General features: G+C 46.1%; 4 protein-coding genes, 2 long non-coding RNA genes and 1 pseudogene across 12 annotated transcripts; 3 read left to right on the forward strand and 4 right to left on the reverse strand.

Annotated features, from left to right (window-relative positions):
• Window positions 1-2,278: 2,278 nt before the first annotated feature.
• CCDC13 (coiled-coil domain containing 13) lies at window positions 2,279-55,681 on the reverse strand. 2 transcript variants are annotated; one of them, XM_086720557.1, is made up of 16 exons: window positions 55,606-55,681; window positions 41,569-41,789; window positions 39,174-39,322; window positions 35,285-35,427; window positions 33,469-33,558; window positions 29,184-29,300; window positions 27,785-27,889; window positions 25,495-25,656; window positions 22,595-22,771; window positions 20,785-20,991; window positions 18,213-18,352; window positions 17,614-17,697; window positions 15,232-15,354; window positions 6,374-6,528; window positions 3,624-3,738; window positions 2,279-3,066 (listed from the first exon to the last, which is right to left on the reverse strand). In XM_086720557.1, exons 2-16 carry the CDS (start codon window positions 41,787-41,789, stop codon window positions 2,907-2,909), a joined length of 2,148 nt encoding a protein of 715 aa, XP_086576683.1. In that variant the 5' UTR covers window positions 55,606-55,681; the 3' UTR covers window positions 2,279-2,906. The 2 variants fall into 2 exon arrangements, with proteins under 2 accessions (XP_086576683.1, XP_086576682.1); XM_086720556.1 differs by having other exon boundaries at window positions 41,569-41,815; window positions 55,612-55,673.
• A 7,738-nt stretch (window positions 55,682-63,419) lies between these two features.
• Window positions 63,420-66,255, reverse strand: HIGD1A (HIG1 hypoxia inducible domain family member 1A). The gene is made up of 3 exons (XM_025913051.2): window positions 66,110-66,255; window positions 65,104-65,238; window positions 63,420-64,434 (listed from the first exon to the last, which is right to left on the reverse strand). Exons 1-3 carry the CDS (start codon window positions 66,204-66,206, stop codon window positions 64,385-64,387), a joined length of 282 nt encoding a protein of 93 aa, XP_025768836.1. The 5' UTR covers window positions 66,207-66,255; the 3' UTR covers window positions 63,420-64,384.
• A 576-nt stretch (window positions 66,256-66,831) lies between these two features.
• LOC147577085 (uncharacterized) lies at window positions 66,832-73,035 on the reverse strand. The gene is made up of 2 exons (XR_015256003.1): window positions 69,640-73,035; window positions 66,832-69,295 (listed from the first exon to the last, which is right to left on the reverse strand). It is a non-coding gene; the product is annotated as an uncharacterized LOC147577085 (long non-coding RNA).
• Window positions 71,918-77,229, forward strand: LOC147577086 (uncharacterized). Its single transcript, XR_015256000.1, has 2 exons — window positions 71,918-75,979; window positions 77,050-77,229. It is a non-coding gene; the product is annotated as an uncharacterized LOC147577086 (long non-coding RNA).
• A 1,644-nt stretch (window positions 77,230-78,873) lies between these two features.
• ACKR2 (atypical chemokine receptor 2) lies at window positions 78,874-131,518 on the forward strand. Of its 5 annotated transcripts, XM_086720571.1 has the most exons (4): window positions 78,876-81,056; window positions 94,104-94,163; window positions 100,251-100,443; window positions 126,108-131,518. In XM_086720571.1, exon 4 carries the CDS (start codon window positions 126,137-126,139, stop codon window positions 127,295-127,297), a length of 1,161 nt encoding a protein of 386 aa, XP_086576697.1. In that variant the 5' UTR covers window positions 78,876-81,056; window positions 94,104-94,163; window positions 100,251-100,443; window positions 126,108-126,136; the 3' UTR covers window positions 127,298-131,518. The 5 variants fall into 5 exon arrangements, 4 of the variants coding, with proteins under 4 accessions (XP_086576697.1, XP_086576696.1, XP_025769770.2 ...); XR_015255999.1 differs by lacking the exons at window positions 94,104-94,163; window positions 100,251-100,443; window positions 126,108-131,518 and adding an exon at window positions 81,594-87,627 and having other exon boundaries at window positions 78,874-81,056; XM_086720570.1 differs by lacking the exons at window positions 78,876-81,056; window positions 94,104-94,163; window positions 100,251-100,443 and adding an exon at window positions 110,758-110,809.
• On the forward strand, window positions 112,642-114,934 carry LOC112850058 (putative uncharacterized protein C6orf52 pseudogene; annotated as a pseudogene).
• CYP8B1 (cytochrome P450 family 8 subfamily B member 1) lies at window positions 130,463-136,442 on the reverse strand. Of its 2 annotated transcripts, none has more exons than XM_086720568.1 (2): window positions 136,294-136,442; window positions 130,463-135,697 (listed from the first exon to the last, which is right to left on the reverse strand). In XM_086720568.1, exon 2 carries the CDS (start codon window positions 133,718-133,720, stop codon window positions 132,215-132,217), a length of 1,506 nt encoding a protein of 501 aa, XP_086576694.1. In that variant the 5' UTR covers window positions 133,721-135,697; window positions 136,294-136,442; the 3' UTR covers window positions 130,463-132,214. The 2 variants fall into 2 exon arrangements, with proteins under 2 accessions (XP_086576694.1, XP_086576693.1); XM_086720567.1 differs by having other exon boundaries at window positions 130,463-135,701.
• Window positions 136,443-142,264: the final 5,822 nt, after the last annotated feature.

The raw sequence follows: 142,264 nt of genomic DNA on the forward strand, positions 1-142,264 counted from the left end.
TCTGGACAACGAGCCTGGAAGCCTCAGCAGAGAAGGTGAGAGGCTCTGAGGGGCTGCATTCTGTGTGCATCCCACCCCCACCCCACCCCCTCCCACTCCATCCCAGCCCTATTTGCCATGCCTCTGACTTGACCAGGGGCTCCCCGAAAACAGCAAGTCAGATCTACCTCTGGACCACTCACAGGCCTGAAGAGGCTGGCATGCCGGTGGCACTCCCCATCTGATGGCCGGCCGGCTGAGTGGATGGCGGCCTGTGAGTCTGTCTCCCCCACTGGCTGGCGGGGCACTTCCTAGAGCTCAGGGGCCATGTCTGTCTCACCCGACACCCCCCGTGCCTGGGGCAGTGGGGCGGCTCAAGAGGTAACCAATACCAAGGGCTAACATTTATTAAGTACTTACTGTGTGCCAGCCACTGCTCTAGCACTCGACCCTTTTCAACTCAGCGACTCCTGAAGAGGGATTCTGACGGAGGATGGAGCAGACTTGGTCTAACTAAGCTGGGGTGCTGATGGCAGGTGCCGCAGCACACAGCTCCGCGGCAAAGCTCTCAAGGCTGCCTGTAGAATCTGTAAATGGAGACTGTTGTCTTTATGTCCACAGGTGGCCTAAGCAAGGAGTGAGTGCCCAGACTGACCTCTGCAAGATGCCAATTAGCCAGTTGACCCCAAAATGAGCAAACAAGATTTACTATGCCCGATGGCAGTCTTTTCTGGCCTCTCTCTCTCTCATATGAATCCTGTTTTATCTTTGTGGAATGAAATCAATCTACTGATACATGTGCCTTGTACAGAAGTGAATGGCAACCGAATAATCAGCTAAATGTCTTTGAGCTGTTCTTTGACAGCTCAACAGCCCTTGACGGAGGTTTCTAGCTCTGCCCCCATTTTACGGATGAGGACGTGGAGGTTCTGGGAGGTTAAGTAACTCGCCCAAGGCCACACAGCTGGTGAATTGGAAGAGAGATCTGCCCCAGGCACCACCCCCATTCAGACCCCGTGACTTGACACACTTTCCTTTCTCAGATGCACCCTTGACCCAGGAAGGGCAGCAAAACCACCCTTGAGCGGTTAGAGTGTGGGTTATGCCACCCTGTGCTTCCCCGACGTGACCACGCTGTCCATCCGTGAGGAAGGGTAGTTGGTCCTCTGCCTGCTTGTCCCTGCGAGGTACTTCCCCAGGGGCTGGAACCTGCACACAGGCACTCGGACCACCCTCGGGGGCTCCCCCATGCCTGCAGGGGAAGGTACTGATTACTTGGTCTGGTGTCCTGACTCTGCCTTGGGCCCACTCCTCACGGTCACACAACGTCCCCTCTCAGCACAGACCCTCTCAGTCCCTCCGGCGCTGCCTGGCCATTTCCCTCCACCAAGAACTGGAGGAGAGTTCTTCCTTTCCAGGGACCCTTAGGACCCCATCAGGACTGCTGCCTCATCCTGTTGGCCTTCACTTGCCGAGGAGCCTCTAGACCTGTCACTCCAGGCAGGGTCCGGGGCTTCCTGACTGTGGGGCAACACAGAGTACCTCCACGGCCCCATCCCCGAGGAAGGGCCTGAGCAGACAGGGTCCCAGGGGCCCCAGGTGGCTTCCCTTCAGGAGGAGGTATTTGCACGGCATGTGCCCCCACATCTGTGAGTCACTGTGCTAGTGACTGGTCTTCACGTGTGGGAGTGTGAGCACAAGCCCGTGTCTGGGGGTGTGAACGCCGCTCACGTATGGCTGCGTACTCCCGGGTGTAGGTATTTGTGTGCATCTGTGCCTTTGTGTGGGCCTGTGTGCACACAGGTGTGGCCAGGGGGTCTGGTCGGTGTGTGTGGCTGTGGATGGCTTTCCTTAGGGCCACCCCTCCCCATGGCTGTAAGTGCAGTGAAGCAGGGAGTGACCCTGTGACAGTTACAGAGGGACCTGGGGGCTCTCCTGCCGCAGCCCTCCCAGCGCTCCCCTGTGTGGTCGTGAGGGAGGAACACCATGCCTTTGCCTGGGCTCGCTGCCTCGGAATCCTCCTGCCTGGAGCTCCTGCCCAGCTCCGCACCTGCCCTCCACCACCAGCATCCACTAGAGGCAGCCTTTTTGGAAGCAAACGGAGGCGACCCCCGGAGCAGCTGGCTGAGGGTGGGCACTCCCGTCCTGGCTAATTGCTCAACTGGAGGGTTAAATGTTAGCCCAGCTTCTTTCTATAAGCCTCAGTTTCTTCATCTGCCAAATAGGGTGACAAATCCTTGGGTTACTAAAGGACTAGATGGGGTCAGGTTTCCACAATAGATGCTCACTCACTAGGACCTGTGGTGACTATGAAAATAATCATTATTATTACAAGTCTGAGGGTCTGCATCTAAGGAAGACCCCTGAAGAGCGGGCTGACAAAGTGGCTGGGAGCACATGTCCCCAAGGCTGCAAAGGTTGGGGGTGGCCACGGATGGAGCCATGGAGGGGAGAATGGGGGGTATATGCCCTGGTCGGGGGGGGGGGTGGGTGGGTCTGGGTGGCCTGAGGGACGCTCCCAGCTGGAGCATGAAGGGCTCGCCTGTGCATATGGAGCCATGTGGGCAGACAGGGACTCCCAGCTAGGTCCTAGGACAAGGGTGGTGAGCACCTGCCCAGGGGACCGCCGTCTGTTCACAGCCGGCTTGTTGTCCAAGAGCTCACGCCGGTGCTGAGCAGGCAGCTGGGCCTCCTCCCCTGCCGTATCCACGCCTGTCCAGGGTCTCCGGCAGGGCTCAACCAGGGTTTTTCCTTTGCCCTCCTGGTCTGAGATGTTGGCTTTGGTCACCCTCGGGGAACCTCTTCTGGGAGAAGGGGCTGAGCTGGTTGCCCCAGGTTGGCTGCCAGAGCAGATGGAGTCGACAGAGCCTCATCCTCTCAGAGCCTAAGGCTGCCTCATCCAGCCAGGCTGACACTGAGCCACCGTCCTAGTGCTTGTCCGCCTTCTGCTGCCGCAGGGCCTGCAGGAAGACCCCTTTCACCTGGCCCAGGGTCTCGTGGTACACACAGAAGTCCTCCTCCTTGCCACGCAGGGCGCTGCCCAGGGCGGCCTTCAGCATCTCATTCTCCTCCGCCTGGACGGCCAGCCTGGGCCACATGAAGAAAGGGCTTAGCGTGGCCGTGCGGGCATACATGGGGGTGCGTGCATGTGTAAAGGGCGCTGGGAACAGGGCTGCTGGCATGGTTGTTCTTTAGGCTCAGGCTTCTCCTGGACCCGTCCCCTCCTCCCACAGACCCTTGGGGGAATACCATGTGGGATTGTTCTCTGGGCCCACCCACAGCCCTGGGCCTGGCACCCAGTATCCCCCCGAATGTTGGCTGCCTCGAGGAGGAGGACTACTTTGTAAAGGTCCTCCCCATCCTTCTTTGAATACCATGGTCTCTGACCCTGAAAAGTTTGAGTGAGAAAAGAGGGTTTAGCAACCCACACTTGGTAAAACTTCTCTTGGGACTTTGAGGTCATCAGGGATATGGCTGGGTCTCTCTGCCCTCTGATTGCCAGTTGCTGAATCGCAGGCCCAGAACCCAGGCAGGCCGACCTCGGGGCAGACAGAAGTCAAAGGGGGAGGGACACGATCCTTCCGCCCATCGAAGCACCTCCACCCAGACGATGCCACCCTCAGGAAGGTGGGGCAAGAGAGCACCTGGTGGTCAGCTCCTCCATCTGTGATTCCACGGGCACGTTGGAGAGCTGGGTGAAGGAGGGGTCCTTCCTTTCACTCCCGTTCGGGTTGTGCCTGGTGTTGGAGGTGGGCAGACCTGTGGGGCAGTGGCAGCCACTTTCTGTGATGACGCCATGGCCCTGTGTAAATGCTCTCCTTCTCCCCTCCTTCCCCACCTCCACTGCCTATTTCCTGCTTTTCCATTTGCTGAAACATTATATTTCCTCCAAGATGAAGGACAAGGCATAGCATAACATATAAGTTGTCAAATCACTATGTTGGACACCTGAAACTAACATTGTGTGTCAACTATACCTCAATTTAAAAAAAAAAAAAAAAGGTTTTTTTAAGATGCAGCACGAGGGCTGCCTCCCTCTAGAAGCCCTCCTGATGCCTGCTCTGCGTTCCCTTGGACTCAGGCTGTGCTGTCTGCTACGGCCCTGATTCTGCTTGCCTTGTAGCGGGGTGGTTCCTCTCCTTATTGTCTCCAACTTTGCACTTCACAAGTTTCTGGAAGGCAGCTGGGACTGAGATCTGCCCTGCACACTGAGCCTGAGTCTAGACCATCACTGCCTCTGATGCCCTCACACCACTGGACCCCCACCTCCAGAGCCAACCCTGACCAGCCGCTCCCTACATACCTACAGGGGATCCAGTGTGGCCAGGGCCAGAGGCCATAGAATGCTCAGAAAAGGAAATCAAAGCCAATGGGTAGGGAATTTGGGCACAATCACAGCATCAGAAAACCAGTGCTGAAAAGGCCCTCAGAGGCGGCGTGGTTCTCAGGGATAGTGTGGCCCAGGGAAAATCGCCTGGAGTCAGTAGACTTGGCTTTCACCCCCTTGCTGTGTGGCCTCAGGTAAACCATCAACCTCTCTGAGCTGGTTTTCTCATCTGTAAAATGAGGATGATAGTTCTTGCCTCTAGAGCTTTGTGAGGCCGGGTGAACTCACATTTATACCTCAGGACCTATGTGATCTGACCACCTCTTTAGTACCTTGTCACTTCTTTGACCTTGCCTCATATTCCCCTCCCCTCTGGCCGGCTGTACTCCGGCCTCACTTGCTGTTCCTTCAAGCCTCCAGCTAAGCTCTCACACAGTGCCCTTGCACTTGTCTTCCCTCGGGCATCTGTGTGCTCATCCCCCGTCCCTGCCATTGTCTCTGCTCAGATGTCAACTCTTCCACGAGGTCTTCACTAGCCCCCTGTCCCTGATGGAAACCAGCCGCTCTCAGCACCTCCTATCACCTCCTCTGACTTAGCATGTCTTTTAGTGGCTTGTTTGGTTATTATCCATCTTCCCCACTGGAGCGGAACTGCTGTGGAGGGACCAAATTCCAGAATCAGGTCTCCTCATTCTACAGATGGGGTGGTGCTCTGCCTATGTCACAGGCCAGCAGGTGGCAAAAGCCACATGAACACTTTTTCTCAGGCAGCTGCCCCTTGCTATTTGGGCAGAACCAAAACGGTTTTTCCTGCCGTGGCTTAGCACCCCCTGGTTAGGTTACTCAGGAGGTAAGCCCAAAGCCTAGAAATACCACCTCCCTAGAGGACCTGTTCCTGAGGGCCCAGGAGAGTCAGCAGGGTAAGTTACAGGGACCTTCCCCAGCCTGGATTCTCAGCAGCTCCTGGAAGGCCCCTTGAGTCCTGGGCCCTGCTGGTTGGAGAAAGGAGAAGGGTACAACTCCTGCTTTGTGCCTCACTTCTGGCACATCCTTCTGAAATGTTCTCATCTCATCTGGGCTGGGGACAAAGGTCTGAGTGTCCTTGCTAGGGGACGGCTGGGGGATGTAGTGGAGTGTTGAGAGACAGGGCAATGGGGGTAGCACCTCCCTCCAGAGCCTGTAGGAGGTTGGGATGGGGACGTCAGAGGGAGGCAGGCCTGGGCCCTCCACACTAGCGATTCTTCCTTCTTTGGCTTCTCGTTCTGGCATCCTGCACCCCCATCAGGCCACAGCCTCACAAGAGGCCGATGCTGCTGGTCCAGGGACGGCACCTTGAGAACGACTGGGTTACAGCCTAGATCTTTTACTTTAGGACAACAAAATCTCCCTGTGCAGCTAGGTGTGGTCAGGGGGTGAAGGCAGAAATGACACGAGCAACCTTAGGACCATGCCCTTAAAAGGTAAGGAGCAGGACGTCCCTTCCCTCCTGCCCTTCGTGCTGCTGGTGGGGAGGCCGAACTGGCCATCTTAGACCATGGAAGCCGCATGTTGAACATGACGGCACACAAGACAGAGAAGCCTGGTCCCCAAGCCTGCGGAGAAGCCACTCCATCCCTGCTTATGCTCTGCTGCTGTAGCAAGCAGAGAGGGATTCTTCTCCCGGTCAGCCCCTGCTGCTGTTCTGGCCTCCTCAGCAGGCCAACTTCGCCTCATGACCAACTCTAAACAAAGTCAGCTGGGGACAGATGGTTAAGGGCTGGGGTGGGGGTGACAGGCAGTGGTGGTGGTAGCCGAGAGCGTTTAGCAGAGGCACTGCCACTTTTATGAGGGCTCACGGGTGGGCTGGGTCAGAGCCACGTGGGCTGATGGCCTTCTGGGGCTCCTGGCTCTGAAGAGGAGGCCTGGGGAAGGAGACACCCAACAGCACGGGCAGGCTGAGCTCCGCCCCGATGGAGGCCTCCGCTTCCCCATGCTTCTGGACGGGGCTGAAGTGGTTGCCGCTGGCGGGCTCTCCCGTTAACGGCAAGGCCACCCCCTGCGGGCTGGGGGCCCTGGGCCAGCCCCTACCTGCTTTGCTCCTGGGGGCTGCTCTCTGACAGACTGACGTCCTCCCAGGCTCCAGGCGCATCTTCTCCAGGTGTTGCTCCAGCACCACGGTGCGTTGCCGTTCTTCCTGCAGCTTCTTCTCTGATTCCAGAAGCTTGCTGTTGCTCTCCTCCACCCTGGTGATGAGACAGGAGGGGCTGCCGTCCATCCGCCGGGGGCAGGCAGGGGCAGCCCCCGGCCCACCTGCTCTGGCCCTCAGAGAGGCAGGCACATCGTGCCCTGGCGGTGCTGTGACCGGTTCTTTATTTTTACCGCAGGAACCGAGGAACGTGCGTTTGAAAACCATATAGTTCTCTCAAGGCTCAAAATGAAAAGCTCGCCAGCCTCTCGCACTCCTGCCCACTCCCGTTTCCGGCTCTCCAGAAGCAATCACTTAGAACACTTTTAGCTGTTTCTCTGAATATTTACTGCCATATTTCTACAGATGCCCATGCTGCTATTTTTAAGGTTTCAATATAATCTTTCAATTTCCTGTCGTGCAACATGAGAATTTAGTTTTATTTTGGCCTTCTCCCCTTACCAAACAGAATTACCCCTCCGCTTCCCAGTGTAGTTACATTACCATTTCCCAGCTGAATTAATAGTAGGTGGTGTATTAGTTTTCCATTGCTGCTGTAACAAATTACCACAAACTTAGCAGCTTAAAGCAACACACACTTATCACCTCACAGTTCTGTAAGCCAGAGGTCTGGCAGGCTCTGTTGGTTTCTCTGCTCCAGGTTCTGGTGTTGCCTGACCTGGGTTCTTACCTGGAGGTTCTGGGGGGAAAATCCACTTCCAGGCTCATTCAGTTATTGAAGGGATTCAGTTCCAATGGAAGGACTGAGGTCCCTGTTTCCCATTGGCTGTTGGATGAGTGATTTTCATGTTTCAGAGGCCACCCGGCCCTCTCCATCTTCAAAGCCAACCAGACACCCCTTAGCATGCTTTGACTCTCTCTAACTTCTTCCACGGCATCTCTCTCACTGACCCCAGCTGGAGAAATTTCTCTGCTTTTAAGGGCTCAAGTGATTAGATTGGGCCCACCTGGTAATCCAGGATAATCTTCCTATTTTAGGGCCCATAACTGTAATTGCATCTGCAAAGTCCCTTTTGCACATATCATAAAGTAGTCACAGGCACAACAGCAGCAAGCAAAGGGCATAGGGGACAAAATCCTGTCTACCACAGGTTACGTTAGAGCGATTATTTAGACATGTGGCACGGTAATGATCACGTTTTCTTATTTAATTTTTTGCTTTCCTTGGGGTTAGTGATTGCTTTCTGTTTATTATTATTTATTGTTATTAGTCATTATTATGTTCTGTATGTCTATCCTGAGTTCTTGGGACTTGAAGATATTGCTATTCGGCCATTGCACCTGAAGGATTTGTTTAATCCGCTGGGGCTGGGCCTAAGGTCTTTCCTGAGTCTAGGTATGGCATTCCAGACTTTTGTGATATGAAAGGCTCAGCTAGAAGGCCAGCACTCCTGAAATTTAGCCGAAGCAAAGGGTCGTATACACATATGCAAATCGGAGTGGAGGCCTGGAAATTTACAGTGTTGGAGGAAGTGGTAAGAGTCAAGAAGGAGCAGAATGGTGACAGTTATGAACAGTATACAACTGCTAACACAAAACTGTACAATAACACAGTTATACAGCTACTAACATGATTTGTTCAAGCATGTTCCTTGAGACTTAATTTGCAAGAGCAAAAAAATTAAAAAAAAAAAACCTATAGGCCCATCAACAGGGGGAATACAGGACAAGTGGCAAATATTCATACCACGGAATGTGACAGAATATGACAGATTGTCCTGTTCAACACAGTGCAGCCTCATGTCCACATGTAGCTGTTTTAAGTTGAACTTAGTGAAGATGAAACAAAAAATTCAGTTCTTCAGTCACACTAGCCACATTTCAGGTGATCAGAGCCACATGTGGCTAACGGCCGCTGCATTGGACAGCCGAGCTGCAGAACACCTCCGGCATCAGAGAAAGTTCTAACGGACAGCACTGCTCCGGCAACAGGAAAGAAGGAGGCAGAGCTACGTGTATAAACACGGATCTCCAGACTGTAGGACTGGTGAAGAAAAAAACAAGTGCCACAAGAATATATACAATATAATGCCATTTATATAAATAAAGGATAAATAAATCATAGTGGATTCGCGCAGTAAAAAAACTCCTTAACCATAAAAAGGATGTGTGCTGATATGAAGAGGATGTCTGAGATTTATTACTGAGTGAAATAAGTAGCAGAAGATTATGCATAATATATGACCTAATTAAAACATTTATAACAGATTAAAAATTTAAAACCAAATAGATACTAGTGCTAACGAAATTCAGCCAGTGAGCTGAAAGCAGGGGTCTGCAGCAATCACTGACTGTCGTCCGTGGGTGAGGGGCTTTCATTTTCCTGCCGTGTATTTCAGTAATGTTTGCATTTTGTTTAGGTTCGTGATAGGGGAAATAAGAAACTAACAGCAAACACCATATAAATGGTAAAGCACTTTATGAAGTCTGACAACGTTTAGGAATGATCGAACTTTTGGTTTCTCCTCCCAAAATGTGCCATCCTCGAGGAATCTTGATAAATGTCACCACCGCCCATAGAGGTGCTTGGCCTAAATACCTGAGCGTCATTCTTGCCTTCTCTCTCTTCCTCACTGCTCTCTGCTTCCAATTTATCAGCAGGCTCCACAGCTTTTCTTCTAAACACACACAAAAGCTCAGATCCTTCTCATTCCTCCACCTGTGGCCTGGTCTGGGGCTGCTCCTTCTCCGGCCTCTGCAGATTTCACTTTCTACTTGACACTTCTCACTGGTATTCTGAGTGTTCTCTTTTGACCAGTCTGCATTCTCACCGATTTGTTCTTCTTTAATCATTTACTGGGCTAATTCAGCTAGATTCTTGTTTGCCATGGCTTTCTAACAGCTCCCTAACATCGTGGGCATCAACCTCATGACATGCCAGATTTTTTGTTAATTTGCCTTTTTACTTTGTAATTGATTTTCATTATATTTCAAGAGTCTGACCAAAGTGACCCAAATGGTAGCGTAAAGTGAACAATGTTAAGTAAGGCAAGTCATTAGTAAATGTTTTCATGTTAAAAATTTTGCTTTCGTGAGGACTTTAAATGTGGGGATGCTCAGATGAGGAGGTCCCCATGCCCAGGAACTAATTTAATATAAATGATACAAGACCTTTATGGAGACAAATGTATGTAATATTACTTATTACATACATAATACTATATACATAATTCATAAAAAGCTCTTTACAGATGTAAAGAAAAAATATAAACAACTCTTTTTAAAAATGTGCAATAGTATGAATATATATTTAACAGAAAAGAACATGTGAAAGGCTGGAAACATGTGAAAAATATGCTCATCCCCACTTTTAGTTATAGCAAAGTAGATAAAAACAACCATGAGATAATAGTGTTCCTTAATTAGCTTGGCAAAAACATTATGCACTGATAAAACTTTGTAGACGTGACGCTATGGGGAAATGGTGGATAGTTCACGTCATTGGTGGGAATGTAAATGAATTCATTTTAAAATGGTAACCTGCCATTATTTGTAAACATCTAAATGTACACATTCTATGACCCAATGATTCCACATTTAGAAACCTAACAGTGGTATACTCTTAACAAAAATGTAAAGATGTGTTTAGTGTGAGTCCATCTTTTAATAAAAATGTATGTGCATATATGTGCACATATGTATACACATATATTTGCATATACATTGTTGGATGTGCAAAGAAAACATTTTAGAAGTTCTGACAGTTCTTTTCTATGAGAAATGGGGAGTGGCAGGTTGGAAAAGGAGGCTTTTTACAATAAGTAAGTATATGTTTGTAATAGAAAAACTAATAAAACTTCCAATCACATAAAGCAAGGATTTAAAAAAATATTTATTTATTTTGAGACAGAGACAGCATGAGCAGGGGAAGGGCAGAGAAAGAGAGGGAGAGAGAGAATCCCAAGCATGCTCTGCACTTGGTGTGGAGCCTGACTCGGGACGGGATCATGACCTGAGCCAAGATCGAGTCTGATGCTTAACCGACTGAGCTACCCAGGGACCGCATAAAGCGGGTATTTTGAGGCCAATGTTGAGTGTAGAAGCTGTAAACGTGGGCTCCTATAAGGCAGCAAGCTGCAAGGAAGCTCCCTGTATAATTCTGGAAGCCTCAAAAGAATGCCTTGTTTGCAATAAGAGACTTAGACAAAATCCATCTGTAAGCTGGGGAAGTGGTAAGGAAGCTTGCAATCTACTGGGCCTTAAATGTGTTGGTGGGGAAGCACCAATCATGAGAAAATTGAACCACAAGGCCAGCACTTCAGGTGCTCAGGAAATCCTAAACCAATAAAGTACCACTCAGAGACCACTGACACCCCCAAAGCTCCACAGAAACAAAAGCAGAACCATTCTGTAGGAGCACTTTCATAACCCAAGAATTCCCACAGGAAGGAAAAAACAATAGCATTGAAGAAAAGCTTACAGAAACAACACAAAAATACAAAACACATAGAGAAATAATTCACTGTGAGGGGGAGGTAACAGACGTTACTTAGGGTCCCAAGAAGTAATGAAGATGATAGAGTAACTTTCAAGGGATGAAGTAGGTTTCATATTATTACAAGGAGAAAAGCAAGAAATCTTAATGAAAGAACAAATAATATAAGAAAGAGAACAGGAGGGGTGCATGGCTGGGTCAGTGGGTTGAGCATCCAACTCCTGATTTCAGCTTGGGTCATGATCTTGTGGTTCATGAGTTTGAGCCCCACACCAGGCTTTGAGCTGACAGTGTGGAGTCTGCTTGGGATTCTCTCTCTCTCTCTCTCTCTCTCTCTCTCTGCCCCTCTCCCTGTTCACTCTCTCTCAAAATAAATAAATAAACATTTAAAAAGAAGAAAGAGAACAGGGGGTTTTACACAAAAAAGAGCTGCTAGAAATGAAAATTACAATTATTAAAATAGGTTTCATGGCAAATGAAGTGTAGCTGAAGAGGTTTAATGAGATGGAAAGCAGATTTGAAGAAACTATGCAGTTATCAACCCAAAATATTGAGAAACTTTAAGAGTTGCAGAGGAAAGAAGGTCTAACATAGGCTGACTAGACATTTTATTTTATTTTACTTTTAAAGTTTATTTATTTTGAGGGAGAGAGCAAGTGAGCATATGCAAGCAGGGGAGGGGCCGAGAGAGAGGGAGAAAGAGAATCCTGAATCCCAAGCAGGGTCTGTGCTCAGCAGGGAGCCTGACGCAGGGCTCGATCTCACCGAACCCCGAGATCAGACCTGAGCTGAAATCAAGAGTCAGTTGCTCAACCCACTGAGCCACCCAGGCTTCCTGATGAGGCATTTTAGATGAAAGGAAATGAAACAATGGGGAGAGGCAACACGTGGAGTGAGTCCTTGGCAATGCATAGACTGAAGTCCTCAGAAAGAAAAGGCATACCAGTTCCTAAGTAGGAAAAATAAAGCGAAATACAATACCTAGACACATCACAGGGAGACTTCAAAATACCAAAGACAAAGAGAATATCTGAAAAGACTTCTAGAGAGAAAGGACATAACTAGGAAGGAACCACAATCAAACTGATAGCAGATTTCTTTTTGGCAACAATGGATGTTCAATGACAATGGGCTTTCATGGCCTCCAGCTACCAAGAATTCTATGCCTAGGGAAATTGTCCTTCAAGAGAAAGGCAGAATAAAGATTCCAAAGTAAATAAAGACACAGGGAGTTTACCATCCACGTAGTCTTATTGAACTAAAGGACGCACTTTGGTAAGAAGGAAACTGAACCCAGAGGGGAGATTGAGATGCGAGAAGGAACAGTGAAGGAAGACATTTTTAAATACGTTGGCCGAAGTAAAGGGATACTGACTAATTTTTTAAAAGGTGAATTTGGAGGGTTAATTTTGGAGGATTTTGTAAAAAGAATGTGCTGTAATAGACAAATATTAGAGTCCAGTAACATGGAAGACACAAAAAGGGAATCAGAATTAAACATTCTCAACTATTCGAGGTGCCTGGCTGGCTCAGTCGGGAGAGCAAGCGACTCTTGATTTCAGGATTGTGAATTTGAGCAGAGATTTGCTCTGTGTTGGGGGTAGAGATTACTAAAACAAAACAAAGCAAAACTTTAAATGTATCCTATTGCTCAAAGGGATAATAAAGAATTCTACTGACTTTAGACTTGCTGAAACTCTATGTTAAAAGAGTACAGGTGACCACTAAAATAGAAGATAGAATATATAACTTCCAAACTTGTATAGAAGAGAGGGAAATAAAACTCGACCCAGCCAATATAAAGGAGGAGAATGGAGAAAAAGGAGCAAAGAAAAATCATGGCAAATAGAAACTATTAATTTAGCTGATCAAAATATTTCCAAATATTGTAAAAATTAAAATGGGTTAAAATCACATCCTCAAACACAAATTCACAGATTGAATTTAAAAACAAAGCCAACTATATGCTTTTCAAAAGGAGACAAATTTAGTGACTTCTGTCATGGCAGACTAAGCCGACTAGCCCCTCCTATTGTGTAAACAGCTAGAAAAAATGGCTAAAACGTATGAAACATACTGTTTCAGACACTGGACAGCAGGTCAAGAGACACAGAACACTGGACACAGTATTTGAGAGAAGGGAAACAGATGACCAGCTCTCTTTTTATCTTCAGTCTACCTGCACCAGGTGAGGAAGTGAGGGGAATCCCAAGCAGAGCACAGTGGTTTCTCCAGGATGTGGACACAAGACTGGGGAATTGCAGGGGGCCTGAGGCAGCTAGAAGTGATAGGGCGTGTATGAGAGGTGGAAACTCTGCCTCCCCGCACGCCCCCCCGCAAGACCAGAACAGACTCTCCAGATAAAGAAAGGAATAGAACTGGGGATCTCAGAGAAAGGCAGGTCCTGTACTTTGGGGTGAGAAATCCAAATAAGTTTGGAGGGGATACGAATGCAGAGGGAGCTTGGGCCCTGTTTCCTAGTTACAGCCCAGGGAGACAGCAATGCCCGAGAGTAGAAATGGCCACGTGTCTTGGCTAACAGGCCTGAGAGAGCCACAGAGAGCTCCCTCACACCCTAAAATGACATAAAGCCGCAGAGTGAACCCAAAAAGGTCAGGGGTATCAGCTGAGAGAAAAACACATGTGCATGACTCTGAAAGTGAGTGCCTCCTTAAATTTTGTGCTCTGGGTACCTTGCTCACTTCACCCTAATCCCAGCTCTGCATGGAGAGAGGCCCTGACAGATGAAATACCACAAGGAAAGAGAGGCCAGTAAAGGGAACTGAGGCACCTCTGTCTACCTTCCAGCGGAACAAGGTCATATGAGTGATCCTGGCTGGCGTTATGTGGAACAGAATTACCTAGGTAACCCACAGAGCCACGAGAAAGAATAGACCATTGTGTGCGAAGCCACAAACTTTGGAATGGTTTGTTACACAGCAATACATAACTAAGTCACTTTTGTTCACAAAATCCCCCAAATTCAGGTGAAGCTCGAGAGAAATGGGAGAGAAATCCTAAATTGAGTATGTTTCTTCCATTTGATAGACTAGAGACTTGTGCTGTCCATTATATTTCAATTACAGAAGAGAAATTAATGTGACTTTTCTCTTATCCCTGAGTATATCTGAAATTCGTATCTTCTCTATGTACTACATGAAAAGAAAATAATTGTAGCTAGTCACTTCTCACTACTTCGGGAATGGCCATTCATCGACCACTTCCCAGCACCGCTCACTCCTTCTTTGGTATGGTACTCGATTTTTCCCTGTGGCAAACTGCCCCTCCTCCATTCTGTGAGTACCTGGAGGTCCTTCTAGCAAGGTGCCTGGCCTGTGTTTAGGGATGGACATGAGAGCAACCCAGGCCATCTAGACCTTCTCTCCCACAACCTGCTGGCATAAGAAGCCACTTGGCCTGTGTTGTTCCAGTGCCCCAGGAGAGACCACCCAAGGGGTCCTGCGACCAAGATTCCCAAGCCCCTCCTTGGGCTCCTCTCCTGCCCTGCCCCTTAAAATCTGCCAACACCTTCCAAAAATCTGCCTTTCCCTTAACTTACCAGAAGTGGTTTCTACTGTCTGTCACCAAAGAGCCCTGGCTGCCTGCCCTGTTAGGGTAAGAAGTCAGTGCTATCCTTTATATTTTCCACTGTGGAGGTCACATGGTTGGGCCATGTGTTGGCCTGAGTACCTGCAATTCTTGCCAAAAGGGTCACTTGAGCAAGGAGCACTGATTTATCTGAATAGAAGTCTGTCGACAACCCCTTGGAGAAAACTATACCTCCTGGTCCACCCAGGCACCCAAGGCAGACATGCTTCCCTCCTCCCCAGAGCAGTTTCACCTCCCATCTATGAGCGGCTCTCTTGCTGTCTGTAATTCAGACATCAGTCTAGCCTCTGTCTTGCCACCAAATTTCCCAATGGTGCCAAGTACGGTGCCATGTTCATCAGAGACTTCAATTATTTGTGGATTCATCTGACTGATTTACCTACTCCAGAGAGCCTCTCCCCTGAGACTCCCACCCCATGTCCACATGCATATAGCAGTCCCACTGGATACACATAGGACAGGACAAACCACAAGAATGACAATAGGGCCCCAAAGCTGTGAAGCACTTAGTTGAGCACACAAGTGATGACTGGGAATGCCCTAGACCAACATTGTGGGAGCCAAACTCTTGAGGAAGGTGGACCCAGTCACAGATGAGGCCTGGCCCCTGTCCAAGAAAGATGCCCTTGTGTCAGGCCGTCCACACCCCCATCCACATAGGCCCATGACAGCATGTCCCTGGGCGCCATGTGTTACCGTTTCTGTAGGACAGTGACAAACTCGGTGAGCCGGTCGCGCTCCACCTCAGCAGCCTGCCAGAGGGCCTTGAACTCTGTCACTTGTGCCTGCCAGCCCTTTTGTTCTGGGGAGTCCGAGAACCTGGGGACCAGGGTGGGTACAGAGGGCAGAAGTCATTTGAGGGGCTATCTGAAGACACACACTTACCTCTGATGGTAGGAGGGACTGGAAGAACATTCAGGGATCCTCAGAGATAGCCACAGAGAAGGAAGCCAACCCCATCCATCCTGGCCCTGATGGTCTTCCTCCTCCAGCTTCTTCTCAGCCCACTATTCCTGTACCTGCTGAAGTCTCTAGACCTCACTTAGCTGGCTGCACAGCCAGATCTCACTATGGCTAGAGCTGCATCAGTATCTCTGTCTATCCAGTCCCTGGAGGGGCCTGGAATTAGGCTGGCTGCTATGGAATTAGGCCCTTGAGGGCCTGGGGTGTCCTGGGCACCTGTGTGGCCAGTGGTCTGGCCACCATGCCTAGCCTCTGTCTCCCTATCAGCCTGTCCCAGCCCTCCTGCATCTCCTGGCTTGGCCTCAAGCCCAGCCCACTTTGTGACTTGGTCAGTTTTCTTCAGTGCTGATCTAGCCCGTCACTGCTCCCCTCCTGGCCACTGGGCCTGCCTACTAGCCCCTCACCTGCTGGCTGGAGCCCAGATGGAAGGTGAACTCTGCCCGCAGCCCAACCCCCCAGAGCCCACTTGTGAGTCCCAAGCTGCTCTCTGCTTTGCCCTCATCTTTCCCCCCGAGGCCCTGGTGATCCTCTGTTTGCTTTTCTAGCAACGCAGGACACATGGAGAGCTGGGCTGGGGGGGTGCGGGCCCAGGGGCTAACTTGTTCTGTGATCTCGGGCAGGTCTCTTACCCTGTCTGGGCCTGGGTCCTCCCTCTGAAAGTTGAGGGGCTTGGATGAGATGGGCCCTGAGGACTGCAGACTCTTCCATGTTCTGACTCCTAAATATACTTTAAGGCTTTGCTGCTCAAACTATATAGTTGCTGAATCAGTGCCTGTGGATCCAGACCTGCCAAGTCAAAACCTGCATCTAACCTGGCAAATGCCCAGCTGATCTGTGTGCACACTGCAGTCCAGAAAGCTCTGGTCAAAGCCACCTCCATGATTTTCTTGTGAGGGGGTGTGTGTAGGAGGGAGCTGCAGGAGAAAGGGGCCTGACCCCTCCCCCCTGCCCTCCTCCCAGATACCCCATCACGGTCACCACGCCAGCCCCAATAGACACGTTCGTCGTCCTGTCATTGTGGGAAGAGGTCTGTGTGCTCCATGAGGGTAGGGCCTGCACGTGGTCGAGTTCAGTAAATATTTGTGTAACGTGCAAGGAATAAGTTTGAGAGCCAGCAGTCTGGACAGCTGAGGAGCACATCTGCTCCTGCTTCCCTGTGGAGCGCAAAGGTGACGGCCCCACAGGCCTGGAAGGGATCTTGAGGGCCATCTTGTCCCTCTTCCACTCCCACTACTGTGACTAAAACCTCAGAGAGACGGAGCCTGTCCATTCTCCCTGTGGCCCCAGGAGGCCTCCCACACTTGGAAGTAGTCATCTTGTCACTCAGAGTAGCCCACTCTCCCCCCAAGTGCCCTTGTGACTCCAGGCTGATGGGTGGGGCCGCTGCAGGGCTGGCCTTGGCCCATGGTCCCTTGTGCTGCCAAAAGTCAGGCTAGAAGTGTCTCAGGCGCTACTTAGGAAACAGCATCTCAGAGAGGAGGAAAGCCCGGAGCCATAGAGCAAGTCATATGTGGACTAGGGCCACTCAGAGGCCTGGCCCGGAACCCGAGCTGACCTGCCTAAGGGGCGGAGATGGGGGCTGACGCCAGGAGCATGGCTCCAGTGGACAGTGGGCAGGGCTCACGACAGGGCTCAGAGGCAGGACAAAGCTACCATTTGTCTGCGAGCTGGCAGGAAAACAAAGGAGCCATTTAAGTACTAGGCTTGATTCTAACAACAAAGAGGGGCCAGACAGCTGAGGGGATATCAGTGACTTAAAGTGGTAACCCGTATGACATGAAATTCTCGCCCTAGAGACTGAGTCTCAGTGGGGAAGAGAAGACAAGGAGAGGAGCTGGGCTCCAGGCCCTGGAAGTCCCTGTGTTAACTCTGTGGTAGCAGGAAGGGACACTGAACTGCAAGCCAGAGGCCAAGACTCAAGTTCTGAAGCCACCTGCTCTACCACCTTGGTTAAGGCACTGGGCCTCCCTGACCCTCCATGTCTTTATATAAACTTGGTAGAGTCCTTTGACTTGGCATGGCCTCAGTTTCCCCTCCTTACGATGGGATGGCAGAACTGGCCGACCAATCAAGGATGGGAAGGACTGTGAGGGCTCTGAGATCCTGGGTTCATACCTGGCTGAGGCCCCATGAGGACTGGGCAGAGAAGGCCACGTGAGAGCAGATTCCACCAGCGTGTGGCCCAGGCTGGTCACCGAGCTGTGTGAAGGCAAAAGGGGCTCATCACCACGGGAAGGCCGGCTGGGCCCCACCTGGGAGGAGAGCAGGGGCCGGCCGGGATCCGGGGAGCCCGAGGAGGTGGCTGGTGCTGGTCCTCACAGCAAGCCTGGCGGGGCAGTCCTGTGGATTTGCTGCCCTTCTTTCCAGAACTCTTGCTTGCTCAAGACGAGACAGAACCAGGAGACATCATAGCCTTGAGCAATCCAACACAGGTCTGTTTGAGAATCCTAGAAGCAGGTGCGTTTCAAGGCCAGATCAGAGAGGATATTACAGGGAGCTGCAACCAGGTGTTCTCACAGGAATAATACCTGGAGCCTAACCGGCTCCTCCCTGCAGACGCAGGGCTAATGGAATAGGAGAGGCCCACAGATTGGAAGGACAACGGATGGCACAGTCATCTCAGAACTGCACCCGTGGCTTCCCAGCAGAGGCAGCCTTTTTTCTGAATAATTAATATTCACTTACCAACCCCTCTATCCCACTTTTTTTCTTACCGAGAAGATCCAAGCCTGCCAACGTGATCACCTGCTGAGGCCGGGGACTTCGTCTGGCCCGGGTCCTCCAGGAACTTAGCGTAGGCAGGGTTGACCTCAGGCCCACCGGACCCCTCGCCCACTCCTTTATTCCGAAGATACTGCAAGGAACAGACATGGGTTCGACGCTCAGCGCTTTGGCTCAGAAGCCTGGAGAAGGCAGGAGGGGGCCTTGGCTTGAGTTCGGGGCTTTTAGGGGATATGAAAGAGGCTTCTTTTCAGGAGAGAAAAGGGAGGCTGTTTGGCGAAGGCACTCGTTGCATGATAATGACATCTAATAATGCCTCTCTTCAGAAAGGGAGCTACATGGAGCGAGGTGGTGACCGGGCCAGGAAGCTGTTCTACATTCAGGTCCCAAAGGGAAGTGCGTGGCCTTTGATTCAGGCCAGATCGGAGGCTGACGTCTTTGAGTGGGCCCACCTCTCTGAGCAGCCCCACCCACACTGGGTGAATGCCACGTGTGACCTGAGGCTGGCTGCCTTTGTCAGCTGGAGACGCTTGGACTTTCCAGACACCTGGGGCCATAGAGGGTGGCAGGGCCACAGCAAGGGCCAGAAGTCTTGGAGGGAGGCTGCGCTTCCCGGGCCCCCTTTCCCCCTGGCACCTCGGGCTTCTGGATAGCTGGTGAGGCCAGAAGAAGGAGCACTGGAGGACCCCCAGCAGGAGGTCAGGCCATCAGGGGTGGATAGTTGGGGGTGAGTCCCAGACAACCTGGCACGTCCCCCAGCCCTGCCCATCCTGAGATGTGTGCACCAACTTCTCTTGTGGCTCCCAATTAGCCGATGACCTCTGAGGTAAGAATTGGTTCTGTGTTGTGTGCCTGGAGGCGGGACAGTGGTGGAGTGAAAATACTGGAATGTTCCCACATGCTCCTTGAGACTTCACTTCCCACTGGGAAGCAGGGTGAGGACTGAAAGGCAATGCCCCCACTCACGGCCACACATACTCTGTCCCTAGGCCTTGGTCAACCCTGGGCTCCCTGCCTTCACCCTCAGGGGCTGCAACATTTTCTACCACAGCCACTTCTGAGGTCCCAGGCCACCCTGGCCTCTGTGGATGGATGGCTGTGAGACAAACCACCAAGCCCAGGCAACACCACACTGAGGCTGGGGCTGAGGGGCTCGTGGGCTCCCACACTTTTGATTGGACCTGGATCCCTGGGAACGAAAGGCAGGGCTGCTCTGTGACATGCCTTTGGCTGTCCCAGTCACCCTGGCTGTGAGGCTTCTCTGCCATGGGGAGACTTGTGTGCCTGTCATGGAATCCTTTTCCCCAGAGGCCACCAATTCCCCTCTCCTCTGAGCATCACCACCACAGGAAGGAGTCACAGACAGTCCACGGTTCCACGGTGCCTGACCCCTAGCAGCCCAGGCTGTGCCAGCAAGGCACCCACCAAGGTACAACTCTAAGGAACCCCCTCATTAGACAAGCATTAAGCGCTTTTGAGCACACTGGGGGCTCAGTCTTGTGCCAGGCAAGGAGGCACCATGGCGTGTGCCCCCTCAGGAGGAGTTTGGAGGGGGAAACAGGAAGATGATCACATAGGGTGACAAAGGTTTGGCCTGGGGATGCCTGGGGAGTTGGGAGAGTGCCCAGGAAGGGCATGGAACACAGAATGTGGGCCTTGGGGCTCCCTGGAGAAGCTCATGACTGGGTAGGGCCTAAAGGCCGGGGACCACTGAACGGGCAGTGGTAGTGGGGGAGGAAAGGGAAGACATATGCTTCAGGCATGTGCACAAGCCTGGAATGGGGACAAAGCAGGGCCATGTAAGGAGCTAAACGGTGGCCACATGGCCAGAGTGTGGGGGAAGGGAAGGGTGAAGAGAAGATTCAGGGGGTGCCTGTGTGGCTCAGTCTGTTAAGCGTCAGACTTCGGCTCAGGTCATGATCTCACGGCCCGTGAGTTCGAGCCCCACGTCAGGCTCTGTGCTGACAGCTCAGAGTCTGGAACGTGCTTTGGATTCTGTGTCTCCCTCTCTCTGCCCCTCCCCTGCTCATCCTCTGTGTCTTTCTCTCTCTCAAAAATAAATAAACATTAAAAAAATTTTTTTTAAAAAGAGAAGATGCAGGAGGGGGGGGGTAGCAGCAATAGCTGCTTATCACGTGGGGCCTCGCAAGTTGGATGGAGAGTGGCTTCCTTTCGCCATCCTGCTGCCTGGAATGGGAATGTAAAGCCTGGCACTGTAGCTGCCATCCTGGATCATGAGGGTGAAGGCCACAGGTGGGGAGGAGGAGGGGGAGCTGGGAGGAGCCTGGACCTTGGAGGATCGAGTGAGGCCAAGGGGGACGTGGAGCCCCAGACAGGTTTTATGCAGAGAAGGGAGACCATCAGAGGAAGGAGAGGAAAGGTGTGTCGGGATGGGTGGGAAGCCAGAGGGAAGCAGAGGGCCAAAGTGGAGCCAGGTAGGGCATGGCGAGGCCTGAGGAAAGGCAGGTGGAAAGCGGCAGTTGCTGAGCTTTCTCTGGATGGTGGATGGACTTGCCAGGGCTTGGAAATGGACAGCGGGCCGAGGCAGGCCAGCGCCCTACTCACCTGCACGCCCAGTTGCCCGATCTCCAGCTCCAGCTGCTGCACCTTGGCCTCCCTCTCGGCCACCATGGCCCGCAGCTGGGCAACGAGGCTGCTGCTCCGCTGAGCCTCACTGTTGACCTGCTGGTCCAGGCGGAGCTGGGATGCCCGTGTCTTTTCCTCCTGCAGACTCAGGCTGCCCAGGATCTCCTGCAGCTGCTTCAGCTGGTCCTGGGGGCGCCAAGCAGGAGGGAAGATGACAGACGGGGTTAGCCATGACCCCTGGGCAAGGCAGGCAGGGAAGATCGCCCCCCACCCCATCCATTCCCTGCTCCTGCAGGAACCTGATAGTGGGATGCTCCCTGTTCCCTTAAGAAGCAGGAAAGGCACCTTCCTTGCCTGCCTTCAGCGGGGCTCAACCAGGCAGGTGGGAACCATGGCCTTTTCCTGTCCTCAACTTCCTTCTCTGAGATTGGGCCAAGGACATCCAAGGGGCTCTCAGGACAACAGAAAGCAGCTCGGAGGGTGGCCCCTCAGCCAGTGTGGGAGATACCTGGGTAAAAAGAAACCCTATCCCCCTGCTGGGAGATGGCCTTGAAGGTAGTACCTGCACCCCTCGCCAGGGATCCCTCAACACCTGACCAAGGCCCCCTCCCCTGCAGAGGCTCCCAGGAGACTACTAGTGTGGGGGCTTCACCCGAAGGCCATCAGAAAGGACAGGTCAGTGATTGGGAATGGGGAAAGGGGCTGCTGTCCTCAACTCAGAGTGGAGGAAACTGAGGCCCAGAGAGCCCAAGGGCACACTGCTCTGAACGGCAGGGCTGGGGCTTGTCTGCAGCTTTCCTCATGCCATCTGCAGTAACATATGGTGGCACACAGGGACCTCAGAGGACATCCAGCTCTACCCCTTATTTAAAAACTGGGAGCTGAGGCTCAGAGAGGAGGTGCAACTGACCCAGGGTCACACAGCAAAGTGTCCATAGATGCGGGCCTAGAGCTCAGGTCTTCTGTGCTCCACCTACCACCCCACCTGGTGAAGTTATTATGGACGAGGGTGGTGCCTAAGCAGCACCTGTGCCCCCACACACCCCGGCCAAGCCAGGCATGACCACCTCAGGGGCCTGGGGCACAACGTGGGAGCCAAGAGACCAACACCTCTGGTGCCTCGGTCCCAGAGAGAAAAGACCAGGCTAGAGTCAGGAAAGCAGTGCGGCCTTGCTAATCAAGGAAGGCTTTATGGTCAGACCAACCTGGTTTGCACTCAGGCGTATAGTCCCAGAAGACTTTGCTAACTGGAATCTTAGTTTCCCCATGTGGGAAATGGGATTATAATCTACGACCCTAGGGGCTGACTTGGCAGCCCACCATTATGAACCACGTGTACCCCGGGTGCCCAGAAGGGGAGGGGCTCTAGGCTGCCACATGGATAAGAGTTTCTTGGCCTCCCGCTCAGTTGTCCCTCCCATTCCTCGTTGAAAAAACCACCCAGGGTGTAATATGCCATCTCCTTCCTCCCTGTCCATGTCTCCTTCTTTGGGCTCCACAGCTCCAGTGGCTGGGGCCGGCTCAGACACCACAGCCCGCACCAGCACCATGCAAAACGACCTGTCCACATGCTCGGGCAGCCTCTGCTGCTCCTGTCCCCGGGGCGTGGCTTTGGGGCTGGGACCCACGGGGGTTGGGGGCGATGGGCTTCTGGGTTACGCAGGTGGCATACTGGGGCAAGAGAGGGCTCACTCTGGCTGCGGCTGGGCCATGGGTTTCTGGGCAGGGTGGGGGCCGTGTTTGAGGGACCTGGCCTGGCTCTCGCCGGGCCCGAGAGGCTGGGCCGTACCATGAGGGCGTCGATGAGCTCATCGTCATGCCTGCCCTTCTCCACCAGGGTCCCCATCTGACTCCTCAGCGTCTTCACTTCGCTTGATAGCACCTTGTTCCGGGACCTCATGCCCTCAAACTTCTTTTTCAGTTCTTCAAGCTCTCTCTGGAGGCCATCCCGCTCCCCCACAAGTTTCTGTAATCAGGAAGTACAGTCGTGGGCAGTGGGGCTGAATGGGACCTCGGCCACATCTGGTCCCTGGCTCTCGCTCACAGGTGAGGCCCAGAGCCAGTGCCCTGGCCCCCAGCCCTCGCCTCTCGGGGGTGTCAGGTGGGCCCAGAGCCTCCTGCCCTCGCCCTGGTGAGTGACAGATGTCACTAGTGGGTGACAGCACTCCTCCGTCAGCCCGAGAACACAGGTGTCCAGGCAGCTGCCCTGGCTCTGCCTGGGTCAGACAGGAGAGGAAACACTCGCCAGCTCTGGCTGTGTCTTCCAGAGAGCCTGGCTGCCCCCGCCTCTCACTCCCTGCTTGAGCTGAGGAAAGAGAAAAGCCATGCTTTAGTGAACAGCACCAAGCCCAGGGTTCAAACTGAAGTGGCTTCACCCCACCGAGAGCTGGATGAGTAGGTGCCACCCCACTGCATTGCCCCACTGCTCCCGTGCGGCCGCCCGTCGTCGGCCTGGACCGTGCCCCGTTCACATGAGCTACAAAGTGACAACTCAAGTGCTGCCCACGCCTTTGGAGTTTCCCCCCCCTCCCCTCCCCTCCCCTCTCAAACATTCCCTGCGGGCCTACTATGTATTTAACATTACTATAGGTGCTGGGGATACAGCAGAGAACAAAACAAAGTCTTTCTCCCGAAGGAGCTAACATCCTAGCTGGGAAGACAGATGTCAAATGGTGACGGAATGCTTATTGAAAAGTGGGGAAGGGGAGAGGTGGGGGGCGGGGAGACAATGGCATGGTCCAGGAAGGCCTCTCTGAAAAGGTGGCGTCTGAGCAGAGACTAAAGGAAATGAGGGTAAGAGCAAAGGCCCCGGGGCAGAACATGTGTGACTAGAGCACAGCGAGTGAGGGGACAGAGTCCAGATTAGATAAACCATCAGGAGCCGAGATTGCGACACTGAGGAGGGTTTAGGCATTAGGTGGCATAATCTGCTTTGGTCTTGAGGGTTAATTATCACTGGGAAGGTGTTTTCAGATCCCTGTGGAAGTGATTTACAGAAATGACAAATAGTAGGAGGTGACGGGCCTCTGATCTTTGCAAGGAGGCAGCCACTGTTCACCTGTTGCTCTGCTGCCTCACCTTTAGTGGGCATCTGGCAGAGGAAGTGAACATGGGGAACAGATTCCTTCTACCCGCATCGTGGCTTGTGATTGGTTCAACAACTACAACATACTCTGCTCTGGGTGAATGTGTAAGTCTGAGCTAGGTGCACCTCCAACCCAACATTTTCAAATCCCAGCTCCCCATCTCCCTTGAATCTCCTCCCTGTCTCCTCTACCCACCTGTGACATTCACTGGAAGTCCTTCACGACCCTTCTGCTTCCCACCCCCCATCCCGTCACTGAGCCCTGTGAAGTCGACCCTCAAATATTGCAGGTTGTCTGGCCTTTGGCTATAGTCTTACTGCCTTGGCTCAGGTCCTCAGTCATGTCTCAAGTGGATTATTGCTTCTGCCTCCCATACCTCCTCCAACCTAGCCCCCTATACCTGACCACGTGACCTTCCCCAAATGCATAGCAGTCTGCGTCCCTCCACAACTCCACAACTTAAAACCCTCTGGTGGTTTTCCACCTCCTTCAAGACAAAAGCCTAACCCCCTGGCCGGCACACAAGGCCCGGGAGGACCTGGCCCTGCCTGCTTCTCCAGTCCCACTGTTCCCTCCTCACACCTGATGATCTAGGACGCTGGGGGTATGACGTAGCGATGGTCACAACGTTCCTAGCACAGGGCCTAGCCCAGAGTTGGCACTCATAAATGGAAGTCTCCTGATGGAAAGGTAAGGCCTCACTGTTAAGAAGCCCATGGCCAGTGCCGAGGAGTGGGTGTGCCCAGCCTCCCAGCACCTGCTGCTTCCTCTACTTACTTTGAGAAAGCCCCGCTCGCCACTTTCACGCCCACTTTTGAGAGGCTGACTCATCTCTCAGACCCAGGGGAGGGGATCTATCTGAAGCTGGCCGGTCAAAGCATCCCGTACCATAACTGCCGTGACTGGCTCGGGGATGGGGACATGGCCTAAGCTAGCCGAGTGACATTTAATTCTGGGACTTTGTTGGAACTACTGGGGAGGAGAAGCCCTTTGTTTGTGGGGGCTGGGCTGGAAGATAGAAACTAGGACTACCAGGAGTCCCCACAGGAGAGAATGAAGCTTGTCTGGAAAAAGTGGTGTTAAGACCAAGTCCCCAGATCCCCGGATCCATCTGTGCCTGGAGCTAGACCACCTCTAGACTGTTCATCTACATGGGCCAATACATTCTTTGTCGCATAAGCCTGACAGAGTTTGGCTTCTGCCACTCCCAACACAGCCAGTGAGATGCGTGTGGTGCTGGTCCCAGCTTGCCCACCTCCCCACAGCTTGGAGCTCTCCTCCCCTGAGCCCCACCTGATGCTGTCCCTGGGTCGTCACTCTGGGCCGTGACATTCTCCTCTCGTTTTACAGTGACAATTTCAGGTCCAACATCTCCAGAACAGACAGGATGGGGCCACCTAAAGCTCATGAAATGGGCTGAGGGTGTCAAGCTGGATTGACAGGATGTGAGGAACATGCACTAAGGTGCCCCAAACCCCAGGTGTCTCCTGCCTGTAAGGGGTGACTCAGAATTCATGAACGCATGGGCCTCAGAGCCCTGCAGAGGTGGCCATGTTCTCCCGGTGCCACGTGCCCGACTAACCTCCTCCCTGGACATCATTACCTCCCAGCCCTCCTGTTTTTCCCTTTCCAGGCTGCGGATCCTCAGCAGGTTTTTCTCCTGTGCAGACAGCTTCCTTGGGTCTGGGTAGACAGACGGCTCATCACTGGATGTTCCTGCAGACTGGCTCCGGGTCTGTCCCAACTGCTTCTCAAGCTCACGAACCTGAGAGCGGTAAACTAGTCATTCCACAGTGGGTTTGCACCCACAGACTCAACCACTCAGAGGCTGTCCTGCGGTGCAACAGGAAATCCCACTAGGGGAGGGTCTGATGGACGCAGAAACCCCATATGAGGGGCACTGAGGTGGGGGAGGAACCTGAGGCGGCATCTTGAGCAAAACAGGGGAGGACGCGAGGGGGATTTAGTTGGACAATGAGAAAAATCACTCCATCCCTTAGAGGCTATTTGAGACCAAGAAGCAGCTGAGTGGCTCCAGGAACCTTGGAGAGAGAGGTTGGAGGATCTCAGTACAAGGAAGAACTCTCTAACAGACAGGTCACCCAAGACTTGGGAGGCCACGGGTTCCTGGCCACTTGCAGGAGATGTTGCAGAGGGAGGACGGCGTTTAAAAGCTGAGAGACCAGCTCAGATCCTCACTAACTGTGTGAATGTGCACAGCTTACTTAACTTCTCTGAATCTCGCGTCCCTCATCTGTGAAATGGGCCTAAGGGTACACCCCGTATAAAGTTATAAGGATTCAGTATCCTGAACTTGTCTGAGCCTGGGAACCCCTAAGATGCTCCTTAGAATGACAAATCTTAGGGCCTACTCCAGACCAACAAGTCAGAACTCCAGGGGAAGGACCCGGGGACCTGCATTTTAATCACCTGCTATGGGTGATTTTTAGGATTAGGCAACATTGAGAAACCCCAAGTTGGCCCGGGTGGGCCACAGCTCACAGTCCAGCACTCATAGGCTCTTGGCCAGTGGCAGGTAGAGGTCACCCCACAGAATGATGGCTTTGTTGCACTGGAGTTGAAGTGAATAATGCCTAGGGTCCTTCTAACCCTGCTTTCCACGTTGATACATAAATGATGGAACACAGTTGGGTAAACCTATGCTGGGGCAAAATTGACTAGGATTCCACAGCATGCTTTTGAAAGCACACATCAGCGCCCTCGTGTGGCAATGTGTGGTAATTCCAGTTAAACATTAGAGAACACAGTATGAAACTTTTAATCGTTTATTTATGCAGCTTAACAATGGTAACGACAAACGTGCTGAGTGCTTATTATGGCCAGGCACTGTGCTGGGTGCTTTACAAATGTTATTTCATTTAATCCACAACACCGTCCGTTTTACAGGTGAGGAGACAGAGGCCCAGAGCGAAGAAGTGATTTACCCAAGGTCACTGAACCTATAGACCAGCAACTGAAGGCAGACTCAAACTGGGGTCTTTTGAACCCCAAGGCCACGCATTGGTCATTAATTACAGTGTTTTGGAGACTTTCTGCACCTTCGTATTGGCTTCAAGGATCCCCATGAGGCCCTGAGGACAAAAGCCACCCAGGAACTGTGAACTTGAAAGTCCCTGGGGATGCAGGCCATGTGCTTGGCAAATAGTAGAAGTTACACACCTACTCCTGTGTTTTTTGGTTTGAAGGCAAAAAAGGAAAATAGCCACAGCTAACCTTTGTACAGTGTTTCCTCCATGCCAGGCACTGCGTTGGTCATTTTACACATATAGACTCTTTCAGTCCTCCCAACAAGCCTGTGGGGTGGCTCCTATCCTTATCCACAGGATACAGATGAGGAAACCGAGGCACAGAGACAAGAATGAACTTGCCCAAGGCCATTACAGCTGGTGACTCAAGAGCTGGGATTTGAAGCCAAGCCAGCCTGGCTCTGGAGCCGCAGCTCTTAGCCTCCAGAGATGCTCCGAAATATTTAGAACATAAAGAGGGGGGTAAGACTAAGTCTACTGGGTAACTGAAACTTTCAAAAGCCCTCAAGCATCTGGACAAAACTGGAAAAAGCCTGCAAGGATAACAGTCACGCAAATTTACATGAACTAGGGAAGAAAATATGCCTAGGGTAAAATAAATCAAAGGTTTTGGCATTTGTTAAGCGCCAGGGCCTGGCACATGGTAAGTGTTATATAAATGCCTGTTCGTTAAATAACAAATTAAAATCAGGCTGGTGGGGGAGAATGGAAGACGACGCAGCCCTGCAAGCATGCTCTGTAGTGCCTCAAGGCCTTTTTAGGGTTCTGTGCCTCTAATGTGGGTCGGCGTCAGCCTTTCTGGGGCATTTTGAGCCCTCTGTTCGGGCCCAGAGGAAGCGCACTCACCTTGCTTTGCAGAACGAGAATTTGTTGAGCCCGACCCCTCCAGGTCCCAGGAGAGGACAGGAGCTGCTGGACATTCACATCTTCCCCAACCTCACTGGTCAAAACCTGAAAACGGCAGGCCCTTCGAGTGAGGCCAGGAGAGAGGGCCCCACAAGAGCCCTAATACTGCTGCCCTACTAAGAAGCAGTGCAGGGTGCACGAGGCTCCCAGAGGGCCTGGCCCCCACCTACACACCTTCCTACTAAGGAGCAGTGCAAGGGTGCATGGGGCTCCCAGAGGGCCTGGCCCCCGCCTACACACCTTCCTCCTGCCTCGCGGGCCAGCTGGCCATGTTCTCAGAGCCGCTGTCCCTGGGAAAGCAGGAATCCCACCGGCCCCAGCATTTCCTGGCGATGCTTACAGCCGACAAGGGACTGCCAACAATGCCCAGAGGCGGCCCTCTCTGCTCTTGACATATTCCGGGATGAGTGAACTGCAAAGTTGACCAAAATCTGCTTCCTCAATTTGTTCACCTGTCACTGAAAACTGAGATCATTCTGCATAGATACAGGAAGTACATGGCCACAGGGCCTTGACCTCTGTAAGAAGCCACCGACGAGGGGCCGTGTCTGAGCACAGCAAGGAGGAGGGCTACCGAACGTCAGTTGGGGGTGTTTGGTTCCAGAAGGGCCCAACATTGTAGCTGTTGAACGGTGGTGTGCAGGCCCTACCTCAAGGCTTTGAGGTGGACACAAAACACTCCAGCTGGTGCCCAGAGCCCCTCTGAAGCCTGTCATGGGAACCCAATCTAGCGCACCCGGTCTCCGGCGCTTGTTTCCACAATAGAACACTGTTTTGGAAATCTTGGCTAGTCTGAGTGGTTCCAGCAGAGAAGACAAATGCCAGAGAATTCACTATGTAAATAAAAATAAATAATGAACCAGCTGGGCCTGCATCCCAAGTCTAAGTATTTTTCTTTGAAAGGGGCCTTTAATACACAAACAACCTATTCATATTCTAATATCACAGACAGCAGAGGGCAGGAGGCAAGTCTTGGCAGGCTTCCAAGTCCAAGGTGGCTTATTAAGGAGAGACCCGGGATCTACTAGGGTGCACGTAGCATAAGGAAAGTCTGTAGCACTTTCCCTGGGTAGAAGGCACTGTCCTTCTCTGTCCAGGGCTGGGAGAGCACCACGAGGGCACCACGAGGGCCCCTCAGGCAGCCAGCAACCCCACTCACCAATGGTCAATATCAAGGGCCGACAGAAGGAAGTTACTGGACCTGGAACCTGACCCAGAGCAAGCAGCATGATGCTCATGGGGCCAAGCACTTGCTGCCCCTGAATGGAACCCATTGTCCTGGCCATGCTCTTCCCAATCCCAGCCATACAGGAAGACCTGACTGCTGGCTCTGAAATACCTTCTGGGCCATCCGGAGCTCTTGCTTCACCGACTGGATCTGGTTGCGGAGTTCACTCATCTTCAGGTTTGTGGCTGCCAGCCTGTCCTGCAAGACCTTCACCTCTGGGGTCTCTGGCTAGTTGGGAAGGACAGAGGAGAGAGTAGTCACTTGTTGCCTAATAGTAGCAATAATCATAGCCTCCATTCAGCCAGGTGTGTGCCAGGCACCGTGCTGGGTGCTCAACATGGAGCAACTCATGTAATCCCCGTGCACCCCTGTGAGGCAGGTTCTATTGTCAGGTGCACAGGCAGAGGATGCTGAAGTGGCTGGGGAGACCCGGTTGGGGAAGGTGGAGCGTGTACGTGAATCCTGGCAACCCAACCCTGGGCGCCAAGCCCTTTGCTCAGAGTACTGCACGTCCACGGACACAGGCAGTGACCACAGAAGGGGGAGCCCCTGGAGAAAGCCCGCAGGCCGCACACCTCCCAGACACCCCCTAGGTGTGGGCACTCTCTGCTGTGCTCCAAAGACTGGCATTGCAGCTAAACCGTCTCCACTCAGAATAAAGAGGGGACTAGTTCATGCACAGAAGGCAACCTCAACTTGGCAGGGGGACGGTGACCATCCTAACTCGGGGCCTCCTTCCCCTGGAACCATCAGCTTGGGCCTGGGGCTCCCTTTCCTGGCAATGAACTCACTAAATAGAAATAAGGACCCAGTTTGACCCCCAAAGACTCCATTTCTGTGGCTTGCAGAACTGCAGCAACCATGAAAACTGCCTGCTGGAACTCTCAGCAATGTCTTTTATTTATTTATTTTTTTAGTAATGTTTGATTTAAACCATTTGGATGCAAATTTTTCTCAAATGTGCTGCCCAGGGGCACCTGGGTGGCTCAGTCGGTTGAGTGCCCACTTCGGCCCAGGTCATGATCTCGCGGTTTGTGGGTTCGGGCCCTGCCTCAGGCTCTGTGCTGACAGCTCGGAGGCTGGAGCCTGCTTCAGATTCTGTGTCTCCCTCTCTCTCTCTGCCCCTCCCCGGCTTGCACTATTTCTCTCTCTCTCTCTCTCTCTCTCTCTCTCTCTCTCTCTCTCAAAAACAAATAAACATTAAAAAAAAATTATTAAAAAAATGCGCTGCCCATTTCTCTGTCTTCAGTATAAGTTTCTGAGACTCAAAAAAGTTTGGCATTAAAGGGATTCCATGGTCAGCCCATCCAAACCCCTTCCATAAGTAGTGAAAATGAGGCCCAGAGAGGGGGAGTAACTTGCTCAAGGGCACAAAGCTGACTGGCTTTGACACAAGTCAGATTAGAAGAAGCCTGGTCCCTCCCCTGCACTAGCTGATTCTCCCACTTGAAGCTGTTTCTGGCGCCCACGCATCACCAGTGGGCTGAAAGTCCCATCGGGCAGTGATGCCAAGACCATCTGCTCTTGCCCCAAAGACCAGGTGAGCTGGACTTCTGGGAAGCAGGGCGGGGGCTGCAGTGGACTTCTGATCTTTCCTCAGCAGCCACACACAAAACCTCCTGTGAACACTAGCATGGAAGGCAGAGCCACGCAGGTTGGGTCTGGGAGGTTCCCTGGACCCCAGAGGTTCTGGACAGCCCAGGTGAAAACCACTGGTGAAGGAAACAGGAATTGGACACACAGCCCGAGAAGTCTGGCCTCATCTGGTTTCCTCGTTTGTGGAACGGGTATAAAAATACTTCTTTGTCCTGCTTCTTCGCAGCTCCACCATGAGGCTAAACAGAGTAACAAATGTGAACAGAGAGTAAACTGGGAACTTAGACAGAACGCAAACGTATCTTTAAAAAAATTGTGTGTGTGTGTGTGTGTCCTTCCCCCTGTCTGGCTACTTGCCGTCCTTCTCCCTGCTCGTGTGCTATTTTACATCTGCCCCAGGCTGGCAAGTGACCCCTGCCTGTCAGGTCTTGGGTGCCATGACCCCCACTGGCCCTGGTGGTGGTGCAGGAGCTCTATTTATGAGTGTCCCACGTGATGGCTGTGACCCTGCTCAGAGCATGGAAAGAGTACACATCCTGGACCCAGATCTAGGACCCAGGCAATGACAGACACCCCTCCCCAAGCCTGATTTCCTCATCTGTAAAATAGGGCCATACAACACCAGCCTCCAGGATGCCATGAGTGTCGATAGGATAATGCACGTAAAGGATGCTTTCTGGGGCAGATTCTGACAGAGAGCAGTGTGAGGGCTGGGGGCCTAGCCTGGCTTGAGGGGGCAGCTGGCAAAGGGGGCTGAGAACTAGATAGTGTCCTAGTGAGGGCTGGACCCGCATGCATAACAGCCTTCACCCCTCTGCTCTGCCAAGCCCCCCAGCCCTCTCCTCCTGGACAGCTGCACCCCCGCCTCCTGCCATTTCAGGGCTACTTCAGCCCAGAGTGAAATTCCACAGGCTTTGTGGGGGACTTGAGTATGGGTATAAGCCTCCCATTCCCTGGGCTATTTTCTTTGAGGGAATAACTGAAATGTAGTCTGAGGGGCACAGACAATGCCAATGTTGCTCACGGCACAGCCCCTTGAAGCCCCATGCTGACTGTGCCAAGTGGAGACAAGGCATTCAGCTCCACTCTGGAATGTGCTTTGGCACACGGGGGCCAGAATGAGGAGTGAGCATGCAGGCCTCTGGAGTGTGGTTCAGGCTGGGGCTGCCCCAAACAGTCCAGTGAGGGGGGTGTTGCTTTTGTCGTCTCTCTGATCAGAGGTACCCTGGAAAGCACAGGCTACTGCTGAGCTGAGGCTTGCGGCCCACCACCCACTCTTGTATCAGAAGCCCACAAGGCTCCCCTCGGCCACGGAGCAAAGCTGAAATTCCTGCTCCAGCTGCCAGTCAAGGCCTCCCTCCGTGGGTGACCCCACGCTAGCCTTGTTTGGCTGACATTCCCCTTTCCCCTCTCAGGCTGTGGGCTGCAGCCAGACGTTGTCCAGCCGACACCCAGCTAGCAAACAGAACAGGTTCTCAGACTCTCAGCCTCGGATTGCACAGCTTCTGCTGGAAGGCCCTCCTCCATCCTCCTTCTCCAGCAAGGCCCATCTCAGGAACTTTCCTCCAGCCCACCTCCTAGCTGCCTCGCATGGTGTGCTCTCTTTGTGAACTCTGAGCCCCTGGGACTCTTTCTGAAGGCCCTGTCCCCCTCCTTCCTTCAATATGGCTGCTCATCTCCCCTCTTGGGCTCCCCTGTGGACAGAGGCCGTATCTTTGATTCCCTGAGTCACAGGGCTCAATCAAGTGACCAATCAAGCAGTCCTTCATCAGTGGCAGACTAGTCAGGGACGTGGAAGTGCTCAGTGTTCTGGATAAAGCAGGAGCAGCTGAACAGTGTCCCTTGGGGCCAGGAAAGGCCCTATAAGCACAGCCCCTGCCAAGGGCAGAGCCCTCCCACCAATAAGACAGGTTTATACAAGACTAGCCTTCACTCTACTAGGTTCTTCTCCTGGAACCTAGGGCCCTATCACTATACACTGAGGGCTTAATTCTCCTCAAGAAAGGCATGAGGTGGCTTTACTCTGCATTGTAGGCAAAAGGGAGGTGAGACTAGAAAAGGAACACTGAACAGGGAGTCCTAAGGCTTGGCTCCCTGTATCTCCAACTGGTCTGGCTTCCCAAGAAAAACCCCTGGAGAGGCCTCCTGGGTTGTTCTTGAGACTCTGATGCTATTTATTATCTGCCTTGGGCTCCATGCTCCCCCCTGGTAACCCACAGGGTCAGACTGCCTTCCTTTCATGGGCCTGCAATTTCTGTTTCTTGGGTTTCATGCCCTACACACTGGTTGAGCAAAATGGAATCTGAGGGACAAGCCGCCATTCCCAATAGTCACTTTTACTTTGTACAAAGGGAAGACTTCTCACAATATGAAATGTCCCCCCCACCAACACACAGGGCTGGGCACTAGTGAGCTCCCTGTCCCTGGGGTAAGATAGAGGCTGGATGTCTCCCCAGTGAGAATGCTGTAGAGGACACAGCTGGGCTGAGAGTGGGAGGCCAGTTGGACAAGGCCTTCGTTGCTGGTCCCTAAATTCTAGGGTTCCAGGGTCCTCAGGCCCCTCCTGTTCTTTCTCTCTAGGGACTGAATCAGAATTAGACCTAGACTCCACTGGGGCATTCTTGGCCTCAGGCCACGGGACTTCATTCCCTGATGGCTGCTCTGAGGATGCCACAATGGTGGGCACTGGCTCAGCAAGGGAGGTGGACCCTGGACACAGGCGCCTATACTCACATAGAGGACGGGAGACCCAGGCCCACGGCTGCCTCCCAGACTCCCCAGCACAGAAGAGAATTCATACCAAGGCTCTGTCTCCCATCTGAGCCCTCGGCGCCTTGGCTCCCACGTCGGTGGCCGCCTTGGCTGGTAGCCTGGCCTGGGCCGCCTGCAGCTGAAAAGTAAATCTCGCACTTAATATTGGATTCTGCTTGGCAACTGCCGTGCCTGAGTGCAGTGCCCTGGTGCCGCCATGGGTGTGTGGTTCACCTTCAGCTCACTTTAGGACCATTAATGGAAGAACTCTCCTCTACAAACTGCTGCGATGAGAGAGGGTTTAACTGATTGTCGGCCTCACTGCCCAACTACACACTAGAGTAGCACCAGGATTCACTAACAGCTTAACACATAATAATACTGCAGCCGTGGTCTGTATCCCAGAGTTCTGTCCACAGTCTGGGAGGCGTACCATAAAGGGACTATGGACTTAATGTGACTGACGAGGAGACAGGGTCAGAGACGCAAAGAAACCTGCCACATGGGCTCATGGCCTGTAGCCAAGCCCAGCACTGCATACAGTCAACTAACCCTTCATTGCTTTCCCAGTTGTTCACACGAACACCGGACTGTGTCTGGCAAGGCTGGGGGTGTGGTCTCTGACCTCATCTTGCTTCACTCTTGGCCACATGGGTTTCCTCCCAGACTTTCTTCCCCACTCAGAGTCTTGGTATCTGCTGGGCCCTCTGCACGGGGGCCCATGCCCCCTTTCCCAGTGTGGCCCCTTCCTATCCTCCATGGACCCACTGTGTGTACCTACTCCTCTACGAGGCCCTCGGGGCTGGGTCTGTGTCTGAGGAGGCAAGGCCCATGCCTATTTTGCTCCCCCCACGGGGCCTGGCACAGAGCCTGAGATGGATCTCAAACAAATTGTTATAGAATAAAGAAGCTCTCATTCAATGCCTTACCACAGCAACTGAGGAGAATTTCGGGGGGCAACAGAATTGGATTTGCGATGCAGCACCACCACGTGCTGTACGACTTGAGAAAGCCCCCTAACCTCTTTAAGCTCCAGCTTCTTTAGCCATATAAGGAGAATCTGAGGCCCATCGAGCAGGATGGAGTAGCTAGAACACAGTGGGCAAGGGCAGGAAGCTGCTGGCAGGGTGTGAATGTGGGAATCTGAACTGTATGGGGCCGTGCAGATGGCAGGCAATGGGAGGTAGCCCAGCTCAGCTCCTGACTGACGGGGTAGCCTCACAGTCCCCTGTCCACGTGCGCAACGCAGGTCTGGTCAGATGGTCTGCATATGGGCTCCATTGCAGCTCCTAAGGGACCATGAACTGCTTGGGCTGTGTCCTTGCAAGACTGGAGGGGTCTGTGACTAGCTGTGGGAGGGCAGGGGGCAGCAGAAAGAGGAAGATGGGCAAAAGTGAGACCAACTGCTAGAGTGCCCTGGCACAAGGTTCCCTGTTAATTCGTTTAACAGACATTTATCTAGTACTTGCTACCTGCCAGGCACTGGTCAAAGCATTTTACACTTAATCTTCAGAAAACCTTAGGGTGAGTACTCTTATTACTGTCATGTGACACAGTGAGTTTGTAGCCTGCTCAATGTCACAAAGTAAGGCAGCTTTGGAGCTAAGATTCACCTCTAGGTGGTCAGGCTCCGGGTCGGCGTCCTAACCGCCATGCCGGCTGCCTCCCCGTGCCCTGCGCCCCTCTTGCTTCCTGACACACTTTCCCCTCTCAGGACGTGACAAAGACTGAGGAACTCTTAGCGAACACTGACCCACAAGCCCTTCAGAGGGACCCAAAGCATCTAAGTGTGGCTCCCTCTCTGGAGGAGTGGCCCAGGGTCCTGGGAGTCCCCTCCAGAGGCGGCAGTGACCAAGGCCCCTCACTTCCCGCTCCAGCTCCCGGATGCGATTGTTCAGCTGCTTCGCTCTGGTTTTCGCACCCTCTGACTCTGCCATCAGCGCCCGGTTCTTTTTGGACAGCTCGACGATTTTGGTGGCGATCACATCCCCGGCCAGACCGGCTGTCCCTAAAGTGAAGGAAAACCGGGAGGTCAATTAAAAGCACAGGCCCACACATCAAACTCATGCCACACTACCAACAGCCCTGGGGTTTGAAAAGCTGAAACCCTCATGAAAGGGCAGAGGCTCGGGGGAGTGGATGCACACGTAGGCACCCTGAAACCCCACTCCGATGAGTAGAAAGGCAGCCATTCAGGAAATTACAAAATCCGGAAGCAGAGTTTTAATTCTATGGGATATCAGTTTATTGCCCCAATTCTCCATGCCCTCCTCAGTGACACGGTTACACACCCACACCCTGTGCTCTGTGCCTTCCGGCAAATCGTGTGTGCCCCCCTCGACCCCTCTATGCCTGCCTGACTCTGGGCTCAGCCAATGACTTGTTTGGCCATGGGTTGTTAGCAGATAAGGCACAGGTAGAGGCTTGAAAAGCACTTGTGCAGTTAAAGCCCCCCCTTTTTCACTCGTGCCATCTCCACAAGAACACAGCCAGGCCAGCTGGCTGGGCCCAGGACGAGGAAGAGAGACACGTGGAATAAAGCTAACCCACCCTAGTCAAGCCCGACCTAGATCTGCTGAGCCCCAATTAACCCCAGATGTTTGAGCTCAATACATGCTTACTGCCGAATGCCGCCAAGATTATGTGGTTGTTTCTGACACAAAGCTTTGTGGTGACACCTAACCAACACAGAGGCATGCACCCATTTAATAAATATTTATTGAGTTTCACCAGGTGTTGGGCACTCTCGCTACTAGGGATTCAACAGTGAATAAAACAGACTTATGGAGTTTACATTCCAGCAGGGGAGACAGATAATAAAAAACAAATAAATATGCATTCCAGTGCCTGGGAGGACTGCCTGCTATGAAGCTGGGCAAGGGGATGAGAGGGATGGGGGTGACGCTATTTTAGACGGAGTGGTCAGGAAGGAAGGCCTGTCTGTGGAGATACGTGTGAACAGAGACCTGGATGAATGACAAGTGAGGGATCAAGCCATCAAGAAGAGTGTTCCCAACTAGGAAGGGTATTCTAAGAAAAGGGCACAGCAAGTGCAAAGGTCCAGGGGCAGGAATATGTTTGGAGAATCTGAGGCCCATCGAGCAGGAAGTAGCTAGAACACAGTGGGCAAGGGCAGGAAGCTGCTGGCAGGGTGTGAATGTGGGAATCTGAACTGTATGGGGCCGTGCAGATGGCAGGCAATGGGAGGTAGCCCAGCTCAGCTCCTGACTGACGGGGTAGCCTCACAGTCCCCTGTCCACGTGCGCAACGCAGGTCTGGTCAGATGGTCTGCAAGTTCTCTGAATGCTTCCGACATTCCAGCAGTGGGTAACCAGCAGGGACACCTTCTTAGGCCTGTTTTTTTTAACACAACTGTCATGTGCCTTAGAACAGACTGAAAGTGACAACTGCTGGAAGGTATACAAGGGTGCTTGATGGTTTTCAAACTGACGCAGCCCAGGCCTGCAGCTGCCCCTGGCCTCCTCCTATCTGCTGCAGAGGCTAGGGACACTTCAGGAGAAAGGCTCAGAACAGGGATGGAAACCAGGCCTGGAAGGACACATGGTCCAGCAGTGAGTTTTCTGTGTTATGCTTTCCTTCCAGGACTCAAAAGCAGCATAAATCCTGGAAGTAGATGTCATGAAGAGGTCCAAGAGAAGCCCTTTCTGGTCTCAGGGGCAGGAAGGGGCACTCAGAGAAAACAAGAAAAATCCTCTGTTGTTGTTTTTTCTTTCTATTCTTTCCCAAGCCTCACTCTTGAAGCTGCAATCCCATGATAAGGGAGCAGCAGTGAATGGGCAAGGACAGAAATACTAAATGTCTGGGTAAATATAATAGATTATTTTTGTCTCCTTAGGCTCTGTAAGATATGTGTAATGATTGAGAGCAAATATTATAACATTATCTGTTGGGATTTTCAATATATAGAGATATAATACATATAAAAGTTGCACTATTATGGGGGAGGGTAAAGGGACCCATATGGTGGTAGTTTCTTTGTTCCACTTAAACTAGTAAAATATTAATTCTAAGTTGCCTGTGACAAGTTATGTATTTTGTGATTGCCTGAGCAATCACTAAAAAATTATGCAAAGAAGTATAGTTAAAAAAAAAACAACAGAATTGGGGAGCCTAGGTGGCTCAGTCAGTTACGCATTCGACTTCAGCTCAGGTCATGGTCTCACAGTTTGTGAGTTCGAGCCCCACGTCGGGCTCTGTGCTGACAGCTCAGAGCCTGGAGCGTGCTTCAGATTCTGTGTCTCCCTCTCTCTCTGCCCCTCCCCTGCTCACGCTCTGTCTCTCTCTGTCTCTCTCTCTCAAATAAACTTAAAAAAAAAAAAACAAAAAAAAACAACAGAATTAAAGCAATCACTAAAAATCCAGCCAAAGGAAAACCAGTCTGTCAGCTGTCAGCAGACTGTCCCTTGAGGCCTGGTCTAAACACACATGCTGGGCCAGTCAGACCTTTCTCTTCAAAATTTGACACTGGAAATCAGAAATGGTGACTGCATAGCATGGACTGGATTTAAGAAGTCCTGAGGAAGAGATGGGGCTGGCAGTCAGACGAGGCCTTGAGCAAGCTGGCAGAGACAGCAAAGAGACAGCACGGGGCAGGCTGGGAGAGAGGGAATCACCCCTGTGTCCACAGGCTCCTGGGGAGGGGAAGCATCTCCTGCTTCCCCCCTGGAACTCATCAGCTTCTCTATGGCCCTGCCAAAGGGCAAGCTGCCCCTTCACATCTGAACCTCAGCCAGGCTGGGTGTGTTTTTCTATTCCTCACAATACAAGTCCTTCCCTTCAGTGTTGTTTTTTGTTTTAGACAGAAAAGGCCAAAGAATGGAGTGAGGCACAATAGTGACCAAGGGCCTTTAGGACACCAAATTCCCGTTGGCTGTGAATTCACTACTGGTCCTCTGCATGTACCTACCCTTAAATACACTGGCTCTCAAAAGGCAGGGAGGGACACTCTGGCAGATGCCGGGTGAGGCCCATTGTCATCTGTGGTTGGTTACTTACACTGACTTTCTGGTTTCGTCAGCTACCTGGGAGTTGCTCAATGGGTGTACATGGAACAGAGGACAATCAGGGCCAAGGTCCCCACCAGATCTGTAGGGCCAAGGTCTAGCTCATAACCACAGAGCCAATGTCTAGTCACACCCACAGAACTAAGGTCATCCCCAGACCCATATGGCCAATGTCCCTACCAACAGAGCCAAGGTCCAGCCCAGACCAAAAGGGCCAAGGCCCACTCTAGACCCTACTAGGTCCCAGGAAATTCCCTCAGAACAGCTAACTTCCCTGTCTCGTCCACTTTTCTGGAGCAGCAAGTGCTGTAGAGTGAATGCCTGCTTCCACTGGGGTTTTTTCACATCCACAACACAATGGCCGAGCCAGAGCACCAAGATAAAATGGACCGCGCTGGCCCGACAAACGTGCAGCAAGAATCCACAGAGAACCCCTGTTATGAGTCCTAGCCAGCTCACCAACACTGCCCAGGATGCCTGCCGACTGTCCCTGCTGCTCCTGTGCTCCCATTTCCTGGCTCACTGGCCTCCTTGGCCTGCTCTCTTCCCCTACCTCTCCTTCATTTCCATTACTCATCCGCATGAACTTGACCATGGCTGACCCTTGGCACTCTCTCTTGAGCACGTGTGCTCTGGAACCTGCTCTTTGCCCTGCCCAGGGGGCTCCATGGCAGCTCGGCCAGCTACCTGGAGATCAGGGCAGGCACTGCCACAGCAATGGTTGAGCTACCTGTGAAGGCAAATCTGTCCTCTTCTATTTTCTTTTTGAGATGTTTGATTTCAAAGTCCCTTTCCTTCAGCAGCTTATACAATCGCCCATTTTCATCCACTGTCTCCCTGAGCTGCTCTCGAAGGTGTGTGATCTCCTCTTCAAGCATCCTACAAGGGCAAAGGCAGAATTATAGGGACCGATGGGGCAGGAGTCAGGCCTCCACTGCCCAGGCTTGTTGTACCTGGTTGGGCACTAGGTGGTGAAAAGAACTCGTCTGTACAAAATGGAAAATGTCAATGAGCAGATTTTAACACACTGTTCTCAAAACTGAGTGACTATGCACACACACTCACACACACATGCACACACATGAAAAGAGAAAAAAGGTTTGAATTACATTGTTTACTATGGATTTAAGAAAGGGCTATATAACTGACTGCCTCTCTCCAAGAATTCATACTTGTTCAAGCATCCATGGAACATGGATAAAAATGTATCATCTTATAGGCCACAAAGGCAATCTTAGCAAATTCCACATAATGGACATCATACAGATCTTTTTGTTTAATGGCAATTGACTAAAATTAGAAATCAATACTAAAAAGACAGCAAAAAAATAAAATAAAAAACAAACCCCCAAACGCATCATACATTTGGGACTAAAAAAAACAACAACAAACCACATGCCTGGGGAACCTGGGTGACTCAAGTCAGTTGAGTGTCTCACTTTGGCTCAGGTCATGATCTCATGGTTTGTGAGTCTGAACCTCACATCGGGCTTACTGGTATCAGCACAGAGCCCACTCCAGATCCTCTGTCCCCTTCTCGCTCTGCTCCTCCCCCACTCACATTCTCTCTCTCTCTCTCAAAAAACATTATTTTTTTTTAAGAAAAACACATTTCTAAATTATTTATAGGTTGAGAAGAAATCATAGCATGTACCGTGAAGCATTTAGAACAGACTGACTGCAGTAGCAATATATATAAAAATGTGTGAAATGCAGGGGAAGGGTAGAGAGAGAGGGAGACAGAGGATCCAAAGCGAGCTTAGCACTGAGAGCAGCAAGCCCGAGGCAGGGCTTGGGCCCATGAACTGCGATATCATGACCTGAGCCAAAGTCAGATGCTTAACCAACTGAGCCACCCAGGTGCCCCAAGATACTGATAGTCTTAACTGCATGTGTATATACACATACACATACATATTAGAAGACCACATAGGAATTGTCTAAGCCTTAAGTTGAGCCTGGGTCTCTAGGTTTCAGGTAAACCTGACAGAAATCCGAGCAGGTGGTTGGTTTTGTTCATCATGAGTTGTCTTGCAAGGTACTCTCCAGCACTTTAAAACACGAGAACCACATGATTGATGGGTCTGTGATCATTTCTACCGTGAGGCACAGAACAGGCTCCCTAGGGACAGTTGTGTGGGAAGTGAGTAAGTTATAGACGTTATAGGGAACGGTTATTATTAGTTAACAGCTGATATCATCATTACTGCTGTTATTCCATCAGTGGCTCGGGCCTCCACCAACCAGTTTCTCCAATTTGGGAAAAGATCATGTGGAAACATAGGTCTGGGGTTAACTTAGAGCTAATATCTCGGAGCCACAGGAACTTTTCCAATTATTGCACAACCTGTATGTTTTTCTCCCATTAACATTTTTTAGTGGAACATTTTGAAAGTTGAGAAACCATTTTAAAAAGTACCCATCTGAGGATGGGTAAGATAGATTCTGGGCCAAACCAGAAGCAAAGAGACAACTCAACAACTATTGTGGAGTTTTGGTTTTGTTTTTTTTTTTGTTTTTTGTTTTTTTTTTTTTTACTATCAGAGAATTTTGTTATCAATATAGACTTCTGCTTTGACAACCAGTATAAATCAACATGCACTGAATTTAAAACAAAATGAGAAGATTCCAGACTACTTTCAACCTTTTCACCAATGTGAAAAACCAAGGAACCCACCAAGAGCTTTCTTAGGACAGGTATGTTTATGGTTGTTATGTGTCAGGAAAGGGAATTGGCATAGGAGAACGATCTCAGATGAGAATTTGCAGCAATCATCATTTATGAACCATCAGAGTTAGCCAACCACCTCCTCAGAAACCCAAACACGGTTTTCATGAGAGACTGAATAAGAAAATCCAAGTGAATAAACTACACCCTGATGAGTTTCAAATTTTCAATTTGACTTTGAACAATTTTTATACACATTTCATACCAACTTATATCCACGGGAGCACAGATCTATCAGAGGCAAGTCTTCAGTAACAACCTCTGTGTCAAAACCTCTGTGGCCCAACTTATACACACACATCTAGTCAACCTGATTGTCTAGCTGTCTGTAATAATTTCTCCCCCACCTTCCCTACCTCCCTCCAGTGCTCCTGAGAGGGTTCAAGTTCACATTTACCTCTGCTCGAAGGTGTGTTTTGAGTTTTTCTCCCCAGCTTGAAGAAGGCTGAGGCCATCCGAGATCTCCAAGGGCTCTTTTTGGTCATCAACTTTGCTTTCGAGGCTCAGTTCCTTTTCCCTCTGTTTCTCCATCTGCTTCTGCAACCTTTTGTGCTGCATCTCCTGCATGGCCTTGAACTGGAGCCGCAAGGTGTCCCGTGCACCTTCATCTGCTGCCATCTTGCCGTAGGAGTAGGAAAAGAAGCCTGCGCAGAAGCAAACCCCAACAAGCACACATTTCCCAAGAGTACTCAGCACACAGTCAGCTCTGTCTACAGCCTCCAAGTCTGCAGTACCCTGCTTAGCCTTGTGTGTATCCCTATGGAAGCCTGGAAGACCCAGCCTCACCTCAAATCCCCTGAAAGCCAAGGCTGAGCTGAACATCCTCCTCCTGCCCTGAATGTGCCACCAGACTGCTCCCCGTCGCTCAGACTCAACACTGCTCTCCTTCCTGTCTCTAAAAGCAATGGCTCTCCACACTGGCTGGATATTAGAATCTCCTAAGGGCTTCTAAAATATAACAAAGCTTGGACACATCCTTGAACCAATTAAATCCCAATTTCCAGGAGCGGGGTTCAGACATCATACTTTTAAATTCTAAGTGTAATTTACACATGGTAAAGTACATAAATCCTGAATGTACAGCTCAATGGACCATTACATAAGTATACATCCCTGGGGTGACCACCTGGATCAAGGTATAAGTACTTCCTGTCCCCAAGCAGACTATCTTGTGCCCTCTCCAGGCAGTCATTCCCCCCAAGAAACCACTGTTCCGACCTCTGCCATTGAAGATGAGTTTTATGTTTTCTTTTTAATCTTTAAATTCTACCGAAGTATAAGTCATTGACAATAAAATATGCCATTTTATGTGTGCAAATGAGTCTTGACAAACACATATACGTGTGTCAGCCATGAGCAACAGCACTGTAGAACATTTCTATCATACCAGAAAGGTTCCTTTGTGCCCCTCTGCAGACAATCTCCCTGCCAGTCCCAGTCCCAGGCAAACTCTGATCTGCTTTTGATCCCTTACATTTTGTCTTTTCTAGAATTTCATATAACTGCAATCATACAGTAGGTAGCCTTTGTGGTTTGTTTTTGTTTTGTTTTGTTCGTGTGTGTGTGTGTGTGTGTGTGTGTGTGTGTGTTTAGCGGTACCTTTTGGAGATTTATTAATGTTGTTGCATGCATCATTAGTTCATTCCTGCTTATTGTTGGGTAGTATCCCATCACATAGATATACCACAGTTTGTTCATATATTCACCTGTTATTGGACACCTGAGCTGTTTCCATTTTCAGCTATTATGAATAAAAACTGTTATAAACATTCATATACAAGAAAGTCTTTGTGTGAGCATACGTTTTTATTTCCCTTGGGCAAATACATAGAAGTGGAAATGCCAGCTTATATGGTAAATTTATGTTAGCTTTATAAGAAACTGCTAAATTGTTTTCTAGACTGGCTGTAACATTTTACATTCCCACCGGCAGTGTTTGAGAGTTCCAGTTGCTCCATATCCTTGCCAGCACTTAGTATGGTCAGTCTAAATTTTAGTCTCTCTAGTGACTATGAAGTAGCATCTCAATGTGGTTTTAATTTGCATTTCCCTGATATCAAATTATATCGAGCATCTTTTCCTGTGCTTACTGGCCATTTTCATATCTTCTTTTGTGACATGTCTATTGATATTTTTTGCCCATTTTTAAATCACGTTGTCTGCTTATTATTGAGTGGTCAGAGTTCCTCATACATTCTGGGTATTTTTGTCTACTTTTGAACTTCAGGTAAACAGAATAACAGAGCACGGACACTGGAATTTTTAAACGGCCTCCTCATGTCTGGTGTTAAGCACCCCTGCCTGAAACCAAACTGAAGTCACAACATCCACCCACCATCCAAGTAGTGATAAATCTTGTTGATCCTCCATAAATGTCTTTACATAAATGTCCATGTATTTCCAGCCCCACTCTCATTATGCTCACGACCACCTCAGGGCATTTGTACTTGCCATTCCCTCTCCCTAGAATGCTCTCCCCCCACACATCCACTTTACTCACTTCTTTCAAACGTCACTTTATCAGAGAAGTCTCTACACCATTCCATTGTGGAAAACTTTCTTATTCTCACTCCCCACACTCCTTACCCTGTTGTATCTTTCTCCACAGCACTTAGCTTCACCTGACACACTGTATGTTTATTGATTGCTTCTCTCCCTCTCTGCCAGTCCTACAATGGCAAGCACTATCTGATGTTCACTGTTGGATCCTCAGTGCCTAGAACAGGGCCTGGTGTGTAGCAGGCAGGAAATGAGTATTAGATGAACAAATGACAGATGGTTCTGTCCTAGGACTGTTCAAGCAGGCCCTTACTGCCCTGGCTGCCCTCTCCTTTTTCCTCCTTGTAGTCTACCCTGCATTGGCTGAGGGAATACTTTATACAAAGCACAGCTCTTAGCCTGACACACTCCTGCACCAAAGAACTTCAGCAGATGCCCATTAGCTGCAAAACCAAGTCCAAAGGCATTAAAGGTGTTGGGGGATTAAGCCTCTGTCTCTTCTTCCAGCCAACTTTCCCTTTCTTAAGGCCAGTTCTAGTCTCACCTTGCTGCTCTGTCCCTATATGTCCTTCTCCCCTAGACTTAAACCTTGCTGGTTCTCCCAGGCCCGGCACAAACACCACATCCTTTCCTGACCCCCCAGGAAGAACATGCTCCCTGCCTGACCACCCCCAGCTGCTCCAGCAACACCTTTCCACTGTACTTATCCCTACCCTGTCCTCAGGGGTGGTCCCAGAGCCTACACCCAGAACTTCTTAAAGCTGTCTTAATATTGAATCTGCAGGGATACAATTCAAAAGTACTGATATCCAGGCCCCAGTCCTGGAGGATTCAATCTAACTAGTCTGGGGTGGAGACCAGGCATGGGGCTGTGTTAGTGCTGCCCAGGTGGTTGGGATGTGCTGAGAACTGAGCCCACGGTATAGCCTTTGAGCCTGTCACAGCAAAAGAGGAGCTGCTGTTACCTTGGAATTCCTCACTAGGTAGCTCTGCCCTGTTAGAGGAACTATATAACTATAACTGTAACTATAACTATAACTATAACTATAACTATATCGCTCTGTCCTGTTAGAGGAATTAACTCAGCAAGTCTGGGTTGTCCACACCCTGCACATTCCAAAGGAAGGTTTGGCCCTTGACCTGCTCTGAAGGAGGTAACCTCTAAGTCTTAGGTATATCCTGCCTGGCAATAAAGCCTTTCTTTACCTGGGCTTGGGCCACTCAAGATGGCCTATGCTAACAATGTGATTTTATGATGGAGACCTTGGGCCATGCCATATCAGCTTTACCTCTGGAAGGGTGGGAAATTGAGTGACTAAGGTCAGCCATGTATGCAGTCAGCCATGCGTGTGTGACTGACCCCCAGTAAAACCCTGGACCCCAAGGCTTGGGTGAGCTTCCCTGGCTTGCAATGCTCCATGCATGTTGTCATGCATTGTTGCTGGGAGAAGCAAGCACTGTTCCTGAGACTCCACTGGGAGAGGACAACTGGAAGCTTGTGCCTTGTGTCTCTTGGACTCTGCCAAATGTGCCTTTTTCCTTTGCTGATTTTTATCTGTACTCTTTCATCAGAATTAACTGTATAACAGCTTTGCTGAGTTCTGTGAGTGCTTCTATCAAATCATGGAAGCTCAGGATAGTCTTGGGGACCCTCAAACTACAGGAACCCCTGGACACCTCTGCTGAATGTGTGACAGCCATAGATGAGCCTCTGCTCAGACTTCATTAAACAAGCAGACAAGCAAAAGGGTTTTTACAGGGGGCTCAGTCACACAGGCACGGCTGACTGTCTGCACAGCTGACCATAGTCACTCAATTCCCCGTTCCATCTTTTGGGACACGTAGGGATATAATGTAACTTAACAATCAGACTCAATGTTATATAAACAGGAAAATCAGACTTTTTCTGTAAAGGGCCAGATAGTAAATATTTTAGGCTTTGTGGGCCATATGGTTTCTGTTACAAGTATTATATTCTGCTGTTGTAATGGAAAGCAGCAATAGACAAGACAGAAATGAGTGGGTGTGGCTGTGTTCCAATAAAACTTTATTACAAAAATAGGCAGTGAGCTGGATTTGGACTGTGCGCCTTAGTTTGCCAACCCAATTTAGGAGAATTTCACCTGAAAAAGTGCCTAGAGATTGAAGAAAACCCTACTGAGCCTATTATTTGAAAATATAACTGGAGAGTTTAAAAATAAGTTTATCCTGTGATTCCCTATTTTTTGTAGATTATAAGAAGGGACCATCATATACTTCATTTTCCAAATTGGGTCACCTTGGAGAGTGAAAGGAAGAGCTATTAATAATCATTCTAGGTCAACAGCAACTTGGAAAAGCAACTTGGAGGCTGTGACTAGCATATAAAACAGCGGTTCCCACCCCTGCTACACACTGAAAACACCCGGAGCTTTTAAGATACTGGTGCCTGGGTCCCCCACCCAGGGATCCTGATGTCATTGGTCAGGGTGCAGCCTGGATGTTGGACACTGCTGGTCTGGGCTACCGTACAAGTAGCTTGGCCCAAGCTGAGACAGCACCTGAGTTTCAGGGTGAACTTGCTCTATACCAGCTGTGTGAGTTAGAAAGTTTCTAGGGGCACCTGGGTGGCTCAGTTGGTTAAGCGTCTGACTTCGGCTCAGGTCATGATCATGGTCCGTGAGTTCGAGCCCCGCGACGGGCCCTGTGCTGATGGCTCAGAGCCTGGAGCCTGCTTCGGATTCTGTGCCTCCCTCTCTCTCTGACCCTCCCCCCATTCATGCTCTGTCTCTCTCTGTCTCAAAAATAAATAAACATTAAAAAAAAAAGAAAGAAAATTTCTAGACCTCTTTGGGCCTCAATCCCTCTTCAGTAAGCAGGAGATGAGAAGGAGACCATAGATGTGCTGTAAGGGGCAAATGCAAATTGGGTGGTGGTGCATGAAGGTACTTTGTCAGCTATGCATGGTAGGAACAAAATACTATTTTTTTCTCCCTTTCTGGTGGTCTGTCTTGGGGAATCCCTTCCTCCTTCTCTTGCCCCACATACAGAGGCTTCCAGGCCCTCACAGTGATTCTTGTGACCCATTAGCAGAAAGCCTTCTTGGGCTACTGGGCCCACAGTGACCCAGCCCCATGACATAGCTCCCTCTAGCCTCCACAGCCACTCCTTCACATCACAAGGTCACCTCCGCACCTTATCTCCTGCCCGCTCACTCCAGTATCCCCCTGGTACCTCCCCATCTCTCTGGCTGCCTGCCTCCCACCTTCCCTGGGCCTTGTCTGGGTACTTCTAACCTATACTGCACCTGATCATTTGGGATCTTTTTAAACCAGATCTGAGTGGCTCCTGCCTTTCCAAGACCCGGCCAGGACTCATGGAGGGCACTCTGGCTGGTCTGAGAGCTGCATCCATCCCACATTTTTCTTTAACTTGCTCAGAATGCTCCGTGAGGATTTGAATTTGTTGTCAACATTCAAACATCTGTAGGGGCGCCTGGGTGGCTCAGTCGGTTAAGCGTCCAACTTCGGCTCAGGTCATGATCTTGCGGTCCGTGAGTTCGAGCCCTCTGTGCTGACTGCTCAGAGCCTGGAGCCTGTTTCAGATTCTGTCCTTCTCTCTCTGACCCTCCCCCGTTCATGCTCTGTCTCTGTCTCAAAAATAAATAAACGTTAAAAAAAATAAAAAACATTCAAACATCTGTAGATTTCAAGTAAATCCAGATTTCCAGCTTCTTTTTGACAAGTTTACAGGTTTGGCCATGCTGGGTCCCTAGCCTTACATGGATAGCAGCTTCTTAGCAGAAGGAGTTCCCTCTGGGCAGGCTATGCTCTTTCCACTCAACACCATCCCTACCACTCCCAGATGCTGCAGCCGGCACATCCACATCGGCTGTCTGGTATCATTGCTTATAAATGGTGTTCTTTCTCTCACACCTGCTGGATTCACTCACTTTCATTTCCCATCAGTCCTTGAGGAGTTTGGTTTTGTAACTCCTCCCAGTGCTCAAGCCTGGAGGCATCTCAGAGGCTTGTTTCAGCCACTCTACCTTCCTGGGATGCCTTCCTCCCCAGGCTCTTCCCTCCTTGCCTCTCCTCTTTCCCCAAAACTCCTGTTTAGCTTGAAGATTCCCTGGAGACACTCTGTAGACTCCTAGAGTCCCTTGGGCATCCTTTGATCACTAAATTTACCTTAATGCATTATAATTATCTATGGCTTTATTTCTATTCCTTTTTTTTTTTTAATTTTTTTTTCAACGTTTATTTATTTTTGGGACAGAGAGAGACAGAGCATGAACGGGGGAGGGGCAGAGAGAGAGGGAGACACAGAATCGGAAACAGGCTCCAGGCTCCGAGCCATCAGCCCAGAGCCCGACGCGGGGCTCGAACTCACGGACTGCGAGATCGTGACCTGGCTGAAGTCGGACGCTTAACCGACTGCGCCACCCAGGCGCCCCTATTTCTATTCCTTTTATAAGAGGACTCTTAAGGGCAGGGATCTTAGGTCTTATTTCCTAATTTTCAGCATCTTTCCCAGAATGGGCCTTCAATTAATATTTTAGAATTGTCACTGAATATAGCAGGTGCTCAAAGATGAAAGAAAAAAAATGGATGAATGATACAGAGAGCAAACTGGTAGTTGCCAAAGAGGAGGGGGTGGGAGACGGGTAAAATGGGGGAAAGGGAGTGGGAGTTACCGGCTTCTAGTTATAGAATGAATAAGTCACAGGATGAAAGGCACAGCATAGAGAATATAGTCAATGGTACTGCAACATTGCTGTAGGTGACAGATGGTGGCTACCCTCATTGTGGTGAGTACAGCATAACATAGAGATGTGGAATCACTATATTGTACACCTGAAACCATTGAAACATTGTGTGTAAACTCTACTTCAATTAAAAAAAATTTTTTTTAATGTTTATTGATTTTTGAGAGACAGAGCACAAGCAAGGGCGGGGCAGAGAGAGAGGGAAACACAGAATCCGAAGCAGGCTCCAGGCTCTGAGCTGTCAGCACAGAGCCCAGTGCAGGGCTTAAACCCATGAACCATGTGATCATGACCTGAGTCAAAGTCAGACGCTTAACCTGAGCCACCCAGGTGCCCCTACTTCAATTTTTTTATATAAAAAAAACTTAAAAAATGAATGAGTAAATAAATGAATAAAGAATAACTTGTAGGGGTGCCTGGGTGTCTCAGTCGGTCGAGCATCCGACTTCGGCTCAGGTCATGATCTCATGGGATGATAATCATTATATACTTCACAGGGTGGCTGTAGGGATTAAATGAGAGAATGCATGGAAAGTGTGTATTACAGTGCCTGGCATGTGACCACTCCTGACAGTTTAGCTATTATCATCTTTCTCATCGTATGAGATGGGGTGTCCTCAACCCAGTCAAGTCTGTGGGAGACAGACAGCATGTCTGCACCGACGGGGCACCTTTGGTCTACATCAGCCGCCAGGGCATTAGCATCTGCTCTGTCAGGGATTTGGATGTCGTTGGTCTGGGCTGTGGCCTCGGCATCTGTCTATTTTTATTTATATTTTAAATTTTATTTATTTTTTGCATCTATTTTTAAAGTGTCCCAGGTGAGTCTAATGATGAGTGAGGCCTGAGAATAAGGGGGGGGGGGGGGGGCAGGTGCTCTGAGAGGCTGGGAAAACCTGCAGGAGAGGGAGGCACTGAGTCAGCCTGAAGTTGAGTGCTAAAGAATCTGGCTCCAGTGGAAGAAGAGGGCGCCAGGGGTGGGGGGCAGAGGGCTGTCCTGTCAAAAGAAGAGCATTTGCAGAGAGAATGTGATGAGTGTGGGGAATCGAGAAAGGCTCAGGATGGACAGAGGGCAGCGCAGAGGTTTGGGGAGGGACTGGAAAGAAGGCCTTATCTGGCTCAACTAAGGAGCCTGAACTTCAACCTGAAGATGATGGGGATGTTTAGAGGATGCACACAGGATCGCACTTGCATTTTGTGAAGCTGGAGGCAAAGGGGCCTAGTTGGGAGGATGCTTCCGGGAAGGAACGTGGTCCTAAATCAAGGCTGCGGCAGTGGGGATGGAGAATGGGGAACGGGAATGATGCCGAAATGGAAGAAATGTGAGGCAAGTGTGCAGGAGAGAAGGAGAGGGGAGTCTAGAAGGTTTGGGTTTGAGTGGCTGGGGAGATGGTTATTCCAGGCAGAGGAGTTTTCCAAGCTGCTGGCAAGCCCAGTCCCAGGCACTGCTGAGTTTGAGACTCCCTAGGCTTTCCACATGGAGATGCTGGGTGGGCCTGGGGCTCAGAAGGGCATCCTGACCTGGGGCCTCAGGTGGCCAAGACAGGGGTGTGGACAAAGCACTATGGGGAAAGGGTGAGCAGGAGGCTAGGTAGGAGGTGGGAGAGAGAAGGGGAAGATGGAGGAAGAAAAGATGCTGGGAGCAGATAAGAGGTGAGCAGATATTATTAGGCAGAGAGGGGAACAGATGGGTGAGTCTGAAGAAAGAAGAGGCAGGGTGGACTGATCAGGGCGGAGGCTGGGGTGGCAGGAAGCTGCAGATAGGGGCAACTGAAGGGTGGATGCCAGGAACCTTCTGAGATGGGCCCTGACCACATTCTTCTTTCCCTTCCTAAACAATTTAATTGCAAATCAAGGTAGATCCTTGACCAAAGACAACATGGATCTAAGCAGGGGATGCTGATTCCCAGGAAACGGAAAGGAAAACTTTTACTTTTGAAAAACAAAAGAAGTAATGCTAAAGCTAAATTTTTCAAAACACCCGTTGGCCCTGCCTGATTCCTGACTACTTCATGACAGTGTGGTTGGTGTATATTAAAAGCAGGAACAAAGATATGCCTGCCGTTTATATTTGGGGGGGTCCAGATGAAAGACTGGAAGACTTCTGTCACCTTCCACCTACCCTCACAGTATAGAAACTGTCATGTTCATCTCTGAATCTTGTCTCTGCAGCACAAGGCAGCATGGGTATGCAGTGGGTGCTAAATGAACATTTATGCCATGAATGAATAAAGGAACCACAGCAGCAATTTCGGCTTTAGAGCAAACAGCACTAAAGACACTCAACTTGATTTCCTTTGCTCGTGTAGGATGTGGGTCAGAAGATCATTCGGCAAATATTTATTGGCATATGAATAGCTCTCTCCTCATGGAGTTTCTAGTCTGGTGGAGGAGACAGACATTGATCAAATGATCACATAAAAAAGCATAAAATGATAATTGTGATGTTCTGAAGGAGATACATAGCGCTGATAGTCTCTATCAGAGAGTTTGATATAGCCTGGGGGAATCCAGGAGAGCAATCCCAAGGAAGTGAGCTGCGACCGGAAGTATGAGTAGGAGTTAAGTAGAGGAAGAGCATTTGGGACAGAGGCACAGCATGTGTAAAGGCTCTGTGACAAAATGAAAAATGGCAATGCCTCTAATGGTCAGTGCCCTCTACTCCCCCTGCATAGGTAATCCATCAGCAAATTCTCTTGGTCTACATTCAGAATATACCCAGAATCTGAACACTTCCCACCTCTTGATCCTTACTGTAGCCTCCTAATTCATGTCCATACATCTGCCCTTGCCCTCCACCCCATGGTCTTTTCTCAACACATCAGCCAGAGAAACCCCGTTAGTAGGTAAGTCGGACCATGCTCACCTCAGCATAAAAACAGGGCCCAGTGTAATCTGGTTCCCCTTGCAAACCATCTTTCATTATCAAGAATGCATCAAACTCACAGACTTCCACGCTGGCTGTTCCTCTGCTGAAATGTTCTTCCCAGGATATTTACATTTAGTTCCAGGATTTTTGTTGTTTTTGTTGATTCTTTGGGATTATCTACATAGACAATCAGGTCATCTGAGAACAAGACAGTTTTATTTCTTCCTTTTCAACCTGTAATGGTTACTTTTCCTCTCTCATTGCCAGACAAGTAGACAGGTGTCTACTCAAAGGGGATGTTTTCAGGGAGACCTTCCCTGACCACCCTACCTAATAATGCATTCCCTTCCCTTGCTTCCACCCCTTGAACTCCCTCTCCCCTGCCCAGATTTATTTTTCTCCATCACATTTCTCACCATCTGATATACAGAACATTTTACCTACTTATCACCTATGTTCTCCAACTAGCTTGTAAGCTAAGAGTGTACATTTTAATCTATTTTGTTCATTACTGTACTGCAGACCTGTTACGGTATTTAGCACACAGTAGGTGCTCAGTAAATATTTCTGGAACAAATGAATGAATTTGACCTCCCTTAGTCCAACCATCTTTGGTAACCAGCTGCTGTATCTGTGAATATGCTACTCGCATGTAATTGTAACAAATGTTTAGAAAGCATTTCTTTAAAATCCATCTTAATAACATTTGTGCCTTCTACATGCGGTGCTCTGAGGGCATGACCAGTCGTCTTGCTACTTGCTCTGGACTTGAGTAGTAGAAGCAAAGGTGCAGAGGGTTTCAAAAGTTAAAGCTGAGCAGAAACTTCTGACATGTAAAGAGTTTTAGAAGTTATCATTCCTATCCTCACAATAAGAAAAAGATCTAAACTAAAAATCAACAACTGGAAATCAGTGGAACTTAGAATCCTTAGACAATTGAGGTCACAGGGCAAAGTACTGCCCTGAATATTGGAGAGTCAGGTGAATACAGAGAATCACAGTTTACTGGAGCAGAAGCCTGCAGCTAGAGTCAATATCGGTAGAAACACTAATCTCTACCTGATGAATTGCTGACGACCCTGTGTGGCTTAGGTTGCAGTTTTAAAACTCCTCGGGGTTCAGCCCTCATAGTTTTGTGATTTTTATCTCCAGGAACCCTACCAGATTCTCACTGTGAAAAACAGAGGGAAATCTGCTCCTGTTTCTGACAACGGAAGAGGAAAAGTAACAATTAAAGATTGGAAAGAAAAAAATAAAACTGTCTTCTTCTCAGATGACATGATTGGTTATGTAGAAAATCTCAGAGAATCAACAACAAAAACAAAATCCTGGAACCAATAAGCAATTATAGCAAGGTCGTGGGACAGAGGTTAATATACAACAGTCGATTGCTTTTCTACCTACCAGCAAACAGCACCTAGAAATTGAAATTTAAATGCAACACCATCTACATTCACATTAAACCATGGAGCTACTTAAGTATACATCTAACACGTATATGTAAATATGTAGATGTACATAAATGTATGCATATAAAAAATATATGTATATAAGTATATGTAAAAAATCTGTATGAGGAAAACTAGAAAACTCTGATGAAAAGAAATCAAAGAAGAACTAAATAAATATTCCATGTTCATGGACAGGAAGACTCAATACTGTTAATAATGTCAATTCTTCCCAACTTGATCTGTAGTTGCAACTATAGGTCCCAATCAAAACCCCAGCAAGTTAATTTGTGGATACTAACAAAGTGACTCTAAAGTTTATATGAAAAGGCCTAGAATAGCCAACACAATATTGAAGGAGAAGAACAAAACTGGAGGACTAATGCTACCCAACTTTAAGACTTCCTATAAAGCTATAGAAATTAAAACAGTGTGGTATTGGGGAAAGAACACACAAATACATCAATGGAACAGAACATAGCCCAGAAATAGACCCCGACAAATAGATTCAACTGATCTTTGAAATGAAGCAAAGGAAATTCAATGAAGAAAAAAGTCTTTTTAACAAATGGTGTTGGAACCACTGGACATCATGTGCAACAAAAGAAATCTAGACACAGACCTTACACCTTGCACAAAATTACATCAAAATGGGTCATAGACCTAAATGTAAAATGTAAATGTAAAACTAAAAAAACACTAGAAGATAATATAGGAAAAAAATCTAGATGGTCTTGGGTTTGGCAATGAGTTCTAAGATACAATACCAAAAGCACGATCCATGAAAGAAAAAAACTGATAAGTTGGACTTCATTAAAATTAAAAACTTCTGCTCCGCAAAAGACACTGTTAAGAGAATGAAAAGACAAGCCACAGTCTGGAAGAAAAACTTTGACTGCAGAACACATATCTGATAAGGGACTGTATCCAAAATATACAAAAGAACTCTTAAATTCAACAATATGACAACCCAATCAAAAAGGGAGCAAAAGATCTGAACATACATTTCACCAAAGAAGATATATAGATGGCAAATAAGCATATGAAAAGATGTTCAGTATCATATGTCATTAGGGAATTGCAAATTAAAACAACAATGTGATACTACACATCTATTAGAATGGCTAAAATCCAAAACACTGACAACAGTAAATGTTGGTAAGGATATGAAGCAGCAGAAAACCTTATTCATTGCTGGTGGGAACACAAAATGGTACAGCTATTTTGGAAGACAGTTTGGCAGTTTCTTGCAAAGCCAACCATGTCGTACCAAATGATCCAAAAATCATTATTTACCCAAATGATTTGAAAACTTGTGTCTACACGAAAACCTGTAAGTGAATATTTATAGTAGCTTTATGCGTAATTACCTAAAATAAAGAGCAACCAAGATATCCTTCAATATGTGAATAAATAAACCGGTACAACTATACAAGGGAATGCTATTTAGGGATGAAAAGAAATGCGTTATCAAGCCATGAAAAAACATGAAGGAAAGTTAAATGCATACTGCTAAGTGAAGAAGCCAGTGTGGAAAGGCTACATTCTGTATGATTCCAAGTGTATGACATTCTTAAAAAGGCAAAACTGTAGAGAAGTAAAAAGATCAGTGGTTGCCAGGGGTTGGGGAGAGGGGAGGAGGGATGAACAGTGGAGTACAGGGGGTTTTCAGGGGAGTGAAACTTTTCTGTAGGATACTTTAATGGTGGATACATGATATTATGCATTTGGCAAAATCCATAGAACTGTACAACACACACACACACACACACACACACACACACACACAACCCATTAATGTAAACCATGGATTTTTTAACTTAATAATAACAGATAGCTTTATCAGTGGTAACAACTAATATGCAACACTAATGCAAGATGTTAATAGTGGGGAAAGGGAGGAGGAGTATATAGGAACTCTCTGTATTTTCTGTTCAGTGTTTCTGTAAATCGAAAACTGCTCTAAGAAATAAAGCCTATTAATTAGTTTTTGTTTTTGTTTTTAAGTTAGGGCTAAGTCTACATGGAAGGAAGTCTGACTCAGGAAAGACTGGCAGCCAAGGGCTGGGGAGAGTGGCACCCACCCATTACTCTACTTTCTGTAGCAAAGCAAAGATCCCAGAGGACAGAGACCAGTGATGAAGGGCTGAGGCCCCTTCCAGGCATGAGCCTCCTCTGGCCCTACCAGACTCCGTCTCGCCCCCCCCCCCCCCCGCCTTTATTATGTTAGCCTAGTGTATTCCTAGCAACAGCCTAGGGTCCTGGGGGTGGAGAGAAGAAGCCCAAGAGATTGGGCGCCCTGTACACCCGACTGTCTCAGGTAGCATCAATGCAGGGATCGGTTTGAGGTGGGGTGGGGTGCAAACGTCTGGTTCCCCGGGCGGGAGTCCCGCTCTGAGGGGACTCTCTCGTTGGCTCGGCCCCGTGGGGGGGAGGGGGGGGCTGGCCCTGACTCGGGAATATGCTGGAAGTGGATGCCACCAAGTCGCGTAGTTCCCATTCCGCCTCTCGGTACTTGTGCGGCAGGGCTCCGTAGCAGATACCAGGATAGTGCGCTGGTCAGACGGACCTGGGCCGGACTTCTGACCATGCCACCTGCTGTGTGACTGTGGGCAGGTGACCCACCCTCCGAACCTCACTAACCCCTGTACTGCATGGGAACTACGTGTCTGCCTGGAGAGGGAAGAGGGCTGTATGTGGAGACTCACAGAATGAAGTGGGGCGAGACCTCGCTCGCCACGCGTGCAGGGAGGGTCAGGCCAGGGGCAGGTCAGGGCGCCCGGGCGAGCGCGTGCGCTCCGGCGCGGGTCCGGACCCCCCAGTGGCTGTGGGCTCCCCTGGCTTCTGCCTGGGACTTCCGTCCTTCCCCACACTTACAGCGGTCACTGCGCTCCTCACTTTTAGGGCCGCAGCGGCTTGGCCTCTTCTGGACGCCTGCACGCGCTGCCCCGACAACCGTCACCAGGGAAACCAGAAACGCTCTAGTGAGTGACGTCACCACGTGTCTACGGAGGCCGAGCGGGCGCCCGGAGTTGGAAAAGTGAAGAAGGCGGAGGTGGGGCGGGTTGAAGCAGTTTGGGGAAAAGAGCGGTGGGCTGGGTGGGAAGAGGCTTCCTGTGCCTGAGACTTTAAAGTTGGCTCAGTCGTCCGATTCTGGAAGGTAGGTTTTAAAAGTTTCGTGGGCCAAGCATTCTACGCAGAGATACACAGCCCTGCAAGAGAGTTGAAAAGTGAATGGCCCACCACGAAACTTGACACGTTCACAATGTCTTTGGAAAATGTTGGGGAGGGGCACTTGGGTGGCCCAGTCGGTTAAGCGTCTGACTTAGGTTCAGGTCATGATCTCACAGTTGTTGAGTTCCAGCCCTGCATCAGGCTCTGTGCTAACAGTTTGGGGAGCCTGGAGCCTGTGTCTTCGGATTTTGTGTCTCTCACCCTCTCCGCCCCTCTCTGCTCACACTCTGGTTCTCTCTTTCAAAAATAAGTGAACATTAAAAAAGAAAAAAGTGTGGGGGAAAATTGTGTTGTGGTAGTGAAAAAAGCGGGACGCAGAATAGTAATTGCTAAATAAACTTGTGTTTTTTTCAAACACAAACAAGTCTGGGAGGAAAATATAGAAATATTTTTTAAAAATGGTTATTTTTGGGTGGTGAAATTACAATGCTGTTTTTATTTTTGCACCTTTGGGCATGTTAAAAATAATGAACATGGTCTATTTTCATCGTGGAAAAACACTTGTTTTTTTTTTTTTTTAAGTCACTGCCCAATATAAGTCGGAGGCAAATTTATATGAAAGAAGGTTCAAGGATGCTTTCTAAATATTTATTCAGGCCTTTATAATTTGAAAATCATCAGACATGTCATAGTTGCTTTTCTTGCTTTTTTTCCCCCCATGAGGCATTCACCCTCAGAGACCTGCATGGACATGTGGCACCAGACCACCTTTTGCAACATCAACCAGAAGAATATTGACAGGATATAATCCATCTATCTTTTCATGTTTTATTTGTATTCATGTTTCTGGTGTATTTTCTTCTATTCGATTTTACAACATTGGTGGTAGTTTGCATATCCACCACCACAGTCAGGATATTGAACCTTCATTCACCGCAAGGATCCCTCTCTTGGGCTTTTATAACCACACTCACATCCCTTTCCCACCTTCCAGTCCCTAAACCCTGGTAACCACTGATCTGTCTTTTCTAAAATGTTGTCATTTCAACAATGTTATATAAATACACAGTATCTAACTTTTGGGGACTGACTTTTTTACCCAGAATAATTCTTTGGAAATTCATCCAAGTTGTTTTGTGTATCAATACTCTGTTCCTTTTTATTCTGAGTAGCTTTCTACGGTATGGATATGCCAGTTTAACCATTCACCCACTGAAAGATTTCTAGGCTGTTTCCAGTGTGGGGACATTACAAATAAAGCTGATACAAACATTCATGTACAGTTTTGTATATGAATTTTTCATGTACAGTTTGGCTAAGGAATATAAAATGGTGCGGCCTCTATAGAAAAGTTTGTCAGTTCCTCAAGAAGTTAAATGATCCAGGAATTTCACTTCTGGATATATACCCAAAATATGAAAGCAGGGCCTCAAACAGATATTTGTACACCCATGTTCATAGCAGCACTATTCAGAATAACCCAAAGGTGGAAACAACCCAAATGTCCATCAACAGATGAATGGATAAACAAAATGTGGTCTATCCATACAGTGGAATATTATTCAGACATAAAAAGGAAAGAAATTCTGACACTTGCTACAGTATGGATGAACCTTGAGAACATTATGCTAACATGAAATGGACCAGGCATAAAAGAACAAATATTGTAGGGGCGCCTGGGTGGCGCAGTCGATTAAGCGTCTGACTTCAGCCAGGTCACGATCTCGCGGTCCGTGAGTTCGAGCCCCGCGTCGGGCTCTGGGCTGATGGCTCGGAGCCTGGAGCCTGTTTCCGATTCTGTGTCTCCCTCTCTCTCTGCCCCTCCCCCGTTCATGCTCTGTCTCTCTCTGTCCCAAAAATAAATAAACGTTGAAAAACAAAACAAAACAAAACAAGAACAAATATTGTAGAATTCCATTTATTTTAGGTACCTAGAATAGGCAAATTCATAGAGACAGAAAGTAGAAGAGATGTTGGCAGGGGAGAGGGGAAGAGGGAAATGAGGGTTATCGAAGGGTGTTAAGTTTCTGTTTGGGATGATGAGAAGGTTCTGAAGGCAGATGGTGGTAATAGCTGCACAGCATTGTTAGGTGTACTTAGTGTCCATGAGTTGTATACTTAAAAATTGTTAAAATGGTAAATTTTGTTATGTATATGTTACAACAAATTGTTTTTTACTTTTTTCATTTTATTTTTTATTTTTTAAGATTTACATCCAAATTAGCATACAGTGAAACAATGATTCCAGGAGTAGATTAATGCCCCTTACCCATTTAGCCCATCCCCCCTCCCACAACCCCTCCAGTAACCCTCAGTTTGTTCTCCATATTTAGGAGTCTCTTCTGTTTTGTCCCCCTCCCTGTGTTTATATTATTTTTGTTTCCCTTCCCTTGTGTTCATCTGTTTTGTCTCTTAAAGTCCTCATATGAGTGAAGTCATATGGTTTTTGTCTTTCTCTGACTGCCTAATTTCACTTAGCATAATCCCCTCCAGTTCCATCCACGTAGTTGCAAATGGCAAGATTTCATTCTTTTTGATTGCCGAGTAATATTCCATTGTATATATATACCACATTTTCTTTATCCATTCATCCATTGATGGACATTTGGGCTCTTTCCATACTTGGGCTATTGTTGATAGTGCTGCTACAAACATGGGGTGCATGTGTCCCTTCGAAACAGCCCACCTGTATCCCATGGATAAAAGCCTAGTAGTACAATTGCTGGGTCATAGAATAGTTCTATTTTTAGTTTTTTGAGGAACCTCCATACTGTTTTCCAGAGTGGCTGCACCAGCTTGCATTCCCATGTTACAACAAATTAAAAAAAAAAATCAGTTGCACAGATTTCTGTGGGTCTAACCACTTTTTTCTAATCCCTAAAAATTAGGTCCTTCCCACAGTTCCATACAGCTCCAACTATAAAGTAGGACCTTTATCTATGCTTATTTATTTTTTAAAAGATAATCATAAGGCCACCAAATAGATTTTCCTGCACTGAAATTATATGCTTGCTCCCACAAATCAGTAAATATAGCATAAGCAGACAGTGATCCTCTTCTTACTATGAGAAGCAAAGTTGAATTGAATATCAGAAGAAGTACCTGGGTTTCTAACTCTCTGACATGAGTCAAGTCACAAACATCAACTTTCTTCTTAAAATAACAGTACTGGGGCACCTGAGTGGCTAAGCAGCTGCCTCTTGATTTTGGCTCAGGTTATGATCTCATGGTTCATGGTTTTGAGTCCCGAGTCCAGGTCCACGTTGACGTGGAGCCTGCTTGAGATTCTTTCTCCCTCTCTGCCTGTGCTCTCTCAAAAGAAATAAACTTTATAAAATAATTACAATAGTACTGCTTATTACCATGATAATCAAATAGGTCATGAATGTTCTTTGTAAACTGTGAAATACTCTTCAGGTGTATTATTACATATTTAGCTGTTTTTGCCTCAAAATGGAAGCAAGCTTTGCTGCAGCTTAAAACTAAGGCTCCATTAGGCTCTATGCATTTCAGACCTCTCCAATTATGGACTTCAGCTTTGCAGATCCAAAATCTGATTTGGTCATTATACCATAAATGTCTCTTGGGGTTGGACTTAACAGCAGTCATGGTATTAAGTGACTGACATGTAAACCAGAACACTAAGCCACTAGTTTACGTTGGGGAATTGTGACCCATATCCAGGGCCCCTCCCTTCCCAGAATCAGACACCCACGAAACCAAACGAGTCATCAGAAAGATATTGGGAGCATGGATTCAAAGCAACCAGAAGCAAACTACCTTGAGATATTTTTAACACTCATCACGATCAGGAGCCTCCTCCCCACCACCCCCCCCCCCCCAGATAAAAATTGTTCATTTTCTCCAGGTTCAAGATCCTTCTGGCTGGAAGGTGCTGTCTCTTCAACTCACCATGGATTTGGGCTTCCTTTGTTGGCTACCAGCTCTCATAGACTCCCCCTAGTACATTTTTGTTTTAGCATAACACCATTTTGGCTATTCAAGTCTTAGTGTTTGTATGTATGGTGATCTCACCCATCATATGCTGATTTTATTAGGAAACTCAATGTTCTGCCAAGATTCAGTAGTCCTTGCTTCCAAGGGATCTCTCTGATGGATGAGATCTACCCGGCTCCCCTCCAAGCCTTCAACACAATGTATTGGTAATATATTTTTATATTTTACCCCACATTTCTCAATTTCACTCTTAGCTCATATCATGGTCTTTCATAAACACTTGAATGAGTCACCTGGTCTCAGTAATTATCGTTTTTTTCCTATTGCTTAGGTCCCCAATGCCTTGTGTACTTACTAGTTTTTAATTTACCACCTTCACAGTAAAGACTATTTATATGGGGGGATTTCTTCATCTTTCTTCTCATAAAGGCCAAAACAAATACTGAGAATTTTCATATATGAAGAAACCTGAGGAAGAAGCAGCTATGGAATATTGGCGGGGGAAATGGACCTCAGACCTAATTGGGTAATGAATGTGTATATGTGTGTGGTGGAAAGTGGAAATGAAGATAAGAACAATTATTTATTGAACAGTTATTACTTTATATACCTGCCTTCCCTTCCATCATGCAGTTTCTCCCTGTGACCAGGCTCTTGAGTTCTGGGTCATGCTCTGCCACTTTTCAGTTGTATGGCCTTGGGTAAATTACAGCTTTCCTTTCCTATGTTGGTAAAGTCAGGATAATACATACTTCTGCATTTTTGTGAAGAACTAATAGAAAAGACTATTGAAGCATTTAATACACAGCAAAGCAGTGCACAAAAGTATTATTATAGTGGAGCATGCATTGTGTTTTCAACTTGTCATGGCAAGATGTGAGAGAAAGGAAAGTCCACCGTGGCCTAGAGAGTTCAGAGAAGCTTTACCAAAATAGAATTTGGGTTAGGTCTTCATGGTGTGCACTTGAACTGCCTGGGACTGTGGAAAGGGAACATTCAGGAAACAGGTAAAGCGTGAGCAAAGATGGGGGCAGTGGTGAGCACAGGGCTTCAGCGCTGCTGGACGAGGTAGCAGAACAGGAGCTGAAGGGCCTAGGTTTAAAGTGGTACAACAGGAGAAAAAGGACAAATCTGAGTGACAGGAGACTCTGCTTACGAAAAATTGGCAGGATTTGGTGAGTGCTTTAACAGTGATAGAACAGGAGGAAGGGAAGACATTTTTAAGAGTTTGAGCCCAGGGTGTGACAGGGGGAGGTGGAGGGTGTCACTGACAGCAATGGGTGAGCCAGGAAGGGGCACCAGTGGGGAAGACGGCGAGTATGGCTGTGTGTGGGCTGAGTTTAGGTGATAGGCATGCAAGGCCTCTAGCCTTCTTCACTCTAGCTGAAAGGCACGATGGCATTTCCTCCTCACATGGTAAAATTTTAGTCCGTGACACTTCAGAGTTACACTGGGGACAGGAAAAAGACCAAACACCATTAGAAAAAGCTCAGAATACTACAGAGAGGACCTGTTCCTGGGTTCCTCTGAGGGGACCAACTGGACACTGATCTCTAACCCAGAACCATTTATCATATCACTGCTGAATTTAGGGAAAACTTTTCTAACTTTTGTCTTGCTAAGAACAAATTCTTTATTTCAAATAGGATCAAGTATATAAATAACTGACAGTTCTACTATTTGACACAAGAGAACTTTAAAATACCTTATGTTTATTCAGCTTTGTTCTGGCCTAGTAGGTATGTTACAATGGGCTGTAGGTTTACATGGGGATAGAGCCTATATTTCAAGCTCCTGAAACTCTCCAAGTAGCATTTCCTCATCTGTGAGGCAAGAGGCTTGCCCAGCATGACCAATCCCCTACTCCAAAATCCTGACTCTCTGATACAGAATCAGAGTGTACCTTGAAGATGTAAGTTCAAACTCTTACCACCAGATGTCACTGTTGCTCATTAGAAATAGATAACTCCAGGGGACAGCAGGATCATGAATGTAATAAAACCAAAACCTACTTATCCCAATTAGTTCAACATTTACTGAATACCTATATAAGCCAGGCACTAATGCCAGGTACTTTAGGTCATCGTGCCCTCAAAGAGACCAGAGGAGACACGGAAACAATCACTCATCAGCTCTCCAGTAACCTGCAACGTTAAGCCAAGGAATCTCAGTGAAAAATCAACATACCATTTCTTTTAGGTAAAACATTGATTCCTCAAGGATACTTTCTCTCACTCCAACCCCAGGTTAGGTCCCCCAACCTCGATGTTACTGCTGCAACCTATACCTAGCATTCATCATGCTTTTTTGTAATCACTTAATGGCAGCCTTCCCTGCTAGACTATAAATTGAGGGCAGGGCTCATGAATCTCCTGTCCTGCTGCATTCCCAAGCTTATCATAGTAACAAGGTAATAGCAATCATTTATGGAATATCAATGCATCAGGTGCTATGCTAGTCACCACTGCATTTAACCTTCCCAAAAATCCTAGGCCACTGATCTTGTCCCCATTTTACGGATGAGGAAACCATGGCTACTTGGCTAGTAGGTGGCAGAACCATGAATCCAGGACTGATGCAATAACACATAATACCACATTCATTTTAGCCACTGTTAAGACTTCCATTATTTGATGCCAACCTACTTATCCAGCTAATGTATCACTCTCTTCCTTGGATGAGCAACCCCACCCAATTACATAATGCTCAGTACCATTTCACACTTCACTCATTTGCCCTATCCTCTGGCATTGGTCTAGATCAACTTCTCTCAAGTGAGCATTTAGCTTAACAGAATCAATAATGTACTCATCTATTAGAACAATAATTTTCTGAAAATTGTTTCCAAATGTGTTCTTCTACAGAAGGCTTATCCTTCATGAAACAATTGTTAGGATTGCCTACCAGGATCTATGAGGTCTACTGGAACCTGAGAAAATAGTTCCTAGTAATAGCTTTTATTTTTAAAGCACTTTTTCACAGACTCATATAATGACCTATAAGCTACATAAGACTATATAAATTAACTAGTTCAACTTCTTATTTTATAGCTAAGATTGAGACAACTCAAAAAAGATTTGATCCAGGTTATACAGTCAGTGGTGAGTCAAGACCATGCTATAACCTCTTGTCTAATTTTATTAATTTAGGATAACTGCTGCCACTCCAGCATTGATTTCACAAAGGCCAACTTTCCTAATACCTGTTGGCACCCACCACTTAACTGCCCAGGTTCTAGTCCCAAACCAACAATCCTCTCTAGCTATGGGACCCTGGGTTGGATATTTATACTGTTCATGCCTCAGTCTCCTCCTGTTGAATAAGAATCATAGTTCCTATCTCTTAGGGTTGTTAGGAAACCTAAATGACATTATACATGAAAAGCACATAATAAATGTTCAATAAATGTAAACCATTATTCCTATTTAGTAAATATTTTTTAACCACAGTTCCTACCAAAGGTATAAGACATTCTCTCTTTTCTTGGAACTTGATCCTTGTGTTACTTTGAGGAATGATTTATTTTTTCCAAACTGAAAGAAATACAAGACGACTGATGTGTTCACTTACTTTAATAACACTACATTTACCATGTTATCACCATGGAATGTAAATTCAGGTTAGACAAGAAAATTCCACAAGTGCAATAAAGCATTCTAAAGTATACCAAAGTTTGTGTATAATGTCTGACCAAACCACCTTGCTGATAAATCACTAATCACTTCGATCATAGGTAATTTGTTACATCTATGATTCTTACAAAGAAAAATAAACAAATTTCATACATTTAAAAAGTATTTTTCATTTACCTTAGAATTAGTACTTAAAACACACATTTCTATTTCAAGATGACATTTAAAAATTATTCTAATACAATAGCATAAATAGAATTCTGCAATTATAAAAAAAGCTAAACTGGGACCCATACTTAAGTTATGCTCATGTTTACATATGATGCTGAAATAAATACTACTTCTAAGCAGCTGTTATCAGCTTTTTAGGTTTGGTTTAAACACACACACACACATGTTCATTTGTGGGGAAGCATATTCCATGCACTGCTCTGAAAGGGGTCTAAGAGCCAACCAGCCCTAAAAACTGAAGTACTCAACCAGTCTGCAAAACAGGCAGAAAAAAGTTAAACAGGATTCCTACATAACATCAAAAGCATGTGATAATCTGCAGCAACTGGGAGGACTTCAGGTTTGCCAAGTTGTTCTCTTTACAACTCATTTCATCAGAAGGCTTTAAGAAGATGCATGTTTTACCACTAACAAGTACATTTAAAAGTGACATATTTCTTTTGTGCTAATTTGACTCTCCGGAATGACCTAGCTAACTAGTCATTAGTAATTTGGTTACCAGGCAAACTGAGCCTGCAAGAAAGGAAAACAATATTTAAATTACCATGTTATTGTCTGACCCATTCAAACCATTTATTTGCAACATAAACATATAAATTCAACATGAGATGTCTGGAGCAAGCACCACCAACAAAACCAAGACAGCTGCTCGTCTTCTAAGGTTTAGGTTTTGCCCAGAATTCCTTATACATGGAATAGCCCATACCTAAAGAAAAAGAATGCTAGTTAAGCATTTAAATATTTCCCATGACATTAAGAAAATTGAAAACAGTTCATAAAATAGCTAAAAGTAGCATCCTGCTACCATGCGATATTTACAAGGGGAACAAGACCCTGAACTGCTTACACTCCTGCCTTCTTAAACTATTTACACTTCTAAAATTCTTTTATATAGTTTCCCAGGTAGCTCGGACTATTGAAATACTTGTTTTAAAGAACAATCAATGTTTATCTTACAACTTTAAAAGGAGTCACTCTTGCTACGTAACATCAAGTAAAGCCAATAAAAGAATGTAATACTTATATTAATAAAAATCTTTCCTATTGTCAAAAATTCAGTGAAATAGCAATCATATGTCTCTCCCAGATAATGGATCTTACTGGCAACCTATATACATATCTAGACTCCTCAGTGAAATTATAAGTTCCGTGATGCACAGAATTACCTTTTCTTTAAAATATTAGTAAGATATATTACAGACAGTAAAAATAGGTCACTACTTGAACTATTTTTATTAATCCAATTTTTATGTGAAAATAAATATAAGTGACATTTACAAACTACTTCAAAGTCAGCTACAAGCTGCCTTGTTTTATTTACAAAGAAATCTATTAATGGGAATTACAAACTTGAAAATTTCCTGTAGGAACCTACCAAGAGTCATTGCTCCCACAACAAAGCCTTGGGCTGCCACGCGCATGTGGATCAGATGAACAGACATTTTAGTATTTCCCCTGCTCTTCAATTTATATAGTCCATAGGCAACGATTGCTGCGAACCCTGCCATTCCTGTAAAACCAATCGTCACAAGCATGTCATGCAAGGGGGCAGGGAACCAAAATGACTTTACTGTCAATCAATGTACTTTTGACCATTTTTATAAGGATGCTTTATGAGATCATTAATTAACATACAAATTGAGTTTTTAATTTTCCCCCCTCAAAACCAAAACTCCTTAATTGGCAGCAAAATAGTAGCAGATTCAGAAAGTTAAGATCATCTTCAAAATGTGGGCTGTGGAGCCAGTAGATGCTTTAAGAGTGTCAAGGGAACTTTTACTTTCAGTCCTATTTCCCTTCCTGAAGGGAATCAGTTAATACAGCAGAGACTGTAATAAATCATAACTGTGAGTATAAGAGGTTTTTTTGAGTCTTGTGAGTGTTTCTAGCAAATCACTGGACTGAGGGTGATCTTCAGGTCCCCCAAAACAGTCATTGAAATAAGAAAGAGTCAATAAAAGAAGTCTGAATACACACAGAACTTTTTTTTTTTTTTTAATTTTTTTTTTCAACGTTTATTTATTTTTGGGACAGAGAGGGACAGTGCATGAACGGGGGAGGGGCAGAGAGAGAGGGAGACACAGAATCAGAAACAGGCTCCAGGCTCTGAGCCATCAGCCCAGAGCCCGACGCGGGGCTCAAACTCAGGGACCGCGAGATCGTGACCTGGCTGAAGTCGGACGCTTAACCGACTGCGCCACCCAGGCGCCCCTGGAAGAACTTTTTATAGAGAGTTCTATCAAGCCAGTCTTACATATTTCAACAACATATGAAAAAAATATATGAAAATAAATGCTTTCAGGATATGCTTGATGAACTGACCACATTTCTACTGCGCTAAAGCTTACAACAGACTGATTATTAGAACATCACAAGCTTACCGATGGGAACAAACGGTGCCTCCCTAGCTTTTCGGATAAGTTTAGATCCCTGATCTTCATCATATGAAGAAAGAGAAACATCTGTGCCGGTTGACATAGTGACTGAAGAATCTGAAAGAGAGTTTCCAGAGGTTCTGCAATTAAAAGGATCTAGAACACTGAATGGCTGGATGTACTTAAAATACTTAGTTTCCACATAAAAACCTAGTGTGTATCCACATGAAGTTTAAGAAGGATTTTTTAGAAACTAACTGTATTTTTAACCCATAGCTACCTTTAGGGAGGGCTGTAGTTATTCCCACCTACTGTTTGATGTTTATCCAACACAACCAATTCCTTTTTAGCACCACGTCACTGATAACAGTGAAAACTTTTTTTTAACTGAAATAACTTTTGTCAATTAAAATAGTAGCTATTAATTTTCTGGCTATTTTCACCCTTAATCAACTTCAACTTAACAACTTCACTCAAACCAAACCAATACTCCTTACTGCTTCTTCAAAACATGTTGAATATCCTACTAAGCACTTCTAAGTGTAATTTTCACTGCTTTCAACTGAGACTGACTTACTGACTCCAACATGCTACCTGGTTCAGTTCTCACCTCTGAATAGTTTCCAACCTATTACAGTAATCTCTATTATTGATGGTGGCTGTTTTGGGAAAAAATGACAGTCTGAATAACCAAAATTTCTACTTTAGTTCATTATTAAGGACAAAGCTTTTATTTTTTGTTTTTTTTTAGGACAAAGCTTTTATTTTAAATACAACTGCTAGAAATGCCTCTTTTTAAGCATAATTTATGTTCAATTGAACATAATATAGCCTTTTAGTTTTCTACTTAGGGTTATCATTTCTACCATCACTGCAGCAAATGAATAACTGCAGTGGCCAAAAACTGAATGGCCCCCAGGGCTGTTCTTAATTCATCTTTTTTTTAATGTTTATTTATTTTGAGGGAGAGAGTGAGCGAGGAGGGGCAGAGACTGAAGGAGAGAGAATCCCAAGCAGGCTCCATGTTGTCAGTGCAGGGCCCGATGCAGAGATCTGTGAGATGGTAACCTGAGCTGAAACCAAGAGTCTGATGACTAATGGACTGAGCCACCCAGGACCCCCTTAATTCATCTTCTTAATGAATGAATATCTCCTAAGCTTCAGTTCTACTTCCCTTTCCATACCTTACATTTCCTGGGCCTCCCTCTTAAAAATTTCTACCTTCTTTTATATTACCCCTGTAAGTGGTACCAAAAAAGGCAAGATATTAACCTGATCATTATATGGATAGGGGAGGGGGGGCAGGAAAAAAAAGATTCACTTCCATTACCACAGAGACCAAAGACTCCATTCTCCCTTTTTCAGTCATATCCCTTTACACAGGAAGCTATTTAATAGGCGTTTCATCACAATGAGAAAGTAACAAATTCAGTTTCACCTTAGTCACAGTATATATATACTTCCTTCTTCACTGAACTGATTTTAAATTGCCTGTAAACTTTACCCAAGATAAAATAAGGGAGTCAAACATAGTATGCAAGTCTCTGATTAGTGTCATTTACAGTAAAGTCAAAAGTCAACTGCCCATCCCACTACCCATATAACATCTCACCTTCATTTCTGGGTTTTTCAAGTGCACCATACTCCCTTCAATAATAACTCTCACTCAACACTTTGCTATTCCAGGGGGTGTAAAGAGTAGGTAAGACCCTCAAAGAAAATCCAACTCTAGAGGGGGGCGTAGTGCTTAGTTTGAAAAGTGAAATCATCTTTCTAAACCCTCATCCCCATTGGGAAGAGTCCAATTCTGTCATCTGACAGAGAAGAAAACCTTAATCTAGAGTTGTGCAGCATCACACTGCTAAATAGGAGGAAACTCAGATTGGAACTAGACTTTCTCTTCTTTTTTTGTACTCCATCACCTGCTGATTGAATAAATCCCTACTTACTGAGCTTTTATTATATACAAGGTTCAACAAGCTCTAAGTTCAGGACACTCACTGTATATGTGAAGAGTTAAAACAAACACTGAAATAATTAATGGTTAAAAATTAGATTTTTTTTTTTTAAGGGACATGAAAGAGCATGATTACTTGCCAAGAGCAAAACAGAGACAATGAGAAACGAATTTAGAGTGTGGTACCTTTTAAATAAAGTAGGTTTGGGAACTTTCAGAGAAATATTTGAGACTGGCCTTCAAGAAACTACATAAATGGACTAGATGGAGAGATTAAACATTATATTTTAGTCCAGTATACGCTTATTTGTTGCTTTCAAAACTAACTATAAGCTTCTGAAAGGCCTAACAGCTCATCACAGATCCTCCTTCCATCTTTCTTGCCAACGGAATCCCACATTATAACCATATTAAATTTCTTAAAGATGTTCTCTACACCTCAGTGTCTCTGCACAAGCTGATTTCTCTGCCTAACACTTTTCCTTCCTTTCCATCTCCTTCAGATATTTTTCCTAGCTAACTCCTCCCATTTTTCGAGTTCTAATCTTTAAAAAAAAAAAGTTTATTTATTTTGAGAGAGAGAAAGAATGAGCCAGAGAGGGACAGAGAGAGAATCCCAAGCAGGCTCCCTGCTTTCAATGCAGAGCCGATGTGGGGGCTCAGTTCCACAAAACATGAGATCACAACCTGAGCTGAAATCAAGAATCAGACGCTCAACCGAGCCACCCAGGCTCCCCTCAGGTTCTTAACTGACGGCCACTGGAAGTCTTCGACTTTCCGAGTTTATGATAATTGCTTCGGTTATGCAGTCCTATAGGACCTCATGCTTTCTCTATAAAAACTTTCTTATAAGTATCTGTTTCTCTTGCTAGAATCCTTGAAGTCAGGAGGCTAACCTGCCCTGCTTATATCTATCTTCACTGCCTCACACACTTGCACATAGTAAGCATACCACGAAATATTTGTTGAATAAATTTAAAAATAATATACTGCAACAATTAAAGTTATTCTCGGGTATATTTTATTTAGGAATATTTAGTGAAAGCAGTAACAATTATACACATTTGTAGAGTTTAATTGGTAAGAAAAATGCCAAACTGTATGTACCCAGGTGCTTATTTAATTTTTATATTAAAGAAATGATAACATGGGTGGGGCTTGGTTCCTTGCAACCACAGGAACCTATTCTATAAAACTATTCTATGACACAATCCACTTTTAAAAACTAGCATCTTCTTTTGCAGATACATTCATTTTTTTTCCGTTTGCCTTATTTATTCCTAAACTAAGAAGTCATTTGGGAATTATCTCTAAAAGCAAGAAAGTCAGTAATCTTTCCTCTAATCTCTCACATCTGGATCACTATAATTGTTCAACAGGTCAATGGAGCAAAAGTTTTTTGTCTCCCTCTTTCAGGAGAGGGGATGGCAGTCTCTCTCCTGTACATAAAAGAAGAAAATCCATTGATCTCCATTCCTCACCTATGATGGAAGGTCATAGATGGGTAGGACATTTGATCTGGTTTTCAGAAAGTAATCCCTAGGGTAAGAATACGGGTATGGGGGAATAATTTGGTCACTATTTGCTTTAAGTGACTAATAATAACCTGTCTCTGATCAAGAACACCTTGTGTGCACATCTGAGGATAAAATAAAGAGGAATATTAAAAACTCAACACTTATACCAGATTTATTGTACTATACTTCATATTACATTTTTAGATCATCTTATACATTCTAATATACTACATATTCATAACACTCCTTGCATGTAAGATTTTGATAATTCTCTTCCTAATTTTCATCTGAAAGTTTCCCAAATATTTATGATTTACAGCACATAAATTGAAAATGGCTAACTTTTAAAGTATCAGGATCAATAACTATGGGTGATATAATTTGAGAATAACCACCGAGATGATTAATCCATGCCAAAAGCCTAGCTTTACACACGGAAGAAGGGTTATGAAGGGTTATATGAACTGCTCAACACCAAGAATACATCTCTGGCAGGGTAAAATTAGAACCCAGATCTCCTGATACACAGTCCAGAGTTCTTCTGATTGACAATATATTGCCAAAGCATCAATCTTATGATGCTGGTAATATAGTTAATCTGAAAAATATTAAAATCCATTCCCTAACAAAAGCTTGCATTTCTTTCTTTGAATTGTAAAAATATGCAAGTCATGCATAAAATTAAATGGAACTTCCTTCCCCAGTGACTTGACTCTTTCAACAATTTGAACTGTGCTTTGAATAGATTTTTTTTTCACTAGCACCACTTCTAGATTTTCCTTTATTTTAATTTTCTCATCTGCCCATAGCAATGAACCCAGATCTGTCAAAAAAGCTGAACAGGTACAAAAAGAGCCATTGATGACCAGATAGTCAAAGTCAGTTCGAAAACACTACTGTCTAAACTTACTAAGATACTACCAAAGACCTTTCCAAATGCATGGGAACCTAGAAAAGACATCAGGGAGATGATGTAACAGACTGAAGGATCTTCACAGCCCGTCATTTGGTCACAGGAACTATTAACAAGGGCTTCAAATTTTGATTTTTCTTCGGTCAGCTGTCAGCTCGTTTAAAATGGCTGCAAAGGTCCCACCCTGGAGATTCTGAGTTATTGAGTCAGGGGCAGGGCCCAAGGAATCTGTATTTTAAGAAGCCCTCTTCAAGTGATTCTGGGGCACAAGGAAGTAAGAGATTCCCTGGTATACATGACTCAAACATGTTTGTCCTGCCAGGGCCTGGTACCACTTCAATCTGTCTGAACTTTTCAACCTAAACCGGTCATACTCGAAAGTGCCTGGGTACTTCCCGAAGCACAGATTCCTGCGGTGGGGATTACCCCATACAGGGAAATAGCTGCTGCCCACACCGGTACTAACAAGAGAAAGGAGACTAACACCGCCGAATCATTTCAGCGGCTCCCAATTCTAAACCCGCGCTATGTTTTCTAATCTCTAACCGGCAGGCTTAACTTTCAGGAAGAAATTTAAATTCCTTCACAGATGTTTATACAGGGCCTGAGGGCTTCTTACCTCCCTAACGTAAGAGAGGATCGCCAACGGTGGGAGGAAACACGGGGTCGTAAAGAAGGGTAAGGTCGTGTGGTTTTACGCTCTCAACCTTTAGAACCTCCTCCCCTGTCTCTTCCCGTGACCTTGTCGGGACTCTGCGGGCCGGAGCGCTCGCCCTCCCAGTTCCTCCTCACCACCTCGCGGGCCCACTCTCCACAAGGCTCCCTGCTCCAGCTACCGGCTCCCTGAGGTCGGCCCCAGGCCTTTCCATGGGTCTCTCACTACTGCCTCTCCCCGAGTCTTCCCTCTCGGCCACGATTCACTCCACAAGCTTTGGCTTCATCCTCTCGTTGGCTCCGTATCGCCTCACCCGACAGGCCGTCAGGCTTTGTCTCGGGACCCCCAACTTTCCCTGAACCACGAGGTCGGGCCTGAGAGCTTCCAATTACACCTCGTCCGGTTCAACCTGGGCATCGCCCCTTCCTCCCAGCCCCGCGGCCCCCAACACTCCCAAGGCGCTCTCGGCCCAGCCAAGCGCTGCACCACTTCTTCCCTCCCCACGGTCGGCAGTCCTCCGCTCCCAAGACTCCCTCAAGCTTCACTTGCCTGCAACGACAGGAACTCTTAAACTCCAGCCGGTTGTCAAGCTCCAACCGGTTTCAGGCTCTCGCCCACGCCCGCTGTAAAGCCGGCTTCTCTTTGTCCCGCCCACACCTGATCCTAGCCAATCAGAAACCAGCGGCCGGCAAGCGAGGGTCCCGGCAGGGGCGTGCGTGTGCGCGGTGGGTGGGGCAGGTCCCGGATTGGCTGGGGATGACGCGCGTGTGGCTCAGGGTCCCCGGCTCTCGCGTAGGGATAACGTCAGGGGTGAGAGTTCGCCGTGCGAAGTTCACGCGAGGACTCCAGCGTCCCTGGCTCTTAGGCTGGCGGGACCTCAGATTTCTCTCGCGTTTTTACCCTCGTGCGGCGGCGGCTAACTCCGCGAAGGCTGTATCCCGAGCGCGGGCCTGGCGGGGACGGGCATGAGGGGCTTCGGTCGCAGCCAGTTCTTGGGAGGCTCGGGGGAGGACGTTCCGGCTTTCACGGGCGCCGACGGCGGCGGGGCGACGGAGCGACGGAGCGCTCGATCCTTTCCGCTCGTCTAGTAGTTATCTGCTGCCACGAACACGTGCTGTGGAGCCTCTCGTGGAGCCCTTCTTGGGGCTTGCACTCTGGTGGGGGGCAGCCATTAGTTGCAAGCATGGGGTCTCTAGAGCGGTGGTCTGACCCAGAACAGGGGAGGTTTCTCTGAGGAAGGCAGTGTCTTGAGGTGACAGTGAACTTCCAGGGAGGGAGCCTCTAGTTTGTTCGTATGATAGATAACCAGTATCTGGCGAGCTGATGCAAAGCGTCAACTGTGCCGTAGGGAATATATCTGTGACTAAATTAGAATCTCTTAATGTTGCCGTGAAGTGAGACAGGTTGCCCATGTTGTGTATCACACAGGTAGGAACCAAGTGCCGTGAGCTCCGGATTCTGAAACTCTTTTTGTCTCATGATTGAGTTAAGACACACGTAGGAAACATTCGTGTTATATATGTTGAATTAAAAACGTCATACCTTGGTTTTATTATGGTTTGGCTTTCAGCTACTTGAAGGCACATACTTGGTCTGGTTCACGCCCATATTTCCTGGAACAGTCTTTGAGCTCAGCTCAGTAGGAGCCCAGTGATGTTAAATGAAAACATAAGTGATGCAGTAATTGTAGGGTTTCAAAAATAAGGGGGATAACCAGAGACTTATTTAGGATAATTAAAATGACAAAAGAGCCTGAGAGACTTGAATATGAAGGTAAACCCGAAGTCATTAAGCCCCGTGATTCTGGAACTACAAAGGCTAATAGCAGCAGGGAGCTGAGCGTATTCATTCCTGAAGGGGATTTGTACAAATCAAAGGAATGTTAGCTTCCTTTGCACATTTCCAGAGAATGAGATTTGGGATCTGGGAGACTTGAGTGCCAGCCTCAGGCTAGCCACAAAGTAGTCTTGACCTTGGGTTTTACTTCTCAAAACTTCACTCTCTTCATTTGTAAAATGGGGGTAACAGTGGTGCGGTTAATGAGGAAAATGTAGGTAGAGTGTTAGTACAGCGCCTGGCATGAGAAGTGTGCACTTTTTAAAAGTTCCTGTGCTGTGCATTGTGTGGAAAGAGGCAGACCCTGCCCTAGTGGTATGAGAAATTATCTCTTTCTGATTGGTATATAGAAGCCAGATCTTGGTAAATGATAATGATAAATACCTGAAATAATCAATGCAGAAGATTTTTTAATGGAGGTTATTCTGTTATACTTTTTTCCGTGTTGTGTTCCAAGAAAACAGCAGTGACAGCTGACAAACCATTACATCTTTCATCATGCAGACCTAATTGATAGCAAATGTACATCATGTATTATTCTCCTTACTCTGTCATTTAGAAGTATAATTGATGCAGAAGACTTTAAAAAATTATTCGGGTTCTCATGCATTAAACTAACCTACTTGTAATTTGTAGAAGGAAAGACAGCACAAGAAGTGTCTGCCTAATTTGCTAATTTCTGCTCTTTGGAGAGCCTTTGTAACTTCTTATGTTCTTAATAGAGGTTTACACACGATCGATCGTATCTACTGTAAGAGAAATGCGCTTCTAAACTCGTCTATTTAAGCTGACGCCCAGTTTAAAGCTACACTACTCTTTTTTATATTCTTAAAACTACTTTGTGATCTTTATGGACTTTTTTCTAAAATTTTGAGAAAATTGGTAATAGCTACAGAAATTTTAAAACCAGAGTTCAAAGTCACCTTCAGCAATTATATTTCTTGGTGTGTATATTTTGTTGGGTATTGTACTGGATTTAGAAGTTAAAGACCTAGTCCTTTTCCTGAGATGATTTACAGTCTGATTAGGTAGAATGAAAAGATACAGAAAAACACTAAAAACAGTCTATGATAGGTGGTTTCAACACAGCCTCAGGTAGATACAGTGAGCGAGCAGTTTCAGAGAAGGCTTCTTGGGACTGGGGTTTGAGTGATTAAGCTTTGAAGAATGACTAGCTTGTAAATAAATTGGGAGACTATTTCAGAAAGAGAAAACAGTGGGCAGAGAAATAGCAGTAGACTATGGGATTGTAGCTCTAGCATGGACAGTGAATGGGGAAATGGCAAAATTTGTGACTAAAGGAGAGTCAGAATAATGGGAAGTAGGCTTAAGCTACATTGGGAAGGACTTTAAATGCTAATTAAAGAAGTTGCACAGTATTCTATCAGGTGGCCCTTGAAGGTTTGGGAGTAGGATGTTGACCAGAATAGTTAGAATATATTTGAGGTAGATGATAGTGTAGTAGAATGGTTAGAAAGGGAATATCAGAAAGTTAAAACCCATTCAGTGTTTAGCTCATTATATTATTTGTATTGAAGCCGTATCTGTGGTCTTAAGGATATGGAAGGCTGCTACATGCAGTGGCCTCATCCCTCTACCTCCTTGACAAGAACCACTATTTTGAAGCAACAATAGTTCTTACAAAGCAGTTCTCAGGCAGAATTGTCAGGGACCCAGACCATCTTAAAATCCATGTTAGAGGACTGTCCTGCAGGGCTACTCAATATGTCACAGCTCTGTACATCTTACATTTTGTAGATTCATGGAATACTACTTAAGGTGTTTGTTTTAAACAAAAGTAAACTTCCCAGGCACATTAATAACATTTTAAAGTTTATTTATTTATTTTGATAGAGAGTGGGGGAGAGTCAGAGAGAGGATCCCAAGCCAGCTCCATGCTGTCAGCATGGAGCCTGATGCAGGGCTTGAACCCAGGAACCATGAGATCATGGCCTGAGCTAAAGTCAGAGGCTTAACTGACTGAGCAACCCAGTGCCCCAAAAGTTTTGTTTAAAACTAGGTAGGAACTTTTAAATAAACCAAGATTCTGTGGCAAAAGGTAATTGGGCCCCTTCCTGGACTGCTTATTTAAGTCTATCAAGTGTTTTATAAGAAATGCTATTTTTCCCCCCAGAAGGAGCAGCTGCTAATCGTATCAGGCCACCAGGTTCTGCTCAGGTATGATAGTTTCTCTTTTTCACAAATTGTATATGCCAGAACATTAAGTCTGAGGTACCTAGTCCATCACTCTGCCCTTTAGGAAGAATAGTTCTAAAATGCAATCTCAAAACTCTCCACATGGGGGGAAGTCAATGTCTCCTACTTTTATATCATTGGTTTCACTCAACTATGTAAAATATTTTTCTATTAGTAACGAGTATGGCAGTAGGATTTGTGTGTTTAGATAGTGATATTTTCTGTAGTGAACAAAAATATTATACTTGAAACATTTTAGTCTTGAATTAATTTTTCCACCAATGCACTAGATGATATTATTGTTGTTCTGGGCAGCAACATTCTTCTTTTAATTTTTTTTTTAACGTTTATTTTTGAGAAGAGAGAGACAGAGCAGGAGAGGGGGAGGAGAGAGAAAGAGGGAGACACAGAATCTGAAACAGGCTCTAGGCTCTGAGCTGTCAGCACAGAGCCTAATGCGGGGCTCGAACTCACAGACCACGAGATCATGACCTGAGCCGAAGTCAGACGCTTAACCAACTGAGCCACCCAGGCACCCCCCCCTTTTATTTTATTTTATTTTATTTTATTTTATTTTATTTTATTTTATTTTGGGCAGCAACATTCTTCTTAAGAAGTACCAAGGGGGGAAAATGTGGTGGAGTGGAAAGGGGACTGGCCTGTGTCCCCAGGACTGCTACATGCATGTAGTTGAGAGACATGGATTTGAATGCTGCCTTGAATGCTTATTACCATTATGACCTCAAACAAGTCATTTAGCCTGTTGGAACCTCAACGTTTCATCAACAAAATGGGGATATTAGTAAGTTCCTTAGATGCATTGTATGATCTAAATAACCCTATTTAGATCTAAATAACCCTATTTACCAAGAACAGTGCTTAGGATATATCAGACACTCCATACATGTTAGTTCCCCTCTCTAATGCAGTCCCCTTCCTCTTGCTGCCATATTCCTAAGCACTAGCCAGCAATGCAACCTAAAATCACTTTTCTTCTCTAGACCTCTAAATGTCCTGAACTGTGCCATTAAGTCACACTTTTCATTTATCTTTGCTCAGCCTCACCTTCCATTCCCCTGATATCCCCACTAACCCTTTTCACTGAGAGCACTGAGAACTTCTCTTACCTCTTCCTTTGCTCCCACATCTGGACTTACCTGCATCCACCTCAGTCATTTCTTCTGGTCTTGAGTGCCTTCCTCCCACTGAACACCAATCAGTTCCTGTACTGGATTCCATCATTTCTTGCCACCTCATCTATCAATTGTTTGCTCTCTCATCTGTAATTGTGTTTGCTCTCTCTTGTTATGGGCTTCTCCTACCCAAGACTCTTCTACTTATAGAAAAAGTCCCTTCCTAGCTCCTTCATCCTTCCTGTAGTTATTTTTCTATTTTCTCTCTCCCAGGTTTAGGAGGAAAAACATATGTGTGTTATTTCCATATCACTCTTTGCTCAACCCACAGGTCTCTGTTACTGTCACACTACTGAGACTATAATAGTGAAGGACATCTACTCTCTTTTTTCCTCTTGGGATCATCTCATGTACCCTCATGGTTTTTTACTGTCATCTGTATACTGATGCTCTCTTCTCTCTCTGCCATACTTCTTACCTGAGCTGTAGAACCCTACACTCAGTTGTGTGTTGGACATCTCTACCTCAGTATCCCACAGATTCTACAACATGTCCATAAGTGAGCTGGATTAATCATCTCTTCCCCTCCTTCCCCCTGCTGTGGACACTCCCCTCCCAATAAGCCTGCACTTTCTCCTAAATTCCCTGACTTGGCTGGTGGAACGGCTATCCATCCCATTAACCAAATATGAAACCTGGGTAAATCCCTGACACAACTTCCTCCTTTCTCCACATCCAGCCCATGACATCTGAGCAGAGGACTGAACGACGAGGGGCCAGTCCTATGAAGCTCTGGGAAGATCTAAGGGATGGCACTCTGCCTTTGCTCTCATGGTATTCTGCTCTGACCAAACTGGCCCAGATTTGCCTGACTCCTGTATGCAGTGATGTTAAGAGGATTATTTATACAGGAAAACTTTTTAAAAAAATTTTTAAATGTATATTTATTTTTTAGAGTGGGGAGGGGCAGAGAGACAGAATCCAAAGCAGGCTCCAGGCTCTGGAGTGTGAGTGGGGGAGGGGCAGCCTGCTTCAGATGCTGTGATTCTTCAGATTCTCCCCTGCTTGCTCGTGCTTGCACTCGCTCTCTCAAAATAAATAAACATTTCAAAAAATTTATATAATTTTACATTCCATATAGTTTGTTGTTAAATATGCCCTTCAGTAGAGAATATTCGGTTTTATATCTTGATTTTTTAAGTTAGAAAACTTACAATCTTATATAATCTATATAACTAAAAAGATTGACTTATTTTTATGATCTGTATTTGCACAGGTATGTTAATAGGTTATACAAAAACAGAATTAATCACTGGAAGCAAAAGCTTTCTGTTTATCCCAGGCAAACAACTCTTTCCACCAGGAGGGATAAACATAATTTTCTGCGTGGCTCCCTAGCTGCTTCCTGGCACTTGATATGATGTTGAGTACTGTGGTCACATGTGAACATTGGGTTACAAGCACCCTGGCAGGAGAGCCTCTGTTACGTGTATCTTTGTACCGCCCACAATGCTAACCTAGTGGTGTCCTGAACATAAGCCTCCAGTAGATACTGGCTGAATGACTCACTGTTGTCTCTCTGCAGAGGTCAGTTCCTCAGTTCAGTGACGCAGGTTGCATTTCAGCTACTGGGGCTGCAATATCCAGGTGGGGGCTGTGGACTCCTGTAGCCTCTTAATTCTCTTGATCACCCACCATTTACACAGTCGCCCTTTCAGAACCCTCCTCCCTTCTCCCCCACTGCTTTGGATGGTGATTGCTTCTCTTCTTCCCCTTACTCTATATCTCTCAGCAATGATTTAGGGCCATTTTTACAGTCTGCTAATTCCCTGAGAATGAGGTGCCTCTTCTGGGAGATACTGCCATCCTCAATGGCACTGCAGATAGGTTTGTGTTGACTGATCTCCAGGCTCTCCAAGTCATTTTGCCCTTAGCCTGATTACAAGGCACCATCTGTTTGTCTCCATGGCTTAATGAATTGAGGGCTCATAAATATAGCTGATATCTAAATTGAATCCAAATCACAGTGAAGAAAGGATAATAGTCTCCTTCGCCAGAGATGGGTGGGCAATTACTTTTATAGCTTTGGAGAAAAATGGATTATGTAGATACTTCACTCAAATTGGTGGCCCTGAGTCACTGTCCCTATATGCTGATGCTTTTGCTCAGGGACAGTAACTTGCCTGCCCTGTTTCAGGAGAAATAGATTATCTACCTGACCCAAGTTCACTCAGTGAATCAGCAGTCAGATTCTAGCCATCATAGTCCTTCTGCTACTTTGGCTTATGAGGGTCAGAAGAATTTTTCAAGCATGAAGAATATTAAAATAACCATTAAAAAACTGACCTAGTGGGGCGCCTGGGTGGCGCAGTCGGTTGAGCGTCCGACTTCAGCCAGGTCGCGATCTCGCGGTCCGTGAGTTCGAGCCCCACGTCAGGCTCTGGGCTGATGGCTCAGAGCCTGGAGCCTGCTTCCGATTCTGTGTCTCCCTCTCTCTCTGCCCCTCCCCCGTTCATGCTCTGTCTCTCTCTGTCCCAAAAATAAATAAAAAACGTTGAAAAAAAAAAAAACAAAACTGACCTAGTAACCTTGGCCTGTTGCCTAATGCAGTATGGCTGATGAGAGGGAAATCCCTTGCAGTGAGATGGCTGAGTGTTAAGTGTACTACACAGGTTGTGATTTTTCTAGAAATTGCGGGGGGGGAGGGGGTGGCTGTTAAACAGTTTTAAAAGATCTATCGCCACTTCTGGTGAATTTGTTCTTACAGTCAGTGGGATCTGGAATCCTTGAGATCCATGGGCTACAGTGAGTGAGTTGTCTCTGGCCTCCCCCTTACCTGCAAGTATTTTGTACCAGAAGGAAGCAGAACCACATGCAGCTACCCAAACAGCCTGTGCTACACCAACACATGTGCTCACTGCCTACCATTGCCATACACTTGACATATCCACGTCTCTGATCATTAAAGCAGCTCTATCATGTAAATATTATTATCCCCATTTTATACGTGAGGAACCTGGGGATCAACATAATTAAGTAATTTTCATGGGTTTCCATTGAGGCAGAGGCAGGATTTGAACCCAGTCCTGTTTAGCTCATGTTTCTGCAATGCTTCGTTGCCGTTCAGTGCATTTTTTTGCCCTCCCTATGCTTATTCTCTGTCTCCTCTTCTGTTTCCCTTTCAGAATCCTTATCAATCACAAGGGTTTTTTGAAATATAAAAATGTGTGTATATATTATATGTACATATATATTCACAACACATGTACTTTTATATCTATATACCCATATAGATGTATATATTTATAGACAGATATAAATAGATATATAGATGTATATAACATTAAATGAGGAAAGATATACCCCTCAAATGTTAATGGTTGTTTTATCTGAGTAGTAGAATAATTTGTGATTTTCATTTTTTCTTTGTGTTTTTGTGTCTTTCTCAAACTAGTATTATTGTCATCAGGAAACAGTTTTTTAAATCTTTCACATCCTTTCAAATTCATATGCTACTACCTTTGTGAGTAAAATCTTTCCTGATCTCCACACTAATGCTACTTTCTCTTTTGAAACAGACTCTCTTTCCCCAGCACTTTTTTTTGTAACATTAGTTATTTATTTTGAGAGAGAGAGGGAGGGGGAGTTGCAGAGAGAGAGGAGAGAGAAAACCTCAGGCAGGCTCAAAACTGCCAGCGCAGAACTCAGTGCGGGGCTCAGACCCATGAACTGTGAGCCCATGACCTGAACTGAAATCAAGAGTACGATGCTTAACCGGCAAGAGCCACCCAGGCGCCACTCCCCAGCACTTTTATTGTCTTGGGTCATTTCCAGCATTTTGCTTTGTATTCTGTGTAACCACAGGTCCCCAGGTCCCACAAATTGATAGAGGAAAGGAGTCGGGGAGGCGCAGCTAATGATAAAAAAGGTAACGGAATAGCTGTTGCTCCATTAGGAAAGCTAGAATCTTCCTGCTGTATCCACTATATCCCAGACTTTTTGGTCTCATCCCCTCCCTGTGGTCCTGGCCATGTCTCTTCCACATTGCTGTTCCTATGACCTGAGTCAGCCATGATGCTCACTCTGTGTGTGATGCTGTCCCCTCTCCTTCACTTGGTACCAAGCTAGGCCCCATTATTCCATCAGCCTCACACCATCTAGGCTGTACCTCTACCCTTCATCACTTTGCTGAAGTGGGACCATCTCCCACCCAGGTTGTACCTTTTAAAAGTTATTCTCCTTCCCCTCATTTTCTTAATCTCTGATATAACCTATTGCACGATGACTCATGTTTTCCGGCTCCTTAATACATCCCCTCCCCAGCCTCCTTGCCTAGAAGAACTTGCCCTGAGATTAGGTTGGGAGCCAGAGAAATCTGGCCCAATCCTTCCCTCTCCTTAGGGGCCCCAGATGGAAGGGTGCACAACCACTCTCTTGTCTGGGAGATCGAGCTGTGATTTTGTTCTATAATTTATTCTAGTGTCTGTCTCCTGGGTGGCTTGTTTGCTTTCATCTCACCAGTCATTCCCTTTCCAGGAAGGCCTGTCTGCAGCAACCAGAACTGGAAGCCTGATGGCCCGCTTGACATGCCCTGTGCTTGGGTAGACAAGCAGAAGCAACCCTGCTTGGGCTGTCATCAGTCCACCGTGTCCTCTTCTAAGCCTCTCCATTAACTTCTTGGACAGGAGCTGAGGACCAGTCAACTTTGTACACTCTGCACTCTGAAGCAGCTCTTAACATAGGATGGTAAGAGCTCCATAAACTTTTGCAGAAGGAATTACTGAAATCTATTGAATTTTGTGCTCTGCTTTTCTTTCTTAACATTATTGCAGCAAACAAATAAAGATGATTAGTCCCACTTTGTTCTATACTAAGTATATCACACTTATTCTAATCCCATGACTTATTTGAGTTTTAAAACATTGAGATATAATTCATATACTGTAAAATTCACCCCTTTAAAGTTTACAGTTTAGTGGTTTGTTTTTTTTTTAATGTTTATTCATTTATTTTTAAGGGGCGAGAAAGAGAGAGACACAGCTCAGGGAGGGGTAGAGAGAGGGAGACACAGAGTCCAAAGCAGACTCCAGGCTCAGAGCTGTCAGCACAGAGCCCGACGCAGGGCTCGAACTCACAAACCATGAGATCATGACCTGAGCCGGAGCCAATGCTTAGCTGACTGAGCCACCCAGGTGCCCCTGGCATCCTTTAACTATCACTCCCTCTTGCCCTCTCTACCCCAGAACCCTCCAGTGACTATCAATCTACCTTCTTTCTCTATAGATTTGCCTGTTCTGGACATTTCATAAAAATGGAATCATGTGACACGGACTTTTGTATCTGGTTTCTTTCACTTAGCATAATGTTTTCAGGGTTCATACATGTAGCATGTATATGTGTTTCATCAATTTTTGATGGCTAAATAATACTCTGCTGCATGGATATTTCACATTTTTGTTTAGCCATTCATCAATTGATGAACATTTGGATTGTTTCTGCTTTTTGGCTGTTATGAATAGTTTTATTTATTTAACATATACATGTTTTTTTTCTCGAGACCTAATGATTTCAATTTTGGGGGTATATATGCCTTGGTGGATCATATGGTAACTCTATGTTTAACTTTTTAAGGAACTGCCAAATTGTTTTCTAAAGTAGCTGCATCATTTTACATTCCAGAAGCAATGTATGAGGGTTCCAGTTTCTCCACATCTTTACAAACGTGTTATTGTCCATCTTTTTATTATAACTATCCCAGTGGATATGAAGTGGTATCTCATTGTGGTTTTGATTTGCATTTCCCTGATGGCTAATAACGTTGAGTTTCTTTTCATGTGTGCATTGGCCATTTGATATTTTGGTAGAACAGTAGAACATCCTCCAGACTGCTACAAAGGGCCTATGTAATCTATTGGCCAGTGAGAAACAGGGCATGTGGTCTGTCCAGTATGCCTTGGGGTGTGGCCCAATAGCCCTTGCCTGAGGTGGCACTGGGGACAGTCCTTGTCAGCAGCTGTGGGTTGGAATATTTTAAAGGCAAATGTAATCTTTTTACTATTTCCCAAATACTTCCGGGACCTCTGTGTCCTGGTTTACAGTGGACCTATTATACTGCATCACATGGAGTCCACATTTCCTCCAGCAGAAGGCCCCTGCCCAGGCTAGTGCACCTGCTCCATGCTCGCCTGGCAGTGTGGGTGGGGAGTGAGTGGACGCGGGCCATACTTGGACAGCTGCGTCAGGTTTAGTGCATACACCCCAGTTATCTTTCCATAGGTCTGCTCCCCACAGGGCTCTATTTCACATAGCTCAGCTTCCTTTGTGCCTTTGCAGGACCCATGTTGTCAACGCTTTTCATGCTGCCCAGCTGTCAGTAGCCAAATTGGTGAGCATGGGTTCATGCATCAACACAATCCATAATGCCCTCAACTCTGCCCAGTGACTACTTTGTCTAGTTCCTACTTTAAAACAAAGTACATTGGGTCTAGTTGGATGGCAGAGGAATGCCAAATTGGCAGGTTTCCCTGGCAACTGCCATCAGTATACCCTGTGTCCTCTGAAGGCAAGCCTACCCTTTTCTTTACTTAGCGGAGGGGACACATAATGACAGCCACTTCTGGAAGTTGGGCTGGATTGACATAAGTGACCAGCCCTAGTAATGAGTGCAGTTCATGAGACAGCAGGCTGGTATTGAAGTGCTCCTCTGCAGTAAGTAAGTGTGCCATTTCTGGAAGGTGCTTACCTGGGCACAGGCACTCTTAGGTTTGTGGAACATGTCCTAAATCCATCCTCCTATTGGCAGAGAGATTCGTATCACCACAGGCAGTTCAGCAGTCAGTCTTTCCCTGTGTGCAGTGCAAGATAGACAGCTAATAGTTGTTTCTCGATGGGACTATACCTTGTTTCTTTTCAATTTCTTGAGGCTTGTTGTATGGCCTAACATGGTCTGTCCATGTTAGAATGCTCCATGTGCACTTGAGAAGAATGTGAATTCTGTTGTCATTGAGTGGAGTGTTCTACTTATCTGAGTTTCCAGTTACTCACTTTTCACCTGATAAAACACTGGTCATCCTTTGAGTTCCAGGTCCAAAGGATCTTCTCGGTCAGGCCTTCCTTAATACATCTCACCACTTAAAACATACAGTTTCCTTGTTTGAACTTCCATCACTCATAACTGTGGTATATGGATAGGCCAACACCATAATGGTGTTATAAATTCCATCAAAAGTCAGTCTTTCTGTACTCGGATGTTACGGGTTTCTTTTGTGCAGGGACCATGTCTTAACTCTATCTCCAGATCCCTGAAAACTTAACTTTTTTTTTCCAAGAATTAAATTTTTTTTCTTCTAAAGAAACGGAGGCAATAAATCATAAAAATATCCTTGAAAAAAGTCTTTGAAAATAACTTTTCATCTCTTCCAGGGGAGGAAAATCCATCACCTGGTTAGCACCAGGTGGTATCAGTAGTTGATTGATGTTTTTCTTTTTTTTTTCTTGATTTTTTAAAATTTACATCCAAGTTAGTTAGCATATAGTGCAACATTGATTTCAGGAGTAGATTCCTTAATGCCCCTTAGCCATTTAACCCATCCCCCCTCTCACAACCCCTCCAGTAGCCCTCTGTTTGTTCTCCACATTTAAGAGTCTCTTATGTTTTGACCTTTCCCTGTTTTAATATTATTTTTGCTTCCCATCACTTACGTTCGTGTGTTTTGTATCTTAAAGTCCTCATCTGAGTGAAGTCATATATTTGTCTTTCTCTGACTGACTAATTTCGTTTAACATAATACCCTCTAATTCCAGCCACATAGTTGCAAATGGCAAGATTTCATTCTTTTTGATTGCCGAGTATACTCCATTGTATATATATATATATACCACATCTTCTTTATCCATTCATCCATCGATGGACATTGGGCTCTTTCCATACTTTGGCTATTGTTGATAGTGCTGCTAGAAACATTGGGGTACGGGTGCCCCTCTGAAACAGCATACCTGTATTCCTTGGGTAAATACTTAGTAGTGCAATTGCTAAGTCATAGGATAGTTCTATTTTTAATTTTTTGAGGAACCTCCATACTGTTTCCCAGAGTGGCTGCACTAGCTAGCATTCCCACCAGCAGTACTAAAGAGATCCTCTTTCTCTGCATCCTCACCAACATCTGTTGTTGTCTGAGTTGTTAATTTTAGCCATTCTGACAGGTGTGAGGTGATATCTCATTGTGGTTTTGATTTGTATTTCCCTGATGATGAGTTATGTTGAGCCTTTTTTCATGTGTTGGTTGGCCATCTAGCTGTCTTCCTTGGAGATACTTATCCATTTCTTCACTGGATTATTTGTTTTGGGGTGTTGAGTTTGATAAGTTCCTTATAGATTTTGGATACTAACCCTTTAACTGATACGTCTGTTGCAAGTATCTTCTCCCATTCCGTCCGTTGCCTTTTAGTTTTGCTGATTGTTTCCTTGGCTGTGCAGAAGTTTTATTTTGATGAGGTCCCAATAGTTCATTTTTGCTTTTGTTTCCCTTGCCTCTGGAGACGTGTTTAGTAAGAAGTTGCTGTGGCCAAGGTCAAAGAGGTTTTTGCCTGTTCTCTTCTCGAGTATTTTGATGGCTTCCTGTCTTACATTTAGGGCTTTCATCCATTTTGAGTTTATTTTTGTGTATGGTGTAAGAAAGTGGTCCAATTATATTTTTCTGCATGTCACTGTCCAGTTTTCCCAGCACCACTTGCTGAAGAAACTGTCTTTATTCCATTGGATATTCTTTCCTGCTTTGTCAAAGATTAGTTAGCCATATGTTTGTGGGTCCGTTTCTGGGTTCTCTATTCTGCTCCACTGATCTGTGTGGGAGATACAGGAGAGAAGCATCAAAGGAAAAGACTTCAAATTGGAAGGGCTGGAGAAGATGCAAGGCCTTAGGACATGTTTACACAGCTGAACGTGGCTGTGGCTCCTAAGGAACACCTAGAGCCATTAACATTGTCCAGAGCCAGATCCTCCTTCACACCTGACCCTTCCTAGTGTTATAGAAACCAATTAACTTGAAATTCAACCTTGAAAAGCCAAACCATTAGATTGATTAACACACTTGCTTAGCTGATTTTATGCACATAGTCTTTAGCAATTATCCTAATAAAAAGAAGCTTCATTCTGGAGTTGGGGCCTCATTCCCACTCGAGTATGAGGACCTTCACTTAACTGCACTTTGTTTGCGGATTCATCTTTTGCGACTCTGGCCATACTCCCTGCAACAGATCTGAGTATTTTTGTGCCAGTACCATACTGTCTTGATGATTACAGCTTTGTAATACAGCTTGAAGTTCGGGATCTTGATGCCTCCAGCTTTGGTTTTCTTTTTCAAGATTGCTTTGGCTATTTGGGGTCTTTTCTGGTTCCATACAAATTTCAGGATTGTTTGTTCTAGCTCTGTGAAGAATGCTGGTGTTATTTTGATAGGGATTGCATTGAATATGTAGATTGCTTTGGGTAGTATCAACATTTTAACAATATTTGTTCTTCCTATCCAGGAGCATGGAATCTTTTTCCATTTGTGTGTGTGTGTGTGTGTGTGTGTGTGTGTGTGTGTGTCTTCTTCAATTTCTTTCCTAAGCTTTCTATAGTTGTCAGTGTATAGATTTTTCACTTCTTTGGTTAGATTTATTCCTAGGTATTTTATGGTTTTTATGCAATTATAAATGGGATTGATTCCTTGATTTCTCTTTCTGTTGCTTCATTATTGGTGTATAGGAATGCAACTGATTTCTGTGCATTGATTTTATATCATGCGACTTTGCTGAATTCATGGATCAGTTCTAGCAGTTTTTTTTGGTGGAATCTTTTGGGTTTTCCATATAGAGTATCATGTCATCTGAGAAGAGTGAAAGCTTGACCTCCTCCTGGCTGATTTGGATGCCTTTTATTTCTTTGTGTTGTCTGATTGCTGAGGCTAAGACTTCCAATACTATGTTGAATAACGGTGGTGAGAGTGGACATCTCTGTCTTGTTCCTGACCTCAGGGGGAAAGCTCTCAGCTTTTCCCCATTGAGGATGATATTAGCGTTGGGTCTTTCATATATGGCTTTTATGATCTCGAGGTATGAACCTTCTATCCCTACTTTCTTGAGGGTTTTTATCAAGAAAGGATGCTGTATTTTGTCAAATACTTTCTCTGCATCTATTGAGAGGATCATGTGGTTCTTGTCCTTCCTTTTATTAATGTGATGTATCACCTTGATTGACTTGCAGGTATTGAACCAGCTCTGCATCCCAGGTATAAATCCCACTTGGCGTGGTGAATAATTTTTTTAATGTATTGTTGGATCCAGTTGGCTAACATCTTGTTGAGGATTTTTGCATTCATGTTCATTAGGGAAATTTGTCTATAGTTCTCCTTTTTAGTGGGGTCTTTGTCTGGTTTTTGAACCAAGGTAATGCTGGCTTCATAGAAAGAGTTTGAAAGTTCTCCTTTCATTTTTATTTTTTGGAACAGCTTCAAGAGACTACATGTTAACTCTTGTTTAAATGTTTGGTAGAATTCCCCTGGAAAGTCATCTGGCCATGGACTCTTGTTTTTTGGGAGATTTTTGATTACTAATTCAATTTCTTTACTGGTTATGGGTCTGTTCAAATTTTCTATTTCTTCCTGTTTCAGTTTTGGTTGTTTATATGTTTCTAGGAATTTGTCCATTTCTTCCAGATTACCTATTCTATTGCTGTATAATTGTTCATAATATTCTCTTATTATTGTTTGTATTTCTGCTGTGTTGGTTGTGATCTCTCCTCTTTCATTCTTGATTTTATTTGTCTGGGTCCCTTCCTTTTTCTTTTTGATCAAACTGGCTAGTGGTTTATCAATTTTGTTAATTCTTTCAAAGAACCAGCTTCTGGTTTCATTGATCTGTTCTACTTTTTTTTTTTTTTTGTTTCAATAGCACGATTTCTGCTCTGATCTTTATTATTTTCTGTCTTCTGCTGGTTTGGGATCTTATTTGCTGTTCTTTTTCCAGCTCTTTAACGCATAAGGTTAGGTTGTGTATCTGAAACCTTTCTTCCTTCTTTAGGAAGGCCTGGATTGGTATATATTTCCCTCTTATGACTGCCTTTGCTGCATCCCAGAGGTTTTGGGCTGTGGCGTTATCATTTTTATTGGCTTCCATGTGCTTTTTAACTTCCTCTTTAACTCTTGGTTAGCCCATTCATTCTTTAGTAGGATGTTATTTAGTCTCCAAGTATTTGTTATCTTTCCAAATTTTTTCTTGTGGTTGATTTTGAGTTTCATAGCTTTGTGGTCTGGAAATATGCACAGTATATCTTGATCTTTTTGTTCTTGTTGAGGGCTGATTTTTTCTCAGTATATGATGTATTGGAGAACATTCCATGTGCACTGGAGAAGAATGTGTATTCCACTGCTTTAGGATGAAATGTGCTGAATATTTCTGTTAAGTCCATTTGGTCCAGTGTGTCATTCATAGCCATTGTTTCCTTATTGATTTTCTGTTTAGATGATCTGTCCATTTCCGTAAGTGGGGTGTTGAAGTCCCCTACAATGATGGTATTATTATCAATGAGTTTCTTTATGTTTGTGATTAATTGATTTATATATTTGGGTATTTGCACATTTGGAGCATAAATGTTTACAATTGTTAGGTCTCCTTGGTGGATAGACCCCTTAATTATGATATAATAGCCTTCTTCATCTCTTGTTACAGTCTTTATTTTAAAGTCTAGATTGTCTGATATAAGCGTGGCTACTCCAGCTTTCTTTTGTCGACCATTAGCATGATAGATGGTTCTCCATCCCCTTACTTTCAATCTGAAGGTGTCTTTAGGTGTTAAGTGGGGTCTCTTGTAAACAGCATATAGATGGATCTTGTTTTCTTATCCATTCTGTTGCCCTATGTTTTTTTATTGGAGCATTTAGTCTATTGATGTGTAGAGTGAGTACTGAAGGATATGAATTTATTGCCATTATGTTGCTTGTAGAGTTGGAGTTTCTGGTGGTGTTCTCTGGTCCTTTCTAGTCCTTGTTGCTTTTGGGTTTTTTGTTTGTTTGTTTGTTTGTTTGTTTGTTTTTGTCTTTTCTCCCCTCAGAGAGTCCCCCTTAAAATTTGTTGCAGGGCTGGTTTAGTGGTCACAAACTCCTTTAATTTTTTTGTCTGGGAAATTTTTAATCTCTCCTTCTATTTTGAATGACAGCCTTGCTGGATCAAGAATTCTTGGCTGCATATTTTTTCCAATTCAGTACATTGAATATATCCTGCCACTCCTTTCTGGCCTGCCAAGTTTCTGTGGATAGGTCTGTTGCAAACCTGATCTGTCTTCCATTGTAGGTAAGGACTTTTTTTCTCTTGCTGCTTTCTTGATTCTTTCCTTACCTGAGTATTTTGTGAATTTGACTATGATATGCCTTGTTGATGGTCAGTTTTTGTTGAATCTAATGGGAGTCTTCTGTGCTTTCTGGATTTTGATGTCAGTGTCTTTCCCCAGGTTAGGAAAGTTTTCTACTATGATTTGCTCACATAACTCTTCTACCCCTTTCTCTCTCTCTTCATCTTCTGGGACCCCTATGATTCTGATGTTGTTCCTTTTTAATGAGTCGCTGATTTCTCTAATTCTTAAATTGTGCTCTTTTGTCTTAGTCTTCCTCTTTTTTCTGTCCTATTATTCTCCATAAGTTTGTCCTCTATATTGCTGATTCGCTGGTCTGCCTCATCCATTCTTGCCACCGTGACATCCATTCAAGATTGCAGCTCAGTTATAGCATTTTTTATTTCATCTTGACTAGTTTTACTTCTTTTATCTCTGCAGAAAGGGATTCTAATCTATTTTCAGCCCCAGCTAGTATTCTTATTATCATGATTCTAAATTCTGGTTCAGACATCTTGCTTGTATCTGTGTTGATTAAGTCCCTGGCTGTCATTTCTTCCTGCTCTGTCTTTTGGGGTGAATTCCTTTGTTTCATCATTTTGAAGGAAGAAAAGGAACTAATAAGCTAAAAAAAAATTAAAATTATAAAATTAAAAACAACACAAATAAATCAAAACATATCAAATAAATTATGCTAGATCATAGGTGCATTTTGGTCTGGTTGTTGAAAGGAGCTTAATAGATTAAAGAAAAAAGGGGAAAGAAAAAAAAGGAAAACGTTTGAAAATTAGAAAAAAAATGAATGCAATGAAATAGAATAAAATGAAATGATGGAAGTAAAATAGAATTTGAAAAATTTACAAAAAAGTAAAAAATATAGTAGAAAAAAATTAAATAAAAATATTTTTAGTAAAAATTGAAAATAAAAATAAAATTTTTCTCTTTCTGTATTCAAGAAAAAGAAAAAGAAAAAAAATTGAATGGACCAGCAAACAGACTGAAATACAAGTGAAATTACATCATTTTCCCCTAGAAGTCAAACTCCGAAGAATTTTATAGTCCGTAAACTAAGGAGGTGGAGAGACTTGTGGTGTTCCTGAAGTGTGAGGTTGGTCCACTTGGGTGGGGCTTCATGTAATGGCTCTGTTCTCCACGAGATGGCGCTCCTTAGCTTACTGGGGTAGATTGTTGTGGCGCTTTTAGGTGTGTATGCGTGTGCATGGGAGGGGTGAAAATGGTGTAATCCAGCTATCCAGTCTCTAGTATTGGAACTCTGTTCTCCCTGATCAGCAATCTTGCACCCATCCTTTGTCTCCGGTTTCTGTCCACTTCGTGCTTTTATACTGTCTGTGACCAAGCCGTCAGGTTGTGAGGCAGCACCTCCCTCCTGGGTCTTATCTCAGATGCGGTGGTGTTTCCCAACCTCTCACTTCTGAGGGACTGCGGCTTTGACCCGCTTAGACCTTCTGAGGGAAGGTCTCACTGAGCAATGGCTGAGTGCTGGCCACACCCAGGAACGTTCGCTGGACCTTGCTGTTGCCGATGCACAGAGACTGAGTTCTGATGCAAGCCCACCCCAGAAAAAGTTCACGCAGTTGTGTTGCAGCAGCATTTCAGGGATTATGGTAAGTCACAACACACATCTGGCACCAGGCTTCCCCCTTAATGTCCTTGTTCCAGTACCAGTGAATGTGATTGTTCTCTGGGGTCTGCTGGGACCTTTGGCTGTGGGGAGGCTGCACAGCCTCTACCAAATGTCCTCCCAGCAGGGGAACCACCTCTCTAAAGGACCCCCGGACCTCACTCTCTGCTCTTGAGGATTTGCCCTTGCCATCAGAGCACTACCAGGTATCTAGCTGTGGAGTTTCAGACTCTGTGCTCCCCCTGTTTATAGAGTCTTAATGGAATTTAAACCCTCTCCTTTCTTCTTTCTCCCTTTCTTGTTCAGTTCCTGTAGCTGTTTCCACTTTTCCACTTTCTTTCCAGGTGCTTTTGGGGGGGGGGTGCTTTTTCCATACTCTCCCCCACCTCTGTCCTCTCTTTGCAAGCAAAAACAGCTCCCTGCCCTCCAAGGCTTCTCTCTCCCCTGGTTCACCTCTCTGCACTGTGTACTTGCTGAGTTCTATATTTCAGGTTGTGCAGATTGTTGTGTTAATCCTCAGATCAGTTTTCTAGGTGTGCAGGATGGTTTAGTGTTGATCTGGCTGTATTTCATGGACGTGAGACACAGAAAAAACTTCCGTGCTCTTCCACCATCTTGGCCCCACCCTGAAAACTTACTTCTCATGGTAACTTCAAAGCATTCTTATTGAAAGGATAAGAGAATTTGGTGGCTACTGAACCCCCCTTAAATGTTGAGCTCTAGGCCGCGTACTGTAGAGACTAGAGCAGAAGAAACACAGTATACTCTGCCTCTGGGGAACTTGCAGGTTAGTTAAGATGACAGTTTATCTACATGAGAAACCGTGATCACAGGATCTGACCAGGTGCCAAGACAAGGGCCTTAGGAGTTTGGGCTTGTCCGCTTTGTCTCTCTCCATGCCTGGGAAAGAGTCCATAGAGAGTTTCAAGGTTGGAAGCCTGATTTCCAGCTGTTAGTCACTGTAGAATCCTCTGGCAGCTGGTTATCTAGCCTCCACTTGGACACTCTCACCCACAGGGAGAAGCCCCAACACTCTCCACTTAGGGTTTGATGATGTTGTTTGCCAACTTTGGGCAGTGAGAGAAAATCAGATTGCTTTTTAGCCTAGATGTATGCATCTTTCAATCTTTGCCTTAAAAGAAACTACAGGCCTGAAAAAAAATGTGTGTAAAGTCAACAAGGAAAGGAAAATAGCTCTAGTCAAAAGGTTGAATTCCAGTGAGATAGGTCAATGGATACTCACATGCTGACGTTAGCTAAGGAATGTCAGATCAAATTCATCCTGAGAGGGTCACTTCTGGGGGGACCAAAATGAATTATTGTATTGCGGACTGTTATCCTTCCAGAGCCCATGTGTATGTGAATGTTCTGGGAAGGTCTGAGGGTATGAGATTTAGAGAGGTGAATTCATTCCATATACCAGTTAGACATTTTATTCTAATTCAGGATAAAGGCTGATAATTTTGGAGCTAATCAGATATTTCTCATCAGGAATGCAGTGTGATAAAGGTTTTCAAGCCAGAATGTAAAACCCTTCTCTAGTAACTTCTCAAAATAGATTTATAATAGGAAATAAAATTATAATATGAAGTACAATACCTGCAATTGTGGTGGTGCCAGTTAAATAAAACAAGGGGATAATACAAGGGCCGGCCCACGGTTTATATAATAGTAGACAAAATGCGTGGTGTCTTTATCACCATCATCATGGTCATGTTGATTTACAGCCACCGAGGGGAGGGGAACACTAAGCCATCTGATGTTGGAGAATTAGAGAAGGGACAGAGCAGGTCTCCTGGTGGGTAACAGATGTGAGCAGGGTGAAAAAGAAGAGATAAGGTCAGCAAAAGGGCCATCAAGGTTGGAATGTGTAAGATATATGATTTGATCAATGCAAAGTACCCAGAAAGTTGCACACCTGGGCTTTGGTAGAGGCAAGGGACAGGAAAACTGCCACCCCTGTGTCCACCTAGGTGTGTCTGGACTCTTACAACTTTCAAACAAGATTAGTTCACTAGAAGCAAATAAATCATCCACATGACTGTGCTCCAGGCAATCACCCCTACTGAATTGATGACTAAGGCAGTCCACCTATGACTTATCAGAAATTCTCTTCCCAAGGAGGTCAGGAGGGAAAATGGGTGTGGTGGACCAGGAATTATGGGCAATTCTAGGTGAGCCAGAGTGAGTCACCTTCCCCAGTTGACTTCTGGCTAATACTGGAGACTAGGTCAAGGGCTTTTGCTTCTGCTGCTCATTCTTTTCACCTTTCCCCCAAATCCTTGCTCTGTCAGCTCTTCGATTTTTCTGATAAGGCTCTGGAGCTGGAGCAGCTCTAATTTTATAGATAGGGCTCCTGAGACCCAGATTGGAGAAGAGATTTGCCCTAATTCCTATAGCACATTGTTTTCAGAGCTGAGAGTGGACCGCCTCTTGACTACCAGCCTCTTGTGCTCTGTCCTCCACCATGCGGCTTTCCTCTTTGAGTCTTTTCCCCATTGTTCCAACTGAGAGGCAAAAAGGACACAAGACATGGCAGAAACTTGAAGAGGTTATCCCTCAACTGTGAAGTGCCCCATGGAACATATAGAGACTAAGGAGGAGTTTGGGAGCAGAGTCTCACCTTTCATGACCCTATCCTCAAGAGAAAAATCCAGTTTCAGGTTACAATTTCTAAAGTGTAAACTCTGAACTAATGAACTCTGTGATGCTTTCATCAATCTCTAATATTTTTCTTGTGGGATTTCTTTTCAAATTTTTGTTTTCAGTATCCCCCCTTTTAAGTAGCTTTTTAAAAAAATTTTTTTTTCAACGTTTATTTATTTTTGGGACAGAGAGAGACAGAGCATGAACAGGGGAGGGGCAGAGAGAGAGGGAGACACAGAATGGGAAACAGGCTCCAGGCTCTGAGCCATCAGCCCAGAGCCTGACGCGGGGCTCAAACTCACGGACCGCGAGATCGTGACCTGGCTGAAGTTGGACGCTTAACCGACTGCGCCACCCAGGCGCCCCTAAGTAGCTTTTTTAAAATAAATTTTTTATTAAGTATAACTAACATACCGTGTTACATTAGTTTCAGATGTACAATATAATGATTCAACAATTCTATACATTTCTCAGTGCTCATCACATTAAGTGTACTGTTAACCCCCCTTCACCTATTTCACCAACCCCCCACCTCCCTCTGGCAACCACCTGTTTGTTCTCTGTATTAAACTTCTAAAAGTTTGTTATCTTACAACAAGATCCATGTTTCTCTCCCCTGATGAATGTCATCTTTCCTGCCTGAATGTCCCAAGGCCTCTCTTCCTCCAGTGAGCACAAAAAAACCTTGGAGGGTCCTTAGGTTGAATCCAGTATCAAAGGGAGTGTGCAATTTCCCTATGTAAAGAATTGGAAGTCCTCGTCTCTCCTGCTGATGAGCACTCCCCTCCTTCCTTTTGCAGTACAGTCCCTATAAGCGAAAACATCTTGCTTTTAAACCTTTTCTGTACCCCCTTCTCCCAAAATTTGGCCTAGTCAATGAAGTATAGAACAACACAGACTCCAAGAGGAGCAGAAGTGTAATGCAGGATGAAGCAAGTGCCTGCTAATGAGACCCCTTAATTTCTTACTTTTGTGTCCTCTTCTGGGCCTGTGGGAGCCTTCCACTCCTGGAGAGGCTGCATCTAAACTCCTACCCTGGGCTTTTCAGAAAGGCTTTGTTGTTTCAGGTAAGCATCATAAACTAAAGCTGGCTGTGTATCTGTTTGACTATGTGTCTGGCCTCTGTTGTACCTTTCAGGTCTCAGACTCCTCAGGCTCCTCAAAATCAAGTGTACCTATTTCTCCTCAGGCTAGATAGGTAAGTGTTCTGTAGATGCTCCTGTCTGGGTCAGGAAGACAACTCCAACTTCCCCCAAATCAGTTACTTTACTTTAATTTTTTTTTTAAGTTTATTTATTTTGAGGGGCGCCTGGGTGGCTCAGTTGGTTGAGTGTCCGACTTTGGCTTAGGTGATGACCTCCCAGTCTGGCAGTTTGAGCCCCGTGTCAGGCTTTGTTCTGACAGCTCAGAGCCTGGAGCCTCTTTCAGATTCTGTGTCTCCCTCTCTTTGCCCCTTCCCCAGCTCACACTCTGTCTCTCTCTCAAAAATAAATAAACATTAAAAAAAAGTTTTATGTATTTTGAGAGATAGAAAGCACGAGTGGAGGAGGGGCAGAGAGAGAGGAGAGAGAGAATCCAAGCTGGCTGTGCACTGCCAGTGCAGAGCCTGATGCAGGGCTTGAACTAATGAACCATGAGATCATGACCTGAACCAAAGTTGGACACTCAATCTACTGAGCCACCCAGGTGCCCCCAAATCCGTTAATTTCAAAGACTTTGGTTCCTTTTATGTATAATTAGGGATTAGTGTACAAGAGATGACCCAAAACTTCCAAGATTGATCCTGGAACCATAATATCTTGAAATGTTTAAGGAAAAAAAAAAAAAAAAAAAAAGGAAACTCTCATCATGACCAGATTGGGTCAGAGATCTGTGAGAAAAGGAGGCTTCAAAAGTAAAAGCCTAAATCCTTAATTGCCACCTAGAAGTTGTAACATCTCATTAAGGATATTTCTAAAAATTCTTTTCTGGAAAGTCTTTTATGTACTTGCACAAAGCCCCTGATAGCAAAAGATCAAGCCCTCCTACGTTTAGAGGAGGTGTGCCAATTATCACTTAATACCTCCTTATTTCAGATCTATCCTTCATTGCTTTGCTTGGGATACTAGAACATTTCTTCCTTACAGCTCAATGTTCAGCTTTATCAGTAGAGAGTGCTGGAAGGCCAATTTCATCTACATAAGCAAGTAGTTTCTTCCTTCTGGCTTCTGCTTACTAGTACCCCAGCTGTGGGGGAGTCCTGCTTGCCAGCCAATGCCCACAGTTTCCTGCCTCAGCTACTGTGTACCAGCTCTGGCTAGGGCGATCTAGTGTACTACTGTGTCATCTGATGACTTGTGGCTGCAGTCACACCCTCTCCAGTGAGGTCAGTGTCCCAGCCTTAGGGAGAGGCTCCACCCGCCCCTGCCTCCCCACCCACCCCCCCCCCCCCCCCCCCCCCCCCCGCCCCCGTCTAAGTAGGTTCTTTTGGTTACCCTCCCTCTGCCTTAGGGTATTCTTTAGAGTTCTCTTTTATTCCCTCATAGTAGTTAGCTCCCTTTAAGTAGTTAATAATTCTTTATATTAAACTGTCCCTGCTCAAAATACTGTGATTGCTATCTCCTGAATGTCCTTTCATTGGCCTTGATGCTGAAAATGCAATTACTGGTAAATGACGGTACCCTAGTAGGTCAAGGTTTTGATAAATTCAAAATCCATTGAACATGTGACAATACATCGGTCCTAATATTACTAGAAACTATACAAAATGAGTCAGAATGAGTTTTATTCAGCTGGAAGTCATATCTATGAATTTTATATTTAGAATTGTTATTAAATCATTGTATGGTTTAATGGTAGTGAAATGAACTCTAAAAAAATTTTGGAGACTGAGATTTCTGGAATAAGAGAGTGATTCTCCCTTTTCCTTGAGTAGCATTAGCACCCAGAATAGCAGAAAGTCTCCATCTTTTAAGATGTTAGATATCCAGTTCTGTCAAATTGGAAAAAAAAAAAAAAAAACCCTCCCCAATCTGTCCATCAGATTAAGAAATTCCATTGCCACACACATAACATGTATGACTGACTCTAGACCAGTGCTGTGCAGTAGAAATAGATGGTAGGCTTCAAATGTAATTTAAAATTTTCTATGGTCACATTAAAGAAAAGAGAGAAACAGGTAAAATTAATTTTAACAATATATTTAATTTAGGGGCGCCTGGGTGGCTCAGTCAGTTGGGTGGCTGACTTTAGCTCAGGTCATGATCTCACGGCTCGTGAGTTTGAGCCCCGCATTGGGCTCTGTGCTGACAGCTCAGAGCCTGGAGCCTGCTTCAGATTCTGTGTCTCCCTGTCTCTCTGCCTGTTTCCTGCTCATACTCTGTGTCTCTGTGTCTTTCAAAAATAAATAAACATAAAAAAATTTTTTAAAACTTAAAAAACCCAATATATTTAATGTAATCCAACGTAGTGAAAATATTATCAAGATAATAATCATTATTAAATTATTAATTAACATTAAATTGTTGATATTTACATTCTTTTATATGTACCAAGTATTTGAAACCTGGTATGTGCTTTATGCTGTAAAACTTCTCCGTGTAGACTAGTCACATTTCAATGTTTATTTTTGAGAGAGAGAGAGAGAGAGGGAGGGAGGGAGGGAGGGAGCATGAGCGGGGAGGGGCAGAGAGAGAGGGAGACACTGAATCTGAAACAGGCTCCAGAGTCTGAGCCGTCTGCACAGAGCTGGACACTGGGCTTGAACTTGTGAACCACGAGATTATGACCTGAGCTGAAGTCGAATGCTTAATTGGCTAAGCCACTGAGGCACCCTAGACTAGTCACCTTTCAAATGCTCAGTAGCCACATATGGCTAGTGGCCACTCTGTTGGACAGTGCAGCTCTTGAATATGGGTTGACCACCATGTGAGGTCACGGGAGCGACTTTAAGTTGTGACTTTTTGGGACACAGTTTAAGAAAAAAGGAACTGCATAAAAAATATTGGACTTTATTCTATAGCTTTATTGAACCTATTAATATTGTATTTTAAACCATTTTTTGTGTTAGATACAAATAAATGTAGTAGTGATGATGTGTATTACTTTAGGAATCAAGAATTTCAGTATAAAAGAAAAGGAATTGCAATTACAGAATTAAGAATCTAGGTTGGGAACACTGTTGGGCATTACTGTGGAGTTTGTTACTCCTGTTAATCCTGTTGATCTGAACCCACTTATTGGTAGCATGAAGATTACAGAAACTGTTAAAAATAGCAGTTTGGAGACATTTTCTGTCTCAAAGCATAATTAGTAGAATGAAACTGTAAGTTCTTGACTTGACCTTGAGTCAGGGGAAGCCATGTGAAATATCCAAAATCCAGTTGGATCTAATTTTAAAGATCCTTAGGAGTTACATTGTATGAATATGACAGAACACAATTTCATCAGGTCTTTGTGTCTTAAAATTAAATTCAAAAGACATTACTGTGGAACCTCAAGTTTAAGGGTCTCTAGATACATCTACATATCTTTACTTTTTAATGGAAAGATATTTACATATCTTAACATATGTACGTTTATATATCTTAAGATTTCAAAACTCAATCAAGGGGCGCCTGGGTGGCTCAGTCGGTTAAACGTCCGACTTTGGCTCAGGTCATGATCTCATGGTTGGTAGGTTCGAGCCTTGCATCAGGCTCTGTGCTGACAGCTCAGAGCCTGGAGCCTGCTTCAGATTCTGTGTTTCCCTCTTGCCCTGCCCCTAACCTAACTCATGCTCTGTTTCAAAAATAAATACATTAAAAAGAAAAAAACTCAAGTAATCAACTTGACTAGGAGTTACAGACTTCTTAGGGAGAAAAACTTGAGCAGGGGAAGTGGGCTAGGTGATCACCTCTCTATTTATATATTTAGGTATATATTTTCTTTTTTTTTCCTGGAGTATTTTAAAGCAAATCCCAGATATCATATCTTTTCACCCAGTTATTACCCCATGACATTATGAAGTCATTAACATAATCATATATAGAGTTTAGGGTTGCTGATGGGGTCTCAAATAAGATTTTTAACCTTGCAGCCCAAGTATCTGCTAATAAATAGCTTCAGTTCACTGGTATGCTAATTGCTTTCTTTAGGTGGGTAAGCATCTTCTTTTTTTTTTTTTTTTTTTTCAACGTTTATTTATTTTTGGGACAGAGAGAGAGCATGAACGGGCGAGGGGCAGAGAGAGAGGGAGACACAGAATCGGAAACAGGCTCCAGGCTCCGAGCCATCAGCCCAGAGCCCGACGCGGGGCTCGAACTCACGGACCACAAGATCGTGACCTGGCTGAAGTCGGACGCTTAACCAACTGCTCCACCCAGGCGCCCCGGGTAAGCATCTTCTAACCTTAGAATAAATCATAGAAATATAAAAGAGAAGATACCATTAGTATTAATATTTTTTTGTGTTAAGAAAGTGGCTTTGGGGCACCTGGGTGGTTCAGTTGGTTGAGGGTCTGACTTCGGCACAGGTCATGATCTCAAGGTTCATATGTTCAAACCTGGGCATCAGGCTCTGAGCTGGCAGTGCAGAGCCTACTTAGGATTCTCTCCCTCTCCTCTCTCTCTCTGCCCTTCCCCCACTTCTGTGTGTACTCTCTCTCTTTCTCAAAAACAAATAAATAAAACTTTTTTAAAAAGCTGCTTTGCATATTTGATGGGTTTTTTTTTTTTTTTTAATGTTTTTATTTAGGGGCACCTGCTTGGCTCAGTGGCCAAGCGTCCAACTTCGGCTCAGGTCATGATCTCACAGTTCATGGGTTCAAGCCCTGCATCAGGCTCTGCGCTGACAGCTCAGAACCTGGAGCCTGCTTCAGATTCTGTGTCTCCCTCTCTCTGCCTCTCCCCCACTCACACTCTATCTTTCAAAAAACTAAATAAGCATTAAAACAAAAGAAAAAAAGTTTTTATTTATTTTGAGAGAAGCAGAGAAAGAGAGAACAGGGGAAGGGCAGAGAGAGAGGGAGAAAGAAAAATCCCAAGCAGACTGTGTACTGTCAGCACAGAGCCTGATGCAGGGCTTGATCACACGAACCGCGAGATCATGACCTGAGCCGAAATCAAGAGGCAGACGCTTCACCGACTGAGCCACCCAGGTACCCCTGCATATTTGATGTTTTATAGATCTGTCACAGGAGGATGGTTTTGGACTGGTAGCTTTGTAACTAATTTGGAATGTTTGAGCAATACAGATTTTTTATTTTAAGATGAAACCTTATTAAATTATTCTTAATATTTTGAAATATCTAAGATACCTTTGGATTCCTAATATTTATACACCTAGGGTATTGGATTTACGAGTATGAATTTCTACCCAGAAAGTTTTGCTTATTATAAGTTAAAGCACTTGAAGTATGTAAAGGGAAATGCTGGAGATGAAGCAGTCCACTATGTGAATACATTTATAAGCACGCTCTTCCAATCCCTAGCCCCTTGTCACTTTCCAATGTAAGAATGACCACAGAGCCTACAAAATAGGGCTGCAATATAGAAAAGCTGCTCAGACACTAACAGGTTGCTAGCCTGTCCTATGTATTTATAGCTTCCACCAAGATGGGCGACTTACGGACTTATGGTCTCTAGGTCTCTCCCTGCTCATCAGAGCCAGCCAGCATCTTAACACACAATTGAATGAAGGAGCATGATAGAATGAAAAATGCTAGGTATGCACCTGGGTTTTGCCATATATTGATTTTTCATTGTGTGCACTGCCTTTCTTCTGCCACTGTAATGTGGGAAAGCACCCTAGAAGAGATGGTCCCAGCATTAGGAGCATCCACAGGGCCAGAGCTGTTATGCCTATTCTTTGGGTAGCCTTGAGGCGACCCCTACTGGAAGGCAGATGCTACCACAGTCAGAAGAACTCCGAAAATGCATTCCTTCCTGGAAAAAGATAGACTCCTATCTAAACTCAGCCTGATGTCTCATTTTATGGGACAAGTTGTCCAACATGTGCCTAAATTACAAACCACACATCCCTTCCAACCTCCAAATCACTGGTGAGACAGAAGCAAAACTATGGCACTAAGCAAAACTGTATAAAACTTTTCAGCAAGCAGGCTTTATGTGGCCTGAGGCTCTACTAAGGATCAAGATGAACTCTAATGCTGCAGTTCTACAATCCACCAGATTTTGGGACTCAGTCTATGTCAATATTATTATCTATCTGGTATTCCAATAGTGTCACTCCAACCTTGAGAGCTTTCTTTCTTGTCTGTTGCCTCCTTATTGTCAAGTACTCACTTATATCCTGGGTTCCTTTGCAGCCCAGGTCACCCTGGACATCATACAGCACGTATGTTCTAGCAGGATATGAAAAGGAATTTTAAGAAAGAACCCAGATGGCAGTAGTCTTATGACATTCTCTTGACCATCCCCATGACTCTATGGGGCTCTAGACCATCCTTGAGGCTACAAAAGTGACAAGCCACAGCTACATCAAAATTTGTAGCAAATAAGGTAAGTCTGGATACAATTCATGGCAAATTTATCCTGGGGGGGGGGAGGAATTACTGTGTGGCATTCAAGATGGACTAAGTGAAGACCACAAAGAAATTTTGTAGGGTGTATGGAGATACCAGATAAATAACCTCAGGTCTAGTGTATGAAATGGGAGACTGGGCTAAACCAGGATTCTTAAGTCCTCACCTTGCTTACCACCATAGTTTACTGCTGCATATCAGGAAGGTCCATCTTCCCTGCCCTTTTCCACCATAGCTCTCTCCTTCAGATGTCTTTGGCAGCGGTAATTCATGGCCACTGAGTAGTTGGTACACAACAGACTTTAACGTTGTCTGTAAAGTTCTTGGCTGCATATTCCACCTTTGGGATGCAATGTGCTAGATACTATAAAAATTCTGCCATCTAAAGGTTACCTAAGACATGGATCCTCCCTGACATTGTGTGTGTGTGTGTGTGTGTGAGCTGCTTTGGAATATAAAGAACTCATCTTTAGGGACATTTGGTTTTATATCCTTTTTCTAGCTCTAATCCTTGGAACTGGGATTTTTGAACTAGAGAGACCCATTGTAAAACCTGTGGGGATTCTAGAAAAAGGCCTAATGCAACTAGGGATGCCACTGGGGCTCTACAAACCAAGGAGTTGTCTCTTACCTCTGTCAAGGAAGAATAAAATAGCTCAGGAATTTTAACTGTGATTCAAGGAAGATAGAAAAATATAACCTTACAATTGAAGAAGTATTCCAATTTCTTTACAAGAGAGGAACAGTGCATTAATTGGTTTGGGTAGATCCTGGACATTGGTGGACAATTACTAAAAGTTATTAATTACTGGGGGTACCTGGGTGGCTTAGTTGGTTGAACATCTGACTCTTGATTTCAGCTTAGGTCATGATCTCACAGTTCGTGAGATTGAGCCCCATGTGGGAGACTCTGCTGGCAGCATGGAGACTGCTTGGGATTCTCTCTCTCTGCCTCTCCCTTGTTCTCTCTCTCTCTCTAAATAAATAAACAAACAAACTCTTCTCTCCACTTTTGGGTGGTGGGGGGGAGGCACAGAGAGAGAGGGGAGAGACAACTCCAAGCAGGCTCCGTGTGCCATCAGTGTGAAGCCCAAGATCATGACCTGAGCCGAAATCAAGAGCCAGACGCTCAACCGACTGAGCCACCCAGGCACCCCTAGTCTGACTCCATTTTTGATGTTTGACCGCTGACAGCCCTCAAGCCCCTTCATTCCCTTTTTCCGTCCTGCCGCACACCTGGACATGCTGCTAAGAAAACCCAGGTTTCCTTGGTGTGGATGGGAATCCAAGCCACACAAACCCCAGCCTGTGGAAGAGGGAGTCCTCATTTTGGACCTCCTCCACCTCCAGTCACTATAAAAACCCAAGCCACTTGCCCCTTCTGCTCCAGCCAAACAGACTGGCTTGAGTGTTGGCCATGCTTGCCCCCGAAAGCCTCACTATGTGAGAATGAATCTTTCAGACCCTCTTGGTGAGTGTATTGCATCACCATCTCCAGCTCCGAGCCAATTTTGGATGGGTGGATACCACCCTCCACGGAGCAACCACAAAGCAAACCCGAAAGTAGAAACTATTCAAATGCCCAGCCACCAGCTAAATGGACAGATAAATTATTGCATAGTCACCCGAACTTACAGGGCAGTAAGAATAAATGAACCTCTATTTCCTGTAATCTCACAATGTTTAATAAAAGGAACCAACGCAAAAGAATATATTATTTTATTATTATTTTTTAAAATTTGAGTGTAGTTGACATAATGTTTCACTATTTTCATGTGTATAACATAGTGATTCATAGTGATTCCATACATTATGCTATGCTCACCACAAGTATAGCTACCATCTGTCACCATACAATGTTATTACAATATCATTGACTGTATTCTCTATGCTGTACCTCTTACTCCTGTGACTTATTCAGTCCATAACCGGAAACATGTATCTCCCCATCCTCCTCACCCATTTTGCCCATCTCCCACCCCCCTTCTTTCCGGCAACCATCAGTTCTCTGTATTTATAGGTCTAATTCTGCTTTTTGTTTATGTATTATTTGTTTTGTTTTCTAGATTCCACATATGAGTGAAATCATATGATATTTGTCTTTCTCAGTCTGTCTGCTTTCACTTAGCATAATACGTTAGGTCCATCCATGTTGTCACAAATGGCAAGATCTCATCCTCTTTTATGGCTACGTAATATTTCATTGTGTGTGTATACATACATAAACATGGGTATATGTACATACATACATGCACACACACACCACATTTTCCTTTCCAGTCATCTATCAGTAGACACTTAGGGTGCTTCCATATTTTGGCTATGGTAAATAATGCTGCAGTAAACATAGTGCATAGTAGTGCACGTGTCTTTTCAAATTACTGTTTTCATTTTCTTTGAGTAAATACCCAGTAGTGGAATTATTGGATCATGTGGTATTTCTATTTTTAGTTTTTTTGAAGAATCTCCATACTGCTTTTTCACAGTAGCTGCACCAATTTACATTCCCATCAACAGTGCATGAGGGGTCCTTTTTCTCCACATCCTTATAACACTTGTTATTTCTTGTCTTTTTTATGTTAGCCATTCTGACAGGTGTGGAGTGATACCTCTTTGTGGTTTTGATTTGCATTTCCCTGATGTTGAGTGATATTGAGCATCTTGTCAAGTGTCTGTTGCCTGTCTGGATGTCTTCTTTGGAAAAATATCTATTCAAGTCTTCTACCTGTTTTTTTAACTGGGTTGTTTGTTTTGGTGTTAAGTTGTATACTTTTTTTTAAAATATATATTTTAGATATTAACCCTTTATCAGATATATCATCTGCAAATATCTTATGCCATTCAGTAGGTTGCCTTTTTGTTTTGTTGATGGTTTCCTTTGCTGTGCAAAGTGTTTTATTTTGATGTACTCCCAATAGTTTATTTTTGTTTTTGTTTCCCTTGCCTCAGTAGGCATATCTAGAAAAATGTGTCTATTGATAGCCAATGTCAGAGAAATTACTGCCTATGTTCTCTTCTAGGATTTTTATGGTCTCAGGTCTCACATTTAGGTCTTTACTCCATTTTGAGTTTATTTTTGTGACTAGTGTTAGAAAGTGGTCCAGCTTCATTCTTTTGCATGTAGCTGGCCAGTTTTCCCAACACCATTTATTGAAGAGACTGTCTTTTCCCCATTGTATATTCTTGCCTCCTTTCTCATAGATTAATTAGCCATCTAATTGTGGGTTTATTTCTGGACTCTCTATTCTGTTCTATTTATCTATGTGTCTTTTTTTGTACCAGTGCCAGACTGATTTGATTACTGTAGCTTTGTAGTATATCTTGAAATCTGGAATCATGATACCTTCAGCTTTGTTCTGCTTTCTCAAGATTGCTTTGGCTATTCGGGATCTTTTGTGGTTCCATACAAATTTTAGTATTATTTGTTCTAGTTTCTGTGAAAAATGCTATTGGTATTTTGATAGGGAATCATATTAAATCTGTAGATTGCTTTGTGCAGTATGGACTTTTTAACAATATTAATTCTTCCAATCATGAGCATGGAATATCCTTCCATTTGTGTCATCTTCATTTTCTAATATATTCTTTATGACTGCATTTAAATAAGGGTAAGAGCAGGCAAAGTTAACCTATGTTAAAAGTCAGGATGGTCACCACCATTCTTAGAGTAGTAAGTTACTGGAAAGGAGCACAAAGTGGGTGCTTTTTTGAATGTCAGGCTCAATTTGGAAAAAAAATAAAAGCGGAGCAGGATGAGGGAATGTTCTCAGCTCTGAGGGACGAGGTCTGGCTTGGCCCTTTGGGCTGAAGGATTAAGAATGTGAACTGGCTCCATCCAGTGGCCAAATGTGGATATGCATGTCAATGCTTAAAAGCAGGACATGACAGGCCTCTCTTGGACGCCTCATAGTGTCAGTCAATTTTGGGAGTGGGGTGAAGATTCTGGGCTCATAAATGGGATAGAGTATGTCAGTAGGACCTGAAATCAGTATTTCTGTCCTGCTACAGAAATCTGGGCTCAGCCAGGCTGAGGGGGGACAAATGACTTCCCTGAAGGGAAAGTTAGGAAGCCCAGGGAAAGGTGGACCCTACCCCAGCCCTCCTATCTCCATCCAGGCTTTATCTGCCCTATGAGGCAGTCTGGGCTGGGTTTGGACTTCAGCTTTACTCAGGTATATGCTAATCTAGTGATGCCCATTCTAGAAGTGAGGGAACTGAGGCCCAGGTAGTTTGGCTTATGTAAATAGCAGAATTAAGATTTCAACTCAGGTCTGTCTAGCTCCAAACCCAGCCCTAAGCCGTGATTCTCTATGTAGTGTCTTAACCTCTTCTGTTCCATGGCTCCCTCTGGAAGTCTGTGAAGCCTATGGACCCATCTCAGAATACTGTTTTAAAAATCATAAAATAAAATACATAAGGGGGAATGGGGGAGGGAAAAAATACATAAGATTAGCGATCCTATTGAAATTGCCAAGAACTGATGATCTTATTAAAACACATATACCACAATATTTTTTCAATTGTGGCATAGCATGTGCTATCTATGTGTTTCTTTATTGATGTCTTAAATACAAAGTGGGTCTGAAAACAATTTTCAGAAAGTGATGAGTGTAAATATTTTGAAATGTCTGCTACACTGGTGATGTGAATAAAACTATCAGTGACTTCACTGGTGACAAGTCATGTATCACATTCTGTTTGAAGGAAATGTTGAATTTCCATCAGAGGTCAGTGAAAATAAGGATATAATCGTGTTCTTATCTAAGTACCTGGATCTCCTGCATACTAGGCTGGGTCCATTGGGGATCCCAATGGGATCCCTTTCTGGGAACAGGGACAGCTTGAGCTATGCAGAGCCTAGATTGTTTTCTTGTGAAAGGAGCAGACCAGGGAGGACCACTGGCTGAATGATATAAGGTAGAACACAGAAGGCATGTTTTATTTTCATAATTGTGTTTTGGTTTTATTTTGCATTAGGGAATAGCGTCAAAGCTTTGATTTTATCAAAAGTATTCCATGAGACAGAGCTGGTATGAGTATTTAAGTTTCAAAAAGGTGATGAGTTGATTTAGAGAGAATATTCATACAATAATATGTAGTACAGGTGGTACGGGGATGTGGCAAAAAATGTGAAAGGCAGGGGGCACCTGGGTGGTTCAGTGGATTAAGTGGCTGTCTGACTTTGGCTCAGGTCATGATCTTGTGGTTTGTGAGTTGGAGCCCCGCATCGGGCTCTCTGCTATCAGTGCAGAGCCTGCTTTGGATCCTCTCTCTCTCTCTCTCTCTGTCTCTCTCTCTGTCTCTCTGTCTCTCTGTCTCTCTCTCTCTCTGCTCCCCCCCCCCCACTCACACACACTCCCTCTCCCTCTCTCTCAAAATAAATAAAACATTACAATTTTTTTAAGAGGTGGAAAAAACGTGAAAGTGGTAGCAATCCTGTTTTGAATCACTGGATCAGGAGATAGGAATCACTTTCATTTTACAGAATTTGAGAGGTTCTTCTGGTTCAGCCCAGCAGTCCCTGCAGCCCTGAATGGGACCGGGGGCTGACGTAAATACACGGTATTTAGGAAAAGCTCAGCAATCCTGGTCCACACCCTTTTATTTCTGGATACACTCAAGGGCAGCATTTCAAACCGTAGGTCACCACCCAGAAGCGGGTTGTGAAATCAGTTAAGGGACCACGTCCAGCATTTAGAAAATATGAAATAGAACAGAGTAGAAAATATCAAAGCATGTTGTGGGTAGTTAGGGTAATTATTATTTTGTGATGCTTATGCTTGGACCGCCAGGCAAAATACATTTCCTCCAGTGGGTTACAGGGGAAAGCATCTGCTCTGTGGAAACAGCCTTGCCTTAACCCAAGCCTCTCTCTATAACCCTTGAGCCTCTCTCTATATTCAGAGCCCTCTATTTTGGAGGGATTGAGTTCTCCAGGAGGGAGGACTGGGACCAGGCCAAATAGGCCCCTGGAGCTTTTCAATGTCAGTGTCACCTTCCTGATCTCAGCCTGATGTTCCTCTTTCCAGATTTTCAGCTCACACCTAGGTCTTTTGCTTCCAAACATTCCATCACATTTCCAGTTACAGCATTTCTTTGTCTCCTATGGTTTCCTCATTTTGTGGCCACACTTCCCACTCCAATGTGCAATATCTGGGTGGAGGATGTGTTCATCCTGAAGCAGCCTCTGCGTTGTTCTGCCCCACCTCTTCTAGGATCTGCCATCCTGGGGAACCAGAGGAGGCAGAGGGTCCTCTATAGATCTCAAGGGGTTCAGCCCCCCGATTTGGCTTAGCACTGTCTCCCATTGATCTCCCTAAGGGTGACTGGGTGGCGATTTGAGGGAGCAATCCTTGGATAGAGTACGTAGATAACTGTGTTGGCAGACCCTAAGACAAAGGGTTGAGTGTACATTTTAGTTTGGTCTATATGAAATTGCCGTTTTAATAAGTCCAAGAAGATCGGCGATTGGTAAGGTCATGTGGTTCAAGTAGTAGTTTATTTAGGAGACACAGGCAGGAGAGTAGGGAAGTGAGGCAGGGGAGGGAAGGACGCCAATAAAGATTATGTTACCTCTGTTACCCTGTGGGTAGCTGCAACCTGGAGAAACTCAGGGTAGTATACAACACACATCTCAGGGGCAAGGTTGGTGGGGTAGTTTTGTACCAACTCACCCCAGTCATTTGTTAAGGAGTCTTGAGGGGAGGGGGGGCGACCATATGGCTGGGCAGGGGCAAAACAGGCTTCGTTAGCCAGAGCAAGCCCTCAGAGGAAGTAGTGTGGGCACTGCCAGTGGGAAGTCAGCAGTGTATATTGAGCAGGTGAGGCCAGAGTGAGGCCAGGGGATAGGAGGACCACCAAAGCGTCCACTGCGGGTGAGGCCACAGGATAGGAGAATCACCAAAGTGTCCGCTGTAGAAGCTATTCCCATGGATTTTCAAAGTGCCATTGGCTCTTGGCCACATGCTCGAGTGTATAAGAAAACACGGTCATAGTTTTCTATAATAACTTATTTTCTGTTTTGAGACCCTAATCCACAGGATATTGAAAAGTAAGCCTCAGTTACTGTGAGGGTCACCCATTTCCCAGAACCTCATCACTTCTATGAGATTCAGTCAGTGCCAAGGTTCAACACTGTACCATCTGGTCTTTGGTGGCATCTGCCCATGGGGGTCTTCACTTAGATGTCATTTCCTGCCTTCCTGTTGGTCACCAGTCCCTCCCATCCACACTCAATCTGATCCGCTGGCACCTTCAGCCCCGGCAGGGCACTGAATACGTCATTCAACTGCTTCTGTGCCAGGTGAGGGTGTGGGATGGGGGCTGCCTGTAGCCTTGCTCATCTTGGATTCACCATTACCGTGTCCCTCTGCCTCTGGACCCCATAAACCCCAGGACTCTGGCTGGGAGGCAGAGCACAGAATCTCTCTAATGTCTACATTGACTTGCTTCTCTCAGACCTCTTATCTTCTCCCTGGCCTGGGGAGTAATTTTTTAGATTGATACAGGTTAGAAAGGGAAGCTTGATTTCCTCAAGCCCCTGTATTCCCGTATCATAAATGTGTTTAAAAAATATTTTAACATGGGATGCCTGAATGGCTCAGTCCATTTAGCATCTGACTTCACCTCAGGTCGTGATCTCATGGTTCATGGGTTCAAGCCCTGCATCGGGCTCTGTGCTGACAGCTCAGAGCCTGGAGCCTGCTTGGGATTCTGTGTGTCGCTCTCTTTCTGCCCCACCCCCACTTGCACTCTGTCTCTCTCTCTCTCAAAAATGAATAAACATTAAAAAACTTTTTTTGTAAATGAATAAAAAAATGAAAATATTTTAAAAATTATATTTCAGAATTTTTTAAACTTTTTATTTTAAAATAAAATTATCTAAATTATAGACATGAATTTTAAGAAATAATTCCAAGAGCTCCTGTATACCTTTCATCCAGTTTCTCCCCTTGTAACATCTTGCAAAACTATAGTACAATGTTGTGTCCGGGAAATTGATATTGATACAATCCCCCTACTTTATTCAAGTGTGACCAGTTTTCTGTGCACTAGTGTGTGGTGTGTGTGCATGTGTGTGCATTTAGTTCCATGCAGTTTTATCTCATGTAGATTTGTGTGACCGTGAGAACAGTTCTGTCACCATGAGGGCCCCTCATGCCATTCTTTCATAGTCAAACAATTGCCATGCTCTTCCTTCCTTAAACCCTGGCATCCACTAATTTGTTCTAATCTGTTTGGTCTTGAATAGTGTTCCATGGTAGGCATGGAATTTACTTAATCATTTTCCCACCAAGGACAACTGGATTGTTTCAAGTTCTGAGGCATATAATTGGTTTTTAACATATATTGCTTTATGTTTTTAAAAACATTATTCTGAGAGAGAGTCCAAGGCTTTGTTACACTATCCCAGGGGTCCATTGGCACAAAAGTGTAGTTCTAAAGGAGAAGAGGACTATGTATCTCCACATTTCCTTCTCTCCATAGGGACTGGGTCGGAATGGGAACCACAGAAGGAGCTATTTCAGAGCTTCACGTCTTCTGTGCTGCTGGGGGAAACCTGAGGCAGGTGGTCTCTGTCACCACAGTGAGTCACCAAGCTGATCTTCACTGTAATGAGGGGAGTGTGTCTGTGGAAAGGAGAGTCGGAATGAGAAGGGCCCGGAAGAAAGAGAGGGGCCCAGGCACATGACAAATTTAAACCCAACCATGGCCCCAAACTTAAGGAACATCTGTTATGCTCACGATGGGGTGGTGAGTGATTCTGAGGAGACAGAGGGCTTGTCTCAGGGCCAAGTCCCATACCTGTATCTTCAGGGGCAGGGAACAGCTGGGAGAAGTGAGCTGTGAGTGGGCTAGAGCATTCAAGGATGCAAAGACTCAGAGCTAGAAGTGACTGTGATAGCACAAGCTGCTGGGAGTTTTAGCAGAGGCAACCTCCTGCTAGGTGCAAGCCCATTTCATTCGGCGACCTCAGCTGGCACTGATCTACACTTGACTTCACCTCTTTTGGTTGGAGGAGTCAGGGCACACATTGTGATGACCACTGAACCTCTGTCCTCCAAGAGTAGACCCCTAACTGGGGTGTTTTGGAGGAAGCTCGTGCTATATCTAAGTACCAAGGAATGTCAGTAGCTAAGAAGCCATTTAGGAGAAAGATGCTACAGAAAGGTCAGGGGTGCATCAGAGTCTGCAGGAGGAGACCATAAGTCATCAGAGGTAAACCAGCCACCATTGTGCAACTGCTAAAGAATGAATGGGCGTTGGCATTGAGCATCAGTGGCTGCTCAGCTTACAAGAAGAGTGACAACCACACAGTACATGCCTCCCGATGGATGAATAGCACCACCTGTGAAGTATAAGAGCTGAATCTGATCAGATCTCTAGCTTCCAATTTATAGGAAAACAAGAGGGCAGAGAAACGTTCAAGACCACCACAAGGATGCAATCAGCACAGTCTAGACCATGGGAAACCTGACATACAGGACGAACAACCAGTTTCCTCAATAAGTTTTGAGGAAAAGCAAAAAGATGGAGGTGGAGAAAGAACCTATAGGTTTAAAAAGACAATATATAAACCAACCATTCACAGTGTGTGGACCTTCCTCTATAGACAGAAAAAGCCTCAGGGACTGGAGTCTGTGTACAAAAAACATTAGTACCAGCCTTAGATAAGAGTAGGTAATTCTTGGGGAGGCTTTCTACATAGAAGCATGTGTTCCCTCAGTAAACTTTTACTGAGTGTTTGCAGTGTGTCCATCCCATTGGCCAGACTATGGTGCGAGGGATCCTCAGATGGGTGACAAATAACTTCTGTCCTGGAACAGCTAACTAGATCTGAGTTGGAACGGTTGGAGAGCAGGAAGGAGAAAAAATCAAACAGAATATTCACGTACATTGTAGGCAAGAGAACACTGATATGGGAGCCAGAAAACCCTGGTGGGTTCTCGTCAACCGTGTGTTTCTGGGCAAGGCTCTCTGAGCCGTAACGTAAGCGCTATATTAAAGCTAACATGTAATATGTGGTTGAAGACATTTTGATAAGTGAACAAATACATTGATTTCAAACAAATAAGCTTGTAGCAAGGGACTGGTAAGTGGTACAAAGGTTACATATGCACCCCCCCCCAGGCTGAAAGCAGCCCCCTCCTAGGGCCCTGAACATGACAGGCTGGGCAGATGTACAAAAGGAGAGACATGTCTGGGTGGCTGGAAGGGATCAGCCGGTGGGGGCAGCACAGAAAGAGGAAATGGAAGAGGTGAGATGAGTAAAATTTCCTTCCTGTTGTGCTGTCAATGGAGCATGATAGGAAGAAGTTGGTCTGGCCTGACATCTAATCAAAGTAAGTAAACATGGGCTTTACCAGAACTTCTAAACTTGGGGGCAAGTTTGTTTAGGAGTTCCAACTTCAAGACCCTAGAGAGGGTCCGACTGACCCTGTCACGGGCTTAGCCCAGAATGGGGTGAAGTTTGCCCAGGGAAGACAGAGAAATGGAGAGAAAGAGATCGAGAGTGAGGCAGAGGATGAGGCAGGGCCAAATTGGGGCTTGTCCGTCAAAACGTCAGCTTGTCCAGTGCTGGTTGGGTTATGTCAGCAAATCAACTGCCCGGCTCTCTAGCTTCTGCTCTGTGAGGGTAGCACCAGGTACTCTGTGTGCAGATGAACCACTCTGACTGTGAGGAATTTGTGGTCTGGTAGGAGACAGATTTGTCCTTGAACAATATTTCCCTTACAGACTCAGGAAGCTCAGAGCAGGGCATTAGGGATGTTTGGAGAGGCCTGGAGAGACTTGAGGAAGCTTCTGGGGAGGAGATGGGCTTAGAGTTGGCTGGCAGAGGACAGGAAGGGTCAGGCTGCAGGCAAAATGTCCACAGGTTCACAGTTGGTCCTTGGCTGGCAATAGAAGCAGATGTTTTGAAAATGTGATGCCACTTTTTGCTGTAATGGTAAATGTGTCCAGTGTGTTAAAATTGTGTGTTAGGAGTGTGTCAGGACAGTATGAATTTTAAGGTCTCCATTCTGAAGTTGAAGCAGCACTGTATCCTGTAGGAGAGGCCCTGTGCATCCCAGCTGCCTGTCATCAGGGTCTGGGTCCACACTCTTCACAGGGCAAATAATTGTTGCACTTCTTGAAGAGAGCAAAGAAGATGAGTTCAGAGACTTCTTCCCCCCAGCTCACTTTGATATGGGGACGTCCCCTTTGTCCTTGACTGGTGCTGTCTCTGCTTTGGCTGCTTTGGGCTGGTGGAGAACAGCGAGTAACTAAACCCCAGGAGGAGAGCACTTTCTCTGCAGGAGAGAATTTGGGCAAGTGCTGCCCAGCTGTCTGCCACCTGCACTTCTCAGCAACAATCCCTGGGCAGAGAAGAGGGGGTCAAGAAGGAAAAGCGCAGGACAAGCGGTGGGCCGGTGCTGCTACTGGGCCAGGATTGGGGTGGGTCTGTGGAGGGCAGGGTAATTCCGGGAGAGTCTACCTAGCCAGGCTCAGACCTTCCTGGAATTCTCTGCCCCCCAGAACCATGACTGACTTCCTCTAGCTGGAAACTGCCCATTCCAGGAGGACCCAGCCCTTGCTCGGAAGATGCCTCAGTGAATTCCAGGGAAACCTGGCCACCCATGCAAGGGCTCTGAACCCTCACAACCTGCCCTGCATACCAGAGTGTAGGTGTTTGAGGTGCTATGGGTGGAAATTCAACTCAACAGGAAGCAGATGGGCTGAGATATTTCAAAAGAGGATGAGAGGAGTGCCTGGGTGGCTCAGTAGGTTAAGCATCTGACTCTTGATTTCAGCTCAGGTCATGATCCCAGGGTCGTGGGATTGAACCCTGCATTGGGCTTCTCACTTAGTGTGGAGCCTGCTTAAGATTCTCTTTCTCTTCCTCTGTCCTTCTCCCTCAGCTCATGCTCTCTCTCTCTCTCTCAAAAAAAAAAAAAAAATTGAGGTGATTTGAACAGCAAAATCAATGATAATAATGGAATAAAATTAATACTCATAAGTCCATGCTGATATATATAAATAAATAGAAGGGCCAAGTCTTTCTTACAGCAAAATCCAATTAATAAATATAAAAAGAACGATAGAAGTTGTGAGAAGGTGAGAGGTCTTAGCCCCTGAGCTGGAATTTTTAATGCAGAAATTCAAACTGGCCTCATTTTGTAAAGTTTCTGGGTAAATGGCTGGGCAGGAGAGTTTTGCAAGTTTTGGCATAGCTCAGCAAAAGCAATTATCACTCGTACTGGCAAAGGGTGAAGCCAGTGTTCCAGACCTGCCAGGGTTACCACTCGGGCAACTGGTTTGAGCAATAGCACAGAGGTTACTCTCTTTCTGGTTATGCAGCAGATGGAAGTGCATGGAACCTCTGGACACCGAGCTGAAACTCTGGTCGTGTGTCAGGAAAGCACAGCTCTGGCAGAAAGACAGGATGAAGACCCACTGGAAGATCCAAATCTTCTTTTGACTATTGAAGAGTTAAATAAGGAGTTTATGGTGAAAAGTAAGGACCTATGGCTCTCTCTTGAGTTGCCACTGGCAGCTTTTGGATACAGTTCACTCTAAAATCCCAAATGAGGGGCACCTGGATGGCTTAGTTGGTTCAGTGTCTGACTTCAGCTCAGGTCATGATCTTGTGGTTCCTGAGTTCGAGCCCCGCTTTGGGCTCTGTGCTGACAGCTCAGAGCCTGGAGCCTGTTTTGGGTTCTGTGTCTCCCTCTCTCTTTGCATCTACACTACTTGTACTCTCTCTCTCAAACCTAAGTGAAACATTAAAAAATAAAATAAAATCCCAGATGAGACCCCAAAGGAGCATGATGGTCATTAAGCTACCCAACTGTCACATTAATTACATCTTGTTTTGTTTTTGTTTTTGAAAAAAAAAAAAATTCTCCCAAGAATGTCCTGGATTCTGTATGCACATACAAATCTCCAGGACTTCAGTGTGACCGACATGATAAAATGTGATATAAATAAACTTTACTAACACACACACACACACACACACACACACACACACACACACAGAATGATAGAGATAGAAAATCACCATTTGGGAAACAACACAGTAATAATTGTCAGAAAGCGTCATCAATGAATGTTAATATTAGCGGGCAAAAGTTGATAAGAAAGGGTATTTGCATAGTCTCAAAGTACCTCCCTACAAGATGCTTCTTAATTACAAAAGAATAAGTAGTAATTTCACAGTGGAAACCCTGCAGACACTATTTTACCGGGTGATTAAAGTTAATGTTGCCAGTAATGAGACATACTGAAATCATGGACATCTGGTATAATGCACTCAGAAGGACACAACATCACTTCTGTGTGTTCCTGCCTAAAATACATAGCCATAATTTACCCTTGAAGAAGCATCAAACCAAAAGTTAGGGATATTCTACGGTTCTCTTCAAAACTATCAAGGTCATGAAAGACAAAGCAAGACTGAGGAACTACCCTAGAAATGGGGAGACTAAGGAGCCATAACAACCAAAAGCAATGTGGGAGTCTGCTTCGGATCTTGGACCAGAGAAATGACATTAGTGAGACAGTTGGTGACATTTGAATAAGGTCTGTAGATTAGTGAATAGTATTGTGTCAATGTTAGTTTCTTGCTTTGGATCATTATTCTATGGTTCTGTGGTTAACATTAGAGGAAGCTGGCTGACAGGCATATAAGAATTTTTTGTGCTAAGTTTGCAAATCGAAAAATTATTTTAAAATAAAAAGTTGGGAGAAGGGGAGGATGAGGAAGGAGCCTAGGTTCTAGAACTTAGCTGTCCTCATTCTCTCAAGAGAATTATACGGAATGAAAACAAGCCAGTCTTAAAAGGTTATCCATCCCTGGGATGGAACCAGGGCTCTGTGGCTTCTGTTGGGCATCTCCCTACTCCTAATTGTCCTATTGGTAACCAGCACTTAGCCTGGAGACACTTGGAGACCCCCCGCTTGAAACGTCCTCTGCTCCCTTCTGTTGGAGTGAGAACTCATCATGGCCTGGCCTCCACTCTAGGTGGCCCGTGGACCCCAGGGAAAGGCAAAAGTTTAAGGCCATGTCCACCTCTCTGGGGACATTCAGTTCTCATCATTACTGTCTGAGGGAGGCAGCATCCCCACCCCCAATACAGATCTGAATGGCAAGGCTCAGAGAGGTGAAGACACCATCTCTAGATCACATAGAAGGTACACACAGAGCCAGGTTCAAGCCGGGCAGTGTGTTGACCCCAGTGCCAGTGCCTGTGACCACCTGGCATTATTCTGTTACTGCTTAATTCAAGTAGAGACAACAGGCATTCACCAAGCACCTGCTGTGTATCAGGCTGCAGGGGGTTGGAGGTAAGGGTGGCTAGACATCATCCCTGGGCCACAGGTACTGTCCCGGAAGAGAGGTACCTTCATCTTGGCAAGCATATGGTGGCAGAATGTCACACACACATATTCATTCAGTTTCTGCTCTTTTCTGGCCCTAGGCTTAGGCTGGTGGGTTCGGTACAGTCCTTGCCTGGGAGTTCCTGACCCAGTAGGAGAGCAGACAAGTAAGTAGGCAGAGGGAGAAGAGTGGGGGTGGAGAGGGAAGATGGTTTGGAAAGTCTAGGAAATGAAAATATTGCTGACACTTTGGGGGGCAGATGCAGCAGGGCTTGCTGGGAGTTAAGGCCAGAGGAGATGAGGGGCAGGATGGGGTAGGATGGTACTGGAGAGATGTCTGAAATCAATGCAGCTGGAGGTTGGGGAAAGCTGCCTAGCAAAGGCCTGGAGTTCTGAACTGCGGCTGTTCATCATCTGCTTGGCTCCCCTGCTGGGGAAATGGTCCAGAGAGGTGTGGCTGGGGACACATGTTTTCCAAAGACATTAGACTGTCTTTGGGTGGGGGGAGTTGCTCCTTCAGGGGGGCGGTCATTTGAGCTTGACTCATTTCAAATGAGGGGAAATAGCTTATGGCTCGCAGCTGAGGCGGGGCAGGGGCAGGCCCAAAGGGGATGCTTTGTTCCAGCCTCAGAACAGGATGTGTTCAGGGCACTGTCCAGAGAGGAGGTTCGCACTCCCTCTACACTTCCCTGAGGAAGAAGGACCCGGGTGCTGCTGCTCTCCTGGATAAGGTTGGACATCCCCAGGCAAGTTGGTCTGGCTCTGGTAGGTTATGGCCACTGCTGGAATGGGGTGGACTCTACCCAGGGGAGAGGGGAGAGACTGCATCCAGGGACTTGGAGAGTGGCCACAGGTGTGGGGAGAGGGAAGTGCTAACAGGTCAGTGTGGAGCTTTCTCTCTGGGACAACTCTTGGAACAAGTGCCTCAGCACTAGGGAGTAGGCAGTTTGCTGGTTCCTTCCCTCTTTGGCTCCAGCTCTGAGAATCTGCTTTGTGGATTCTGTAAGACCCTGAAAGTTGGTGTCAAACATGGCTGTGTGGTCTCAGGGATTCCCTTTTGTCTCTGGGTCTCTGGTTCCCCAGCTGAGACAGATGAGAAGGTCTTTAAGGGCCCCCTCCAAGGGCTGAGGTTATTCTTTGCATGTCAACACTCTTTCCTTATGCCGCTTTGCTCTCTCTTGTTACCCCTCACCCAAGTTCTGAGCCCCCTCTTGCCCCAGATAGTCTCAGAATTTCCTCTTATCCCTCTTAAGCTAAGCCAAGAGTCATTTTGGGGCCTGGAAGGGAACCAATAATTCTATGTCAGGCACTCACCTAATTATTATAAAACCTCCAGGAAGGAGATATTTTACAGGTGAGAAAACTAAGGCTCAGAGAGGCTAAGTAATTTGCCTGGGGTTACTCAGCCATTAAGAAGTAGACCAATCTCTTCTGTCTATTCCATGCTGCACCATGCTGAGTATACCACCCTCCCTGGGGGTAGTGGAGGTGGTGATTGTGTTTCATTTTGAACCAAGAATAATGCCGAAATGTAAATGCAGGCAACAGTGAGAGAGACAAAGGAAAGAAATGCAAAAATGATTTGGGAAACATGTGAAAATCATACCTTCTTCTGCAACAGCAGCTCTTTAAAGAGTAGGGCTCTGTTTCTGATTCTGTGTCTCCCTCTCTCTCTGCCCCTCCCCCGTTCATGCTCTGTCTCTCTCTGTCCCCCCCCCAAAAAAATAAATAAACGTTGAAAAAAAATTTAAAAAAAAAAAAAAAAAAAAAAGAGTAGGGCTCTAAACTTGCTGAGTTTTTATTAACTGAAGTAAGCTCTGGGAGGAGGGGTTGCCCTGTGAGTTTCTCAATGACATCAACATCCCCATTCCCTGATAAGAGCCAGGAAACATTGAGTAATGTGGGGTCCCAGGGAGCATGGGGAACAGGAGGGCCTCACAGATCCCAGGGGCCAGGAGCCGGGGAGTCTATCAGGAGACTTCAAAGGCACTCACACCCTGCAGGGGACCAGACAAGGCCACTCTCTTCCAGCCAGGCTCTCTGATTCCACAAATCCGGGGAGGTTTAGTGCAGTGGATGGAGCCATGGGCATGAAAACAGACAAAATTTACCAAAATATTCCCAGAGACTATTCCTGGAGGCAGCTAGCCTCTTTTCTATTTTTCTCTTACATTTCCACATTTTACATTGAGCATGTATGATTTTTGTAAGCAGGAAAAATACATGTTAGAAAAGTAAAGAGAGAAGGAGAGCATGTAATGGTCCACTGCTCGGAGATTCAGAGCTCTAAGGTCAGCTCTGCCTAACTTGTAGTGAGTGTGGCTCTGGGCTTTCTGTGAAACCGGGGAGGTGACACATGCTGCCTGTAATAAGGGAGCCAGGAGGACTTGGAGGGCCAGGATATAAAGGCGCCTGGAGAAGTAAGGGGCCCCGTGTACACGTCAGGACCGGTTACTATTGTTTCCACAGTGTTTTGTGCATCACAATGAATTTAAATGCAGTGCTTTCCACAGTGGACCATGAAGAGGGCATCTGTCCTTTCCCCTGAGTCTGAGGTGAGAGCTCACAGCAGTGGCGCTCCCAGTGTGTGGTCCAGGGCTCTGGCCCTGGAGCGGACTGCAGGGACTCAATTTCTGACTCTGCAGCACACTTGCTGAGTATCCTTGGGCAAGTAACTCCCCCTCTCTGAGCCTCAGTTCCTCATTTACAAAATGGAAATAACAATAGTGTTTATCTCCTAAGGTTGTTGTGAGCAGTGAGGACATGAATACGTAGAAAGTTTGGAGGAGGGAGTCTACAACTGGCCTGTTATTTTCTTTGAGAGGCAGTATAACTTAGTGTTCTAGAGCATGGACTCTGGATTTCAGTTCCTGGACCTACTACTACTCCCTTGCCAGGTGACATTGGGCCAGTTCCCTAATCTCTCTGTGTCTCAGTGTTTTCAGCTAGAAAATGGGGCTGATGATAATATTTAACTTCTGTAAGGTAAATGTGAGAATTAAATAAGTTAATACATGTATAGCTCCTTGCCCCAGCACACCATCAGGGCTCTGTGGTGTTAGCTGTTATAAAGAAGGCACGAGGGACGCCTGGGTAGCTCAGTCAGCTAAGCATCCAATTTCAGCTCAGGTCGTGATCTCTCTGCTCTGGGGTTCGAGCCCCACGTTGGGCTCTGTGCTGACAGCTCAGAGCCTGGAGCCTGTTTCAGATTCTGTGTCTCCGTCTCTCTCTCTGCCCCTCCCCCGCTTGAGCTCTTCTCTCTCTCCCTCTCAAACAAAATACACATTAAAAAAAAAAAAGATGGCACGAGATTTACTCATCGCGACATTCTTTGCTGTAAGCGCTATTTATTTTATGGGTGAGAAGACAGGCTTGTGCAAGTCACGGGTTCCAGAATGGAAGCCTTGACTTTATGTTAGGGCTGGCAGGGCCTGAAGTTTAAGTCCAAGGGCATCCCAAATGAAGCGGTGAAGCAGAGTCCCAGTTTCCCACCGCCCCCACCCCCCCCCCCGCCCGCCATAGGTTATTCATGATTTCTCTTCCTGTGTGCCATTCCTGAGACACTAGACATTTTTCCTTGTGTCCTCCTTGTGTGGCTCTTGGTTCTTTTCCTGTTTTTCATTCATGTACCATCAACCCCCCAGCCAGTCTTCCATTCAGGCACCCTGAGCAATGGCAGTCTGGTCTCCTGTCACTTCTTCATCTCTAGTCCCCATCCTTCACCCCTGTCTTTTAATGAGCTAGCCCAGACTCAGCTTGGGTTCAGATCCCAGCTCTGCTACTAACTAGCTGTGTGGCCTTGGGCAAGTTCCTTAGCCCCTCTGTGGCTATGTTTCCTTGTATGTAAAATTGACATAATAATAGTACCTGCCTCTGAGTGGTATTGCGAGGATGAAATGAATGGATGCGTGCCAAGTTCTGAGAATAGAGCCTGGCCCAAGGTAAGTGCTCTGTAAGTGGTGGGTATGTGTTACTATTGTTGTAATTGTCATTACACAGTAGAGGTTAATATCTGGCGTTTTCCCAAATGGAGGAGGAAACTGGAGTGATCCCATCACTGTTACCAGTTCCCCCAAAGGCAAGTTTTCTTCTACCTGTAACCTAAGGCCAGAGCACTTTCCGCAGCCAGACCCTGTGGTCAGAGAGTGAGTCACTTCATAACCCCTTGCCTCAACTTTTCCTTCCACAGCTAGGCCAGGAATGCAGAATGGGAAAACCAGAGTTAGAGGCACAGAGGGCTCACTCCAAGCTGAGCCAGGGTAGAGTCCAGGCCTTGGGACTCTGTCTCCATCCCAGTCTTCCCAGAGCAGTTAGGGGAGCTCCTGAGGGAGGAAGCTGGGGGTAGCCAGAGGGCACATCCTCTGACACTGGGTCTAGGGAGGCTGTGCCAGCTGGAGATAGCACTTGAACATGGCTGGAGCGGAAGCAGTGGGCTGGACATGCCACATGGCCAGGAGCTCCCAAGGCCACTGTGGCAGGGCTGATCCAGGCTGGGAAAATGACCCACAGAAGGAGTGTCTTGCCTTTGCTGTGTTCAGGGCACCAGTAAGGGAAGGCAGGAAACCAGGCAAGGGACAAATGAGGCGAGAAAAGAAGGGATGAAAAGAGGTGACAGTACTGATGAGGTCCATGGTCATTTGTTGACTGCCTCTAAGTGCCAGCCCTGTACTGGTGAGTTCCAACCCCTGGGTGTCCCCAGTCTAGCAGAGGAGGCGAGCGATTCTCTAAAGGGAACTTTACTCAAGGAGGTAGGTACCAAGGCTGAGGAGTGACCTTCTGTGGTGCTTGGGGGCTGGGGCAAGGGTTACGCCAGGCTAGTGGCCCGGGCAGGCTTCTGGGAATGAAGAATTTAGGTTGCATTTTAAAGGATATGATTTCCAAATTGTAAGGAAGCCAGCATAATTTTTGTTCGCTAGAAGTGATTTCAGATGTTATTCTTGGTTTCACATTTTGAAAGCTAGTGTGGCCTTTTTGGGGTCACATTTGACCTTGTTTATTTGTTTGCTAGTCACAGCTGCACTGTGGGCAGCACACTCAGCATGGCTGTGCCGTGGGCACGTGAGAGGGGACAGGGTGGCCCTGTCTCCAAGGGTTCTTGGCTGGAGAGGAGGGCAGCCATGGGGTGATGTGGCAGGTGGAGGGGAAAAAGTGATGGGAGACTCGGACAGGGACATAGTGAAATGGGCAGGATTAGGTCAGGCTTCATGGGGTCCTGATCAGGGGTATGCCAGTAAAGGTTTCATAACCAGCTCTCAGTGGTAGTGGTAGTGGTGGAGGCCACGTGCAAGGAGAGGAAGCTCCAATTCGTAGCATTTGTTGCGGTGTACATATTCCCACCATGACTAATTTCAAGCTACCAACTCATCCCCAAATGAAGAATTGGTTAATTTCATGGTTGTTTGTTGGATGCCTCCCAGATGTTGTATAACTGGCTCTCATGAGCCTGTGGGAGCTGCCTCAGCACATTAATGACTTTGAATCTTCTCTGCCACTGGTTGCTAAGGTCAGAAGTCCCCCTACCAAAGGCCCATCCTTCAAATTCAGGTTTGGTCCGTGTTGAAAGGAGAGCTAGAGGGAAAGTGTCACCCGTTCTACCTTGTACTGTGGGGGCCATCCAACCTGGGGTCCATCATTTGCTGATCTGAAGCCGTGGGCAATTGGACTCCACCCTTCCAAACCTCAGTTTTCTCATCTGGAAAATGGGAATCCTAACAGTACTGCTTCCCAGAACTATGGTAAGGATTAAAAGAGAAAATTGCATCTGAGTATTCAGCTCATGGAAGGAGCTCAACTAACATGGCTGCCTTCTTGTCTAGATGGACATGGCAATATCCTCTCTCTTGTTGCCTCAACTATGACTTCTCTGAGAGGCCTTGGGAGGTGAGCCCTTGATCCTCAGGAGAAGACATTATTCTCCAGCCAAACATTCTTTCTGAGTCAAAGCTGGTGCCAGTCCAGGCCAGCAGCCTCAGGAAGTCACAAAGAGGATGATGTTACTGCTCCAGAGACAAGGTGTAGTTTGCCTTTGTGCCCTTGTCCTCAGTGTACGGGAAGCTCTGCTCACCTCGCCCTTCTCCCTCCTCTTTAAATCCTCCCTCTCTAGGTAGTTCCTAGATTCCCCCAAAAGTTCCACTGCAGAACTTCACACTGCTAATTCATACTGGATGTGAATAACTGATACCCTCATTTAATCCTCTCAAGGTATTGCTGGATACACCAAATGAATTCATACAATAAGGAAAAGTGAAAAGAAAAAAAGAAAAAATCAAGTGAGTCCAGAGGGACAGGTAGGGGTCAGTTAACAGAGACCTGAAGGGCAGTCAGGAACATGGTGGTCATGTTTCAGTGTGGCCACTGATCACTCACTGTATGCTTTGTACAAGTTGTTCCCCTTCTTTGAGTCTCAAGTTCCCCACCTGTGAGTTGAAGGAGGTGGATGCGATGCTCACTCACTCCCTCAGTCTGAGAAACTGACGGGAAAAGAGAGGGTCACAGGAAGTGTATTACTTATTGTCACTGTATCAAATCGCTTCAAATTCAGTGGCTTAAAACAACACACGTTTACTATCTCAAAGTTCTAGAGGTCAGAAGTCTAAAATGGGTCAGCAGGGCTATGTTTCTTCTGGAGGCTCAGCAAGAATCTGTTCCTTGCTTCTACCAGTTTCTAGAGGCTGCCTGCATTCTTTGTCTTATAACTGCATCGCTCTGACCTGTTTCCACCCTCACTCTCTGATTTGGACACTTTTACGTCCCTCTTATAATGACCCTTGTGATTACATTGGGCCTGCCTTAATCACATCTGTAAAGTCCCTTTTGACATATCAGGTAGGGATTAGGATGTGGGTATCATTGAGAGGCCATTATTCCATTGACCATAGGGAGGCTATGTTTCACAAGAGGTGCAGTAAAGCCTTGGGGGTATTAATAGTGAAGTCTACAGAGGCTAGACCAGCCACTGAGGGCAGTATCCTGGGCAGTCAGGATCTCCTGAGACCAAATCACGCATTTCTCAAGTGGCCCCTTTTGGTGACTGTTGGATAGGGCAAAACAGAGGACAGGGATGGGATGGCACCAGGGTCAAGGCACTGTTTCTAGTGTCTAAAACCTGGGATTCAGATACAGCTCAGCTATGTGATTGTGGAAAAGTAATCCCCTCCTGGATTAAATGGGGCTGATAGTTCCTTCCTGATTTGCCTTACAGGCCGGTCATAGTGGCTGTGAAGGTGCCTGACCAATTATCACAGGCACATGGGGGTGTTCCCTGATGCTGTCATTGTTGTTAGCATTATTGGTGAGAGTTATGGGAGGGGGTGGTGGTCCCAGAGGTCAAGAAGACCTGGAAAGATTCCCAGAGTGAAAGATCAGGAGGCCAGAGGCCCTGAGAGGGAAGGGAACAGTGTTTCAGTTGGAAGGAGCCTTGTAAAGGTGGCCTGGGCCAGCCTGGAGCCTGCTGACCCTGACCTCTGGCTTTGATCAAAGCAGTCATCCGACTTGGTTGTTTATTAAAGCAGGGACTTTGAGAAGCCAGGTCACGATCAACGTCAGTAATGCTAGACCAGAAGAGCCGATATTTAATTAGCGACAACTTCTGATTAATCATCCCTAAGGGGCACCTGGGTTGCTCAGTGGTTGAGCGTCTGACTTCAGCTCAGGTCATGATCTCACAGTTTGTGAGTTCAATTTCCACACTGGGCTTACTACTGTCAGCCTGTCAGCACAGAGCCTGCTTCGGATTCTCTGTTCCCCTCTCTCTGCCCTTTCCCCACTTGCACTCTTCCCAAAATAAAAATAAATATTTAAAAAAATAATCCCTAATCAGTTCCAAGTGCAGAAGAGTACTCCCTCCTCCCACCACAGCAGCTCATGGACTCCTGACACCAGCCATGTGCTAGGGGCGTCCTTACTGCTGCCCAGGAAAGGGAGGGGCTCAGGGACCGGAGGCCCTAGATGCACAGGAGGGGAGTGGAGAACCAGGAAAGGAAGGCACAGGGTGAAGTTTCTGGCCAGTCAGGAGCCCAGCCCTATATAAAGCTGCCCAGGCTGAGCTCCTGGATGGGGACAGGACATGTGTGTGATTTTCCCAAAATCTGGCCCAGATTCCATTTCACAGGAGCCCAAGGGTGGTGCAGAGGCTCAATGAGTAGGAGGACTTCAGGGACTCCCTGGGAGAAGTTCTGCCTCAGCAGCATTGTATATTTCCATCAGCTGTGAGGTCCCAGTGTTGCGGATACTTAGAAGAGTCAGCTGAGGGCCTGAGTCAATATTTCCTGCAGAATTCTACCTGGAAAAAAAAAATAGACAAAACTTCCAGGAAGGACTGGGGAAAATGTTTGCCATATATATGTAAAAAGCTAAATCGTTACCATATAAAACCTCTTATGAAATGAGAATCCCACCCATTAAAACAATAAATTATTCACAAAAGAAATACAAACTGGCACTGAACATATTAAAAAGTTCAACCTCACTTTAATCAAAGAATAAAAAATAAAACACAAAGGTATAAAGTGGGCTTGATTTGTATTTCTTGGTTTATGAACCATTGTCACCAGCCTCTAGGCCCCACTCTGGAGGCCGTGCATGATTGCTGCCAGAGTCATGTATTCTTTTTTATCTCCTACCTCTCTCCTTCAAAACCCTCTTCTTCACTGGTGAACAGTCTAATGTGTTGAACCTGAAGTCTCTCTCCTGGAACACACAACAGAATTGAGCATAATTCTTATCACTGGTTCATGTGAAGGTCTCTCTTAAAAATTATTTTTATATATTCTATTTTTTTTGAGAGAGAGAGTATGCACATGTGAGGAGGGGAGAGGCAGAGAGAGAGAGGGAGAGAGGGGGAGAGAGAGAGAGAGAGAGAGAGAGAGAGAGAGAGAGAGAGAGAATCTTAAGCAATCCACACGCGGCTCAGAGCCCATGACCCTGGGATCGTGACCTGAGCTCAACCAACTGAGCCACCAGGCACCCCTTAAAAATTATTATTTTTTTAAATTTCTTTTAATGTTTATTTATTTCTGAGACAGTGAGAGACAGAGCATGAGTGGGGGAGGGGCAGAGAGAGAGGGAGACACAGAATCTGAAGCAGGCTCCAGGTTCTGAGCTGTCAGTACAGAGCCTGACGCGGGGCTCGAACCCACAAACTGTGAGATCGTGACCTGAGCTGAAGTCAGTCGCTCAACCTACTGAGCCACCCAGGCACCCCAAAAATTATTTTTATTTTTTTTTTTTTTTTTTTTTTTATTTATTTTTGGGACAGAGAGAGACAGAGCGTGAACGGGGGAGGGGCAGAGAGAGAGGGAGACACAGAATTGGAAACAGGCTCCAGGCTCTGAGCCATCAGCCCAGAGCCCGACGCGGGGCTCGAACTCACGGACCGCGAGATCGTGACCTGGCTGAAGTCGGATGCTTAACCGACTGCGCCACCCAGGCGCCCCAATTATTTTTAATAATACAGTTAAAACCTGGGAAACCACTGCTCTGAGGGGAAACCACTGCACTGACCTGCCCTCATCCCATGCTTTGGGCTTCCGCCCAGGCAGCCACCATCTTGAATGTTGTCCCTATCATTCCCAAGCTTTCGCATTCATCTCTTTGAACTCCTTCAAAGTATTTTTGTTTCATTTGTTTTAATTCTATTAAAAGAATATCATGTATGTATTTTTATGAATCTTAGAAATGTTGGACATTTTCAAAAAGCAGTAAGGAGGTAGAGACTCACAGGATGGTGGTGAGGGAGTGAGGAAGGAATCTGGGACGTCTCCTATGTTTCAGTCTTAGGTGACTGAGTCAGTGGTGCTGTTCAGTTAGGTAGACGCAGGAGAGAAGAGGCTGGCGGAAAGATGATGGACTCTGTTCTTAACAAAGCAACATTTTAAGCTAACATTTACTGAGGGCCTACTACGTTCTGGGCACTCTTCATGGAGTGTGAAATGCTCTGAAGTGAATGATAATTTTTAAGCCTCACAAGAACCCTATGAAGTAGGCACTATTATTATTATCATTATCATTTTACAGATGGGGAAACTGAGGAATGGAAAGGTTTAGTAGGTTCTGAGCCTCTCAACGTGATGGCTCACACCTTTCTGCTACAAACCTAGATATACTGGATAAAATATGTTAAAACTATTGAATACTTACAAATAAAAATATTGATATAAAACTAAATATTTGTAATAAAATATTTTTAATATTTTAAAATATTTTAAAAATAACAAAAGCAAGGGAAATCCTTAGGCGACAGAGGTCAAAAAAATTAAAAGCCAGAGTGGGCACACTAGACATTTATGGGTAAAACAAATCCTACTGAAGACAAGCATTTGTTTTAAAAAAAAAAAAAAAACAATCACAAGCCACACATGAGGAAAAGTATGGTGATACAGTACATAGGTGAATTGGTATTCTCTAAGTAATAAAGAAAAATCTGAAAGATATTATCAGTTCTTTTTAAAAATTTTTATTATTTTTTAAATTTACATCCAAGTTAGTTAGCATATAGTGTAATAATGATTTCAGGAGTAGAATACAGTGTGTCTTCCTTAATGCTCATCACCCATTTATCCCATTCCCCACCCACAACACCTCTCACAACCCACTGTTTGTTCTCTGTATTTAAAAGTCTCTTATGTTTTGTCCCCTCCCTATTTTATATTGTTTTTGCTTCCCTTCACTTATGTTCATCAATTTTGTAACTTAAATTCCACCTATGAGTGAAGTCATATATTTGTCTTTCTCTGTCTAATTTCACTTAGCGTAATATACTCTAGTTCCGTCCACATAATTGCAGATGGCAAGATTTCATTCTTTTTGATCACCAAGTAATATTGCATTGTGTGTATACGTCACATCTTCTTTATCTGTCGATGGACAGTTGGGCTCTTTCCATACTTTGGCTATTGTCGATAGCACTGCTATAAACATTGGGGTGCATGTGCCCCTTCAAAACAGCACACCTGTATCCCTTGGATAAATAGCTAGTAGTGCAATTACTGGGTCGTATCAGTTCTTTTAAATGATGAAGGGGAAAATAAAGAGGAGAAGCCATAATGAAATAAGTGAGTACTATGAGAACATCTGAGGTTAAGCTACCCACCCAGGGTGGCATGGCTAAAGTGGTAGGCTCAGGTTCCCCACACTTGTGCTCTTCCTCGCTGACCTACAGGTACTGAGGTCAATGTGAAGAGTCTGCTGGGCCTCCCAGAGCAGCAGTAAAAGCGGGTTTGGAGAGAGGTGGAGAGTGCCTGGTTTCATCTTATTTCTCTCCCACTGTACTCTGGTCCACAGAGCTCCAGAACTGGGCGTGTCCTCCTAACATGGCCTCCACCGCCTCCCCTCTGCTGCCTACCACTGAGGTTGCCAGTTCTGAGAACAGCAGCTCCTTCTATGACTACGAGTACTACCTGGACAGTGTGGCCTTCATGCTCTGCCGGAAGGATGAGGTGATGTCCTTTGGCAGGATCTTCCTGCCAGTCTTCTACAGCCTGATCTTTGTGCTGGGTTTGGGAGGAAACCTCTTTCTTCTAGTGGTCTTGCTCCGGTACATGCCTCGCAGGCGGATGACTGAGGTCTATCTGCTGAACCTGGCCATCTCCAACCTCCTGTTTGTGGTGACACTGCCTTTCTGGGGCATCTCTGTGGCCTGGCATTGGGTCTTTGGGAGTTTCTTATGCAAGATGGTGAGCACCCTCTATACCATCAACTTCTACAGTGGCATCTTCTTCATTAGCTGCATGAGCCTGGACAAGTACCTGGAGATCGTCCACACTCAGCCCCACCACAGACTGAGGACCCGGGCCAAAAGCCTGCTCCTGGCTGCCATGGTATGGACTGTGGCCCTGGCTGTCTCCATCCCTGACATGGTCTTTGTGCAGACACATGAAAACCCCACAGGCGTGTGGAACTGCTATGCAGATTTCGGAGGACATGGGACCATCTGGAAGCTCTTTCTCCGTTTCCAGCAGAACCTCCTGGGGTTTCTCCTTCCACTCCTTGTCATGATCTTCTTCTACTCCCGCATTGGCTCTGTGCTGGTCAGGCTGAGGCCCCCAGGCCAGGGCCGGGCTCTGAAGATAGTCGTAGCCCTCGTGGTGGCCTTCTTTGTGCTGTGGTTCCCATACAACCTCACCTTGTTTCTGCACTCACTGCTGGACCTGCAAATCTTTGGGGACTGCAAGGTTAGCCAGCACTTGGACTATGCCCTGCAGGTGACAGAGAGCATTGCCTTCCTTCACTGCTGCTTCACTCCCATTCTCTATGCCTTCTCCAGCCGCCACTTCCGCGGGTACCTGAAGGCTTTCCTCATCACTGTGCTCCGGCACAACCAGGCACCTCGCCCTGCACAGGCCCCACTGTCCAGCTGTTCTGAGAGTAGCAGGCTCACTGCCCAAGAAGAAATGACTGGCATGAATGACCTTGGGGAGAGGCAGGCTGAGCACTCCCCTGACATGAATGACACGGGAGAAAATGAAGCCTGAGTGGCCATACCACAGTCTGGTGAGAGTGGATGGGACCCAGCTCAGTTGGGCATCCACCCAAAGTCCTCTCTTCAGGGGCCTCATGGACCATGTTGTCAGACCCAGTGGTCAGTTCTCAGTTCTCAACCATCAGCAGCATTTACTTACTCCTGCCTCTTCCTTTCACTTTCTTTATTGCCTTCCAGGAAATCATACTCTCTTGCATGAATCGCTACAGTGTGTCCTAACTGACCTCTGTGCTTCTTATCATCATGCTACGTCCTATCATCTAATCTGCTTCCAGCAGCCAGCATGATCACCCACCCTCAGCCATCAGTGCCATCTTCCTCAGAGTAGTCCAAGGCTTGCCACCCACCAGTGTACCCTCTTCCCTGTAGCTCAGCTGGGAAAATATTGTTGCAGTATCATTTAATGTCACAGCTTTGATGGCACTGCCAAGGGTCTGGCAAGCCGGAGGGCCTGGAAGTGCCCCACCTGGGGAGCTTCCCAGGAACATGAGAGTCAGCAGGTGGGATGCCAGGTGAACATGGCAGTCCAGGAGGCTCTTCCTTCTTGTGCTTCCCATGCCCCGCTCTGGAGCCTTCAAGGGTCCTTGGGGCCTGCACAATCAAGTCTAAATTTTTTGTCTGGCTTCAGGGCTGGAGCTTTCACACGTAGAATCCCATATGCCATCTTACCCTTATAGTCCGTCATTCCTTTTCACTTCCTGGACACCAGGTACCCCTTGTCTCTTACACATTCCCACCTCTATGTTTTGTGCTTGCCCACTTTCTTGTGTAACAGGGATCATTTTTTCAGCCAGCTGTCCCCTCATCCTTGTTCTTTAGCTGTCTCTCCTAAGGCCCCAGAGTCCCACTGTCAGGAAGGACTCTGAGCTCCATTGGTGCCCTGGGAAATGAAGCTCTGTATCTGAAGGTGATGATTTGTTTGAGGATGTGGGGGAGTGGGGTTCTATTTTGGAGCTCCTGAAATCTGGTGCACAAGGGACCTCAGTCCTGCCCACATAGCAGCCTGACTGGTGAGATACAGCCTGAGCTGTACCAACTGGGTCTAGGTACCCAGAGTCTCTGACATCGTATCCATGATGCATAGATGAGATGGGATAAGGTATGCCAGCCAAGGGACACCTAGCAGGGCTTATCCCCAGCACTGGCAGATGTGTGTACGTGTAGTCTATGTGCACATGTCTGTGTTGCTGTGTGGGCTGTGCATAGTACATATAGCTATGTGGATCTGACATGAATGTGTCACTGTGTCCCCTGGGCCTTGTGTCTGTGTGTTCCTATGTGTCTTTCTCTAGCTGTGTAAGTGTGGGTATGTGCTCTCTGCAAACAACAGGTATATAAGAAGTGCCCTGAAGCCGGTGCCCAAGGGGCAGGGGAAAGGGTGGCCACCAGTGACCCCTCGGTCCCTCTCACTGTCCTAGTTGCCATGTACTGCAGCTGACCATGGCGAGGGCTCTGACTACAGCACAGAAGGCACTGGTCAGGAAGCAAGTTGGAGCTGGGCTCTCACAGCCCAGGCCAGGACAGAGACCTCTTCATCCTGACCTTACTTCCCAGTCCGCACCTCGGTTCCTCCTGCTGCTCTCCGTCTGCCCACCCAAAGGCCTAGTTTGCTGGCTACACTGCTCACGCCTTTCCAGGAAAGCTCCCAGGATTCTCTTGGTCCTCAGACTCTGCGGCAAGATGGACTCTTCCCCTGGCTGACCCAGGGAGAGGGACAGGCATGGCTCTGCCTCTACCCTGTGAAATGTGGTTTGAGGGTTTACAGCTATTACTGCCTATGGAAAAAATATTTTTCTTTCCCAGGTACCTGCAGTTCCACCTTTGGCATGCCATCTCTGATCTTACTTTGTTATAAGCTATCCTTAGAGAATACACATAGTGGGCTTTTCTTTGAGGGAGAAAAAATTTGGTGCAAAAATGAGGATTTGGGGGTCAGGACTGTTGTGTCAGGACAGGTAGTGATTAGATGTATCCTTGGGGGTCTCAATCTTCCTACTGCCTCAAGGTCCTTGCTAGGGAAGGAAGGGTGGCCCTTGCAGAGAGTGTGTCCAGTCCCCATGCAAGGGGCGTAGGACTACAGGTGCCATGGGCCCCTCCTGTGCCCGCAGCTGGGCATTGGCCCCTACATGCACACTATAATCCTGGGTGCTCACTGCTTCCTGGGAGGCCTGTTGTTATGGGCTGTGGGACGGTATACTTGTAGTCACCCCACACCTCTGACCCACTGAGGCTTCCCTTGGTCCCAGGTATACCCTCAAACATGCAGTTCCTGGGAGATCACTCTCAGTTGAGACCTCTTGGTCTTGACTTAATGGATTTGGGCCCTCAGTCCTGCCCCCCAGCCTGTTGACAGGCCAGGCCCTTGGTCCAGATTTCTTTGGGTATAGGGGAAATGAGGGGGTGTAGCACCTGAGCAGTGCCCAGGAGGTGTGTGAAGGCCCTGCATCTTTGCCTGTATCCCAATACCTGCTCTGGCACAGGGCCTGGCTGTGTGGGGAGGTCATTGATAAGCTCTCCATGGTGGTTTCCAGCCTCTCAGTCCCCTTCTCCCTCCCCTGTTCTCCCTGTGTGTCTCTTCTTGTGCTCCTGGCCCCTTGTGGGATAGGTTAGGATATCCTGGCTTCTCCAAGGCAGTCAGAGCTCTGTCAGGCTCTAGACAGAGGTTGTCATTTGGGGGCAGTTAGACCCAGAGGAGGGCAGACTCTGGCCCACAGTCACACAGCTAGTGGGGACAGACTCCTGCCTCCAGCCCCAGCCCCAGCCCCAGCCCTTGCCTGAGTTACTCTAATAGCCTGTTATCTTGGCAAAACTCAGGGCAGAACAGCCAGCCTCAAAAAAATGCAAGAGGCCAGTCACAGATTTGGGAGAGGTGAGTGGAGAGAAGCCCCACTAGGCATCCTTGCAGGGGGTCTCTGCTGCCCGGCCTCCCTTCTCCAGGACTCTACGCAAGCTCCCAGTGACTGCTCCTCCTGTTCCAGCCCCAGCCGCAGCCAGGCCCTGCCATCAGCCAGCTGTGGCTCTGGTAGCAGCACTTCCAGCCCTGGTAGGCAAGCCTGGCAATGGGACTGTCTCCATTTCACATGCCAGGAAGCTGAGTGAGGCCAGGGAGGGGAAGGAAATGATTTGAGGACATGAAGTAAAGTAGCTGAGACTGAGCCAATTTTCTATCATTTAATCTCCATTTAGGGAATTGGGGGTCAGGGATGAAGTAATAAGATACCAAGCCCTGTGGGCTGCAGTCCAGGGGAGGGGGCAGGAGGAGGAAAGCAGGAAACAGAGAGCAACAACAAGTAACAGATGTGCTGGGACACAAGCTGTGTCAGGGGAACCTCAGGGGAGGGAGCCCATTTCTGGCCAGAGGCTGGAATGGGTGAGATCCAGGAAGGCCTCCAGGTTGGCAGTAAAAAGCAAGCAACTGTACTTTCCAGACAGTTCCACTGGAGAAAGTTGGTAAGGCTGAATTGCACTGGATTGAACATTTGGGATCAACTGTGGCAAAATTCAAATGTTAGGTGCAAGGAGGTGACAGGGAACCAGAAAAGTGAAAGTATGACAGGCAAAAGGTCTGGTGAAAGGTCTCTGGCAGCTGGGTGTACCGAGGGCCAGGCAGGCCTGGTGTGCAGAGTGCTGAGTCATAGGAATGGCAGTGGGGCTGGGGAAAAGAGGACAGTTTCGGAGGCACGACAGAGGGTTGAACTGACAGAACTGGGGCCTGACTGTTTGTGGGTGAGAGTGGGGAGGAGATCCGGTTTCTCCCAGATCTGTCCTGGGGGATGGGGTGGGTGGTGGTGTCCGGAGCAGAGGCAGGTAGGGTAATCCGGAGAAGGAGGTGGTTCAGGACAGAGGTGGGGAGACAGATGCTGAGTTCTGTGTGGGCCAAACTGAGTCAGAGGTGCTGTGGGACCCCAGCGGGGAGATTGAGGGTCTGGAAGTAGGAGAGAGCTCTGAACTCAGCTGTGGTTGTGGAGACCACAGGTGGGATTGAGACCACCCTGAGGTGGGAGTGTGGAGGGGAGACAAGGGCACTGAGGGAGGGGGGGGCTTGAATAACTCCTATGTGAAAGGCAGCGTTTCTCCAGACCTGCTCTATCTAATTCAGGAGCCACTAGCCACATGTGGTTGGTGAGCACTAGAATGTGGCTAGTCTGAAGTGAGATACACTGCAAGGGTAAAAAGTACATACCAGATTTTGAAGGCAACACACACACAAAAAGAAATTAAAAAACTATATATATATATATATATATATATATATTTTTTTTTTTTACTAATGTTTTATATACATATTTTGTCCCAATGTTACTAAAAAATACATATTTTACTAATGTTCTTATATTGACATATTGAAATGCTAATATTTTTGATCTATTGGGCTAAGTTAAGTATATTATAAACATTAACTTCACCTGTTTCTTTTTACCTTTTAAAAAAATGTATCAACTAGGAAATTAAAAATTACACATGTGGCTTGCCTCGTATTGCTTTGGACGAACCTGAATTCCACAGGATGTGGAGTAAGCATTGAGGAAGATAATACAGTGAGGTGGGAGGGTGGAGGTTAACATTTGCAGGACACTGTGTTACTCATGATGACTGGTTTCTGTACGGCAAGACTCGTCAAGCTATGCCATCATTTCCCCAACTAAGTTTCCCCCAGATTTCCCCCCATTCCCCTGGACTTCATATGAGAGGAAGGTTCTGCGGAACCCACGGTGACAGACGGTGTTTCAAGAGAGAAAGATAAGCCCATCAGGTGGCTAGAGGTAAACCAGAGAGCAAGGAAGGCGACTAGGACACAGGTAGGAGGTATCACAGAACCGGAGGCGAGGGTGGGGCTTCAGAGGGGTGAGAGGAGGCGGAGACCCTAAGGGAGCCTTCCTGGCCAGGCCTGCGGCCCCCTTGGCGGAGCTCACTTGGCAGGACGCAGGCGGTAGCGGAACCGCACCTCACGGCTCGGCTGTGTGGTGCCAAAGCCCCAGCGCCGGGGGTCCACAGGTGGCACAGGTGTATCAGGATCCACCAGTTCCAGGTCAAAGTATGTGACCATGAGCAGGACAAAAAGCTTCATCTCACTGAGGGCCAAGAACCTCCCAGGGCAGATGGAGACACCCGAGCCCCACGGCATGGTATAGTGGTGGATCTTCTTGCCTGACTTGTAGAAGTCCACTTTGCGACTACCGTTGGGGTTGAGGAAGCGATCGTATTTGAAGGCAGTGGGTTCCGGGTGGATGTCAGGATCCATGTGCACTGAAAGATAAGGGAAGAGGGCCACGATGTCTCCACTGCGGAGCAGGTACTCCTGTCCACTGGCCATCTTCAGCATATGGTCACCGTGCACCACTCTGAGGAGGGTGGGTGCGGTTCCCAGCCTCAGCGTCTCCTCCATCACGCTGTCCAGCACTGGCGTGTGGTGCAGGGCGCTGATCTCAATGCCAAAGGATTGCCTAGCCTTCAGCTTGGCCTCCCCTAGGACTTGGGCAGCCTCCTCCCTCACAGCGCGCATGGCTTCCGGGTGCTTTAGGAGGAACAAAAGGGCCCAGAAAGAATTAGGCCCCGTGTTCCCCTGAGAGGCCCAGAGCATCATGAAGTTGAACTTGTCTTGCATGGCTGGGGCCGTTCCCTGCTCCCTCAGACACTGAAGCATGTAGGAGATCCAGTTGCTTATGCCATTCTTCTCAAGGTTGTGGTTCACGGAGAGCATCCTGTGGAAGAGCCGCTGGAGCCGGGCCACTTCTAGCCACTCCCAGGGCCCCAGCAAGGAATAAACAAACCTGGGGAACAAGAGATCAAACTTGCGGAACTGGACAAATAACTCCTCTGCCTGTAGCAGGTCCTGCTCCTGGTTCTTCGTACAGCCAAATAAGCTCAGGTAGCCGGCCTTGAACAACACATTGTAGCAGAAGTGGAAGAGGCCGTCTTCACGCCAGCAACCAGCATCCAGACTCTGGCCCGTGGGCCCCAGTATAACCAAGGACAGGCTGTCCAGCATGGTTTTGTTGAGATCCTCCAAGCCATCCCCCATGAGGTATTTGGTGCTGGCAGAGTGTATCATCCGGTGGTCTCCCTGCATGGAGCGGTAGCCAAATACCTTTAACACCAGTTTTTCTGCATATTTCACAAAGTCTAGTTTTCTCTGTGCATCCTTGAGGATGGAGCCAAAGGAGAGCGGGTCCATGACAAAGGTGAAGTACTGGCCCCCTAGCTGCACTGTGAACACATCTCCATGCTTGGCCCGCATATACTTCAGGAATTCAAACATATTCTTCCGGAAAGCCATGGCATGGCCCAGCCAGGGTATGAAGCCCTTATCCAGAGGGGGCTCCTGAGGTCTGCGTTGCCGGAACAGCCCCAGCAGCCACAGGCACCCCACCACGGCCACCAGCAGGGTTCCCAGCACCAGACCCCAGAGCACCATGGCTATGCTCTTCCAGGTTGAGCTCTGGACACACTGTTCTCTAAGTGCCAGAGAGCTTTTGAGAGGCCTTGACAAGCTGGGGGTGGACCTGGACCTTGCCCTGTGGCAGTAAGTTATACCAAAAATCCCTGGCAAGACAGTACTTAGGAGCAAAACGTTCTCCTAGATTTAGCACTTGCTGCAACCTCGTCGTGTGGAAGGAGGGGGTGGGACCAGAAGGAAGCCCAGAAAGAAGCCTCTCCTCACCAGCTTTAGGCTTTGCTGTAATCTTTTCAGACCCAGCCCCAGAATGGTATCTACAAAGCTCTCATGGATCCCACCCCATCCCCACGATTTACTGACCATTCACACCTGTATTTTTTCAAGGATTCATTTCTTCATTAGTTTACTACCTCACTCAGCATAAATTCAACACTCATTTATTAAGTTTCACATTTAGGGGTGTCTCAGTGGCTCAGTCAGTTAAGTGTCTGACTGTTGATTTCGGCTCAGGTCATGATCTCATGGTTCATGAGTTTGAGCCCTGTCCTGGGCTCTGCACTGACAGTACGGAGCCTGCTTAGGATTTTCTCTCTCTCTCCCTCTCCCTGTCTCTCTGCCCCTCTTCCACTCTAAATAAATAAATTAATTAAATTAAATTAAAAAGAAAAGTTTCACATCCTGTCCGTTCCTCATTATTAAATGACCCAGAGAGCCTCCCAGACTGATGACTCTTAAAGCAGAGGTTCAGACTACCATCCCTCAGCCTCTGGACTGGAGCCCTACCCCTGGCCTAGTTTGCACACTTCTCTAGCAAGAAAGACAGATTCAGAATCTTGGAATTATGAAATGTCAGAGATGAGAAGGACTTCAAACCAATCACTTTATTTCATGATAAGGGTGTAGTCTCAGAGTATAGTGGGAACTTTCTCTCACTGCTGTCCTGGCTTGGGTGAGGTGAGCTGACCATTTACTGGGGGCCTTTTGTGAGGTGTCAGGCTAGGTCCCTGCCAGCAGGCCCAGGAAGGAGAAAGTTCTGCCATTGACTCTAAGGCCATTGTTGCAATAAGGTGAGGTTCAGACTCAATTCAACCAGTTCTAGTGACCTCAGGTTACTCTTTAACTTCCTAATTGATTGGCAAACAGGGACTTTGTCTCCTCTGATTTCCACATGACCTCTTGAGTTCCCTTTGCCTTGTGCCATTCCCCTCTGCAGGGAGCTGGAAATGTCTACACTCTGCCTCCATGAAGTCCTCTCTGATTGCTTAGGGAAACCACAGCAAGTACTCAGAATCATCCACTCTCCCCAGCCTGAATCTGCAGTCAGAAATTGTGGGCCAACATGCATAAGCTAAACATTGTTCCCCAGTTTTTAATGGATGACAGCACCATGTTACATTCATTCTTACCTTGATTCATTTCATTCCCTCCCTCCTTGGAACAGTCCCATATATCCATTCAACAGATATTTACTTGGCACCTACTGCCAGAAATTCTGCTATAACCAACTTTGAATGAGACAGATATGGCCCCTGCTGCTCCCTCAGAAACTGAAGCATGTAGGATATCCAGTTGCTTATGCCATTCTTCTCCAGGTGGTGGTTCACAGAGAGCATCCTGTGGAAGAGCCACTGGAGCCGGGCCACTTCTAGCCACTCCCAGGGCCCCAGCAAGGAATAAACAAACCTGGGGAACAAGAGATCAAACTTGCGGAACTGGACAAATAACTCCTCTGCCTGTAGCAGGTCCTGCTCATGGTTCTTTGTACAGCCAAATAAGCTCAGGTAGCCGGCCTTGAACAACACATTGTAGCAGAAGTGGAAGCAACCAGCATCCAGACTCTGGCCCGTGGGCCCCAGTATAACCAAGGACAGTCTGTCCAGCATGGTTTTGTTGAGATCCTGTCCTCAAGCCATCCCCCATGAGGTATTTGGTGCTGGCAGAGTGTATCATCCGGTGGTCTCCCTGCACGGAGCGGTCGCCAAATACCTTTAGTACCTGTCTAAGGAAGGGAAAAATATATTAAATCATTGCCCAGAGAAGTATGTAATTACAATTGTGTTAAAGGTAGCAAATGGGAGGAGCAGAGCGGAAAGTGGGGTGGGGAGTCAGGAAGGCCACACTGATTAGGTGGTAATTAAATGGAGGCCTGGGGGAAGGCAAAGTCTGGTCAATGCGTGTTGTATGGTGGTGGTGCTACAGGTGAAGGTCTGAGAGCTTTTGGGGTATGCCGCCCAACGTACTGTAGCAGCGCCGTTCCAAGGAACGGGGTGCACACACATTCGGGGCCAATGTGGCTGGAGGGCTCAGTGGAAGCCGAGGAGTTTTCAGCACCGTGCAGGCTGGGCAGGCTCAGCGCGAATTTGGGCTTTAACCTATCGCGCTGCACTCAACTCCTCTCACGCCAGCTGGTTCAGTCCACCTATAGCCACCGAAGGGCGGTCTGAAGGAGGGCAGCGATCACCGGCTTTGCCAAGGGCAGAGGCTAGCCGGCCCCAGCGAAATCGGCCTATGCGGCTGCCCTCACAACCCTCCCGAGTGGCCGGGGGCCAGCTACCCAGAGCAAGCCCCAGGAGCCCAGCGGCACGCCTCACCATTCCCAAATAGGGTCGCAGCTCCGCAGGAGGGTGGGACAGAGAGTTACACAGGTGAACTCAGAGCCCTGGAAGGACCAACGACACGCAGAGATGGCCTCCGGGCGTGCTAGAGCGGGCGCGGGCCCAAGCGCGGGAGGGGCGGTGACGCACTTCCGCCCTGGCAGTCTCTGCGACGGAGTCTGTAGGGTGGTGTGTGGGCAGTCCTCCGCGCGGAGGCGCTCTCTGTCCGTCCGTCGGCTGGGCTTCACGTAGAGGTGCTGTGTGGCTGTCAGTTCGTCTGCGGAGCTGGTCAGTAAGGGCGTGGGGCTGGGGGAAGGCGTGCGGACAAGGGCTGCCTCCTTCACTGCCACCGACGAGCTCGCTGAGCGTAGCGGCCACGTGGGTCCGTATTCCTGAGACTTCTCACCCCGGAGACCTGGCAGGAGCATTGTTTCGGCTGTCCTTCAACATTTTTTTGTGCTCCTTTCTTGCACACCTCGTTTGCCCATTCCGTGGTGGGCAGGGGTGGTGGGCTGTGGTTTGAGACCTCTAGACAGCGCTCGAGAGGGTCTCTGGTCCAGTCTGGTCTCATGTCTTTTCGTTCCATATATGGCCCAGAATTTTGAGCAGTCGTGCACCCATTGGAGGGTTCCGTTCACCTGCTGTGGTTTGTATATTGGGATTCTCTTTGGGGTGTTCTTTATTTAGTGCAGCTGTACTGGCTATTCTCTGCCTCTTGTTTGCCCTTTGTTCCAATGCTTGATGGTATTCACTGCTCCCTCGGTGCCTCCTGCTTCCTGCCCACTACCTCACCCGCAGAAGTCAACAACAGTACTGTAGAAATGGAGATGCAGGGGGCAAATTGTTTCACTCTGCCTTTAGATCAAATAGTAGTCTCATTTGATTTTGGGCTGAACTTGTTTATGGCTTCTCTTAATTCCTAGCTTTCAAGGTTTCTTATTTTTCTAGGAAGAGAAGGAAATACCTCCACAGCAGCTGGGTTCTTGACAGCCTGGCCCCAGGTTAATTATTTTACTCCTAGTCTGTATCACATATACCAAGTGTCAGTGAAGTCAATGAGGGACTTAAAGGGCAAACTTGGGTTCTTGTTACAACTTTGTCACCAACTCATGACATGACCCAGGACATTTCAGTTTACCTCTCTGGGCCTTACTATTATGCTGTGTAAAACAGGAAGCTAAACTTGAGGTACTTGCCAGCAGTGAGATGCCATTATAAAGATATTGGGCTGTGCATTTGCTAAGAGACTTAGATGAGGGAATATAGTGGGAGAAGATGGAGGGATAGGATGGGAATTGGATTGATTGACCTTGAGCACCTATCCTGTTCATGTCTCTGTACTGGTCATCCCCATTGTGACTATAACCATCAGTATTCTTATTTTGGGAATTTACCATGAGCCAAGATGCTAGATGCTTTACATGTATTAAGCAATCTAATCCTCATAGACCTATGGGGAAGCTCCAAGACCACCCTAACATTCAGAGTCCCTAGAAGAACTAATGGGACTTGGCATACGGTTGTACTCCAAGATTTATTACAGTGGTGTACTAAGGATACATAGCCAGATCATAAGGGAAAAAGATACACAAGAAGTCTGAAAGAATCCACATGCAAACTTCCTAAAGCTTTCTTCTTGAAAGAATAAATCATAAGAGAAATTACAAAATACCTTGTGATGAATGAAAATTAAAGCCAACATACCAAAAATCATGGTATATAATGAAAGCAGTGTTCAGAGGTAAAATTATAGTTATAAATGCTTACGTTAAAAAAGAATATCTCAAGTCAATAACCTAAGTTTACACAGTAAGGAATTAGAAAAGAAGAACAAGCTAAACCCAAAGCTAGCAGAAAGAAAGCATAAAGATTAGAGCAGAGATAAACAGAGAATAGAGAAAATCAGTGAAACCAAAAGTGGTTATTTGAAAAGTTCAACAAAATTGAAAAAACTTTAGCTAGATTCACTAAGAAAAGAAGGAGAGAAGATACACATAATGAAAATCAGAAATGGAAGTGGAGACATAGCTACTTACCTTACAGAGATAGAAAGGATTATAAAAGGGCATTTTAATAATTTTATGTCAACACTATCAATAATTGTACATCAACAAATTAGATAACCTAGAAGAAATGGACAAATTCCTTGAAATACAAATAACCTAAACCGACTCAAGAAGAAATAGAAAATCTCAACAGACCTATAACAGGTAAAGAGATTAAATCACTAATTAAAAGCATCCCAACAAAAACAAGCCCTAAACCAGATGGCTTCACTGGCGAACGCTATCAAACATTTATTGTTTTTTAAGCTTTTTTTTTTTTTTTTGTAATCTCTATGTGGGACTCAAATCCACAACCCCAAGATCAAGTTGCTCCTCCAGCTGAGCCAGCCAGGCACCCCTCTACCAAACACTTAAAGAAGAATTAACACCAATCCTCAAACCTTTACAAAAAATTTAAGAGAGAACACCTTATAACTTACTCTGGGAAGCCAGTAGTACCATGATTCCAAAGTCAGATAAGAACATCACATGAAAGAAAATTTCAGGCCAGTATCCCTTATGAACATAGATACAAAAATCCTCAAAACAAAATATTAGCGGATCAAATACAATAGCATATTAAAAGGATGATTCACCATAAGCAAGTGGGGTCTATATCAGAAATAAAAGGGTGGTTGAACCCAACATCGATATAATACAACATATTAATAGAATGAAAGAAAAAAACCCTACATGATCATCTCAATTAATGCAGAAAATTCATTGACAAAATTGAACATCCTTTTATGATAAAATATTTTAGAAGACTAAAAATAGAGGAAAAGTTCCTCAATATGATAAAGATTATTTATGAAAAACCCGTAGCTATTATCATACTCAATGGTGAAAGACTGAAGAATTTCCCTTTAAAATCAGAAGGCACAAGACAAGGAGACCCACTTTCACTGCTGCTATTCAACAGTGTAGTGGAAGTTCTAGCCAGAGCTATTAGATAAGAAAAATATAAAAAGAGCCAAATTGGAAAAGGAGAGCAAAAACTATATCTATTTACAGATGACATGACCTATTTATAGAAAATTCCAAAGAATTTACAAGAGAACTACTAGCATTAATAAATTCAGCAAAGTTACAGGGTGCAAGATCAACACAAAAATCAGCTGTGTTTCTGTGAACCAGCAGTGAACAATTCAAAAAGGAAATTAAGAACACAGTTCCATTTACAATACCATAGAAAAGAATTAAATACTGAGGGAAAAAAATCTAGCCAAGTTGGTGAAAGACTTGTATACTGAAAATACAAAACATTGCTGAAAGAAATTACACTTCCGTAAATTAAGATGGAAAGACATTCCATGTTCATGGAGAGGAAGGCATAACATTGTTAAGAAGTCAATACTACACAGAGTGATCTATAGATTCAACACAACGTGATCTGTAGATTCCAATAGCATTTTTTTTTTTTTTTTTTTTTTGCAGAAATGGAAAAGCTGATCCTCAAATTCATGTGATACTGCAAGGGGCTCCAAATAGCCAAAATAACCTTGAAAAAGAACCAAATTGGAGGATCCACTTCGCCTGACTTTGAAAAACTACAAAACTATAGTAAAAAAAAACCCACTGTGGTACTAGTATAAGAACAGACATATAGACCAATAGAATAGAATAGAGAGTCCAGAAATAAACCCTCACGTATATGGTTAATTGATTTGCCAAAAGGATGCCAAGACAAAGGGGGAAAGGACACCATTTCAACAAGTGGTGCTGGGAAAACTGGATATTACATGCAAAAGAATGAAATTACACCACATACAAAAATTAAAGTGTATCAAAGACCTAAACAAGATCTAAAACCATAAAACTCTTAGAAGAAAACATTGAAGAAAATCTTTATGACATTGGATTTGGCAACAGTTTCATGTATATGACATCAGAAGCACAGGCAACAAAAGAAAAAATAGGTAAATTGGATTTCATCAAAATTAGCTGTACAAACCCCTAACAGGATACACCCAAAGAAATTCAAGTCCAGACACAATGTAATCAAACTTCAGAAATCTAAAGACAAGGAAAATGTTTTGAAAGCAGCTAGAGAGAAACAGCATATCACATATAGAGAAACAACTCAGATGACCTTGGATTTCTTACCAGAAACCGTGAAAACCATTTGCAAGTGGCGCAAAGTTTATCAGGTAACTGATGAAAGCAAAGAACTGTTAATTCAGAATTCTATGCCAGTAAAAATATCCTTTAGAATGGAAGGTAAAATCAGCATATTCTCAAATGAAGGAAAATTAAGAGAATTGTCACTGGCACACCAACCCTAAAGTGATGGCTAAAGGAAGTTCTACAAACAGATAAGAAACTGTAAAAGCAGGAATCAGGAGCCTGCTTAATATTCTCTCTCTTTCACCCTCTGTCCCTATCCTCCATTCTCATTCTCTCTCTCTCCCTCTCTCTCGGAGGAAAAAAAAAAAAGAAGAAGAAGAAGCTTGACAAATATGGCTGGACTGCCAGCCACACAGTTGAATAGGAAACAAAACTCTGAAGCACATAAGTCGGGGTACTGGACCTGGCAAGTCCTGGCAAATAGACTGAATGGATTCCCTACCTTCATATGAAGAATACTGCTGGGCATAGACTACAGTAGACATCCTTTCAGGATATGGCACTACCATTTTCCACAAGGCATATGTGGACAATACCATTCAAAGATTCTTAGATGACCTATGTTCCATATTTAGCTTCCCCAAACACTCCCAATAAGATAATAGTGGTACTTTTATAGATAAAAGTACAACAGTGGACAACTACCTGGGACATTAGCTGGACCTTTCATGACCTTTATCATCCCCAAGAAGCAGGTGCTGTTAAAAGAAAGAGTGAACTCTGAAAAACTGAAAAAGATAGTTGGACAATCAAGCCTAAGCTTTTAGTGGTGTACAAATTAAGATAGTCTGTTAGGGTTCCAAATGTGATAATTACCTAAAAGAGTACCTCCCATTCAAGCATAATGTCTAATTATGAGGTTCAAGAGTGGAAGAAAGCCCTAACTGGCTGCAGGAAACCCAAACCACATAATAACCCATATAACTCTATTTTTTCCCTCCTATGCCTATCCCTGGAAAACTGGACTACTAGAATTTGAAAGTAGGAAAAAAGAGCTGGGGACTTGGGAGACTGGAACTTAGTGTATCCCCTCATCCCACCCATGCTTGCTGGATTTGGACAATTATAGATAATGATCATAATGATCATGAATTATAAGGTGAAAACTACTAAGGTGTTTTGGCATGGCCCACATGTCAGGGGGTGGGAGATATTCTAGAATGTTCCAAATTATAAAAGAAAGGAACTTCTGAGCTAACTAGGGATGAGTCTAAGCATATGGTGTGGGTTAGATATGGAGAGAATTGGGGGAAAGGTGCAGTGATTGTTGCAGAGACAAGTCGTAATTGTCATATGGCTGTGTAAGGAGAGAGACAACCCTGGTTGGTAAGAATTAGACCCTGGGAAATCAGGGGCAGAGGGAGGGACCATGAATCTCTTAGCTTTTGTCTGTAGGATATCTTACGAACTTAACCCAAGCTTCCACCATCACCACCCTCAATTTGACTACTGACCAACAAAACAATCCTAATTTAAAGACTCTCAGAATCTCCCAACAGCCACTGACTCCAGAAAGAAATACTCTCAGCAAGAAACAACAGAATAAGATGAACTTTCTGGACATTGAAATGCCTCCCTTTAGCCTTATCCTGTTATTGTTGGACTTTTTGTACATTTTTCACAGACTACTGATTGTTCTAAATTCTCTAGCATGAGTGGTAATGGAGATTGTACTAACTGGATTGTTTGCTGGCCAATTTAGGTGGGGTATGTGCCACTTGCCTCACTTAGAATAATGACACGTTTAGCTGTCTTGGCTCTGCATGAGGAGCCTGACTATGGTCCATTCTCTAGTG

Source organism: Puma concolor, chromosome C2 (assembly GCF_028749965.1).
Source record: "Puma concolor isolate L17-30 chromosome C2, mPumCon1.1.hap2, whole genome shotgun sequence".
In the NCBI taxonomy this organism is placed as follows: Eukaryota; Metazoa; Chordata; class Mammalia; order Carnivora; family Felidae; genus Puma; species Puma concolor.

Excerpts from the sequence above, each read along its gene's own strand:
- CCDC13 (XM_086720557.1), bottom strand. The coding sequence starts at position 41,789 with ATGGCAGCAGATGAAGGTGCACGGGACACCTTGCGGCTCCAGTTCAAG. Across the intron at positions 35,428-39,173 it reads GGACAGATTTGCCTTCACAG|GGACAGCCGGTCTGGCCGGG; the intron begins GTAGCTCAACCA and ends CCTTCACTTTAG. Across the intron at positions 3,739-6,373 it reads AGCCCCCAGGAGCAAAGCAG|GTCTGCCCACCTCCAACACC; the intron begins GTAGGGGCTGGC and ends ACTGCCCCACAG.
- HIGD1A (XM_025913051.2), bottom strand. The coding sequence starts at position 66,206 with ATGTCAACCGGCACAGATGTTTCTCTTTCTTCATATGATGAAGATCAG. Across the intron at positions 65,239-66,109 it reads GGCACCGTTTGTTCCCATCG|GAATGGCAGGGTTCGCAGCA; the intron begins GTAAGCTTGTGA and ends TTGGTTTTACAG. Across the intron at positions 64,435-65,103 it reads TGTGGGAGCAATGACTCTTG|GTATGGGCTATTCCATGTAT; the intron begins GTAGGTTCCTAC and ends CTTTTTCTTTAG.
- ACKR2 (XM_025913985.2), top strand. The coding sequence starts at position 115,439 with ATGCTTTGTTCCAGCCTCAGAACAGGATGTGTTCAGGGCACTGTCCAG. Across the intron at positions 115,593-126,107 it reads GGCAAGTTGGTCTGGCTCTG|AGCTCCAGAACTGGGCGTGT; the intron begins GTAGGTTATGGC and ends TCTGGTCCACAG.
- CYP8B1 (XM_086720568.1), bottom strand. The coding sequence starts at position 133,720 with ATGGTGCTCTGGGGTCTGGTGCTGGGAACCCTGCTGGTGGCCGTGGTG.